This window comes from Podarcis filfolensis, assembly GCF_964270895.1.
Source record: "Podarcis filfolensis genome assembly, chromosome: 12".
NCBI lineage: Eukaryota > Metazoa > Chordata > Lepidosauria > Squamata > Lacertidae > Podarcis > Podarcis filfolensis.
The window spans coordinates 57,192,611-57,303,560 of NC_139614.1; the positions used below are offsets into that span (position 1 = coordinate 57,192,611).

General features: G+C 48.1%; 6 protein-coding genes and 1 long non-coding RNA gene across 17 annotated transcripts; 4 read left to right on the forward strand and 3 right to left on the reverse strand.

Moving 5' to 3' along the window:
* Positions 1-6,208: 6,208 nt before the first annotated feature.
* Positions 6,209-12,888, reverse strand: LOC310746071 (uncharacterized protein). The gene is made up of 2 exons (XM_083579771.1): positions 12,688-12,888; positions 6,209-9,751 (listed from the first exon to the last, which is right to left on the reverse strand). The coding sequence occupies exon 2, from the start codon at positions 9,730-9,732 to the stop codon at positions 8,029-8,031; it is 1,704 nt and encodes a 567-aa protein (XP_083435897.1). The 5' UTR covers positions 9,733-9,751; positions 12,688-12,888; the 3' UTR covers positions 6,209-8,028.
* A 19,365-nt stretch (positions 12,889-32,253) lies between these two features.
* On the forward strand, positions 32,254-47,332 carry LOC310745344 (uncharacterized protein). Of its 2 annotated transcripts, none has more exons than XM_083577528.1 (4): positions 32,254-32,369; positions 35,667-35,798; positions 40,338-40,918; positions 42,544-47,332. In XM_083577528.1, exon 4 carries the CDS (start codon positions 42,564-42,566, stop codon positions 45,609-45,611), a length of 3,048 nt encoding a protein of 1,015 aa, XP_083433654.1. In that variant the 5' UTR covers positions 32,254-32,369; positions 35,667-35,798; positions 40,338-40,918; positions 42,544-42,563; the 3' UTR covers positions 45,612-47,332. The 2 variants fall into 2 exon arrangements, with proteins under 2 accessions (XP_083433654.1, XP_083433655.1); XM_083577529.1 differs by having other exon boundaries at positions 32,274-32,369; positions 40,338-40,915; positions 42,540-47,332.
* A 1,206-nt stretch (positions 47,333-48,538) lies between these two features.
* Positions 48,539-67,745, reverse strand: LOC310746052 (uncharacterized protein). Of its 7 annotated transcripts, none has more exons than XM_083579699.1 (7): positions 67,648-67,745; positions 61,841-61,952; positions 56,569-57,044; positions 56,297-56,378; positions 53,271-53,353; positions 52,437-52,563; positions 48,539-51,898 (listed from the first exon to the last, which is right to left on the reverse strand). In XM_083579699.1, the coding sequence occupies exons 3-7, from the start codon at positions 56,974-56,976 to the stop codon at positions 50,781-50,783; spliced, it is 1,818 nt and encodes a 605-aa protein (XP_083435825.1). In that variant the 5' UTR covers positions 56,977-57,044; positions 61,841-61,952; positions 67,648-67,745; the 3' UTR covers positions 48,539-50,780. The 7 variants fall into 7 exon arrangements, with proteins under 7 accessions (XP_083435825.1, XP_083435822.1, XP_083435823.1 ...); XM_083579696.1 differs by lacking the exon at positions 67,648-67,745 and adding an exon at positions 64,516-64,635; XM_083579697.1 differs by lacking the exon at positions 67,648-67,745 and adding an exon at positions 62,072-62,376.
* On the forward strand, positions 62,964-74,076 carry LOC310745945 (uncharacterized protein). 3 transcript variants are annotated; one of them, XR_014540451.1, is made up of 4 exons: positions 62,964-63,472; positions 65,855-65,991; positions 67,349-71,054; positions 73,541-74,076. XR_014540451.1 is itself a non-coding variant. In XM_083579282.1 (4 exons), the coding sequence occupies exons 2-3, from the start codon at positions 65,895-65,897 to the stop codon at positions 70,999-71,001; spliced, it is 3,750 nt and encodes a 1,249-aa protein (XP_083435408.1). In that variant the 5' UTR covers positions 62,964-63,472; positions 65,855-65,894; the 3' UTR covers positions 71,002-71,021; positions 73,541-74,076. The 3 variants fall into 3 exon arrangements, 1 of the variants encoding a protein (XP_083435408.1); XM_083579282.1 differs by having other exon boundaries at positions 67,349-71,021; XR_014540452.1 differs by lacking the exons at positions 62,964-63,472; positions 67,349-71,054 and having other exon boundaries at positions 65,312-65,991.
* A 3,127-nt stretch (positions 74,077-77,203) lies between these two features.
* Positions 77,204-94,887, forward strand: LOC310745944 (uncharacterized protein). Of its 2 annotated transcripts, XM_083579280.1 has the most exons (4): positions 80,789-82,487; positions 82,544-82,699; positions 87,817-87,949; positions 89,487-94,887. In XM_083579280.1, the coding sequence occupies exons 2-4, from the start codon at positions 82,598-82,600 to the stop codon at positions 93,074-93,076; spliced, it is 3,825 nt and encodes a 1,274-aa protein (XP_083435406.1). In that variant the 5' UTR covers positions 80,789-82,487; positions 82,544-82,597; the 3' UTR covers positions 93,077-94,887. The 2 variants fall into 2 exon arrangements, with proteins under 2 accessions (XP_083435407.1, XP_083435406.1); XM_083579281.1 differs by lacking the exons at positions 80,789-82,487; positions 82,544-82,699 and adding an exon at positions 77,204-78,935.
* On the reverse strand, positions 93,674-96,694 carry LOC310746298. The gene is made up of 2 exons (XR_014540598.1): positions 95,985-96,694; positions 93,674-95,250 (listed from the first exon to the last, which is right to left on the reverse strand). It is a non-coding gene; the product is annotated as an uncharacterized lncRNA (long non-coding RNA).
* A 306-nt stretch (positions 96,695-97,000) lies between these two features.
* LOC310746200 (enkurin-like) lies at positions 97,001-108,670 on the forward strand. The gene is made up of 7 exons (XM_083580040.1): positions 97,001-97,145; positions 102,096-102,683; positions 104,718-104,826; positions 105,208-105,356; positions 106,478-106,704; positions 107,464-107,610; positions 108,199-108,670. Exons 3-7 carry the CDS (start codon positions 104,750-104,752, stop codon positions 108,370-108,372), a joined length of 774 nt encoding a protein of 257 aa, XP_083436166.1. The 5' UTR covers positions 97,001-97,145; positions 102,096-102,683; positions 104,718-104,749; the 3' UTR covers positions 108,373-108,670.
* Positions 108,671-110,950: the final 2,280 nt, after the last annotated feature.

The window sequence follows — 110,950 nt, forward strand, 5'->3', positions numbered from 1 at the left end:
TCATACTGTGAAGTTCATTTTACAGGTGGTTAGGGGGGGCATTATTCCAAAGCAGAACCCATCTTTTTCACAGGATCCTTATGAAATTTGGGGATGTCTGCATGTGATCCCATCTCTACAGCTCACATAAACACCACAGAGAAGGTGGCCGGAGCCTGAAAGGCGAAAGCATCGGCCTCAAATGCAGGCCTCGGGGATGCTTCCCCTCCATGGAGACCTGGGACCCCTTCTCCTTCGGAAGGGACCTCCGAGCAGGAAGCCAGGGCAGATCAGTCCCTGGACCTTGGAGGCAATTCCTAGACTATTCTGGAAAGATGTGTGATGGAAATGACCGGGGGGGGGGCACATCATTAAAATTGTTAAATGTTACAAATATTCTGCCTGAATTTATCCTTTCAACTTGACAGCTCAGGGAAGATACTTAGCTTTAAAAATATAAAATTACCTCCTTTGCCAGTTTCCTCCATTCCATTGCCCTTGGAAAAAGGACTCTTTCCCCCGCCACCTCTCCAAGTGTGAAGACATGTATACACACCTCCTAACCCAGGAAATGCCCAGAGGTGACAATTGCTGGGCTCATTGTTCTCCAAGGGAAGCCAGATCTCATCACCGGACTTGCCTCAGGCTCCAGACATGCAAAGGAAATTCTGTTGTACTTTTGGGTGGTGGGTACTTAAGACATGTTTGCCTATGCTAATCTTATACTTGGGTGTTGTCCTGACACATTTGCCTATGCTAATCTTGTGTAACCCTCCCCTTTCTGACATTTTAGCGATGTAGCAATGATGTATTGATGATTCTGTGCAATGTATTGATGATCCCCCCTCCCGCCGCAAAAGGCAATCAGGCCGTGTTTGCGGCCTAGCCGGGCCCGCGATGTCCTCCCGGGTCAGCAGGGGCCCCGGGCCGGCGATAAGCGATGCCTCCCCCACCGCCGCAAAAGGCGAGCAGGCCGCACTAGAAGCCCCGCTGGGGCTCAGGCCAGCAGCCAGTGGCAGAGCAGTCAAGCTCCCTCCCACGCTGCGGCTGAAAAGGCCGCAACGTGCCCAACCGAGCATGCCAAAAATGCGGCCTAGCCTGGCGGAGGGGCCAAATCTCTCCCCCGCCCCCCATCCAGGCAAAGCAAAGAAGGCCGGCTACTTACCTCAATCCAGCCGCCTGGACACGCTCCTGATATTGATCCTGATCCTGGAAGGAAGAACAGCAAAAGAGGCTTGAGCAGCAGAGTCATCCTCTTTTCTTTTGGCCTTAGGCCCACCCCCCGGCCGGCCGTCCATTGTCCTCCCTGGCCAAGGGCAGGTCAACGGCTGGATCAAGCAGGTAGGTGGCACCCACCCAGGTGAGCCCCGCTCGGTGCTGCAAACCCCGCCCACCTGTGGGGAAGGGAGGGTGGATATTCTGGGATATGGTGCGAAAGTTTTAAAAGTTAATGTCGCCCCATGCTCAGAGTTCATACTGCTATTTGAACCTGTTGCAGAACACTAAAGGATCTAAGTCTACTGACTGCTGTTTTGCTCCAAATTACTTGGCTGGAATTTCCTTCTTTTACTGACCGCATGGACCAGTGGGGGACTTGTACCCCAACGAGCTGGGCTGCTGAGTAGTCTCTCAACCCAGAGTTTTCTTTCACAGAGGCCATATAAAGTTCCTTTCCCCATTTGTCAGGAGCCTGATCTCCATTTGGGGTTCCTCCATCCACATCCCAAGATTCCTCCAAGGCCTTAGAAAAGGAAACTGATGCAGGCTCCGGTTGCTCCCCAGGGCCCTGCAGGGGATTCAGGCTGGGGGACGGCTGTCTCTTCCTCTGGCCATTGCAGCCCCCAAGAAGCCTTGGAAAAAAGGCAGGAGACCCTCAGCAGACAATAGCCAAGCTCATTTCTTCTCCAAAATGGCTTCCTCTTTTGAGGCCGCTTGCCTGGCCTCTCCCAATGGAGAGGCCTCCTCTGTTGGGCAAACATGGCGAGGAAAGAGGCCGCCCTGTGGAGGCAATGCCATCATGGCAGGAAGGCGGCTGAGGAGACCCCGTGAGTGCTGGCACCCAAAGGTGCCACCCTCCTTCAGCCAGGAGGAGAAACCCAGAGAGTGTGGGACCCATGTGGCCCACGGGGGAGCCATGGCATCTCTGGGAGCGGCTGGGGCCTCCAGAAGATACAACATGGTGTTCCTGCCTATTTCAGAAAAGGGCGGGAAATGCCATATCCTGGCCCTGCCGCCTCTGTGGGCTCCTCCTGGGCCTGCCTGGCCATGGGGTGGGGGGAACCCAGCTGACCCCCAAAACAATGGGGGAAAGAGGAACAGGAAGAGAATGAAGGAGAAATGAAGGAGAAGCTGGGAAGGGGAGCAGCCAAGAGGGAAACTCAGGAGGAAAATACCCTCAGGAAAGTGGGCAAAGAAAGCAGATTGGCCAGCTGTCCAATGCAGAGGCTTCTGATTGGTCCAGCCCTGCTCTGGGGTGGGAAATGGGGTCAGATGGTTCTGGGAGCCCAGTATAAACTGGTTTTCTGGCTGGAAACACAGGGAAAGGATGGCAGGTGTCCCTCTTGCTTTGAACTGGCGTTGGGAGTCAGGAGGGAGAGTCCCATGGTGAGGGGCTGCCCCCCTTATCAACATGCACCCCCACCTTCCCCATCCCTCTCCCCACCTTCCTGCGCTTCCATGCCTGCCTGTGGGGCTTTTGGGGGGGGGCTGTTAGACAAAAACTGTCCAGGGGCTCTTTCCCAGAGGGATTCAGATGTCTCTGTGAAAGAAGAAGTCACAGTACTGCACGGGCAAAGACCCCCCCCCCCCCAGCTCATGCTGGAAAGAGGGAGTGTGCATTCCAGTTCACATCACAGATAATTTTTAACCTAAGACCGTCCAAATATCCCTCCTTCCTCCAATTCCTATTAGTTAAGAAATTGCACTTTACAGGCTTCCCGCAAGGCCTTCTTCATTTTTGCTCCTTAATATGTTCTCCCACCTGTTACATAAATTACTTGATCATTCAAATTAGCCATTTCTTCCACAGACGTGTGTTCTATAATATTCATGAAGTGTTTGAGCATGTGCACTCATTCTTCAGCTACCACCTGCTATTTCTCCTTGTTATCTTGAGTCACCTCAACTGTAAATCTGTCCCTCTTTCAAGGCAAACCACCGACTTCTGACACGTTCTTCACTTAGTTGTAACACCAGCAAGGAAAGGCGCCTCTGAGGGCGTATTCCCACTTGTCATGTCCAACATCTGCTTTGTCTCATCCGTAGTGTCTCCAGCAACTCAGGTTGTCAAGATCAACCATTCCCCGAAGGGACCCGCTTCTTTTGGGTGTCGGTTGAAACCTTTTGCAAGCAGAGGTTGAAACAGAACCTCAGTCTTTGAAGGCAGGCATGGTCGCTTCTTTTCTCCAACGCCTTCCACCATGAGAGGAACGCAATGGGGTTGTGAGGGGGGAGAAAGAGAGAGACCCCCCTGCCGCCCCTTTGTCTGAGAGCCCTCCTTTCTGCTCCCCTCACAAGAGGGTCCCCGTTGTGTCTCTGCGTGTCTCTGAGGGACAAGAGAGGAGGAGCCCCTCCCCCCGCTGCTTCCTCCCCTCAGCGACTCTGAGGGAAACGACTTTTCCCGCCTTTTCCCAACCTCCCGCCTTTCGAAATCTGAGCCTCGCCTCAGTTTTAGGCGCCAAGGAGGCTGCAGTATCCCTGGGCTCCCTCGTTTATCGGGCGATTTCTTCTAATTCGCCCTCATTTCTCTTCATATCTCTCGCTTTTCAAGCTTCTCTCTCTCTCTAGAAAGGCTGTATAAACAACCCCTTCACCACTGCCTGCATCCCTCACAGCATTGAAAAGTCCGATTTCTTTTCATTTGCTGCGTATAATCCTAACACCAGGACTTTTATTCGTTCCTGGCAATGTCTTTTTTCGATTTATCTGAAGGCATAAATTATTGGCCTCAAGCTTTACTGATTAACCATTTTCCATGGGTCCTTTTTACGTGGGTCTCCTGCAAGCTTATTAAATCTCATTCCTGCTTTCTTAATACATGTGTTATCTTATGCCTTTCGGATTTCAAATTTAGTCCATCACATTCCAGGTTAGAAATTTATAAGCCATATTTTAGAAACCCGAGTCTTTCTTTTCGCAAAGAAAACAACACAAGTCCAGCCCCAATAATTCTGACTTGCTCTTCTTCATGAGATTCCACCTGTGCAGGATCTCCCAGCTCCTTCTAATTCTTCCTCCAGAATTCCTCCGCTTTCAGAATCGTAACTGTCAACTTTTCCCTTTTCTTGGGAGGAATCCTATTCGGAATAAGGGAATTTCCCTTAAAAAAGGGAAAGGTTGACAGCCATGTTCAGAATCCACAAACACTTTTCTTTCTTGGCTTTCCAAGTGAAGCAGATCCCTTCAGGAAACTCCCAGCAAAAGGGTTCCTATTGCATCACCTGCAGTTACACGCAGGGGTTTGTGAACCCTTGTATGTGTGAATGCACTTATCCCTGTGCATTTATAAGAGCACGGCATTAATTTTGTAAGATCCGCACACTGATCCCATCACTTTTGGAAGCACTGCTATGCAGCCCCATCCGATGCATGCTTACTCAGAAGTAAGTCCTACTCTCCCATGCAGGCAGGCATGGACATTTCTTTTCTCCTAACCGGGGGGGGGGCTTCCACATGTGCCCCCCTTGAGTCTCCCCCACCCAAAGGATCGCGTGGGCGTTTCATTCCTTGCATGGGACACTTCTTCCTCTATTTTCCTGGGATGAAAAGCGGCTGCAGAAGCAGGAAAATCCGCTGGGGGGGGGAGAGATTATTTTCGGGGGGGGCAATCTCCTGTCTGGGAAGCCGCCCCCTCCATCCTCCCCCCCCCACTCGCTGAGCTGGAGGTTTTTCCCCGGGGGGGCGTGTCTTGATGGAGCCATTTCTGAGCCCAAGACACCTCCTGCCACTGCGCAGACTTCCGCCTCTTCTCCATCCCAGCCTTTCCTTGGGATCCTGGAGCCTCTCTTTGGGGGGAGAGCCAAGGTAACCCCCCATGGCCACCCCCGTCTCCCTTGCTGTTAGTCTGCTTCGATGTGGGCTCCTTGGGGCAGAGTCCTTGGCACAGAGGGAGGGAAGGGGGCAGCCCCTTGAGCGCAGGGGCAGAAGCAGGAAATCTGAACCTGGGAGAAGAGTTGGTGGAGGAAGACTGGAAGAAATTTAAAGACTATCTTCAGAAATATTGTAAAATTAATGAATGTTAAAATGATGTTTGGATTGGAAATAAGTGGCATTAGCAACAAAGTTAATAAGAATATGCAAAAATGATTTGATAAATGGATGAAAATATAGAGTTATAATATGTTAAGATATAGAGTTAAGATAAATGAAAGAGGGTAAGGATTTGCTGATTTGATTATTTAAATGGGAATACAAAAAGGGGAGGTGTGAGGGAGTCAAGGAAACAAGTTAAATGAGTTTAAAGTTACAAAAACGGATTTGCTTTTAATTTTTTTGTATTTATTTGTTTTTTGTATTTTGTATTTTTATTTTTCTTATTTCTTTTTCTTATTTTTTGTTGTATTTCTGTAAACTTATGTTTTTGTAAAACTTCAATAAATATCTTATAAAGAAAAAAGAAGCAGGAAATCTGCGCGCATGGAGAGGGAGAGGCAGGCTCGGTGCCCTCGGCTTTGCAAGGGTTAAAAGGAGTTGAGCTGGATTCCTAAAGAGGACAGGAAGCGGAGATTTCGCTGCACTTCAACCCCTGCATGCGCGCAGAAACGCGCACGTGGGAACTTAAGCCAGTCCCGTGTACACCCGCCACCCCCGCCCTCGTGCGAGTCAGCGGCCATATCTCCGTTTCTCAGCGGCTCCCGCCCAAGTTCATGTTTTTCTAAAACCCCAGAATCGGTTGGCGGTGCTGCTTGGGATGCGAGTTGCAAGCCGGACTGGTCCTCCTCAGCCCCCCCCCCAGGTCTGCCCGAGAGACTCAGCAGGGGGAGGCGGGGGCTGTTGCTGCGCTCCTGCTGCACCCCCAGAATTATTCTTCGGGGGGGGAGGCCAGGAAGATGCTCTGGGAGCAGAGCCCCCTCCCCCGCCTCCAGGGGGCGCACAGAGCAAAAGAGACGCCTGGCCGGAGAGAGAGAGGGAAGAAGGGGAAGAATCCAGACCCGGGACCCTGTAATAAATGCCTTGACAATATGACAGCACTCGCCTCTTAGGAACGGGCTGCTTACAGACGAAGACATGGTTTGGAAAATCATTTGTATTAGTTTTCGATTACAATATTCCAATAAAATCCTCATTATAACTATGCCACATTATAATACCATTAATAATACGAATCATTCAAAAGCCAAATTATACAATTTAGGTGCCCCCCCACGTGCTGGAATTGATGGTTTGATTTACTTTATTTCTGCGTTCCAAAATCTTATAGATTTCCACCACACTCCAGTCAGAAAAACAAACCCTTATACCCCAAATGCAATTTTAACGACTTCCATTCGCATTAACACATTCAATGATTTATAGTCCTACAGGTGAAGCATTTAAACTCTGTCTTTGTTCTTTTTGTTATTCTGTCCATGATGTTTCTTCCTGTCTTTGTAATATATTGTCTATCTTTTGTCAGTTGCTGTTCTCCATCATGCCTTGGGCAGAGCTAGTGTCCCACTGTTGTTTCAGAAGTTCTCCACTGCTCTGTCCAGAGCTTCAGTGTTTTGCAACATTAGCAGCAGCTGCAAAAATCATAGTGTCCCTAAAAAATATCCTGTTTTCGCCATTTTTCTCTCAGCCCGGGGAGTAGAGCAAGCTGTCGAACTTAAAATAACTCAGTAATGAACCTTCTTTGGCAAGCTCACAGCTTCACTTCCAATTAAATTAAATTCAGTTTAGTCCGAGGATGATAAAGAGGAAGAGTCCGCTCTTAAGTTTCCATCATAAACCTTTTGTAGAATAGAGCTTCTCACCCTCCCCCCCTTTTAATTTTACTTTACACACACAAGTCCATTTGATGTTATATTCCATCTCTGCAATCCATTTTTCACTGCTAGACATTGTTTGGATAAACATGACAACATCTGGAATAAGTTTATGGCTATTAACATCTACATGTGTATTATAATAACGACCCTGTATCAATTTATATAAGAATGTTTGAGAGTATATTGCATTGCATTTTTGTATATTGTTCTTTTTTCTTACACATCTTTGTTATCCCCCCCTTTCCCCTTTTTTCTCTGTATCACTTTATTTTTTTATACCTGAAATTATTTCAATAAAATATTAACATTGCAGAGAGAGAGAAAGAGAGAGAGAGGGAGAGAGGGAGGGGGAGAGAACGGCCCATCTAGTTCAGCATCCTGTTCTCCTGAAGGTTTAGCCCCCTGGCAGGACTCGAACGCAAGACCAGTGCTCTCCCCTCCTGCAGCTTCCAGCACCTGCTATTCAGAAGAACTGCTGCCTCCGGCTGTGGGGGCAGAGCATAATCACGACATGCAAAACTAATATTGTTTAATTATTATGCAATTCTACTTTTACTTGTCCCTCCCTCCCCCCCAAAAAACAACTTCCACTGATTCCAACTAGTTAAAAGCTTTTCCAGATATATAGTAAATTATCCTAAATATTAAGAAAGCATGAGCTGTTTAACCATTAGGGCTGTGCAGAGTCACCCTGATCTCCCCTGGATCAGTCAGGCCAGGGGTCAAGCACCCCAGATCCAGCCCCAGATCAGTTCAGGGACAGAGCTAATGTTTAAGTGGGGGGTGGTTTAACCCCTAATTAAATGTGCAATCTGGAGGGGGAAGGAAGAGATTCTGCATCTCTTCTCCGCCTACAGAGAGGAAGAGTAGCAGTAGGGAGACAGCGCTTTGATGGAGGTAAGAAACACTTTATTTTTCCAAGTCTGCCCTGTGACGTTTTAGAACAATATATCTGATATCGTTCTAATAACATTAAACAGGTCAGTGTAGATCCAGCCTCAGAGTCCCTGCACTTAGCGAAAAGGATATGGGGGGGTGCTTATACAGAGATCTAAGGCTGAACAGGAGCTGTTGTGTTGCCCCTTCATTTAGGGAGAATATTCATCGCCCTTCTCTTCCAATATCTGGCTATCAAGCGGAATTTGCTTTTCTCCCCCCGTTCGCTCATCATCTCCTCCTCCTCTGGCAGCAGAGCCTCCTTATTTGCAATCTTCTGTATGATCTCTGCTTCTTTCTTCACGTCCTTCAGCAACTGAATCCTTTTCTGATATCCAAGCTTGCGTTCCTCCTCTTCGGACGCAATGAGCATGTCGATGTATTCTGGAGTGGAGAGCGGGTTGGGCTTCAGGGCAATTTCCTGCAGGCGCCGCAGGCTTTGAGACGCTCTCTCGATGTTTTCGAACAAATTTTCTCTTACCTCGATGTACTCCTGGCTGAGGTGCAAAATCAGCTCCTCCGCTGTCATAACCCCATGGCAGGCGTACTCGTACTTTTTCTTCAGCTCCGCATATGTCTTCTTCTCTTTCCTTATTTCGTCCTTAAATTGGTAATCCTGGTTGCAGTGGTCACTGGCTGAGCACTTGCCAGGACAAACGTTGCATTTTCCTGAGAAGAAACTGATAGCGGAGCAAAAGCGGTTCAGCAGGTCCCAGGTATGCCAGCAAGGATAGTGGCAGGTGACCTCACAGTTCTTGCAGTTGGTTGCATATTGATGAGCTCCAGAGAGATCTTGCTTCACTTTGACGGTGACTGGGAACTCATACTCAAAATCTCTGTTGGCCGCCATGTCAGCTTTGTGCTGGTCAAGGATTTGTTCCGTTTCCTTCAGTTCTTCCAGTTTGACCAGCCCGGTTTTGATCTGGGGCAGCAGGCCCTGCACAACCGTCTCCAACTCTTTCCGCTCCCTGAGAACTTCCTTCGTCAAAGACAAACTCCTCGCGTTCAGTTTGCTTAGTGAGTCAAAGTAGGTCTTCATGCTGATCAAACCCATTTTCCAAAACATTTCGTCAAAGTTAGGGCTCTCCCCGCCCCCCACGACGTTGTTGGCAAACAGGGCGGAATTGTTGAATTTGAAATGCACGGGGTTCCCCTTGCCATCTTTGGTGCATGGAACGTTGGCCGTCTTAATGGCCTCAAGGACCAGGGGAGTCTGTGAATCTGCAAAGGTGATCAGGAACTGGATGTTCTCCTTGATATCTTTCCCAAAGATGGAGAGCACGGAATCAAAGACGTATTTCTCGGCTGCTGTTAAGCGGTTTGTGGAAGCCTTGACCACAAAGCAGACACAATCGATATGGTCAATGCCTCCTGGAATGGAGAAAAACTCCCGGATCTTCTCCACTAACTTTTTGTCCTGTTCTATTCCTCTCGTGTCTCCGAATCCTGGAGTGTCAACAAAAGTGAGGGAGCAAGGGATCTTGAGACCCTCTTGATAGTTCACCACATAAGCCATCACTTCGGATGTCTGGCTTTCTGCTTGGTTTCTGCCGGTCACTTCATCAATAAGTTTGAACCGGAATTCATCTCCCCATTGCACGCCCAGGATGTAGTTGATCATCCCATTGATGAGAGTGGTTTTCCCTGATCCAGACGCTCCCATCATCATGATCACTTTGTTGGCGATCTGCAAGTTCTCTTTGCCTAGATGGTACTTTGGAGACGTTTCAGACGCCCTTTTCAGTTTTAATGCATAAACAGAAGGTTCACCCCTTTCTACAAGGATACTTTCTTTGAGATATTTCTGAGGTGGTTTGATTTTACTTCTTTCCTGTGTTCTGGAAGACGCCATCTTCTTTTTAACAAACTTGCTGTCACAATTAAAAGATAAACACATGCATTAGAAAAATAAATGTACTCTTCTTCCTATCATTATGATTTTATTGCTTTCGACACACGTCTCAGGAAAAAGTACAAAATGTAATAAAAACAGTTCAAAAATATTCTAAAACAAATAGTAGCAACTTACAAAATAAAAAACCCAGTGCCAAGCAGACTGTCAAGGCAAAAACTTGTTGGAACAGAAAAATGTCTTCTATTTTTTTCTGGGTGCCTGTCCTATCTTGACAGAAATGCTGTTCCACAGATCAGAGGCAGCCACACTAAAATCCCTGCTCTGAGTTACCAGTTAGAACCTGGGTGCATATCTCGGGTAAGAATTTCTCAGTTATCAAAGAAACAAACAAACAAAATCAGGACTGTCCCAAGTCGGAACATTCAGGTGTGATTCCAGTAATGCAGAGGACCGGGACCCTTCCAACTCTGCAATTCTCTGATTCTATGATTTGGAGCATATGGGAGACCCAAATGCCATCATCCCACTCACCCCAAAGTAACATAACTCACACATCCCCCGCCCCAAAGTCTCTGCTGTGGTGCTGAAGGAACCAAATTGTTCAGAACGAAACAGACTTGATTCCCATCACTTGGGGGTAACCAAGGGCAGAGGTGAAATCTAGCCCCCACTGCTATGTTATGTCTTAGCCACCATGTTGCATTCTGAACCCTATCCATATGGAAGCCACCCTTTCCAAGAAGGCTTCTGGTCTCACCAAGTATCCACTAGTCTACTTGTGAGGTGACAAGGGTTAGGCCCAACATGACCACAGGGCTCATTCGCAGTGAGAGCTGGACTCTCAACCAGGCCCTCTGGCTTGCAGCCAGCTGAGATGCTATGGTTGACACCCGGAATTTAAAATGTTAACTATTAGCAAAGAGGTTTTTGGATCCTGGGCTGTTGTTCTTTGGCCAGAGTGTGTAGGTGTGTACTGCCGCTGCACCCTTGCTTTGCAAAAAGCAAATAACCAAACATTTATTCTTGCATCTACACCCTGACACCAATTAGCCTCTTCTTTCTGTTTCCAAATACACTTTGCCAGGTGCTCAGGTCACCTCTTAAAAATCATTTCCTTGTCTTCTCCAAGGGCAATGATGTGGGTTGGCCTTCCTAATCTCAGTCGTCTAAAGATATGGACGAATTGCTCTTTGCTTACTGCTCTCTTCCTCTGTTTACAGAGTCCCTCTCCCCAGCTACCCAACTCATGTAGAAATATTGAATGTCGGAAACTGGAAAACATTCTTTTGTGTGTCTTGGGAGGGGTGTTTCAGAGTTTACTTTCAGACAGAGGGGGACATGCCGGGAGTGAGAGGCAGAGAGAAGCAATCCCATGCTCATGCAGCAAGTTGGCAGCAGCAGAATAGACCCAGCAGTAGAGAAGAAATTGAAATTGAAATACTTTATTTTCACTTGTACAACTTGTATACAGTGAGATTACTCGAGCACCCCCCACTCAGCTTTCTTCGTCTTAATTCCCCTTGTTTACTGACGCACACCCACCAAACCTGAAAGTCAGTTGCCCTGTTCTTCTCTTTTCATTCAGCAGCCCAGCTGCCCACGGACAGAAGCTGTTCTTTACCCTGTTGGTGCGACTAATCATGCTTCTACATCTTCTGCCTGAGGGCAGGAGAGCAAGAAAGTGCCGGCCGGGGTGTGAATAATCATCCCTGAGAATTTTCCCCACTCTCCTGAGGCAACGTTCTTCTGCTATTTCATCCAGTGGATTTACGGGACGGCCCATAATATCTTGTGCTGAGTTTGGATTTGATACCCTGCTTTATCACTACCCGAGGGAGTCTCAAAGCAGCTAACATTCTCCTTTCCCTTCCTCCCCCACAACAAACACTCTGTGAGGTGAGTGGGGCTGAGAGACTTCAAAGAAGTGTGACTGGCCCAAGGTCACCCAGCAGCTGCATGTGGAGGAACGGAGACGCGAACCCGGTTCACCAGATTACACTGGTGCCCTCCCAGGTGCGGGATAGCTGCTCAGGTGCACGGAGCAGTAAATGCGCCGTGCAGCCGGGGGCGAAGCAAGCTGCTCACGGGTGGAATGAGCCACCGATGGCGGACATTTAGTGCGCTGCCCGCCTGCGACTCCTAAGCCTCCCCCAGCTGGCAAAACGAAGGGGAAAGGGGGGAATGCCACTGGCAAAGCAGCGCAGCTCCCCCTGACAGCGGAGACACCCGGGGCGATCCACCCCCACCACACCCCCTTCCTCTGCCCCTGAATAGACCATGTTGGCTGCAGTCTCTTATCCTCCTGTCTGTCTCTGCTTGTTTCTTAACCGAGTCACATGTCCACACGTATTTTCACTTGCTGCTAGGATTTGGGACTCTTGGGCTTATTTTCAAAGTTTTTGGAGGGACTTCAGTGGCAACTAACAGAGAGAGAGAGAGAGAGCCCTCTCTGTGCTGGTCCTGCAGTAAAAATTGCAGTTTTCGTGGTTGCATTTTGTTTTTCCTTTTAATTTATATTTAACTAACATTTCCATGTTAATCTTTCTGTAAAGCTGGTAGAAACTACTGTATGGGAGGCTTCAAAAGCAATAATGAGAGGTCAAATAATTCAAAAGGGATCATTAAAATAAGCAAAGGGAGAAGGCAACTTATGGTCCAAACTGAGCAGCTGTGGGGGTTGCTCTACAAAAACATTATAGAAAATTAGAGGTATTAAGAAAACAATATGATCTCATAAACTGTGCTCAAACAGAAAAAAAACTGAGGTTTGTAAGACAGTGTTTCTTTGGAAAAGGAAACAAACCTGGCAAATTGTTACCAGATTTTCTAACAAAGAGCAATATATAAAAAAAGCAGCACAACCATCTTCCCCACTTCTCCATTGTCTCTTGAGACAGACAGATGCCAACATCCCATTCCCACGCAATCACCCTGCAGCAGCTCCAATCTCACCTTTTCTCTCTTTTCCAGATTTCCAGGGTCCTGGTGAAAGCTGAGAGGAGAAATCGCGCTCTCCTCTGCTCTTTGTGGTTCCTGGCTCCTGCTGTTTGCTTCTCCTGGCCTACTTAAATACCCTTCCCACTGCACACCCCACCCAGTTCCTCCAGAGTCCTCATTGCCCTGGTTATTATGGGTGGCTGTCTGCAGAATCATGCATGCCACCCAGAGGCGGAGCTAGCTGCTCTGGCACCCAGGGGCGGGGCCATGGGGGCAGGGCAAGCGTCCCAGGGGGCGAGATGCCCGTGGGGGCTGAGCAAGCCACCCATGGCGGGCTGTTTCCTGGGCGGCAGTGGGGAGGGAGATGCACCACTTGGCCAGCAGCCTTCCTCCCTTCCCTCTTCCTTTTGACAGCTTGGAGGAGGCTTTCCTTCCCAAGGAAGCAGCCCAGGAGTGGGGGGCAATGGCATGCCACCCACCCGCAACTCCCAAACCTCCCTTGAGCTGTCAAAATGATGGGGGAACAGGGGAAGGCTGCCGGTAAGGCAGCACAGCTCTGCTCCTTCCCCCAATGGGTTGGGGTAGACTTGGGAGTCGTGGGCAGGCGGGCGGCGAACCGAATGTCACCCCCCTCAGTGATGACACCCAGGGCAATCCACCCCCACCGCCCACCTTCCTTCGTCCCTGATCCCACCTCCCCTGTCGTGGAATCACAGAACTGAAGAGTTAAAAGGTACCCAACTCCTGCAATGTCATGCAGGAATCTTAGCTAAGCAATCCAGCCTCAGTTTAATAACCTCCAATGAAGGTGAGACCAGCTCTTATCACCAGGAAGTTCTCCCTCATGTCTAGTAAGAATCACCTTTCTTGTAATTTGAAACCATTGGCTTGGGTGCAGCAAGAAATTAACTTTTTTCCGGAAAGAGCAATCTGAAGTTTACAGCATGTTATTCCCCGAGGGAGAATTATCTAAAATGATTTACAGGTGTTATCTGACTCCAAGTAGGCTTGCTAAGATGTATAAGGCTGAATCAGATAAGTGCTGGAGGTGCAATGAGGTCGAGGGGACGTTCTTTCATATGTAGTGGACCTGTACAAGGGTAAAAGAGTATTGGGAAATAATTTATAATGAATTAAAAAAAAGTTTAAAAGCACTTTTCCAAAAAAGCCAGTGTCCTTTTTGTTGGGGATAATTCAGACGGAAATTCCCAGGTGTCAAAAAAGGTTATTTCTGTATGTCACTACTGCGGCCCATGTTTTGTTAGCCCCAAAATGGAAAACGAGCGAGGTCCCAACCAAAGAAGAATGGCAACTTTAAGCTGATGGAATATGTGCAGCTTGCAGACCTAACATATAGAATAAGAGAACAAGAAGAACATATAGTTGTACCTCTACTTACGGACGCGATCCATTCCAGGGTGCCGTTCGCACCCCAAAATGTCCGTAAGTAGAGCGCTGCACATGCGCGTGGCACGATATAGTGCTCCTGCGCATGTGCGAATTGCGCAGATTGCTCCTGCGCATGCACAAAGTGCACAGGTCACTCCTACGCATTTGTGAAGTGGCAAACCCAGAAGTAAACACTTCCGGGTTTGCCGCATTTGTAATCAGAAAAAAAGCAACATGAAGCAAAAGCAGCTCAAGGTATGACTGTACATTTAAAGAAGACTGGGAGGTATTGGGGGGGGGAATTGTGTACACTTGAAAAAGGTGGCAGCATTAAGATAAATTCAACAATGTAAATAAGTTTTAATGGATGTAATAATGGAATACTGAATGGTTTAATTTATATAAGATATGTGGGGATTCATGTTGTGCAAAATGAACCATGGGAAGAGAAGAAGAGAAGTCATCAGTATTTTAAGGTTGTTTAAATGAATATTCTAAATTGTAAAACAGAAGATTTAATAAAAATTATAAACAAAACCCCCCCCCAAGCTTCTATTCCCTCCTCTTGTCTAAGTGACAGCGCTCCAGCTAGTCAAACATGACTGTCCCATTACCTCTGAGTCTTCTCTTTTTCAGGTGAAACATACCCACTCATTCCCTTCTTTTCATCTTTCAAATGCATTCCCCTCCATGGATGTAGCCAGGGTGTCAGGGAACTGCCATCAGGGCCGGAGGGAGAGAGCGGGCTCCAGAGGGGTCCCAGAGAGCGTCCCGGGATGGGGAGAGGCAGCCCTTCTTCTGAGGAAGAGAATCAGCGTAGCACCAGAGGAGAAGGGGGGCAGATGGGGGAATCGGCGAGGCGGTCCCATGACTCCTTGCCAGGGACCAGCGGGGAGAGTAAGGGTCCTCCGCTGCCCACACCCTCCTTGCGCAGAAGGCTTCCGTGCAGGGAGAGTAGGAGGAGACTAGGCGTCAAAGAGCTTCTTTGCTGGAAGAAGTTTAAGAAACGCCCACTGACAGATTCTGCCAGCGATTGAGACAGCCACGGTCCGGACAGAAAAGGTTCACTCAGGCAACCCAGCCAGGTGTTGCATCGGTTTACGCACGAGCAACCCCTAGAACCATTACAGCAATCTGTCAGTCCCTGACGTTGCTTGTGCGCAGCCCCAGAGAGGCAGCACGATGAGCCAAACAACGCCGGCCGGAGGGACAGAGCAAGAAGCCATGGTGTGAGGTCTGGTCGAGAGGAACCGAGACCTGGAGGCGCATGTCGCTACCCTGTCTGCGTGGCTGGAGGAGACATGGGCTCAGGATGAACAGGTCAGAGCCACCCCGATAGGGAGGAAGGTCCCGGGGCTGGTACATAAGTTTGGTGGAAAGCCCCAGGACTACAATGCCTTCCGAACGGAAATTCAATACGCTTTGGATTTGCAGAAAAATGACTTTGCGGATGACGGGGAGAGGGTGGCTTACATTGTTGGACATCTGCAGGATGGGGCGCGCGAATAGATCAGGCCCCTAATGGCGACGCAGAATGATGCATTGAAAGATCTTAAGAAATTCTACCAGGCGATGGACGCGATGTTCTCCAGCGAGGTGGAGCAATGCGTGACACGGAGGGAGCTGATGGGGTGCAAGCAGGGGGGCCTGTCCGTCAGAGACTACTGGTCGCGTTTTGCGATGTTAGTCCACAAGCTCGGGTGGGATCTGGACTCTGAACCAATACAAATGTTGTTTGATGCGGGTTTGGACCCTGGAGTGAAAGACGAGCTGTCCCGAGCGCCCCGCCCGCGGTCAATGGATGAACTCACAAAGGCTGTGCTGGCGATCGGAGTACGCCAGGAAGCGTGGTCTCGGGAGAAGCGGGAGATAAGGGGAGAACGTTTCCATGGCAGCCGCATTCCGGAGATGCCGAGGGAGCCTTCCCGGGCGGCGGAGCCGATGGAAACTGATGGCGCGCGCGAAGTTTCAAACGCTGGCGGAGGCCGGAAGAGGGAGGGGAAGGAGTGGAAAACTACCAAGAAGTGTTTCCTCTGTCAGCAACCGGGACATTTTGCAAGGGTCTGCCCTCAACGGAAAGCCTGGCAAGGCATGATGGGGACTACAGGCCAAGACGAGAAGGGGGAGGAGGGGCCGGTGCAGGGAAACGACAAAGTCTGGCTGCCAACCAGCGGGGGCAGCAGCCAGGCCAGCAACCAATAGAAGTGCCCCAGCCTGACCCACCCAGAGCAGCTATAGCCATAGAGGTGGTGCTAGAACTCCCAAATGGGCACCCCGTCAAAGTGGAGGGGCTGCTGGATTCTGGCAGCTTGTGTAATTTCTTCAGCAGAGACTTCGCTCTGGAGCATCAGCTCCACCTGTTGCCACTAGATTTTCCCTTGCAGGTGAACACCATCAATGGCAGGGAACTCCTGGGAGGGGAAGTGACACACCAGACACCGCCAATACGAATGAGTGTCTCCAGGCACACAGAAACCATAGCCTTTCATGTGGCCACGCTGGCAGGACCCCCAATAATACTGGGAATGAGCTGGCTGGCAATACATGACCCAGTAGTGTCATGGCATCAGCGGTCGGTCACCTTTGGGTCAGCTTACTGCTTAGAACACCGTCTGGGAGGGAAGGAACCAAGGATGACTGTGGCCAAGGTGGCTGGGGCGGCCCTGGAGCAAAAAAGGGAGGTGCCACCGCAATATGCAGATTTGAAGGAGGTCTTCAGCGAGAGGGAGGCAGACAGACTGCCCCCCCCCACAGACCATTTGACTGCCAAATCAACCTGCTTCCAGGGGCTCAGTTACCGGTGGGTAAGCTGTATGACATGTCCGACCGGGAGATGCAGGAGTTGTGGCAGTTTATTGACAAGAACCTGAAGAGGGGTTTCATAAGGGAATCCAAGGCGGTGGGGTGCAGTCCCGTGTTCTTTGTGGACAAAAAAAGAGACTAATCAGCCCAGATTAGTTGTGGATTACAGGGCCGTAAACCTGGTGTCAGAACCCGTAACTTTCCCAATGCCCAGGATCGACGATATTTTGACACGTGTGAGGTGAGGAAAGATTTTTACCAAGCTGGACCTCAGGGGAGCATATAATCTGATTAGGATAAGGGAGGGAGACGAATGGAAAACGACCATGTTCACCCCCCTGGGGGCTTTTGAGTACTTAGTCATGCCATTTGGATTACAATTGGGGTCCGCCTGCTTTCAAGCCTTCATGCACCATGTGTTGGGGCCCCTGCTGTACAAGAATTGCGTAGCCTTTTTGGATGACGTCTTGATCTATTCGGACAATGAAACGCAACATGTCAGAGATGTCAGGGAGGTGCTACAGAGATTGAAGAAGCATCAGTTGTGGGTCAAGCTGGAAAAATGCCAATTCCACGCCAGGGAGGTCGAGTTCCTGGGGTACAGGTTGTCCGACAAAGGACTAGCCATGGATCTGGGCAAGGTGAAGGCAGTGCTGGAATGGAAAGCATCCCAAAACAGAAAGGATGTGCAGAGGTTCCTAGGCTTCAGCAACTTCTACAGGAAGTTCATAAAGAACTTTGCTCACTTGACAGCACCCATTACGGATTGTCTTAGTAGCAAAAAGAAGTTCGCATGGACAGAGGATGCGCAGCAGTCCTTTGAAAAGCTGAAGAAGGCGTTCGCCTCGGAGGAGCAGCTCCTGCATGTGGATCCGGAGAAGCCCATGAGACTGGAGACGGACGCGTCCGACCGCGCGGTTGGGGTGGTACTTTTGCAGCCCGGGGCCAAGCAGAACTGGAGGCCGTGTGCCTTTTTCTCTAGGAAGCTGAGCAAGTCGGAGCAAAACTACACGGTGTATGACCGAGAATTGCTTGCGATCTATGCGGCATTTCGGCAATGGAGACATCTGTTGATAGGGGCGCGGCACAAAATCCAGTCCGAACGGACCACAAGAACTTGGAATACTGGCGGACCGCACGAGTGCTCAACCAGAGACAGATCAGATGGTCCCAGGAGTTCGCCAAGTTCTTCTTCGAGATTCGATATGTGCCGGGAGAGGAAAACGTAAGGGCAGATGCTCTCTCCAGGAAACCAGAGTACATGGAAGGGGAGGGGCCACCAGAGACCAGGCACGTGTTCCCCGAGGACCGGTGGGTGTGGGGGGGAACGTTGGTTGGGAAACGAGAACTGGCAGGGCTCACCAGAGACGATGAGTTTGCTCAGGCCAAGATCAGGGAACTCAGGGACGGAAAGGAAGACAATGGAGGGTTTGAGGAAAAGGAAGGGCTACTGTACTATAAGGGGGCACTGTATGTACCGGGGGAGACGTTGAGGGGGAAGGTACTTAGGCAACTCCACGACAACCCAACAGCTGGGCACTTTGGACAGCACAAGACCATGCTACTTGTCACCAGGCAGTTCTGGTGGCCAAAGGTGAGGGAAGACATACGAGAATATGTACGAGGGTGCGACCGATGCCAGAGAGCTAAGGGGGAAAGGGCGGCCCCCGCAGGGTTACTGGAACCCCTACTTACACCGGGAAAGCCCTGGGAGGTGGTGTCCATTGATTTTATGACAGATCTGCCCAAGTCTAGGGGGAAGACAGCGGTCATGGTAGTAGTCGATCTACTGACGAAAATGTGCCATTTCGTAGCTTGCTCACATGCAGCAACGGCAGAGGAGACAGCCAGGCTGTTTGTGGATCACATTTTTAGACTACATGGGACTCCCTTGAGGGTTATCTTGGATCGCGGGAAACAATTTACTTCCAGGTTCTGGAGGAAGCTCATGAGCTTGCTACAGGTCGAGGTGAGCTTCTCAACGGCGAGACACCCAGAGACCAACGGACAAGCAGAAAGAGCGAACGGTATACTCCAGCAATACCTACGCTGCTATGTCAGCGAGAGACAGAACGACTGGGTAGAGAAATTAGCTTTGGCTGAATTTGCGTACAATAATGCTGAACACGTGTCCACGGGAATGAGCCCTTTCATGGCCAATTACGGGTGTCACCCCAGGGGCTTCCCGGGGCGGGGGGAGGAAGGATGGAGTGTACCCGTGGCTGAGCAATTTGTGGAGGAAATGGAGGCCTTGCACCAGCAACTCAGGTTGAACTTGGAGCGGGCCAAGGAAGTTTACAAGAGGCAGGCAGACAGGCACCGTCAGGAGGGGGAGGCCATACGGGTGGGAGACCGGGTGTGGTTGTCATCCCAAGGGTTACCCCTAAAGGGAGGGTGCAAGAAGTTGCAGCCGAGGCGGCTGGGACCTTTTGAGGTAATACAGCAGGTAAACCCAGTGGCATTTAAACTCAAGTTGCCTGACAGCATGTTCCATAGGTCCCTACTTTCACCTTACAGGGAGGGGCGGGAATTCCCGGGATGGAAGGGAGGGGTTACCACCCACCCGCGGGTAGAGGAGAGGGAACACTGTAACCAGGCCACGGAAATACTCGATTCAAGGTGGCGAGGTCGCCAGGTAGAGTACTTGGTAGCCTGGGAGGGAGAACCTAGGTCGGAAAACACGTGGGTCCCCGCTGAATCAATCAGTGACGGGTATATGGTAGAAGAATTCCACAGTTTGTTCCCAAATAAGCCAAAACCACTAGCTAGATTCTGGGAGGAAGAATTTGGACCCACAGGCGACGAAGGGGACTTTGTGGGTTTTCCTGCCTCCGAAGAGGAGGGAGGGGAGGTGTCCGAGGGAGAAGAATCAGATTGGGAGGTTCAAACAGTGGGAAGAGATCCGAGTGGATGGGAGGCTGGTTTTGAATCCTCAGGAGATGATGACAGCTCCTTCAGGGGGTTCCCCACATCGTCGGCCGAGGAGAGAGAGGAGGTGGTATCGGAAAATCGTGGTGGGGTGGGGTCCTGGGGAGGAGGTGGATGTCAGGGAACTGCCATCAGGGCCGGAGGGAGAGAGCGGGCTCCGGAGGGGTCCCAGAGAGCGCCCCGGGATGGGGAGAGGCAGCCCTTCTTCTGGGGAAGAGAATCAGCGTAGCACCAGTGGAGAAGGGGGGCAGATGGGGGAATCGGCGAGGCGGTCCCAGGACTCCTTGCCAGGGACCAGCGGGGAGAGTAAGGGTCCTCCGCTGCCTACGCCCTCCTTGCGCAGAAGGTTTCCGTGCAGGGAGAGTAGGAGGAGACTAGGCGTCAAAGAGCTTCTTTGCTGGAAGAAGTTTAAGAAACGCCCACTGACGGATTCTGCCAGCGATTGAGGCAGCCACAGGTGAGTGGCTGTCTGGACAGAAAAGGTTCACTCAGGCAACCCAGTCAGGTGTTGTACCGGTTTACGCACGAGCAACCCCTAGAACCATTACACAGGGGGTTGAGGAGCTGCCCCCCCTAAATCAAATAAAAGAATGAAAATACTTAACAAAAAATATAAATTGTAGAAAGATTTGGGCAAGTTGTTCTGAGCACTTGGGGTAAAAAGAAAAGAAAAAGCAATTTAAAACAACTGTTGTTGAGACATTTCATTCTGAATCTGCTAGGCAGAGCCAGACAGAGGATAATGACAGCTGGGTTTCCGCCCCGCCCCGCCAGCACAAATACTGGCTGCCCTTCTGGCCTGGGTGAAACTAAAAGCATTATTTTCTGTGTGCGCACAGGCTATGAGTCACTGAAAAGTCCCTGTGTCGGGGATGAGAAAGGGACAACAAAAATTCACAAGTTTTTTAAAACAACTTACCGTATTTCTAAGCACCCTGATTGGCTCTGGGGTGGGGGGCAAACAGCCAAACACGGAGGGAGGTGTGTTTACCTCCAACCACTTGTCACCACTCCCTTTCAGAACCCGCTTCCTTGGTCTCCTTCCTGGAAACACACCTATTTCGAGAAGCTATTCAAATAAAAAGTTGGATGGCAGTGTGTGGGTTTGTTTGTTTTTTATATAGCTGGTTGAGTGTGGAGAGTTTAACTGGACCGGCGTGGCTCATTTTCCTACAGAGCAGGTTGAAACCTGAATTTCAGATGGGAGCAGGAAGACCACGGAGTGAAAACAGAGCAGAAATTAAATGAGGTGGGGGAGAGCACAGCTACAGGTGCAAGACTGATAATGGGGCTGCATTAGTTCCTCCCTGGGGCTGCTAAAGGTTCTGCCATTGACCCCAGATCCACGGGATCACCAGCTGAGTTGGTAGGGCACAAGATTCCCGGGGTCCTAGGCTGAGCCCCACATTGGATGAAAAAATTCTGCATTGCAAGCATAGGCATAGCCAAGGGCAGGGGCAGGGGGGCAGCTGTCCCCCTGGATCAAGTAAAACAATAGAAATACTTAACTGACTGCCACCGAGAACACATAACACCGGTCCCGAAAGACCTACAGTACGTTTCCAAGCACAAGTGTTGGTGCTGACCTTTCAAGCCCTAAACAGCCTCAGCCCTGTAGACCTGAAGGAGCATCTCCACCCCCATCATTCTGCCCGGAGGTCCAGCACCAAGGGCCTTCTGGCAGTTCCCTCATTGCGAGAAGCAAAGTTACAGGAAACCAGGCAGAGGGCCTTCTTGGTGGTGGCGCCCACCCTGAGGAACGCCCTCCCATCAGATGACAAGGAGATGAGTAACTATATAACCTTTAGAAGACACCCAGAGTCGTCCACGACTGGACCTAATGGTCAGGGGTCCCTTTACCCTTACCGTTTACAAGTTACTCTATACAAGATACAGATACGGATTTCTCTCTTAACAAACTCCAAACGACTCTCAGAACACTACTGACCAACAACCTAACGAACAAGGAAGGTCATGAGCCATCATGCCTATGTGGAGACCTTGACCAATAGCAGAGGCCCCATATCTCTAAGCAGAAGAACTCCCTCTGCTCGGTCTTCTTGGCCTTCCGCCAACTTCTTAATTGCTTTTGTGGGAAGCTGCATCAAACAGCACGTAGGCAAAAAATCCCAGCATAACGATGGAAACCAGGGCGGGGTGGAGGAAAGTCTGGGGATTCAGAGAATTCTATGTGTACATGATTATGATTTATTTTTGATGATAAGAGAAAAATGAATAAAAATATTTGTTTAAGAAAAGAGAGTGATGGAGCCCAAGTCACCCAGTGAACTTTGTGGCTGGGGGGGGAGGGTTGGTACACGCCATAAGACCCTCCCTCCCTATCCGCCCCCCCCCAACCTCAGAGCACCCACTGCTTTCTTAGCTGGCACAGGGGAAGGGGATCGGGGTCTTTCCCCTCTCAGAGCCAAGAAGCCCTGCACATCCCTGTGACCAGGGGTCGGCAACCTAAGGCCCCTGGGCCAGATGTGGCCCAATTGCTTTCTCAATCCGGCCCACGGACAGTCCGGGAAACAGCGTGTTTTTACATGAGTAGAATGTGTCCTTTTATTTAAAATGCATCTCTGGGTTATTTGTGGGGCAGAGGAATTCGTTCCTTTCCCCCCCAAAATATGCTGGTCCCCCACATGGTCTGAGGGACGGTGGACGGGCCCACAGCTGAAAAAGGTCGCTGACCCCCGCCTGTGACTTTAATTTTAAGGCACTTCTGGGTTCTCATCCCTGTTTATAAGAGCAGAGGGCGACGAAGTCTGCCAAATCCTTTATCTTCTGGATTGTCTGCTGGACTCAGCCACGGCTGCTACTGTTCCCGGACAGCCTTGAACACGTTTTAATTGTTTCCTGCGCTTCAAAGAAGCACGAGATGAACTTCGAAGAGGAAGGTGAAAGTGAAAGTGCCGCGCGGCGGGGGAGGCGCGTCTCCGTTGCCCGGACGGAGCATTGCAAAATCTTCCCCTCGTGCCCAACCGAGGAATTGGCAGCCTGTCTCAGTGACGCGTCTCTGTCTCTCCGCGTCCGGGGCTTCCAGAAATCCCCGGGGCTCGGGGGACCTCGCTGGTGGCCTCATCTTGCTCCAAAACGTCGCGGACTTTGCAGAAATCCGGATTCCTTTTCAATCCCTTAACGTGGAACCGTTACCCGAGCGCGGCGGCGGCTTAATGTAATGGATCCTTGGAAACTTGCTGTGAAACAAAATAAAATAAAATTTACTGGATTTTTTTATATATATGGGGGGGGGGGAATCATTTTTTGTAGTTGCAGTTTGCTGTTTTGCTGCTCGGGATTGTCGGTTTCTTCTCCCATTGAATCCTGTCAATGCTTAGCGTTTAATTTCAAATTGCTTTTATATGTTGAGTGTACCTCACACATTTTTTATGCAGACTTTTGTGAAAGCCAAAAGGCATGTTTTCAGTGAATAGAATAGGTGAGATATAATTGAATGTATGAATGGCTGGTATTTTAGTCTGGATGTGGGGGATATTTTTAGCTGTAGCCCATGAAGGAGATGGGTCGCTAGCAGCTGCTCACGTTCCTGATGTGCATTTTGACAGGAGACAAACAGATTTCAGGGGCATAAATTGGGTGGCAAATGTATGGGAAGGCTTTGAGTCCCTGGGATTTAAATGGCACAGACCTCCCATCTCATAACAGGGAAAGGCAGATTCAGATAGGTAGCCGTGTTGGTCTGACGCAGTCGAAATACAAAACTTTTTCAAAAAAATTGTGCAGTAGCACCTTAGAGACCAACTAAGTTTGATCTGGGTATAAGCTTTCGTGTGCATGCACACTTCTTCAGATACCAGGGAAAGGCAGGTGCAGGCAGCAGCAGCAGGAGCGGCAGGTGGCGCTGTGGGTTAAACCACTGAGCCTCTTGGGCTTGCCGATCAGAAGGTTGGTGGTTTGAATCCCCGCGACAGGGTGATCTCCTGTTGCTCGGTCCCTGCTCCTGCCAACCTAGCAGTTCAAAAGCACGTCAAAGTGCAAGTAGAGAAATAGGTACCGCTCTGGCAGGAAGGTAAACGGCGTTTCCGGGCTCTGTGGTTTCCATCACTGTGTCCTGTTGCGCCAGAAGCAGTTTAGTCCTGCTGGCCACATGACTTGGAAAGCTGTCTGTAGACAACGTCGGCTCCCTCGGCCTGAAAAGCAAGATGAGCGCCACAACCCCATATTCACCTTTGACTGGACTTAACCATCCAGGGGTCGTTTACCCACCTTTACCAAACCCTTGGATCCCTCCTGTTGCTAACAGCCGAGGGGAAGAGAGAGGGAACCTTCAGTACTCCCAGAGACCGCATGCTGAGCAGGCCCAGCTCAGCAAGCAAGGCAGAGAGGAGAGCTTAAACGCTCCTTTTGTACCCAATAACCCAGGTGGACCTGGCGCAGAAAGAGCTTTTAAGCTCCCTGCCTTGCTTGCTGGACAAAGCCCACTCTGCACTCCAGCTCTGGGGGGCTAAGGATGCTCACACCAGATCCTGTGGGTGTCAGAGTTAGGTCCCTGAGGGCTTTTGAGATCTGGGGACACTGGTGACCCTGGGAGCTGTGCTCCTTAGATAGCTCTCTGCCCGTGCTTTTCTGCACAGAGCAGGACTTTGGGTTTCAGCTTCAGACTTCAGAAGGTGAATTGCAATAAAAACCTTTCCTCTCCCTATTTCTTTAGCCCCCTTTTCCTGCTTCCCAGCAAGATGGCTTAGCTTAGCTGGAAGAGAAATTATTATTTTCTCCAACACACACACAGACACACCCCTGACCAGAAAACCCTAACCAGATGTAGGGTGGGATGTATTTACACTGGTGAAATCTCTCCCTTTCTGGGAAATGCTCTGGCTGAGTAGAAACCTTCCTTAAAACTGGCCTTGACCGGCTGTAAACTTGAGCTCCCTGTGCCTTCGTCTCTTCCGCTTTCACTTCACTTGGCAGAGCCCAGTTTGAACCCCCTGCACTCTCCCCATTAGATCCAGCCAAATCTCGAAGCTGCCAAAAGGGAGAAGAGCAGGGCAGAGCTTACAAGACAAGGCTGCTAACATTTGCTCCTATTCCTTTCCCTTTTTGTAGTAATTTAGATAAATGTGTTTTTTAAATGTGAGAAAACGTACACACGATGCCAGTGTCCACCAGGGCTGGTGAACCTCAGCACAGGGCAGCAACTCTAGCCCTGCAGCAGCAGGACCCAGTCTGGCCTGGCCTCAGGCTGTCCCCCTCACTGGCCCTGCTCCATGCCTCCCATCCCGAGGGCTTTTTGCTTTGCCGGAATATGTACTTGGACTGTGATAACGTTGCAGTCCTCTATCAGGGTGACCAAGTCTGTTTCAGTAGCACCAGACAAATGGATAGCCCAGTGCCATCCAAGAATATCTGGAGTTGAACAGCCCCAACCCACTCATGTGTTTTCCCTCACAGAGATGACTTCACAAGAGCCTGAGAGTTGGAGCTGTCTTTGCATCCAAGGAGGGCTTCCTTCAGAGGAGTCTCCTTACCCCCACATTCAAGGAGACCAGGACCATACCTGATGGGGCATTAGGTGCCTCCAGCACCCAGCTGTTCATCTCACCACAGAGATGCCTGTGAATTCTACCAGGGAAGGTCATCCTAACCACCTTTCAGCTTTTTTAAAAAATAAATAAATATTTGTACCCCGCCCATCTGGCTGGGTTTCCCCAGCCACTCTGGGCGGCTTCCATAGAAACCAAAAATACACTAAAATATCACAGATTAAAAACTTCCCTGAACAGGGCTGCCTTAAGATGTCTTCTGAATGTCAGGTAGTTATTTATCGCTTTGACATCTGATGGGAGGGCGTTCCACAGGGCAGGCGCCACTACCGAGAAGGCCCTCTGCCTGGTTCCCTGTAGCTTTGCTTCTTGCAATGAGGGAACCGCTAGAAGGCCCTCGGCGCTGGACCTCAGCATCCGGGCAGAACGATGGGGGTGGAGACGCTCCTTCAGGTATACTGGGCCGAGGCCGTTTAGGGCTTTAAAGGTCAACACCAGCACTTTGAATTGTGCTCGGAAACGTACTGGGAGCCAATGTAGGTCTTTCAAGACCGGTGTTATGTGGTCTCGGCGGCTGCCCCCAGTCACCAGTCTAGCTGCCGCATTCTGGATTAGTTGTAGTTTCCGAGTCACCTTCAAAGGTAGCCCCACGTAGAGCGCATTGCAGTAGTCCAAGCGGGAGATAACCAGAGCATGCACCACTCTGGCGAGACAGTCCGCGGGCCGCGGGCAGGTAGGGTCTCAGCCTGCGTACCAGGTGGAGTTGGTAGACAGCTGCCCTGGACACAGAATTGACCTGCGCCTCCATGGACAGCTGTGAGTCCAAAATGACTCCCAGGCTGCGCACCTGGTCCTTCAGGGGCACAGTTACCCTATTCAGGACCAGGGAGTCCTCCACACCAGCCCGCCCCCTGTCCCCCAAAAACAGTACTTCTGTCTTGTCAGGATTCAACCTCAATCCATTAGCCGCCATCCATCCTCCAACTGCCTCCAGGCACTCACACAGGACCTTCACCGCCTTCACTGGTTCTGATTTGAAAGAGAGGTAGAGCTGGGTATCATCTGCATATTGATGGACACCCAGTCCAAACCCCCTGATGATTTCTCCCAGTGGCTTCATATAGATGTTAAAAAGCATGGGGGAGAGGACGGAACCCTGAGGCACCCCACAAGTGAGGGCCCAGGGGTCTGAACACTCATCCCCCACCACCACTTTCTGAACACGGCCCAGGAGGAAGGAGCGAAACCACTGCATAACAGTGCCCCCAGCTCCCAGCCCCTCTAGACGGTCCAGAAGGATGTTATGGTCGATTGTATCAAAGGCCGCTGAAAGATCCAGCAGAACTAGGAAACAACTCTCACCTTTGTCCCTAGCTCGCCGGAGATCATCAACCAGCGCGACCAAGGCAGTTTCAGTCCCATGATGAGGCCTGAATCCTGATTGGAAGGGATCCAAATGGTCCGCATCCTCCAGGCGTGCCTGGAGTTGTTCAGCAACCACGCGCTCAATCACCTTGCCCAAGAATGGAAGATTTGAGACTGGGCGATAGTTGGCCATACTGGCCGGGTCTAAAGATGGTTTTTTAAGAAGCGGTTTAATGACCGCCTCTTTCAGCGGATCTGGGAATGTTCCCTCACAGAGGGAAGCATTCACCACCCCGCAGAGCCCATCGCCCAGCCCTTCCCGGCTTGCTTTTATTAGCCAGGATGGGCAAGGATCAAGGAGACAGGTGGTTGGTTTCACGCGTCCAAGCAGCCTGTCCACACCCTCGGGGGTAACGGATTGAAATTGATTCCATGCAACTTGACCAGACAGAGCTCTAGCACTCTCCCGCCCCAGCCCTGCTCCCACGGTGGTGTCTAGCTCCTTCCGAATATGAGTGATTTTATCTGCAAAAAACTTTGCAAAATCGTTGCAGGAGATCTTGGGGTCTTTACAAGGCCCCGGTGGTAAAGGTGGTTCCGTTAAATTGTGAACCACCTGAAAGAGTCTCCTGCTACTATTTTCTGCAGATGCAATAGAGGCGGTGAAGAAAGTCTTCTTCGCCGTCGCTATCGCCACTTGGTAGGCTCGAAGTTGAGCTCTAATCTGTGTCCGGTCAGATTCGGAGTGAGTTTTTTGCCACCGACGCTCTAGCCGTCTCAGCGATTGTTTCATCGCCCTCAGTTCTGAAGAAAACCACGGGGCTGTCCGGGCTCCATGCAATCGGAGAGGGCGCTTTGGAGCCAGACAGTCGATAGCCCTGGTTAACTCCGCATTCCAGCGGGCCACCAGGGAATCAGCTGAAAGGCCATCAACATGGGATAAAGCATGCCCTACCACTCTCTGGAAACCATTTGGATCCATTAAGTGGCGGGGGCGGACCATCCGAATTGGTCCCACCTCCCTGCAGAGGGGAAGGGTCGCGGAGAAGTCCAGTTGCACCAGGAAGTGATCTGACCATGGCACTTCTTTTGTTTCACTTTTACTTAGTGTCAGATCACCCACGTCACTAGAGGTGAACACCAGGTCTAAGGCATGTCCATGACTATGAGTTGGGCCAAACTTATTCAGGGACAGCCCCATGGAGGCCATGCTTTCCATGAAGTCCCGAGCAGCCCCTTGTAAGGTCGTGTCGGCATGGATGTTAAAATCCCCTAGGACAACCAAACTAGGTGTCTCCAGGAGAAAATCCGCCACGACCTGAAGCAGCTCAGACAGGGAATCCTTGGTGCAGCGGGGAGGTCGGTACACCAAAAGGAATCCTGTACTGCCCCTATTGCCCAACTTCCAGAACATGCACTCAGAAAACTGGATCTTCCCAGTAGGACGCCTGGTGCAAGCTAGTGACTTCCTAAAAATCACTGCAACCCCCCCTCCCCGCCCACATGACCTGGGTTGCTGTGCGTAAGAGAAACCTGGTGGGCAAGCAGCGGCAAGGACAGGCCCATCTGCTTCCTCCAACCAGGTCTCTGTCACACATGCCAGGTCAAATCCTCCATCCACAATCAGGTTGTGGATGGCAGTGGTTTTATTCATCATTGACCTGGCATTACACAGCAACACCTTCAGGTCATGTGGGTTTCCCCTGTTGATTCCAGTATCCATCCGGTCAAGGCCAGACCCGGAGGCAGGGATAGTCTTCAAACAACGACTAAACCTGCCTCCTCGGTAATGACATGGTCTGGTCTTAGCGTAACTCCACTTCCTGCCCATGATCACCGAGATCGGATGTCCCAGTGCTTCCCCCCCTGTGGAACTTGTCCCAGCCATCGTGTTGGCTGGGGCCCCACTCCCAGGCAGCCCTGATCCCGCCCCTTAAAAACAAAACGCAAACTATACAGAACCAATAAAACAACAACAAAAAAGAACAGAACAATTATAATAAAATTAATCCCCAACCAAATATCCATCCCACCCACCCCCAACAAAGGAAAAAAGGAAAAAAAGAAATAAAAATTTAAATTGCCACCGACTGCTTGAGGACATTTTAAAGCACATTAACCACCTGGAACAGGGAAGCAATGGCAGAACACTTCCCACCCTTCCCAAAAAGTTTGTTCCAAAAAGGGCCAGTTGGAAAAGGCCCTGCAGTCCTCACCCAGCCGATGGTCCGAGGCTTCCCCGCAGCAGGAGTCCCTTTATAGCTGGGAGAGAGGGCCTCCTTCTTAAATTGTGGTGCCCAGAACTGGACACAGTATTCCAGATGAGGTCTGACCAAGGCAGAAGAGAGTGGGACTATTACTTCCCTTCATCTGGACTCTAGACTTCTGTTGATGCAGCCTAGGATTGCATTAAGTTTTTTGTTGTTTTTACTGCTGCATCTCACTGTGGAGTCATGTTAAACTTGTGGTCCACTAAGACCCCTGGATCCTTTTCACATGTACTGCTAGTAAGCCCCATCCTATATTTGTGCATCTGGTTTTTCCTGCCTAAGTGCAGAACTTTACATTTGTCCCTGTTGCTACGAGCGCAGCAACAGCCTGCCATGGAAGAACTCGCAGGGCGTGGGGGCACTGAGGGGGCAGTTCTGGCACCTTTTTTCTAGAGAGAAAGCGCTGCATTTACTGTTGCAGTGTACTAGGTTCTGAAGTCCTCAAGCCCTCCTTGTCTCTCCCAGGATCCTTCGAAGACCATGAAATCCCCGAAGACTCCTGGCAAACCCTGCTCTCAGAGCGAGTTGGCGTTCTTGTCAGGATAAGATCACTTCTTCCCTGAAATTCCTCTCTGCCTCTTGACCTTCACTGTTCCCTTTTGGACTCCTGCTCAAAATATGCTTGTCAGGCAAGCATTTCTGGACACATAGATGTTGATGTGTTTTAGTCTTGTACTGTTAATATTAATGTTGCAGTCTGCTGTCAGAGTGACCAAGTCTGTTTCAGGAGCACCAGACTAGGGAAGGTCATCCTAACCATGAAAGATTGTTCCCATAGCAATTTCCACAAAGCACAACTCTCTCTTTCAGGCCCTTAGAAAGGAAGGAGTTAGCTAATTCCCTGTTTAGGGAAGCTTTTAATGTTTGATGCATTACTGTATTTTAATATTGTGTTGGAAGCCGCCCAGAGTGGCTGGGAAGCCCCGCCAGATGGGCAGGGTATAAATAATATATTATTATTATTGTTGTTGTTGTTGTTGTTGTTGTTGTTGTTATTATTATTATTATTATTATTATTATTATTATTATTATTATCTTTTTGAACCACAATACGCTCTGCTGCTTATGTCCTGCACCAGACTGGTGACTGGAATGTCATGGAGGACCCTTTGAACATCTGCAACAATCATCGCCCCTTTTGGAACTGGTTTCAGAATAACACTGCCGCAGAGGCCACAAGTCTTTCAAAAATCTCATACAATATTGAAAATAAATACCTCAGCAAAATCTGCTCAACTGAGGAAGGAAGTTGAGAGGTTCCTCCAGGTCAGCAGCACTTCGTGGAAATCAGTCTCTTCCTCCTGAGTTGGAAGGGACCCCCCCCCTCCAAGTCTCATAAGAACGTAGAAAAGAACATAAGAAACCCCCCTCTTGTACAATCCTCTTTTAAATAATAATAATAATAATAATAATAATAATAATAATAATAATAATAATAATTTATTATTTATACCCCACCCATCTGGCTGAGTTTCCCCAGCCACTCTGGACAGCTCCCAATCAAGTGTTAAAAACAATACAGCATTAAATATTAAAAGCTTCCCCAAACAGGGCTGCCTCCAGATGTCTCTTAAAAATAGGATAGCTGCTTATTTCCTTGACATCTAGTGGGAGGGCGTTCCACAGGGCGGGTGCCACTACCGAGAAGGCCCTCTGTCTGGTTCCCTGTAACCTCACTTCTCACAATGAGGGAACCGCCAGAAGGCCCTCGGAGCTGGACCTCAGTGTCCAGGCTGAACAATGGGGTTGGAGATGCTCCTTCAGGTATACTGGACCGAGGCCGTTTAGGGCTTTAAAGGTCAGCACCAACACTTTGAATTGTGCCCAGAAATGTACTGGGAGCCAATGCAGATCTCTCAGGACTGGTGTTATGTGGTCCCAGCAGCCACTCCCAGTCAACCAGTCTAGCTGCCACATTCTGGATTAATTGCAGTTTCTGGGTCACCTTCAAAGGTAGCCCCATGTAGTCCAAGCGGGAGATAACTAGAGCATGCACCACTCTGGCAAGACAGTCTGTGGGCAGGGAGGGTCTCATCCTGTGTGCCAGATGGAGCTGGTTTCACTCGTCCAAGCAGCCTGTCCACATCCTCGAGGGTAACGGATGGAAATTGGCAGTGAGATATTTTACTTTAATGGGTTCCATGATCACTGCAGATGGTGACAGCAGTCACAAAATTAAGACAACTGCTTCTTGTGAGAAAAGCAATGACAAACCTAGACAGCATCTTAAAAAGCAGAGACATCACCTTGCCAACAAAGGTCCGTACAGTGGTACCTCGGGTTAAGTACTTTGTTCTGGAGGTCCATTCTTAACCTGAAACTGTTCTTAACCTGAAGCACCACTTTAGCTAATGGGGCCTCCTGCTGCCACCACGCTGCCAGAGCACAATTTCTGTTCTTATCATAAAGCAAAGTTCTTAACCAGAGGTAATATTTCTGGGTTAGTGGAGTCTGTAACATGAAGCGTATGTAACCCGAGGTACCACTGTATAGTTAAAGCTAAGGCTTTCCCATTAGTGATGTATGGAAGTGAGAGCTGGACCATAAAGAAGGCTGATCCCAGAAGAATGGATGCTTTTGAATTCTGGTGCTGGGGGAGACTCTTGAGAGTCCCATGGACTGCAAGAAGATCCAACCTCTCCATTCTGAAGGAAATCAGCCCTGAGTGCTCACTGGAAGGGCAGATCCTGAAGTTGAGGTTCCACTACTTTGGCCACCTCATGAGAAGAGAAGACTCCCTGGAAAAGACCCTGATGTTGGGAAAGATGGAGGGCACAAGGAGAAGGGGACGACAGAGGACAAGATGGTTGGACAGTGTTCTCGAAGCGACCAGCATGAGTTTGACCAAACTGCGGGAGACAGTGGAAGACAGGAGTGCCTGGCGTGCTCTGGTCCAGGGGGTCACGGAGAGTCGGACACGACTAAACGTCTAAACAACAACAACAACATGACTAGACATGACTCCAGCACTCACAGGACTCCAAAAGCTATTTGTGTAAGAGCACTTCTGCGCAGAAGAGACGTTTTTTAAAATACACATACTACAAACGGGCCTTCGGTGGAGAAAGGGAGGCTGCATTTGGGTCAATGGAACCCAAAGCGCATGGATGCCGCATGGAAACAGCGCCCCACGAATGCATGTACTCCCTAGTGCAGGGGCCCAGCCTTGTGGGGAGATCACCGCTAGAGGCTTTTGAGGGCAGAATGCTGAGCACTGCAACCAGTTCCCACAATCTCTCAGCTTCCCTCTCATGCAAGGCATGTTTTTTGCCTACACGTAAACTTTCATTATCAACCAGATAAAAGGAGAAGTGGTCTGTGTGCCTTGAAACAGACTTGGGCCAAAGAGGAGACACACATCTTTTGTAGGTTTCCTCAAGACGACGCGAAAAAATCTTGAGGCTAACAGGAGATTCCTCTGATTTCCACAGCCTTGGTAAGTACCTGAAAGGCGGAGGGAAAGTATTGCTTAGAAGTGCTCAGCGTCTGCAGCAGTTCCTCTTGTGTGACGGCTGTTATCCATTCAATTTGGGATACTGAAAGAGGACACCAACAGTGTGGGACAATGGTTAGAGTGCTGGACCGAGGAGAGCCAGGTAAAAATCCCCACTGAGCCATGAGGCTCACGGGGTCAGCCTAACTTTCCTTGCAAGGTTGGTGTGAGGATAAAGGGGAGACAGGAGAAGCATGCAGACCGCCTTGCGCTCCTGGGGGGGGGGGGAAGGCGGCAGGTAAATTATTATTATTTTTTATTAATTTCATTTCTATACCGCTTTATATTTTTAAGAAAAATCTCAAAGCCGTTTACAGAATATTAAAACATCAACAAAACAATCTGAAGAAAGTCAAATATAGTATACAGTCAAAGCAACACAATTAACAGAAAACTAAAATATTATCTTAAGGATTTCAAAATAAAGACACTTGTGGAATATTTTTTGTAAATATTGTTATATAATAGATAGATAAGGGTAAAAGACGCAGTAAATTTAATCTTAAAGATGGAATCCATGGAGGGAGGAAAGGAGGTCTAAGGGTTCGAAAGAACTCTGTATTGCAATGTTGGAAATCGTTTTGTTTTATATGTATACCGGTAATTTTTTTCCAAAAACTCATTAAAAAAATTATAAAAAATAAACTTGCATTTTAATGATTGCAGCTGCAGCTAGGGCTGAGAGATATCTGGTTTCCCACATAACCACCAGCTAAATATCGCCATATACCAATAGATCACAACGTCTGAAATAAGGATGGAGCTACCTATGTAAAGACATTGGCTGGCTTCACAGTTTTCCCCACATTGTGATTTTTTGCATTACACACATGCATGTCATGACTGCCAGCTCAGAAATTATGAAACCGATATCACAATAGGGACTTCAAACCCATTTTGGACGATATATTGATATATCCCCCAGCCCTCGCTGCAGCAGCATTTTCCTGCAATGTATGTTTGTAGGAACTCTGGTCTTGCTGAGAAGCCAGCCAGGCAGAATCTTGCTCTCTTGGGCACTTTTTTCAGGGCAGTGCGTAGCTAGAACTATGGAACTCCCTGCCACAAGGGGCTGTGATGACCACCAGGAGGAGAGAGGGCTCTTGCGCTCCAATCCTGTCTGCAGGTTTCCCAAATTACGATGAGTGATCACCACTTTGCTTCCAGCTCCATTCAAGGTGTTGGCTTTGACCTTCAAAGCCCTAAATGACCAAGGAACAAGTATCTCCCTGACCCTCTTTGGACTGCGCCTGCTGGGGAACTCAGATCAGATCAGATCGCAGGCCCTCCTTTCATGCCCTCCTTGTTTCTCAGGTGAAAATAGAGATACCTGAGACAATTACAACCTCTCCGCCAAACCTACCTCACAGGAGTGTTGTAAGGAAAAAATGTACAGGGGAAAGGGTCGTGTACAACACTTTCAACAGATAAATGGACTGAAATATGATTTTAGCTGTAAGATGCCTTGAGTCCCTTTCAGGGAAAAAGTGAGTAAACATCATCAACATCATCAGTGTTTCTTTCTGGGGGGATGCAGGGGTACACATACCCCTAAACATTTTGTGAATCTTTGTACTTTTGTCCACTTACTGTATTTATTTCCCCTGATCTAAAGTATAAAATGGTGATTTTCTTGAGTCAAAATGAGAATACCCGATAATATTTTTTAAAAGCACTAATAATAATAATAATAATAATAATAATAATAATAATTGCTCTTTTCCTGGAAAAAAGAGGTGAACACCTTCCTTGTTCTCTTATAATGGCAATGGTGCCCACCTGAGAAGTGCAGGTGAGTTCTGGCTGGGGGAAAAAGCCCTGATGATGATGATGATGATGATGATGATATAAACTATGATCATGATCAAGAACATACCAGAGAGTAAATCCTATAGAACTCAGTGGGACTTAGTTTGGAGTCTAAATGCTTTGGATTCAGTTGTAAGGCTGCCCATTCTTGACCCTGTTACCTGGGAGTAAGCTCCACTGAGTAGACGGTGTCAGGCTCCATTTACAATAAGGGAACCAAGACTCCCTGCATTCCCCAAGACTTGCCTGGCTGCTGAGGCATTGCAATTGCAGAATGCAAAGTGGTGACCTTTTCCTTCAATGTTATAGGAAGGGCTTCGTACGCCAGATTCATCATGCCAACGCCAGGGCCCTGATCCAGATTGCTCCCCGGCTTTAGTAAAAGAGAATCACAGAATCATACAGTTGGAAGAAACCGCGAGGTCATCTAGTCCAACCCCCTGCAATGCAGGAATCTTTTGCCCAATGTGGGGCTTGAACCCACGACCCTGTTAGGAGATCTACTTAAGGCTGAATGAAAGCCAGACACACACACACACACACACACACACACACACACACACTTTTTACTATTTGGATAGACTATATTTTCTTCAGCCTCTTTCAAACCACAGGCATTAGCACATTTTTCTTTTCTCCTTTCTCAAAACTGGCCATGTTTTAGGTTCATCACACCCAACACAAAGGTGTTGAGGTGTGCATGTGTGTGCAAACATGGGGAGGGGGTGTCAAACTGAGCCTTTGACCCAGATGAAAGAAAATCTAGTCTTCCAAGAGAATTGGTTCCAATGGAACTGTCAAACAGTTCTCACCCTCACAAAGTTACTTTATAATGTTTAGCCAGAATCCTGTCATTTGAATCCTCTGGTTCAGTCCTGCCCTCTGGAGCAGCAGAAAACAAGCTGGCTCCATCTGGCATCTTCTTGGATAAAGGTAAAGGGACCCCTGACCGTTAGGTCCAGTCGCAGACGACTCTGGGTTTGTGGCGCTCATCTCACTTTACTGGCCGAGGGAGCCGGCATTTGTCCGCAGACAGTTTTTCCAGGTCATGTGGCCAGCATGACTAAGCCGCTTCTGGCAAACCAGAGCAGCACATGGAAATGCTGTTTACCTTCCCACCGGAGCGGGACCTATTTATCTACTTGCACTTTGACGTGCTTTCGAACTGCTAGGTTGGCAGGAGCAGGAGCCGAGCAACGGGAGCTCACCCCGTCTCGGGGATTCGAACCGCCAACCATCTGATTCGCAAGCCCTAGGCTCTGTGGTTCAACCCACAGCGCCACCCGCTGAAATAAGCATCTTATTTCACTATGCAACATTCCCCCCTCTTTTTTGGTTCCAGCCTTGCTGGCACCCCTCTTGATGGTGTCGCTAGTCCTCCTCGTGCTCCAAAGTCTGCCCTGGCTCCTTCACAGCTCCTGTTTCTTGCAGGGAAGTGAAAGCGGGAGAGCAGCGTGACCTGAGCCATGGCGGGAACAGACAACACCATTGACATCCCGGCCCTGGGCCGCCCATTCCAGCTGGGAATGCTGTACGACTGCCGCAAAGACTCCCTGATCCCAGGTAAAGCTGACAGAGAGGTGGGGAGCAGTGGCGTAGCGTGGGGGGTGCGGGGGGGGCGGCCGCACCGGGCGCAACATCTGGGGGTTAGGGGGCGCAAATCCACAGGTTAGGGGGCGCAAATCCATGGGTTAGGGGGCACAAATTACTTGCCTTGCCCCGGGTGCTGACAACCCACGCTACGCCACTGGTGGGGAGATCACTTTGGGTGGGACGCCTGGGGCAGAAAATGGTATTTCATGTGGCATATGAAATACGGAGAGAAATACGGGTGCATAAACGCCCCCACCCTCCAAAAAGGATCCTGGGAACTGTTTTCTACCCTCACAGAGCTACAATTTCAGCACCCGTAACAAAATGAAGTTCCCAGGACTAGGGGGCTTGATTTAAATGTATCATACAGTGGTACCTTGGTTCTCAAACTGAATCTGTTCCGGAAGTCCGTTCCAAAACCAAGGCGTTCCAAAACCAGTGCGCGCTTTCCCATAGAAAGTAATGCAGAATGGATTAATCCGATCCAGACTTTTAAAAACAACCCCTAAAACAGCAGTTTAGCATGAATTTTAGTATCCAACAAGACTATTGGTCAATAAAATGAAAGCAATAATCAATGTGCTGTACTATAAAATAAATAAGACAGTATTGTAGATGACAACAACAACAATAATAATAATACATTTTTCTTACCTGCACTGATGATAGTCATTGTTTGAATGGGGGGCTTTTATTAAAAACAAAAATGCAAAATAAATGGCAAAAACAAAAGTGCCAATCTTAATCCATTCCAGAAGTCCGTTTGACTTCTGAAATGTTCGGAAACCAAGACACAGCTTCTGATTAGTGCAGGTGCCCCAGAAACAATAGCTGACAGCCGCATTGGGCGTTCGGCTTCCAAGAAACGTTTGCAAACTGGAATACTTACTTCTGGATTTTTGGCATTTGGGAACCAAGGCGTTTGAGTACCAAGATACCACTGTATATATGTCTCACTTGCTCAATTATTTGTCCATTTAGGAAGAGGGCATACTATGTCTATCTCCGTTTCTCTTTTCAGATTTAATTCAAAATAATATTTTAGGGTCTTTTGTGCTTTCTCGATAATTTTCTGATTTTCCAACAGTCCTTTGTTCATTCTCCACCTAAACAATGAATTGTCTGTCCCTCTTAACTTCATTAAAATTGAATTATGATCCAAAAGAGTTTTTGGCAAAATCTCTACTTTTACAGTCCTTTAATGTGTGGTTTTTATTGTTTTATATATCATGTTATAGGACTGATGGAATGGTTTTTTTGATAGTTCTGTCAACAGCTTTGTGACCTGTTCAGTGATCTTAGGAATAAATGAAATATAACAACTGCAACTACAGTTAGACTCATTGAAATGAATGGAGGTCTTAACCATGCCTAGTTTGGGCTGAGCGATGTCTGTTTTTCAACATCGTGATATATCACCAGCTAAACATGTAGATGGTCAAGGGAGTCGTGGGCTCAAAAAGGTCAAAAACCTCTATTTTCATCAGAGCGATATGGAAGGGTATGGTAGTATGTCCCTATTTTCATTGGAAAAATGTTGGAGGGGACACAGATTATTCCAACAAACCAGTGTTAGTGGCAAGATGCATCACTTATGATGGTGATCGTTTATTAAATTTGTTAGTCACTTTATGTAGCCCAAGGGAACTCCAAGCAACTTACAACCAACCAAAAGAAGCCCAAACCCAGGGGCGTCTTACCCATAGGGGCTAGTGGTACGGGGCGCCAGGGCGCCAAGTTCTGGAGGGCACCAGTGAAGAGGCGGAGGCTGGACACAGCGCCTCCCAGCATCAGCTCTCTGCTCTCACCATGCCGCGCCAAAGCAGCGCCATGCCCGGAGCCTCCGTCTGCCATGGCCACCGCGGCACAAAGCGGCCAGCTGCTGCGGCCAGCCTCCGCTTCTTCCCCACTGGAGGAGCCACCCTCCAGCCGCTGCCCGCCTCCTTCAGCCCCACCAGCAGTGCTGTCCTCCCTAAAAAACTCTGGGAAACGGGGGGGAGGGGCGGAGGGAGCTTTGCACCACGGCACCGGATAAAGCTTAAGACAGCCCTGCCCAAACTCCACAAAGATACATGAAAAACAATAGGGAAAGATAGTTTAAACACCCCCCTTTTAAAAGGCCACAGATAGTTTGAGGCCAAAGGCCTGGTTATAAAGATTCTGCCTGGAACTTAAAGATATGTAATGATGGTGCCAGGCGAGACTCCCTGGGGAGAGCATCCCAGAAACTGGGAGCCACCACAGAAAAGGCCCCGTTCTTGTGTTGCCACCCTCTGGACCTCTTGTGGAGGGGACACACAAAGAAGGGTCTCAGGTGATGATCTTGGGGTCTGGGTTGGTTCATTTGGGAAGAGGCGGCCTTGAGACCCTGGGGTCCACTTGCTTCCTTGTGGGTTAGCTGTGTTTGGTGGCTTCCTGCTGTTGATGCTGCCTTTCCTACCCTTGTTTGGGCACCCAGCTCAACAGGCAGGCAGGTGGCAGCAATGGCAGGCCTTGGGGTCTCAAATTTCAGCGGCACCCTGTGCGACACCAGAATTTGGCGGCCCCTCTCTTGTGCTCCATTCTAACTGGCCATGCTCCCCTAAATTTGCCTCTGGTGGCAGAAGGGGCACCTCAGTGGGCCTCAGCCTTTGCCTCGCTCGAGGGGCGCAAGAGGTTGGGCCTGCTGCTGGTCCAGGCCTCCATCTGAGGTGCCTTTCCCTGCAAAGTCCTCCCATCAATTGGTGGCCTCACCAGTTCCCAGGATTCTTTGAGGTAAGCCATGTGCTTCGAATGGGCTCTGTGCAAGCTGAGCAGCATTAAGGCTCCCAGAACAACCTGCTCCTCCATTAGGTTTCTAAGGGGCTAAGAGCAGCATAGGGTTCTTCTAGCTTCCTGGGTCCCGCTACACCTGTGGATGCAAACCTCAGGAATCATCTTTTACCTGCAAAAACTTCACAGGGTGGTCACCTTTTGCTCAGGTGTGAACAAAACCTTACAGGGAACCAGGCAGAGGGCCTTCTCCATAGTAACACCCGTCCTGTGGAACACCCTCCCATCAGGTCAAGGAGAAGACATCTGAAGGCAGCCCTATTTGTTGTTGTTGTTGTTTAGTCGTTTAGTCGTGTCCGACTCTTCGTGCCCCCCTGGACCAGAGCACGCCAGGCACTTCTGTCCTCCACTGCCCCCCTCATGCTGGTAGCTTGGAGAACACTGTCCCACCATCTTGTCCTCTGTCGTCCCCTTCTCCTTGGGCCCTCCATCTTTCCCAACATCAGGGTCTTTTCCAGGGAGTCTTCTCTTCTCCTGAGGTGGCCAAAGTCTTGGAGCCTCAGCTTCAGGATCTGTCCTTCCAGTGAGCACTCAGGGCTGATTTCCTTCAGAATGGATACGTTTGATCTTCTTGCAGTCCATGGGACTCTCAAGAGTCTCCTCCAGCACCAGAATTGAAAAGCATCAATTCTTCGGCGATCAGCCTTCTTTATGGGCCCCTCAGCCCTATTTAGATGAGCCCCTCAGCCCTATTTAGGGAAGTTTTTAATGTTTGATGTTTTATCGTGTTTTTAATATTCTGTTGGGAGCCACCCAGAGTGGCTGGGGAAACCCAGGCAGATGGGCGGGGGTATAAATAAATTATTATTTATTATTATTATCATCATCATCAGAAGCATATGCTAGAGAGAAAGCAGCTCCTCGCTGCCCTCCATGTGTGGTTTGTATAGTTTTTTTCATCATATATTGCTCACTTCCTAAACAGAAGAGAACCATCACTAAAAGGGCTTTAGATATTTTCAAGGGCTTGGGAAAATTTTCTGCTCAGGCTTCGGTAAACCTCTGATTTTAAAGTTCTCAGACAGCAGTGGTGCTTATCAAAAAGGTATTCTTGGTTGAAATAGAAGATCAGAACGGGGAACAGGAGAGAGGTTCCCTATGCTCAGCTATGAAGAGAAACAAACCATCTTCTGAGAGCGTTGAAGGTGGCAAATCAAGGCTCATCCATACTTTCGCTTGACCTGTATTCTGTGCACAGATCCCAGGGTCCGAGAGCTTTTCATGTTCTTTGGCAGCTGTGACTTGCAAAAGCCCATCTCAGCCACTAACTGAAGTTCAGTTCAGCACAATCTCTCTTTGGATTATCCATATATCTAATAAGATCTGATTCAGTGGCTAAGATCGGGTTTTTGCAATCACAGCAATGGAGCAACGAGAAAAGTTCTCGGATCCTGGTGGAATTAATTGACACACGATACAATCAAAATAAAGGTCAAGGGAAAGTGTGGGCGAGACCCTGACTCATCTCTGGTCAAACAGCTTTTTGGAAACCTTTACAAAGCTGCACAAAACTGCTCAACCGGGGATGATAATGGGAGAAAAGAAATGTGTGCCCCATCCTGGGCAACGATGGCTCTATGGGGCCACTTTTAACGCAATTATTTCCCTATGCAGACTTAAGCGTTTTGGATAGAGGGGCTCGATATTTATCTGAACATTACTAAAACTTTATGTGGTTGTTTCTCTGTTTGATTCCAGGAATCACCCTTTGGGACCAAGACTCCCTTCAGAAGGACCTGGATATCAAACCCCAGCCCAAGACGGAATCTGAGATCATTGCTTCCGACTCCATCGATGATAAGGCCTCTGCCCTCAATGTCTCAGCATCGCTCAAGGCCAGCTTTTTGGGTGGAATGGTTAAAGTGGAAGGGTCAGCCAAGTACCTTCAAGACACCAAGCAGTCCAAGCAACAGGCCAGAGTCACTCTGCAGTACAAAGCTACCACCAAGTATTCACAGCTGACCATGAGCCATTTGGGAATCCAAAATGTCTCTTATCCAGCAGTTTTCGACCATGGCACTGCCACCCATGTTGTCACTGCCATCTTGTATGGAGCCCAGGCTTTCTTTGTGTTCGACCGAAATGTCTCTTCTTCCGAGTCCGTGCAAGACATACAAGGAAGCCTCAAAGTTATGATACAGAAGATGGTCACTATTGAAGGCGAGGCAGCCCTCCACATGAACGACCGGGAAAGAAACCATGCAAGTCAGTTCAACTGCAAGTTCTATGGAGATTTTTCTCTGGAGAGCAATCCAGTGACTTTTCAAGACGCCATGAAAGTCTACACTGCTCTGCCGAATAGCTGCCATCAAGATGAATGTATTGCCAAAAATGTTATTTTTGTTTCAGACACTGCAGATTGTAGACAAGACAGAGTGCTTCCGGAAGTGGCAGAAAGATATTTCTAAATTTGTCTGGCAGGGCAAAAAGCCCAGAATCAAATTTAAAATATTAACAGATGCGAAAGAAAGAGGGGGCTTTGCCCTGCCAGATTTAAAGTTGTATTATGAAGCTGCAGCTTTCTGCTGGTTAAAAGATTGGTTACTTCTTGAAGATACGGATGTTTTGGATTTGGAAGGTTTTAATAATGCGTTTGGATGGCATGCATATTTATGGTATGATAAAGCTAAGATAAATAAGGCCTTCAAGAACCATATTGTCAGAAAATCAGTCTTTAATGTCTGGACAAAATATAAAGACTTACTGGAGAATAAAACTCCGAGGTGGCTGTCACCCCTGGAGGCTAAGGCTCGGAAAAGAGCCAATATGGAGGCCAACTGGCCAAAATATTGGGAGATAATAGAAAAGGATGGTGACAACTGGAAATTGCAGAGTTTAGAAAAGATGAGAGACAAAGTGCGAGACTGGTTACACTATGCTCAGATTAAAGAAGTGTTTAAAAATGACAAAAAGCTAGGATTCCAAGTGGAAAAGTCAAAGTTAGAAACTGAACTGTTAGAACCTAAGACTAAGGTACTTTCAAGAATGTATAACTTGCTGCTGAAATGGAACACACATGACGAAATGGTAAAATCAACAATGATAAAATGGGCGCAGGATATTGGGTATAATATTATGTTTGAAGATTGGGAAAGGTTGTGGACCTCTGGGCTGAACTTCACTGCATGTAATGCGTTGAAGGAAAATGTGATGAAAATGATGTATAGATGGTACATGACCCCTGTTAAACTGGCTAAAATATACCATTCGTCTGATAGCAAATGTTGGAAATGTAAGGAAAATGAAGGAACATTTTTTCACCTCTGGTGGACCTGCCCTAGAGTGAAGGCCTTTTGGGAGAAGATATATAATGAATTAAAAAAGGTGTTTAAATACACCTTCACTAAGAAATCAGAGGCCTTTCTCCTGGGTATTGTCGGCCAGAGTGTGTTAAAAGAGGACAGAACATTCTTTTTGTACGCAACAACAGCAGCAAGAATATTAATTGCCAAGAATTGGAAAACTCAGGAGCTACCCACTGTGGAAGAATGGCAGATGCAACTGATGGACTATATGCAATTAGCCGAGATGACCGGCAGAATTCGAGACCAGGGAGAAGAAAGGATGGAAGAAGACTGGAGGAAATTTAAGATTTATTTACAAAAATATTGTAATTTGGCTGAGTGCTGAATTGGATGCCAGTGCAGACAATTGTCTACCATTAAATTAGATTTAAGGTTGAATTATATGTCAAACCAAATTAAGATTACTAATTAAGATGAATTAAATGATAATTTGTTTGAAACTAATTTAATAATGATGTAAGTGTATGCGGGAGGTGTGGGGGAGTCCCATGTAACAATTGAGAGATGTTAAATGGACAATGATAAGTGCTTATCTAATATATGCTCTATTTGAAAACTTTAATAAATATATTATAAAAAAAAAAAAAAAAGAAAGAAAGTCTACACTGCTCTGCCCAAAATGCTGGGTAACAATGGGGACAAGGCTGTGCCTGTCAGAGTTTGGCTGTACCCACTGACCAAGCTGGATTCCAAAGCAGCTAAGATGGTGCGTGAGATCAGCTTAGCACTCATCTATGATGCCCAAACCGTCATGGAGCAACTGAGTGAAATCGATATGAGATGCAATGATCTGGCTGCTAATCCCATTGCTAGCATCTTCCCAGAAATAAAGTTGAAAATCAAGAGATTCCAGGATTTCTGCAAGCAACACAGGCAGACTTTCCAGCAAGATCTGGCAGGAATCTTGCCTTTGATCCGGGGAGGGGGGAAAGAGGAAAGAGTTCTGGTAGACATCTTAACATCCATAAATCAATCACCCTTCAATGGCCAAAGACTCAATGAATTTTTGGACACCAAGGAACGAGAGATAAATATGGTCAAGTCTTACCTTGATATCCTGAGTGGGATAGAAACCATCTCCTCCCAGAATAAACTGGAAGAGGTAGTGCTTAACCACCAGAATGAATTTGTTGTCTCATTTACATTCACCTCTTTGCATGATAAGGAACCATTTTTAACCAGCTTACAACACTTTCTTCAGAAACGATCAGCAGATCCTACAGGAGCCCAGAATGCACCTGAGGACTGGAATGCTTGGTTTGAGCAAAAAGAGATACAGAGAAAAGCTCGGAAAGCTGCCAAGTCCATTGTTGATTTTGCCCAAGTCAATGAATCCAATGGGAAGACCCGGTTCCTTGTGGCTTCTGTCCCAGATCAGGACAACCCAGGAGCTACCATTTATCTCTATGAAGATGGGGAGATGGTCAACAGCAACTTTGAGCTGCCCTCAAAACCTCTCCCTCCCCTGGTTGGCCGAACTGGACATGACCATGTGCAGCTGACATTTCAACCAGCTGAGTATGGGAGAGCTTCAATCTCTCGCTATCAAGTAGAGTACAAGATTGCAGGAGAAGAAAATTGGAAGATTGTGAATACTGAGGACAGTCAGGAGACATTCCATGTGAGAGGGTTGAGCGCAAACACAGAATACCAGTTTCGATACACTGCTAGGAGCAAACCAGGACTTAGTGAGACTAGTGATTTGAGTAGATCTGTAAAGACACTTCCTACCAGCCCTCCTGGGAAACCGAGAGAGAGAACTGTAGAGTCTTCCAAAATCAGTCTTGCCTGGGAGAGCCCAAAGGTCATTGGAGCTGATATAAAGGAGTACAAAGTGGAGTACAGGGGGCTGGTGGGCGATAAGGACAGATGGAATGAAAAAAGAACAGGGGCAAGAACAGAGTCCTGCCAGCTGGATGGGCTGAAGCCTCACAGAACCTACAGACTCAGAGTCTCCGCTGTATGTTTTGATGGGGCTGAGAGTGAGCCCAGTGAAGAGACTGAGATTTCCACAGCAATGGAAGAAGAAGAAGAAGGGGCAAATATACTAGCTCGAAAATACCTCCAGGAAAGCACCCTGGTGGAAGATGGGCAACCATCCGTGTATGTACTTCCCCTGAAGGCCACCTCAGATCGATCGGCCCCCGTCCAAACGTATCAGCTAGGAAAAGAGAACATGCAGGTCCCCAACAAAGTAATCGTGATGATGGGGGCAACAGGGTCAGGGAAAACCACTCTCGTCAATGCCATGATCAATCATATCCTGGGTGTGCAATGGGAAGATGATTTCCGATTCAAACTCACTCAGGCTGAAAGTCAGTCCTCAGAAGTGACCGCCTACGTAGTGCACCACCAAAAGGGTTTTGAAGTCCCTTATTCTCTCACTTTCATTGACACTCCAGGATTTGGAGACATGGGAGGTGGGAAGCAGTACAAACGGATAACAAAGCAGATCCGGGAGTTTTTCTCCACCCCAGGAGGAACGGATCATGTCGATGTCATCTGTATTGTACTTCAGGCCTCCAGTGCTGCCTTAACTCGTGCCCAGAAATACGTCTTTGACTCTGTGCTCTCCATTTTTGGGAAAGATATAAGGAACAACATCCAGATCCTGATCACCTTTGCAGACGGACATTCTCTTCCTGTTTTGGAAGCCATGAAGAAGGAGGATGTGCCATGCATTAAAGATTCCAGTGGTAGCCCAGTTCACTTCAAATTCAACAATTCAGCTCTCTTTGCCAACAATTCTGAAGAGAATGGAGGGAATCTAAATCCTAACGACAAGTTCTGGAAAATGAGCACTGCAAGCATGAAGACATTTTTTGACACGTTAAGCTTACTAGACAGTGAAAGTTTAACTCTGACGAAGGAAGTGCTCAGGGAACGGAAGGAGCTAGAAGCCATCACAGAAGGGTTGCAGCCCCAAATCAGAGCTGCCCTTGGAAAGCTGGAAGAGTTGAGGAAGACGAGACAAGCTCTGGATGAACACAAGTTTGAGATGGTAGCCAACATAAACTTTGAGTTTGAAGTAGAAAAATCTGTGCCAGGGAAGGAAGACATCTCTGCCGCTGGAAGATTCACAACCAACTGCATGAACTGTCACTACACCTGCCATTATCCTTGCCCGATCCGGAGAGATGAGGGCAAGCGCCGTTGTGTAGCTATCAATGCAAATACGGGAAAATGCAATGTCTGTCCCGGCCGCTGCGTGTGGAACATGCACTTCAATCAGAAATACCTGTTTGAATATAAAGTAACAAAAGAGATTAAGTCCTATGATGAGTTGAAGCGAAAGTATGAAGACGCCTCTGGAGAGGCGATGACCCCAGAGAAGGTGCTTGGAAATCTCAACCAGGAATACAAAGAGGCTAAGCAAGCCTTAGAAGATCTCATCCAGAAATCATCTCAAAGCCTCCAGCACTTGCATCAGATTGGGCTGAAGCCCAACCTGCTCTCCACCCAAGAATACATTGACCTGCTCATCATTTCAGAAGAGCAGGATCTGAAGCCTGGATACCAGGAAAGAATCCAGCTGCTAAAGGAAGTGAGGGAATCTGTTGTAAACAATGAGTGCCCTCTGCTAGTGGATCAAGATCTGTACGACCCAAGTGAACAAGAAAAGTCCTCCTCCCTGCGGGCCAGATTTAGGAAGTTTTTTTGCTTCTGATGCCCATCTGCACCCAGGCATCTGACAGCTGTTATCAAGTGTTTTGAATAAGGGAGTATTTTCTAAATTGGCGCACACACCCTCTGATTGCTTTTGGCTATCAGTAGTGATTTCAAGTTATAGGGCTGTTAATTAGACCAGAGTTGGGATATGGGGGGGGGTGCTGCCAGATTATTCACGCTGTTTCTTGTCCAGCTGCTTCTCCCCCAGGAAAACTGCAGCAGTAATGTTTGCTGCTTTAGCTAAATTTGCACTATTTCCTCACCTGGCTTTGAGGTCTGTCACCTGGCAGGTGACCAGGGGCTTTTAGGTAGGTACTTAAAATGCTTTGCGCTTGGGCTACTGACACAACTTGTATACAAGTTCCATATGCTGATTTATATGTAGAGGTGAAAATCTGGGTCTGTGAGCAAATTTAGATGATGGTTGGCTGGGGAACACCCTGGTGATGTGCTTTCCATCATGCCCAAGCGCCCTATTAACCAAAATTAAAATAATAAGGGGAGTTACTCCCAAACTACACCCTTACTTTTGACTACCCAGCATCTCATCTCCCTCCGTCTTACATTTTCCTGGAACAAAACTCTTAGAAGGTATTCCTTTTGACACTTCCATTCCCATCAGTCCCAATTGGCAATGGTGACTGGGTTATAGGGTTGTGTGGTGTTCTATTCTGCGGGGGGAGGGGAGAACATCACACAAGGAATGTGAACAGGGCCTCATATACTGCAGGAGGGTCCTTTGTACCCACCCCAGCATAGGATGGTGGTTGGAAGTCGTTCTCTATATGTGCCTTCGATTTTTTTTTTATTATTTTTTCCCCTTTGAAACTTCAGCTGATCCAGAACATTCCAGCCTATTGACTGGAGCCACTTAGCTGGGATATATGCGACCCCTTTGCTGCAACTGCTGCATTGGCTCCACATTCATTTCCAAGCCCAGTTCTAAGTGAAGGTTATAACCTTAAAGGGCTTATGAACTGGGGAGGCTCCCCTCTGCATTCCGCCAGAATCAGAGGCAAGATTGCAACCCCCAGAAAGGCTGCTCCAGCCCATTCTCTGCTACTCACCTGCAAGATGACGGTCACCTTTGCTCTTCACTTCTAGTCACAGGCCTGGGCTCTCCAGGTCCGTGTCTAAACTCTTTTTTTTTTTTTTTTTTGCTCCGCTAATTTCCCCATGAAAACCCGCTCTTTGCTGCTGAATCGAAACAAACAGACGCCCACGGAAAGCCTGAATTGCTGTTTGCTCCAATTCAATAGTGAAAATCAGGTTTCCCCGGGGGAAGCTGTGGGGGGCGGGGGGAGTGCTTGGACATGAACCAGGAAAAGCGTGGGCCTGTGCCTAGAAATTGCAGGTCAAAATGTGCATAATCCCCAAGACTTCTTGTGCCCTAGTTGTGTATTTCACCTGCCATATTTGATCTATCCTGAGTCAGGGTTTTATTGCTATATTCTGCTGTTTTCACTCATGTTATTCTTTTTGATCATTTTGATCAATAGCCATGCTGAAAAAAATAGGTATAAACTTCTTTAAATAAATAAGAATGCAACGAATAGTCCATCAGCTTAGCCCTTGATATAACTGCACTTGCAGAAATGCTATCCTGCTACTGCTTGTGCCAGCAGTACCTTCAAAGGAAGCCCTGGGTATCTCAGCTTTGCTTTCTCCGTTTACACTAATGAAACATCCTTCAAATAAAAGTTGATCTGTTCTTTAAAAGTGGTCTCTGAGGTGTCTTTGGGTGGCGGGGGGTATGGCGGAGACATACGAACTTATGACACTTCCTAGCACAAAGCAAAACCTTTGCTCCATCTTTCCCTCTATTCTCTAATCTGTCCAGCAGCATCAGAACATGAGATGAGCCTGCTGGATCAGGCCAGGACCGTTCTCACAGTGGCCAAGCACGTCCATTTCAGGAAACCAGCAAGCAGGATTCGAGCCAAGAGCCCTCTCTCCTCCTGTGGCTTCCAGCACTCCAGGGTAGGGCTGGGGGAGGAATCCACATGACTCACCTTCAGAAGTGTGTAGAGTTCCCAAAGCAAGGAAGGATTGGACTCTGATTAATAAAATACACACGAGGCTTGACCAGCAAGACTCTGGGAGGAGGTGCCAATAATAATCCCTCTCCACTCCTCGGCCCAGGTCGTTTTATTCACAAAAGAACTTTTTACACAGTGTTCGTAAGAACCAATCAGATTTCCTTTGAGCATTTCAAAAAAACCCACGTGGGGACAAAGTAAAACTACAAAGAAACTATTTCCTACTTGAGCATGCATACATATCTGAGAGTAAATAAAACAGGACTAGAGGAGTGCATTCAGCAAAACCCCAGAGGTCATAAACAGGAGAGGAAGGATGGCAGTATATACCATCTCCTTGTGAACTCTCTTCCTGGCCCTTAAGATCTATCTAAAGATTAACAAACTACATCAAAGTAACTTACTATCTTTATGTACTGAGGATGCCTGGTGAAGCAACTGGCCTGTGTTTAGAATGCTTATATGTGCCTGTCAGGCGTAGAGAAAGCAAATGGCAGAGGTGCAGAGGCTTGTGGGATTCGATCAGAAATTATTGTCAATGAATCAAACCCAGTCAACGCAATGCTTTCATCGCGGACGCAATGGCTTGCTCCATATTTCATAATTCCTCATAGCAATCCCACCTGACCCCCACACTCTGGATAGTTGTACCCCTACATAAGTGGACTCACCTGATGTGATCCAGGTTGTAGCAGCCCCATCCCATTCTGAAGTGTACCCCTACCTCCATTTTTTTTAAAGAAATGAATAGAAAGCACCTCCGCGTCTAGGCAGCATCCACAATGTGATGGAGAGTTGGGGGTTTTTCTGGCCCAACATGATTACCATATATATGTCACGAGCCCCATTTCTTTGCAGAAAGCCATGATAGTAAGAACATGGTGGGTGAGATTAATTTATTTTTATTTAATAAAATGTATATGCTACTTGATAGTAATAAAAACATCTCAGCGGTTTACTGGAAATGTTAAAATTATCTATTACAAACAGTTAAAAACAAATCATTTAAATTAAACAGCTAAATAAAAATCAAAAACAGTAAAAACATTAACAGTACAAGACTAAAACACATCAACATCTATGCGTCCAGAAATGCTTGCCTGAAAAGCATATTTTAAGCAGGAGTCCAAAAGGGAACAGTGAAGGTCAAGAGGCAGAGAGGAATTTCAGGGAAGAAGTGATCCTATCCTGACAAGAACGCCAACTCGCTCTGAGAGCAGGGTTTGCCAGGAGTCTCTGGGGATTTCATGGTCTTCAGAGGATCCTTGGGAGAGACAAGGAGGGCTTGAGGACTTTATAACCTAGTACACCGCAAGTTCACAGCCGGTCAAGGCCAGTTGTAAGGAAGGTTTCTCCCCAGTCAGAGCCTTTCCCAGAAAAGGAGAGATTTCCTTTCATCAGTGTAAATACATCCCACACTGCAATTGGTTCCGGGTTTTCTGGTCAGGGGTGTGTGTGGGTGTGTGGGTGTATGTGTGTGTGTGTGTATATATATATATATATATATATATATATATATATATATATATATGAGAAAACAATAATTTCATTTTGATTATTCCATTTACTTTTTGGTTTATGGCCTAGGTAAACTGAAAAGGTCTCTACCTGCCTTTTACAGTACAGAACTAGCTGCTTTTAGGGACTGCATGTAGTGAACGTCCGTTCCAGAACACTGAAAATAATAAATTGTTATGGGCTCTATGGTGGTCACCGTATGCCTGAAAAGAGAACCGGCTAGACAGGGCAATTGGGACTAATCTTGAATTGTTTTGCAGACAGATGGAAAAGGGTATTGGGAGACATTTAATGAACAGGAAACGTAGTCAAAGCCTTAATAAAGAAAGACACTGGAAGTGGTTAAATGTAAACGGATGCTTTAGCTGAGATTCCTGCATTGCAGGGGGATGGACTAGATTACTCTAGGGGGTCCCTTCCAACTCTACAACTCTATGAGTCTATGAAATAAACCACAGTCTCTGAAGTGCCTCATTTCCAAAGGAAACAAGAATCTGGGCAAGTGCCTAGACCACTGGAATCTCACACTGCTGTGGAGACTGGGGTGGCATGGAACAATATTTTAATGTTACAGTACAGTCACATTCAAGAACAGCTATGGGGAAGGACTGTAGGTGATAGGTTGGAAGACAGAATACCCATGGACAAAGTTATATATTGGACAGAATCGTTTCCCATTCTTGTGAAGAAGAGCAAGAGCGTGAGAACCAATAATCTGTGGGGCACCAGACTTATGTGGAGAGGGTCACCACAAGGCCTTGACTCGAGACACAGCCGCCCAGCATGGTTTCAAAAATACCTTTTCCATTGTGACTGCGTCTCAGTTAACATTGGGGAGAAGTAGAACAGTGACACCTGCTCAAGGAATATACGTGAGACACGGATAGAAAAATTCCAATTCGTCAAGATCTGTTGATATGTCCACATGGCATGGGGGAAAGCGTCAGACACCTGCCACTGGGATGAGTTGTGTTGTTTAGAATCTTGGTTCAATCTAAGCCTTTTTCCATGCGTCGGATGTGTGCAGATGAGGACTGGGGTTGGCTAAAGAAAATAAACTTTGCTTGCTGTTGCTCCCAACCACCTTTGAGTGCAATAAACACGTAACTTTTTCTTCCTTGTGGATAACAATTATTTGCTCCTTGCATCCCCTCGGAATGTACTTTGAATAATCAGAGGAGGACAGCAGCAAGGGAGTCCTCGACTTACCCTTCTCACAGAGGGAAGCCTGAAACTTCTGGCTCTTCTGGGAGCTGTCCTGTGTCTGGTCAGGAGATACCAGGAAGAGCTTCAAGCTGACACCACTGCCATCCTGGACATGCTGAGGATGGAAGCAGTGCTCAGGAGCACCACAAATTTGTAAACTATGAATTGCTTGTCAACTTTTCCAAAAAAAATTCAGCATTTTGGGCTGCCTCATCAGTGTTGCCAAATTGTTCTTTACCCTCTCCCCAGAGGGGACATTCAAAACCTTTGCCAATGACTTGCACCTCACAGATCTGGGTACATAGAATAAGAAATATTGGGCACGGGGTGTTTTAAAAGACAAAGTCCACTTCTTTGCTGGGTTGACAAATGAGAAATACACTAATGCAATCTTTACTCTCATACTAATTATAGTCTTCTAAAATCAAATTTGTACACAGCCATTGATATGGTTTCTCCCCACTATGAATTCTCTGATGTTGACAGAAGTTTGTGCTTATATTAAAGCTCTTCCCACATTCCAAGCACTGATATGGTTCCTCCGATGTATGAATTATTTGATGGGCAGTGAGACTTTCTTTCCGACTGAAGCTCTTCCCACACTCCAAGCACTGATAGGGTTTCTCTCCCGTATGAATTCTTTGATGGGAAGTGAGACTTTCCTTCCGGCTAAAGTACTTTCCACATTCTAAGCACTGATAGGGTTTTTCCCCACTGTGAGATCTTTGATGGGAAGTGAGATGGGCACTCTGACTGAAGCTCTTTCCGCACTCCAAGCACTGATAGGGTTTCTCCCCTGTATGAATTCTTTGATGGGAAATGAGACTTTTCTTCCAGGTGAAGCACTTTCCACATTCTTGGCACTGAAATGTTTTCTCCCCAAGGTGACTACTTTCATGATTATGAAAGTTTGTGCTTGTATTAAAGCTGTTTCCACAGTCGAAGCACTGATATGGTTTCTCCCATGTATGACTTATTTGATGGGAAATGAAACTTTTCTTCCGACTGAAGGTCTTCCCACATTCCAGGCATTGATATGGTTTCATCCCTGTATGAATTCTTTGATGGGAAGTGACATTTTCCTTCCGGCTGAAGCTCTTTCCACATTCCAAGCACTGATATGGTTTCTCACCTGTATGAATTCTAAGATGGGCAGTGAGACTTTCTTTCCGAGTGAAGCTATTTCCACACTCTTGGCATTGATATGGTTTCTCCCCGCTGTGAGTTCTTTGATGGGAAGTAAGATGGGAGTTCCGACTGAAGCTCTTTCCACACTCTTGGCACTGATAGGGTTTCTCCCCTGTATGAATTCTTTGATGGGAAGTGAGACTTTCCTTCCGAGTGAAGCTGCTTCCACATTCCAAGCACTGATAGAGCGTCTTCCCAGTGGGATTTATTTGATGGGAAGTAGAATGGGAGCTCTCACTCAGTTGCTCTCCAGAATCCAAAACTTCATACGGATTCTCCACTGGATGGAGTTCGTCATGGTCTCCTCTGTTCTTAATTTCCAATTCATCACCACCTGCAACGAAGAGATAAACAGATTAGAGCCTCAGGAAGAAATGGAGGCCCCCACTACTGAGCAATGCTCATGAACACTTGTGATAGAGGAAGAATCGAAGGGAATCATATGTGAGGTCTTACTACAGGGTTCACTACCTTTGTTTGAAAAGCCTAGCTCTTTTCTGGGATGGGTTTTGTTTGGCCCAATCAAGAAATCCGCTCCGTTTCCAAGGTCAGTCATCCCTTTGCTCAAGCAAAAACAGACAAAAGCAAAAACAAAAAAAAAACCTGACAGAAGCTTCTTCAACTCCCCTAACAACTCTGAAGCCTAGGCAATTCAGACCAGCCTTATCATCGTTTAAAAAGGAATAAATGGAAGAAGAATATTTGCAGACCAAACAGTAGATAGCCCTCCATTCTAAATGTGCTGTGGTGGTGTCAGAAAAGCAGGTGCTATAGGTGGCCCTGTTGAGCTCCATCAAAATACAGGATGTTCATCACATATAGATATGTACTGAATTTCAAAACAGACATCATGATCCAACAGGGAGCCTTACTGAGAGAGTTCATGATCCCACCATTCTCCTCCATGACTTCCTTATGCAGAGCTCTCTGGTCAGGATCCAGCAAAGCCCACTCCTCGTCTGTGAAATGAACAGCTATATCTTCAAAGCATACTAGACCCTAAAAGAAGAAGAAAAATGTCTTGCTCTCATACAGCATAAATATTATATTCTACACATTGTTATGTTGTTTTCTGCCTGTTCGTTGCTGTGCTGTTTTAATGGGATTGTGTGGCTGCAGATGTTAAGTATGGATGCTGATTGTAACATGTTAATGGAATTCTTTTATTGTGTATTTTTATGATGGGTATTAATCTTTGTGCAAATGGTGGAACTCCACACCGTGCTCTTCAAATCAGGTATTCCAGTTGGCCAGACACAAGGATTCCCTCTCTCTTCTCCTCTCCCCATGTGCTGTTCTGGGGAGGGATACCCCCAGATGCCCTAAAGCCAACTTCAAGGAGCACAGGGGGTCACAGGGAGGGGGAGGAGACAGTGGGAAAGCCCCATTGTGCAGCTGATGGAACTGGTTAAGTGAACCCTGGCAACTGTTTTCTATGGCTTCTCAACTGATTAGAAGCCTATTTTAACATCCAATGAGAAATATATAAGCAAAACTACAACAATTGAAAAACAATACTTGCAACATTCAGAAGGCTAAGATAACCTGAGGCAGTTGTTCATTATTCTCTGCACATAAACCTTGAATAGCATGTTCAGGGCAGTTTTGACAGAAGCTAAAAGGAGGACAGAGGTTTATTTAGGCCCAAAGGCGCCCTGGCTGCCCCACTCCTCAGCTGCTTTCCCCACAATGCTCCTTCTTCCTACCTGGTCTGGTTCCACAGCCACTGTTTCCCCTCCACCACAATGAAAAGATGAATGAGGAGGTCTTGCTGGGATCCTTCTGTCACCTGACAAAGGTATGTGGGAAGACATTAGTGCATGCTTTTCTCAGAGGTGAAGCAGTGCATCTCTAACCATAATAGTCATCATGGGGGACTTCAACTTCCCTGATATCTGCTGGAACTCAAACTCTGCCACGGGTGTAAGCTCTGACAAATTCCTCCATTGCCTCACTGAAAATTTCATTTCTCAGAAGGTGGAAGAACCAACAAGGGGATCATCTATCTTGGACCTGGTCCTCACTAATAGCGAGGAACCGATTGATGAAGTGGAAGGGCTCGGAAAGTGATCCTGTTCTCCTGGGTTCCAGGATACAGAGGCAAGGGAAAATGAGCATAGTCGGACACGCACTCTGGACTTTAAGAAGGCCAATTTCAAAAAGCTGAAGGAGCTACTGGGTGTGATCCCAAGGTCAGAAATACTCAAAGAGAAGGGGGTCCAAGCTGGATGAAAGTTTTAAAAGGAGAAATATTGAAGACCCAAATGCAGATAATACCAACAAGAAAGCAAAGTGGGAGGCATGATGTGGCTGCATAAGGAGCTTAGATGAGCTGAGAGTTAAGAAGGGCATGTATAAGAAATGGAAGAAAGGGGAAATCACAAAGGAGAAGTATACACAAGTAGCCAACAGTTGCAGGGAAAAGTCAGGCTGGCTAAAGCTCAGAATGAGCTCAGGCTTGCAAGAAAGGATAAAAAATAATAATAAAAGGTTTCTTCGACTAGGTCTGGAGTAAAAGGAAGAACAAGCAAGTGGTAGGTCCTCTTGTGTGGGGAAGATGGAAATGCTATTGGGTGACAAAGAAGAGGCGGAACTGCTCAACACCTTCTTTGCCTCTGTCTTCACCCAAAAGGAAAGCGATGCCCAACCTGGTCATAACAGAATAAATGATGTAAGGAGGGAGCTGCAGCCCAGATAGGAAAATGGGTAGTAAGGGAACAACTAGCTACTTTAAATTAATTCAGATCTCAAGGGCCTGATGAGCTGAACCCAAGGATGCTAAAGGAGCTTGCAGATGTAATCTCAGAGCCTTTGTCTATTATCTTTGAGAACAGGTGAGGTCCCTATAGACTGGAGGTGGGCAAATGTTGTCCACATCTTCAAAAGGGGGGGAAAGGAAGCCCCAGGTAATTACTGACCGGTGAGCTTGCCATTGGTAACAGGGAAGGTCCAGAACAGATCATTCAACCGTCGGTCTGTGAGCATTTAGAAAAGGATGCTGTGATTACTAAGACCCAGCATGGGTTTCTCCAAAATAAGTCATGCCAGACCAATGTGATTTCTTTTTTATGGAATTACAAACTTGGTGGATCAGGGAAATGCTGCGGACATAGTGTATCTTGATTTCAGAAAGGCTTTTGACAAAGTCCCCCATGATATTCTCGCAAGGAATCTGGTGAAATGTGGGTTGAACGAGGTAACTGTTAGGTGGATTTGTAGCTGGTTGACTGGCTGAACCCAAAGAGGACTCATTAATGGTTCCTCATCATCCTGGGGGAAAGTGACAAGTGGGGTGCCACAGGGTTTTGTCCTGGGCAAGTTGTTGCTTAATGTCTTTATAAATGACTTGGATGAAGGAACTGAGGGGATGTTAATCAAATTTGCAGATTACACCAAAGTGGGAGGGGTAGCTAATGCCGCAGGAGACAGAATCAGAATTCAAAATGATTGGAGAACTGGGCACAACTAACTAACAAAATGAATTTCAATAGGGACAAATGTAAGGTTCTGCACCTAGGCAGGAAGAACCAGATGCACAAATATAGGATGGGGGACACCTGGCTTACTAGCAGTACATGTGGAAAGGATCTAGGGGGTCTTGGTGGACCACAAGCTGAACATGAGTTAACAGTGTGATGCAGCAGCAAAAAAAGCTAATGCTATTCTAGGCTGCATCAACAGATGTCTAGTGTCCAGATCAAGGGAGGTCATGGTCCATCTCTATTCTGCCTTGGTCAGACCACACCTGGAATACTTTGTCCAGTTCTGGGCACCACGATTTAAGAAGGATGTTGACAAACTGGAAGGTGTGCAGAGGAGGGAAACCAAGATGGTCAAGGGTCTGGAAACCGAGCCTGATGAGGAACGGTTGAAGGAGCTGGGTATGTTGAGCCTGGAAAAGAGCAGACTGAGAAGAGATTTGAGAGCCATCTTCAAATATCTTAAGGGCTGTCACATGGAAGAAGGAGTGTGCTTGTTTTCTCCTGCTGTGGAGGGTAGGACTCAAACCCATGGCTTCAAGTTGCAAGAAAGGAGATTCCAACTAAACATTTGGAAAAACTTTCTCACAGTAAGAGCCGTTCAGCAGTGGAACAGACTCCCATGAGAGGTGGTGGACTCTCCTTCCTTGGAAGTTTTTAAGCAGAGGTTGGATGGCCATCTGTCATGGATGCTTTACCATTAGGTAGGTAGCCGTGTTGGTCTGACACAGTTGAAATATATTTTTTAAAAAAATAAAAAAATTGTCCAGAAGCACCTTAGAGACCAACTAAGTTTGTTCTTGGTATAAGCTTTTGTGTGCATGCACACTTCTTCAGATACAGTATCTGAAGAAGTGTGGTATCTGAAGAAGTGTGCATGCACACGAAAGCTCATACCAATAACTTATTTGGTTTCTAAGGTGCTACTATACACACACACACACACAGACACATATTTCGGATGCTTTGGAAGAGATTCCTGCATTGCAGGGGTTTGGACCAGATGATACTTGGGGTACCTTCCAACCCTACAACTCGATGGTTCTATGAAATAGGCCTTAGAAAATGTCTCCCCTGCTGAGTGCAGTTTGAAGTTTGTACCTATTTCATATTTTAATTGTGGGGGGAAATGTCTCCCTTCCTGAGGACTCTTGTCCCCAAGTGTCTTCCCCAAAAAGATTAAAAGAACCCATGGGTTAATTTTAAAATCCACAAAATGAGACCAAACGTAGAAAAAACTCCTTCCTCCTTACCCAGTGTCAACTCTCTGGTGTTCAGCTGAGTCTTCTCTGCCCCAGAGGAATCCGGGCCCATTTCTGCAAACAGATCCTTTTCCTGAAAGAGCAACAAGGATTCAAAGCAGAGAATGAGGAGAAAGATTAGGAAAGTAATGGCAGAGGGAAAAACTTTAGGGGTATCTGATATCATTCTTTGGATACTTTCAAAGAAAAGGTGGGAGCCATTAGGAGAGAATTTTGGGATATTCAGACCCCCTTGGTAGTATCCGGAGGCAAGTCTCTCTCACCTGCTGCTCTGCCTGCTTCCTCTCCTCTGCCTGACTCAGGAGGAATCCTTCGGCCAGGGCCACTGCCTGAGAACTGGTCTCTGCTCCACATTCCCTCACCCAGCTCTCCATCTGTGGTGGAAGAACAGCCAGGAACTGCTCCAAGACCACCAGGTCCAGCATCTCAGCTTTCGTGTGCCTTTCTGGCTTCAGCCACTGACAGTCAAGGTGGTAGAGTCGGTTGCAAAGCTCTCGGGGTCCTTCAGTCTCCTGGTGGCACAACTGCATGAACTGCTGGCTCTGCACATTTGAGCAGAGAGTGTCCTCCTCACCCAGGATCTTCTGCACAGAGTTTTCCCAGAATCTGCTCCCAATTTTGAAGGCACTGAGTTTTCCTGCTTCAGTTCCAGATGAATCTTGCTCATCCATCTGTGCTCTCAGGAAGCCTTCAAGAGCCTCCAAGTTCTGACTGTGCTAATTAGAGTTGCTGCCAAACCCTACAAAGCAAATGCATTGTTTTTGTTACAGAATTGGTATACTGTCAAGATAAGCAATTGTGGGCGAGTCTTGCTAAGAACCAGGCCTGCACGACACTACAGCCAAGACTCTGAGCCTTCTTTAACAAAAGGAAGAAAATGGAGAAGCTATCCTCTAGCCTTCCTAGAAGTTACTATGCAAAATGTGCAGGCAATTTCAGTGTTTCCAGTCAATGAATGAATTCAGAACTGTGATTGACAAGTGAGTTATTTGTACCTTGTGTAATGTGGACACTAGGCTAGAGTGGGAGAGCTAACCCTGGGGGTCCTCAAGACCTGCTCTCCCGCCCGCCCTCATTTCCTGCTTCTGTCTCATTTTCTAGCACTTCACATCTCCAACGTTCTCAAGATAGTCTATTGTGGAAAGATATCTGTTATTGTTCTGATGGCCAACCCCCTGAGGGCCAAGTGAGGGAGGCCAAAGGAGGTGCAGGTGAGGGCTAAGATGAAAACAGAACTAAAAAGCAGCTAGGACCCACCTTCTTTCCATGAAGGTAAGTGGTTTAAACTGTTTTTAATATTGTGTTTTAATGTTGCAATCTGCCCTGGGGACTTGGGGCAAAGGACAGGTAATTGTTGCTGGCATCTGTTTGTCTCAAGAGACCATGTCTCTGGGGATGAAGTCAAACTGCTAGGTTAGCAGCACTGAAGTATCCTCTACGGGGGACAAGCCTGGGCAGTATGTACGGCAGTCCTAGGCTGCCCAGACCCTCCTCTCGGTCTCCCTGATGTGGTCCAAAGGAACGCAGAGCAGAATGTTTGGAACCAGCTTGGCTGCAGGAGTTTCCAGAAGGAGACAAACAAGGCACCATCCAACTGTCTTAGGGACTCGATTCTGATTTGTTCAGAGTCTACTCCTTATCCTTTCCTTCTCCCAAATATACAGTGGTACTGAAGGACAGGTGAACTCACCTAGGCCCGAAGTCACCCCCCACCAAAGCAGGCTCAAAGCTTCTCAGAGCTTTTCAAAATGATTTTTCTCAGCAGCTAAAAGGCATTAGCTAAGCATCAGAAACATCCGCTTGCTGTAACTAAAAAGATTGCAACAAAGGTAGGGAACACAGTCCATTGTTTCTCAGGCCTTTCTGATGCCTTCTGGCCTTGCTAAAGAACCACATTGCAACTTGCTTTCTGTCCGGGAACCATGCCAGAACAAGAGATTGAAACATATCTGAACACTCTGAAACCCCTTTCCTGGGAAGGGTGCCAAGAGCCCAAGAGTCCCAAGACAGCTTTCTGTTCATGCTCAGAGGAACTCATGGGGCAGGACTCTTCAAGAAGGAGGAGAAAGGAGGAGGGAACTGGAAAGGGGTATATATGCTTGTGCACATGATTGTGAACTTCGTGCATGCTTTTTGTGACTTATCACACTTGCTCCTTCTACCAGTTCATGGATGGTAGAAATAAAAGCCTTTTCTCCGAAACTATTCCTTGAGTGTCTGTTGACTCCCACTTCCCTTTCCCAGGCGCAATATTTTTCCCACCCGAGGGCAAAGCCTCATAAGGCTACAGTACCTCGGGTTAAAGATGTTTCAGGTTACAGACGCTTCAGGTCACAGACTCCACTGTGAAACCCAGAAATAGTACCTCGGGTTAAGAACTTTGCTTCAGGATGAGAACAGAAATTGTGTGGTGGCAGCAGGAGGCCCCATTAGCTAAAGTGGTGCTTCAGGTTAAGAAGAGTTTCAGGTTAAGAATGGACCTCTGGAACGAATTAAGTACGTAACCAGAGGCACCACTGTATCCTGCAAGGCAGCGTAGGCTTACGGTCAGTTTTCCTTCTTCCAGATGGGCTACCTTCACAGGTTGACGAGCCCCACCTGCCTGTCACTTCCCTCTACAGCACAGGCAGAAGAGACAGTAGATCCCAGAAGGTGCCACTAATTTGCACAGCAGAGAGAGACCAGCCATGCACACCCTTGGGGGGACTTGGGAGGCAGGTGGTTTTGCTCTGGAGGACCTCCCCCCCCCCATCTTTAATCTGTCCTCTCTAGGAATCCAGCTCAGTTCATTCTAACCCTTGGCAAGCTGGCCTTACCAAGCTCACCCTTCTCTCACTTTTCGGAGCAGGGGCTCAGGAGGAACCACTTGCATTGCACACACCCAGAGAAGTTTTATTTTGGGGGGGGCCTCTTGTCCCCCCCAGCCAGAAACAGGAGGAACTGCTTGCTGTCAAAAAGGGCTCTGCAAGGAGCAGGAAACTGCATCCTAAAATTGGAAGGGGAACCCCCTAGTCCTCCCCATCCCCAAAATCAGGAAGGAATCTCAGCTAAAACATCCCTGGCAGATGACCACCCAGCCTCCTCCCCATCCCTCCCTCTGCTGCCGCTTTCCTCCTCGGGTGTCACTGTGGTTGTTTGCATGTGACACGGGATCCCGTCTTTGTCTGCTGGGCACTCCTGGAAGCAGGCCTTCCCTCTCCGGCTGGCTGTCCCGGAGCCTGCTTAGGCTTGGCCCACCTCCCTCCTTTCCTCCCTGCCAGGGCCACGATTCTGGGGGGCCTCCCCGGGGAAGCTCCCCGAGGGAGGCGGGAGGGAATGCCCGGAAGGAGCCCGCCCTGGAGGAGGAGGAGCCCTGGAGAATTCCTCCTCCGGGAGAGGATGCTAGCAGGAGGCTGGATCCTTGCCTTCCTGGGACTGCAAGGCGCACCCCTCCAGGTTCCTGCAACTGCGAGCAGCAGCCTCCTCGGCGGGCAACCTGCCCCGTGCGCGCAAAGGGAGGCGTTGGCATCCGCGCCCTCGGCCAGGCGCGTCCCCTCCCGGCTGCATCACCTCCAGGGACCCGAAACATCTGCATCCCGCCCCCCTGCCCAGGGCAGGGAAATGGCTCCAGGTCCCCCACCATCACCACGAGAGAGACAGAGACAGGCAGGCTCCGGGCGGAATGCGCAAAGCTGGAGCCGGCGCTCTCCAAAAGCGGAGGCCTTTGACTGCAGGCAAAAGACACCTGGCGGGCACCTGGGGCCCTGCGGGAAAGGGGTTCCTGAGCCTCTGAGCACACGCAGAGCGCGCCTGGGAGCAGGAGGGAGCCCAGGCGCGCGGCCAGGGGAGGCCCAGGGCGCATCCTCCTTCTCCTGGCCCAAAGGATAGGAGGGAAACCACCGGGTCCTCTCTCTCTCCCGGGCTGGCAGGGCCACGCGCCCGCTTCTCCCCCCCCCCCCCGCGCGCCCCCGCCACTCACCCGCCCGAAGAGCCCCGGCAGCAGCAGCCCCAGGCGCGCTCCCGCCAGCCCGGCCCCTCCAGCTCCGAGGAAGCAGCTGGGCTCGCCGAGCGGGAGGAGCGCATGCGCGGCGGGGCCCGGCGCGCTCCCGACTCCGCGGCGTGCACGGCAGGGGGCGGCCCCCGCCTCCCGGGAGGAGAGCCGGGAGCTCAGTCCAGGCGGGGAGAGGCAGACAAAGAGACATCCCTCCCACCCCGAGATAACGTTATGATTTTTGTTGTTACTATGTGACACGTTTCTGTGTTTTTTATATTGAAAACGGCCCTGTGATCCTGGGCGGAGGGCGGTGTAGAAAGGTCAGGAACAACGCGTCCGGAATATCCCGGACACGTCCAGCCTGGTGCCGCTGCAAGCAGTTTCGCTTTTCGAAAGTTGGCAACCCTAAAAAAGTGAAAGTCGCATGACATCTTTGCCCATCCCTTGCTTTTTCAAATATTCTGCCCACCAAGAAACAGCAGCATCCGTGAGGGGTTTGTTTTTTGGGGGGGGGGTTGCAGAAGCAGGGTCATTTTGCTTGTTGCACTTCGGAGAGGTTGAGTTGGGACAGGGGTGGCAGGAACAGTGGGATTTGGGGTTGGCAGCAGCACTCGGGCTCTGATCTGGCAACCGTCTCCCTGCAGCCAGGTCTCCAGGAGAGCCTTGTTACCACTCCAGCCGCCACCCACCCACCCTCATGCACCGCTCGGCAAAGGCTTGAGAGTTGGAGCTATGGGCTCCAAGAATGGTTTCCTTCCATATGGTCTCACAAGCACCCCCTTTATCATCATCACCATCATCATCATTTTTGTATGCCACCTTTCCACAGTTAAAAAACAATGCTCAAGGCGGCTGACAGCATAACAAGATTTACAGAATTACAAAAGTCATAATAAATAAACCACATCAAAAAACACACAACCAAATGGGAAACAATTTCCACATAAATCAAAATCTAAAACTAAGAATACAGCACTAATGCCACAGATTAAAATGACATAGGTAAAAAATAACAGCAATTTAAACAAAAACTAAATGGAGCCCTCTCTGTTCAGCAGCAGCAGCAGCAGCAGTTCCTATAGGCCTGTCAGGCCCTGTCTTGGGCCAGGTGGTGAGTGGCAGGACTGGGGCCCTCAGGCGCTGAGCAGGGGAGTCCTCCTGGGTGGTCTTTAGGGAAACCTGGGCCACTCCTCCACCTAAGAAGCATGAAGCAGTTCCCTCCTAGGCTCAGCCATTCATCCCAGTGATACCCCAGTGGTGCTCCTCCAGAGGGGATAATCCATGCAAAAGGACAGGCTGAAAGGAGAAACTCCCACAAAGCAGAGCTTCCTCTTTCAGGGTTTCACTCAATGAGAGAAAGCGAAGTATCAGCTAAATCTCTTTCTGGCCTACAATACACCCTGCTGCTTGTGTTCTGCATCCGATTGGCAAATGGAATGTCACAGAGGACCCTCTGAACATCTGTGACCATCATCACCTCTTTCAAATTCAGTTTCAGAATAACTTGGTTGCAGGAGATATGTGCCCTTTCTGAGAACTCGTACAATAATGAAAATTAATACCTTTGCAAAATCCATTCCAACGAGGAAGGTTGAGAGGTTCCAGGAACTGGTCCACCAGGTCCATATGTCATGGCAAGTAGCCTCTTTCTCCTGAGCTGATCCAGCCTTCATCCTACAATCCAGAGTGACGCAGAAACACCTTTAGCAAGGTGACCCCCGACCTCGTTGCTCTAATCTTCCTCCTGCAAATGGAAGTATTTGCCCAACTCTGGATGTGATCGGTGTCCTTACCTAGCAGCCATCTTCATATTGAATCACTCCCAGAGGAGGCAGTGATGGCCATCAACATAGGCGTCTTCGAAAGAGAATTAGATAAATTGATGGAGGAGAAGTCCATTGAGCTCTCTAGGCAAGATGGCTATGCTCTGCTGCCCCCACAGACGGAAACTGCAATGCTGCTGAATACCAGGAAGGGATAGGGTTCTTGCTCTCAAATCCCGCTTGTGGGTTTTCCACAGACATCTGGTTTGCCACTGTGATAACAGGAAGCTGGACTCAATGGGCTAGTGGCCTGATCCACAAGGCTTTACCTATGCCTGTAGAGTAAATGGCAATGTGTGCTCAACCTAGTAGATTATCTAAGGGCCCATACATACTACGACTTAAAGTGAATAGTCAAGCTTCCTGTGTCTCCATTAATTCTCCATTGTCCGTATAATGTTCTCTTCCAAATCACTGCCTTCCAACATTTCCCCCTCCCTCCCTTCACATTTTCTCATACAGTCATACCTCATGTTACATGTTTTCGGGTTGCGGACTGTGAGAAACCCAGAAGTAACGGAATGGCTGCCAAATTGCACTGGTGTCTGCACAGACACGGTGCTTCAGCTTGCGAACGCTGCGGGTTGCAGAGGTGCCTCCGTCACGGATTACGTCCGCAACCCTGTTCCACTGTATTCTCTCTTTTTTGGAATATCCCTGTTGTGAGATAATCTGGGTGTTGCCCATCAGAAAGCAGACAGAGCAGGCACAATGGTAGTCCTCCCCACTATGGTGAGACATATTTATTATTTTTAAATATCTAGATTTTATTCATTTGTTTCTAAATTCTTATTAATACATTGTGAACCACCCTGAGATCTATAGGCAGTGCTTTTTTTCTATTAAAAAAAAGGTTAGGGGTACTCTCATATTGAAATACTGCCCCTCAATGAGGCCAAACTTAGATTCACAAAATGTTTAGGGGTATGCGTACCCCTGCGTCCCCCCAGAAAAAGCACTGTCTAAAGGTATAGGGCAGGATCTCACTACAAATCTCCACTCCCCCCCTCCTTAGTAGTGTGCATATATCTAGCATGGGACCTTTCCTACAAACCAAAAATTGACAAAACAGCCTTTGTAAATATATAAGAACACGAGAAGAGTCTGACGGATCAGGCCAATGGCTCATATGCTCCAGAGCCTTTTTGGGGTGAACTGCTGACTAGTGGGAACATTCTCCACCATCTCTCAACTTCCTTCTCTCCTTGAGAGTGATCTTTGTCAACTAGCAAACTTGCATCCCTGAACAGATAAAAGGAGAAGTGACCTCTGGGCCTGAAACAGAATTGTGCTTATCGGGACAAAGGCAAGTTGCACGGCTCCCTCAAGACAACTCAGGCAAGGGAGATTCATCTGATTTCCATGTTTCTGGTAAGATTCATTTCAACTATTAGAATAAGGTTACCAGATTTTTTTCAATGAATCCGGGGACACTTTTCAACATCAGTGGATTTTGTCCGGGGACTGATTTGTAAATCTGGGGGCTGTCCCCAGGAAACGGGGACGTCTGGTAACCTCATATTAGAAGTTATCGCTGCAACCGCTTCTTTTGCATGGCTGCTGGCATACCAGAGGGGATTTGGTGATGGGGCTCTTGTGCCAATGTCCTCGCCTAATGCTCCCTGGCTCTTTTGAAAGGTCACAATACTTGGAGCAAATGAATAAAGGCTGCAGCGCAAGGCTGTCCCAGGCTTTGGGAGGGGCTGCAAGGACCCTCCCAGAATTTAGGGTTGGCCCAGAAAGAGGGGCTGGCTGTGGTTGGGTAGCTAAGGAAGAACTTAGTGGCAGAAAGTGCTGTTTGGCAGTGCAACACACCACCTTGGAAAGTGGTGGAGATTTTTGATGGCCATCTGTCAGGGATACCTTAGCTGTGATTCCTGCATTGCAGAATCATAGAATCATAGAATCTCATAGAAGAGTTGGAAGAGACCACAAGGGCCATCGAGTCCAACCCCCTGCCAAGCAGGAAACACCATCAGAACACTCCTGACATATGGTTGTCAAGCCTCTGCTTAAAGACCTCCAAAGAAGGAGACTCCACCACACTCCTTGGCAGCAAATTCCACTGTCGAACAGCTCTTACTGTCAGGAAGTTCTTCCTAATGTTTAGGTGGAATCTTCTTTCTTGTAGTTTTGGACTAGATAAACCCTGGGGTCCTTTCCAAGTCTACAGTTCTCTGACTCTATGGCCTCAGAAGGTGGTGGCCTGTCCTTCAATGGAGGTCTTTAAACAGAGGTTGGAGGGCCACCTCTCAGGGATTATTTAGCTGTAAGTCTTGCATTGCAGGGGCTGTGCTAGATTCCCCTTTCTTCGTATCCCATTGTTTCCCTGGAGGAGCAAGGAGGGAGGGAGCTGCCTGTGCTTATGAGGGCAAAGACGCAACCCTCAGAACTGTATTAGAAGATTGTGCTACCTCAGAGGGTTACAGGAACACCATCTGCAGCAACGCCCTCCTTCAGTCAATCTCATTATTTGCCTCCTTCCACACACAGGAGAGAGTGGGGTCTTGCTGGGAATCCATCAAGGTAGGATTGCTCTCTCAAGCACCTGCTTCCTCCAAAGATAGGGAGCAGATGGGAGAGAGGAATTATGGGTGCTCCTGCTTGCTTCAGAACCTTCTCCATCCCAACCTTCGTTTATTTTTATTTTTTATTTCCTCCCTTCCTACGCACATAAAAAGGTATGGCTGTCATCACACAGCCCCCACAGGAGGATTTGTAGTAATATATCACAATCCTGGATTTGCATGAAATCAGGGTGGGGGAGGAAAGCAAAAGAGAAGGCAGGGTTTAACAAGGTGGCTTTAAACCACAACAGAGGACTGAATAAGCCCTGGTGGAGGAAAACCAAGGAGCTATGAGGGGATGAGGAGGTTGAAGGAGCTGCAAGGATATGGGGAACTTGAAAGAACTGGGGGGGGGGGGTTTGAAGGAGCTGTGACAGGGTGAGGGTATGCAGTGGCGAAGCTACCTGCTCTGACACCGGGAGCGGCATACATCTGGGGGCGTGGCTGGCACACGTCCCAGGGGGCGTGGCATGACACTGCAAAGGGACGTGGCACACGTTGGGGGGGTGCGCAGCAAGCGGCGAGCATCCCGGGGGGCAGCTGCAATGTCACACACACACCTCGAATGGCACCCAGGGTGGCCCGCCTACCCCACCCCCACCTTCGTCCACCAATGAGGGTATGAAGGTGTGGGTTTGGCAGAGCTGGCAATCTATGCAAGCAGGGGCAGCAGCACCTAGTGTTGCATTTTATTGTATTACAATTTTCATCCAATGGAATTCAAATTGCAGGACAATAAATTGCAATGCAACGAATAGAATGAGTGAAAAATGCCATTAAAAACCAATCTAAATACGTGGTGCAGAGATGCTGCAGACCCCTGAATGAAGCTTGTGGGCAACTGGTGGTCCACAGACCACAGTTGGGGAACCCCTCTTCTAGTGCAACATAGGACTGCAATGGAGACAGGAAGAGGAGGCGGCTGATGCTCAGATTCTCCTCCTGTGCTCTGGGTGTGTCTGCTACTTCCCCCAGCACTTCTAGCTGAAGCAGCATTTGACTGACCTTTCTGGAAGCAGTGCCATTGCTGGTGTGTTTAAGTGTCTTGTTTGTTTATTTGTTCTATCTTTTTGTGTGTGGCAGGCATTCTTCTTTCGATGGCATCACTAGTTCCTCCCTTTGTCCTCTGACACTCCACATCCATTAAAATCTGTCCTGCCTCCTTCACATCTCTTGTTTCTTGCAGGGAGGCAAAGGGAGAAGGGAGAGCGATTTGGACCAAAGCCATGGCCATTTCAGATGGAGCGGTTGAAATACCAGCGTTGGGCCGCCCATTTCAGCTTGGGATGCTGTATGACTGCCGCAAAGATGCCCTCATCCCAGGTAAGGCCGATGGGGAGATCACTTTGGTTGCCATGTCTGGGATGGAACATGGCACTCAGAATGAAACACACTTACGCAAAGACTCCAAGGGAGATGACTTCAGCTTCTTCCAGAATAGGGAAGAATTATTGGTTATATGATGCAGGGCTGGGTTAGTGAGCCCTTTGTCAACAAGGTATCATTACTGATGGACTCTGTTAGAAGCAAGAAAGCTTCCTCCAGAAAATGGAACTCATATCCAAAATAGAAGAAAAAGGGATAGAAACTTTGACAAAGGAATGCAAGCAAAAATTAAGAGATGCTTAAAAAGAATTGGGGGAGTACCGTATTTTTCGCTCTATAAGACGCATCAGACCACAAGACGCGCCTAGTTTTTGGAGGAGGAAAACAAGAAGAAAAAAAATTCTGAATCTCAGAAGCCAGAACAGCAAGAGGGATCGCTGCGCAGTGAAAGCAGCAATCCCTCTTGCTGTTCTAGTTTCTGTGATAGCTGTGCAGCCTGCATTCGCTCCATAAGATGCACACACATTTCCCCTTACTTTTTAGGAGGGAAAAAGTCTTACAGAGCAAAAAAATACGGTACATTATGAAAAACATTAAAACCAGCAACGGGAAGTTCTTTAAATACCTTTGTAGCAGGAAACCATCTATGGAGGAGGTTGGACACTTTGATGACAAGGGAGTCAAAGGACTGCTAATGGAGTATAAGGAGATTGAGGAGAAGCTGAATGAATTATTTGCATCTGTCTTCATGACAGAAGACTGAGGGCCGATCCCAGTGCCTGAACTAACATACTCAGGAAGAGAGTTTGAGAGGAAATGAGACAGGTTGTGGTGACAAATCAGGTCAGGATAGCATCCACTTGAGTTCTTAAAGCACTTAATTGTGATATTCTTTGAGAATATCAGAAAGCATATAGATTCCTGTGGCACATAATTCACAAATGGTGTTCACCAAGAGGACATTCTTGGGGGCTTTAGCAAATCAGCATGGGACACAGAAAATGAGTTTCCTATGCTGAAGAGAAACAAAAAATAAAATAAAAATTGTGACAGTTGAAGGTGTCCACAGGGAAGCACAATCATCTACAGGGTTCACATGCCTCCTACTATCATCTCTAGTAAAACAATTTATAAGTCTTTGCACAATGCTTTAGAAAAGATGCAAAGCTGTTTGACTTGGGGTGAAACTGAGACCAAAGAATTAGTGTACTCACCATGGACAATGGTGGCTTTATTCTACCACAATTAATACCTGTTGTTTCCCCATACATCCTAAGCATTTCAGGCAGCAGTGCTGTCCATTTATCTGAACATAACTAAAGCCTTGTGTGTTTGTTTTTCTGCTTCATTCAAGGGGTCACCCTTTGGGACCCAGACTCACTTCGGAAGGACTTGAGTATCCAAAGGCAGCCCAAGACTGAAATTGAGATCATTGCTTCTGATTCCATTGAAGATAAGACCTCTGCCCTCAATGCCTCAGCATCACTCAGAGTCAGTTTTCTGGGGGGACTGGTTGAAGTGCAAGGATCAGGCAAATTCCTTGAAGACACCAAAAAGTTTGGGCAACAGACCAGAGTCACTCTGCAGTACAAAGCTACCACTAAATATGCTCAACTGACGATGAGCCATTTGGGAATCCAAAACATCTCTTACCCATCTGTATTTGAGCATGGCATGGCTACTCACGTTGTCACTGCCATCTTGTATGGCGCCCAGGCTTTTTTTGTATTTGACCGAGAAGTCTCTTCTTCTGAGTCTGTAAAAGAGATAGAAGCAGAACTCCGAGGTGCAATCCAGCTCTTTATAGTCTCTGCTGAAGGGAAACTGGCCTTCAAAACAACAGAGAAGGAGAGGAACTACACTGAGAAGTTCCGCTGCAAATTCCATGGAGATTTTGTTCTGGAGAGGAATCCAGTGACTTTCCAAGATGCCATGCAAACATATGCCATCCTTCCTGCAATGCTGGGGAAGGACGGGGAGAGGGCTGTGCCTGTAACAGTTTGGCTGTACCCACTGACCAAGCTGGATTCCCAAGCAGCTAAGATGGTGCGTGAGATCAGCTTGGCCCTGGTCTTTGATAGTCAAGCCATCATGGAGCAACTGAATGAAATCAGGATGAGATGCAATGACTTGACAAACACCCGCATTGCGAACATCTTCCCGGAAATAAAGATGAAAATCAAGAGATTCAAGGATTTGTGCAAGCAACACAGGCAGACTTTCCAGAAACACCTGGCAGGAATCCTGCCTTCTATCAGAGGAGGGGGTAAAATGGAACAAGCACTGGTGGAGATCTTCATTTCCATTAACCAGTCTCCCTTCAACAGCCAAAGACTCAACGAGTTTCTGGATGCCAAGGAACGAGAGATTAATTTGGTGAACTCTTACCTTAATATTCTACATGGGATGGAAGTCATCTCCTCCAAGAACAAACTGGAAGAAATAGTGCTAAGCCCTGCAAATGAGTTTGTTCTCACATTTACCTTCAATTCTTTACATGATGAGGAACCGTTTTTAGCCAGCTTACAACAATGGCTTCAGAAACCAACAAGAGGACAGACAGAGCTTTGGAAGGCCTGGTTTGAGCAAAAAGAGAGAACCCGAAAAGCTCGGAAAGCTGCCAAATCTATTATGGATTTTGCCCAAGTCAATGAATCCAATGGGAAGACCCGGTTCCTTGTGGCTTCTGTCCCAGATCAGGACAACCCAGGTGCTTCCATTTACCTCTATGAAGATGGGGAGATGGTCAACAGCAACTTTGAGCTGCCCTCAAAACCTCTCCCTCCCCTGGTTGGCCGAACTGGACATGACCATGTGCAGCTGACATTTCAACCAGCTGAGTATGGGAGAGCTTCAATCTCTCGCTATCAAGTAGAGTACAAGATTGCAGGAGAAGAAAATTGGAAGATTGTGAATACTGAGGACAGTCAGGAGACATTCCAAGTGAGAGGGTTGAGCGCAAACACAGAATACCAGTTTCGATACACTGCTAGGAGCAAACCAGGACTTAGTGAGACTAGTGATTTGAGTAGATCTGTAAAGACACTTCCTACCAGCCCTCCTGGGAAACCGAGAGAGAGAACTGTAGAGTCTTCCAAAATCAGTCTTGCCTGGGAGAGCCCAAAGGTCACTGGAGCTGATATAAAGGAGTACAAAGTGGAGTACAGGGGGCTGGTGGGCGATAAGGACAGATGGAATGAAAAAAGAACAGGGGCAAGAACAGAGTCCTGCCAGCTGGATGGGCTGAAGCCTCACAGAACCTACAGACTCAGAGTCTCCGCTGTATGTTTTGATGGGGCTGAGAGTGAGCCCAGTGAAGAGACTGAGATTTCCACAGCAATGGAAGAAGAAGAAGAAGGGGCAAATATACTAGCTCGAAAATACCTCCAGGAAAGCACCCTGGTGGAAGATGGGCAACCATCCGTGTATGTACTTCCCCTGGAGGCCACCTCAGATCGATCGGCCCCCGTCCAAACGTATCAGCTAGGAAAAGAGAACATGCAGGTCCCCAACAAAGTAATCGTGATGATGGGGGCAACAGGGTCAGGGAAAACCACTCTCGTCAATGCCATGATCAATCATATCCTGGGTGTGCAATGGGAAGATGATTTCCGATTCAAACTCACTCAGGCTGAAAGTCAGTCCTCAGAAGTGACTGCCTACGTAGTGCACCACCAAAAGGGTTTTGAAGTCCCTTATTCTCTCACTTTCATTGACACTCCAGGATTTGGAGACATGGGAGGTGGGAAGCAGTACAAACGGATAACAAAGCAGATCCAGGAGTTTTTCTCCACCCCAGGAGGAACGGATCATGTCGATGTCATCTGTATTGTACTTCAGGCCTCCAGTGCTGCCTTAACTCGTGCCCAGAAATACGTCTTTGACTCTGTGCTCTCCATTTTTGGGAAAGATATAAGGAACAACATCCAGATCCTGATCACCTTTGCAGACGGACATTCTCTTCCTGTTTTGGAAGCCATGAAGAAGGAGGATGTGCCATGCATTAAAGATTCCAGTGGTAGCCCAGTTCACTTCAAATTCAACAATTCAGCTCTCTTTGCCAACAATTCTGAAGAGAATGAAGGGAATCTAAATCCTAACAACAAGTTCTGGAAAATGAGCACTGCAAGCATGCAGACATTTTTTGACACGTTAAGCTTACTAGACAGTGAAAGTTTAACTCTGACGAAGGAAGTGCTCAGGGAACGGAAGGAGCTAGAAGCCATCACAGAAGGGTTGCAGCCCCAAATCAGAGCTGCCCTTGGAAAGCTGGAAGAGTTGAGGAAGACGAGACAAGCTCTGGATGAACACAAGTTTGAGATGGCAGCCAACATAAACTTTGAGTTTGAAGTAGAAAAATCTGTGCCAGGGAAGGAAGACATCTCTGCCGCTGGAAGATTCACAACCAACTGCATGAACTGTCACTACACCTGCCATTATCCTTGCCCGATCCGGAGAGATGAGGGCAAGCGCCGTTGTGTAGCTATCAATGCAAATACGGGAAAATGCAATGTCTGTCCCGGCCGCTGCGTGTGGAACATGCACTTCAATCAGAAATACCTGTTTGAATATAAAGTAACAAAAGAGATTAAGTCCTATGATGAGTTGAAGCAAAAGTATGAAGACGCCTCTGGAGAGGCGATGACTCCAGAGAAGGTGCTTGGAAATCTCAACCAGGAATACAAAGAGGCTAAGCAAGCCTTAGAAGACCTCATCCAGAAATCATCTCAAAGCCTCCAACGCTTGCATCAGATTGGGCTGAAGCCCAACCTGCTCTCCACCCAAGAATACATTGACCTGCTCATCATTTCAGAAGAGCAGGATTTGGAGCCCGGATGCCAGGAGAGAATCCAGTTGCTGAAGGAAGTGAGGGAATCGGCTGAGCTAAGAGAAAACATTGCAAGCAAGGAGCCTCTGCTGCTGGAGGAGGAGGATCTGTACAAAGACAGTGAAATGGAAAGGCATTCTGCCCTGCAGGCCAGATTTAGGAAGTTTGTTTGCTTTTGATGCACATTGCACCGGGACAGGTATAAATAAAATATTAATGGTTCTAGATTCAGGTAGGTAGCCGTGTTGGTCTGACGCAGTCGAAACATATAAAAAAATTAAAATTGTGCAGTAGTGCCTTAGAGACCAACTAAGTTTGTTCTTGCTATAAGCTTTCGTGTGCATGCACACGAAAAAAGCAAGGGATAGTATGCATGAGACAGGAATCCAATATCTCTATTAAGACCAGGTCTCTCCATAGTTTTCAGTATCACTAAACTGAAAACCGTGTAGAGACCTGGTCTTAACAGAGATACAGTAGTACCTTGGTTTACAACCATAATCTGTTCCAGAGGTCCGGTTGTAAATAAAAACAGGTTGTAACCCAAGGCACACTTTCGCCAATGGGGCCTTCCCCCCAAAATTGGTTGTAATCCAAAAAAAATTGGTTGTAATCCAAAAAAGAGACACACACTTCCAGGTTTGACATGGTTGTAATCCAAAGCGGTTGCAAACCAAGGTACCACTGTATTGGATTCCTGTCTCATTATATATGCTAATCATCTGCATACTATCCATTGCTTTTTCCTGTAGGACTAATTGCAATCGTTAACAGGTTTACCATACCCATTGAGTCAATCACCCATCTCCTACTACCCTCCTGAGAAAAACCCCACCCCACCCTCCCACTATATATAATAGTCTGGTGACTTCCGTTTCAGTGTATCTGAAGAAGTATGCATGCACATGAAACCTTATACCAAGAACAAACTTAGTTGGTCTCTAAGGTGCTACTGGACAATTTTTTTATGCGTTAAAATATTAATTTTAAAACCAATATGCTGATGACACTCAGCTCTATCTGCTGATGGATGGCCACACCGACTTGGCCCCGAACACACTGACCAGATGCTTGGAAGCTGTGGCTGGATGGTTTCGTGGGAGCCGATTGAAACTAAATCCTTCGAAGACAGAGGTCCTATGGCTGGGTCGGGATGGCATGGGGATGAGGGACCAACTCCCTTCTCTTGCCGGGGCCCAATTAGTGCCATTGCCTTCCGTTAAGAGTTTGGGTGTAATCCTTGACGCCTCCCTTTCCGTGGAGGCGCAGGTTACAGCAACAGCCAAGGCGACATTTTTCCACCTTCGCCGCATCAAGCAGTTGGTTCCTTACCTTTCCCGCCCCGACCTGGCCACAGTGATCCATGCGACGGTCATCTCCAGGCTTGACTACTGCAATTCGCTCTACGCGGGGCTGCCCTTGAAGCTGTCCCAGAAACTCCAGCGGGTGCAGAATGCTGCAGCGAGGCTCCTCACGAGGTCTCTGCCGTGGGAGCATATTCACCCAGTGCTTTTCAAGCTGCACTGGCTCCCGGTGGAGTACAGGGTCAGATTTAAGGTGCTGCTTTTGACCTTTAAAGCCCTTCACGGCCTAGGACCCTCGTACCTACAGGACCACCTTTCCCGGTATACCCCACGGAGAGCCTCAAGGTCCGTAAATAGCAACACCCTAGTGGTCCCGGGCCCTAAGGAAGTTAGATTGGCTTCAACCAGAGCCAGGGCCTTTTCAACTCTGGCTCCGGTCTGGTGGAACGCTCTGCCTCATGAGACCAGGGCCCTGCAGGATCTGATTTCTTTCCGCAGGGCCTGTAAGACGCCTGGCCTTTGGCTTGGAGCCAATTTGATTCCCTCCCTCTCTTTCTTTTTTCTTTTCCTTCTCCTCCTGCGATGAGGCTACATTTTAATATTTTAATGTTTCAATATTTTAATGCTGTATTTTAATTTTGTTTTCAAGTTGTAATCATTAAACTTGTTTTTATTATTGCTTGTAAGCCGCTCTGAGCCCGGCCTTGGCTGGGGAGGGCGGGGTATAAATAAAAATTATTATTATTATTATTATTATTATTATTATTAATGTATATTGTTGCAGACGGACTCTTGGCTATCAGCAGTGAGTTCAGGTCCTCTTGAGTGTTATTCACATCATGTTGTGGGTGTGTACATGGGGGATTGTGAAACCATTTTTAACAAGTACTGCAACAGGTTCTCCATTTTTCTGTTGCTGTAAATAAAATGCTTCTCAATCAGTGTTTAGGGCTCTTCAAGCCCCACCCCACCCCAAATCCAGTTCAACACCCAATTTGGCAGTTCAGACCAGGCCACAATTTGGACTGCACTGATTGAGAACCAAATTGTTTTGAGATCAAGATTCAGAAATTTGAATCTTTGGTACTCCCATTTACTTGCATTGAGAAACCAAATACTGTAGCTACTTTCTGTTTCTCTCTCTTTGCTCTTTTCACCAGTTAGCCCCTCAAGAGGGGATTGTTGCTGCCAAAGGTTAGAAGGTTGGCTCCAGGGGTGTTTGTGTCAGCAAACAAACTTTTTAAAATACGTGTATGGGATTTGATTTATTGGGAGAGGATGGGGGACAGATGGCAAAATACTGTGTTAAGTATTTTGAAGAGCAAATTGAAGGCAAGTAAAGATAGGGTGGCGATTGACTATGAAATGATGGAAAACATCAATATATAAACTCTCTCTCTTTTTATCTCTCTAGGGACTGGGCAAGGTACTGAATGATAAAACAAGCTGAACAAGCCTCCAAACTCTTTTTCTTTTTCTTGTAACAATGAACTTGCAAGAGTGAAGGCAGTGGGACTGAACTGGGACTTTTAAGACTTCACCACCCCTCTTCCAAACCATTGTATGGAGACTATTGGGTGAGATTCTAGCCCCAGATTGGAAGCTAGAGCTGTTAATGAGCAAAGGCATTAACATGGCAAAAGGAGTTGATGGCCCATCTGAGAGCCTGGGTCTGAGCAGACAGAGGTTGTCATGGTGATGGAGTGTGGGTTCGAAGTGACAGGAAGAGATTTTACCAAGGGGTCCTGGGAAGAAGAAGGGGGAGAAAAAAGACTGGGCTCCATCTTGGGCAGGCTGGCTGCAGGCTGGCTGGGAGAGATGCCTTGGATTCCAGGGCTGCACTGCTCTGAGGGACAAGCCCCTCTTGAAATGACCGTGATGTAAGATCTGGACTCCCTCCATGCAAACTGAAGGTGTAAATAGGTGAATAAAGCATATTTTTTAAAGCTATGACAGTCTCCGCCGTGTCTCAATTCTCCAAAGGAACACAGACGCAGGGTGAGTCCTGGGAAGCCCTGGAATCCTGCAGAGAGTGGGGGTGGTGCCCAACTTTTGGAACAATACAAAGTGCTTTGTATGTCAGCTTCACCATTTCCTTCATTTGGTGCAGGTATTTCATTTTCAGTATAAACAGGACTTCATTTTCATAGCTCATTGTATGCCACAATGTCCTTTTTGTGTATTAATGTGATGTAAACATGAATGTTGTCCTCTGGACACACACATACAGAACACACATATTATAAACAAGCAATACTCCAGTTCTTACCTTGCGAACTTGCCGTTTAAATTGTTTAATCATGGCAATGGCTCAGCTATGAACTCCAAAATCTGGGATCCCCTCTAAACCAGTGCCAAAGTTTTACAGTCGTTTTGCAACATTTTGCAGTGCCCCACAGAGTACAGTGTTACCTTGGGTTAAGTACTTAATTCGTTCCGGAGGTCCGTTCTTAACCTGAAACTGTTCTTAACCTGAAGCACCACTTTAGCTAATGGGGCCTCCTGCTGCCGCTGCGCCGCTGGAGCACAATTTCTGTTCTCATTCTGAAGCAAAGTTCTTAACTTGAAGCACTATTTCTGGGTTAGCGGAGTCTGTAACCTGAAGCGTATGTAACCTGAAGCGTATGTAACCTGAGGTACCACTGTAATTGATATAGGAAACCTGGGGTTGTAGTTAATGTCCCCAAATGCAACATTGTCCAATTCACTCCAAACAAGTGTCAAACTTTGGCAAACAGTCTGCAGTGAAAATCCTGTGGTTTGCAACGCCCCACGAACAGAGTGATACACACTCTAAGCTGGGAGTCAAAAGCTCACCAAAAAACAAACATTGTTTAATTCACTCTAAACTGGCGCCAAACTTTGGCAAACATTTTGCAATGTCTTGCAGCGAAACCCCTGCATTTTGTAGCACCCCACCAACGGAGCAATAGTCCCTCAAACGGTGGGGCGGGTCAAAAGGTCACAAAAAACCCAATGTTCTCTGATTCACTCCAAAGCGGTGCCAAACTTTGGCAAACGTTTTGCAGCGAAACCCCCATGGTTTGCAACACCCCACAAAAAGAGCAATGCCCACTCTGCCGCACACCGAGTGCTCTGTTTGTGGGGCACCGCAAAACACGGGGGGGGGGGGGGGTGTTCGCCACGAAACACTGCTGCAGACCTTTCGTTGGTGTTTAGCTCCACTTCAGAGTGAATTGGATGATGTCGGGTTTTCAGCAACCTCGTGACACACACACACCCGACTTATGGTGCTGATTGCTCCACTTTTGGGGCGTTGCAAAGCATGGGGTTTTTGCTGTGAAAAGCTATCGCAGACCTTTTGTCAACATCTTGCACTGCTTTGGAGTGAATCGAATGACGTCGGGTTTTGGGTGGCCCCGTGGCCCCATGGATTAGGGTGCCGATTGCTTAGGGCTGCCATACGTTTTTTGTGACCCCGCCATCTTACATTGACTCCACTTATCTGAGCAGTGTGAAGTTCCAGGGGTGCAGCGCTGCCTGCTTAGGTTTCATTGCTGGAATGCTATGGCATTTTGCAATATTTGAGTTCATATTTATATAGTGGAAGCATTCAAACACACTGCCCCTGGAGTCCCACCCCAGGCAGCCTGTTCAGAAGCTACTGAAAGGTCCAGGAGAACTAAGACCATCATAGTCCTCCTCCAAGCCTTAGCCAACCAGCAGAGTGACCATATCTGACCATGCCAAGTCTGGGTCAGAAACCAATTTAAAATGAATCTATATAGTCCAGTGCACTCTAAATATGTTGAGAATTAAACAGCCAGAACTCACTCAAAAATCTTACCCCCAAACTGTACAGTGGCATGGCGACGGGGTGGGGAGCATCAACTGTGCCATTCTGGGGGTGGGCACCATGCTCAAGTTAGGGCAGCGTTAAGTGGCACTGGCAAGCCACCGCCTTGCTCCCCACCTTGCCTGGAGGAGACCACTTCTTCTCCCGCCCCACCTCATGCGCTGCCACTGCTGAAGAAAATGTGTGACTGGCGGACATCTGGAAGCATCTCTTGTGTCCAAGGACTTTGTTCAGAATAGCCTCACAACTGCCACATTTAGGGAAGCCAGGAACACTCCTCCTTCTAATGGGGCACCAGGCAGCTCCTTCCTAGGCCCAGGCATTCATGCCTCCACAGATACTCCTGTGATGCTCCACGTGAACGGACAATCCTAACCGTTGCAAAAGGAGACGCTGCGTTTACAGTTTGCAAGAAGAACAACGTCCTCTTTCAGACCCTTGCTCCATGTTAGACCCTCTGAACGCCTGTGACCATCACCACCCCTTTCAGATTCAGATTCAGAATAACTCGGTCGCAGAGGCCACATCCCCTTTCCAGTGTGCCTTGTACAATAATGAAAATAAATATCTTTGCAAAATCTGCTCAGATGAGGAAGAAAATTGAGAGGTTCCAGGAACCGGTCCTCCAAATCAGCATTTCATGGAAACCTGCTTCTTTCTTCAGAGCTGATACAGGCTTCATCCTACAGTTCAGAGCAACAGAAATGTCTGGAGGGACCTTAAGAATATAACATTTAAAATATCCACTACGTGTCAGTCCCACAATGTATTATGTGCCTGTAATACGACTGCCCTTGTTGTGGTGCTAGGGATGCGGGTGGCGCTGTGGGTAAAACCTCAGTGCCTAGGACTTGCTGATTGTAAGGTCGGCGGTTCGAATCCCCGCGGCGGGCTGTGCTCCCGCCGTTTGGTTCCAGCTCCTGCCCACCTAGCAGTTTAAAAGCACCCCTAAGTGCAAGTAGAGAAATAGGGACCGCTTACCTAGCGGGAAGGTAAACGGCGTTTCCGTGCCCTGCGCTGGTGCTGGCTCGCCAGTGCAGCCTTGTCACGCTGGCCACGTGACCCGGAAGTGTCTTCGGACAGCGCCAGCTCCCGGCCTCTTAAGCGAGATGAGTGTGCAACCCTTGAGTCGGTCACGACTGGCCCGTACGGGCAGGGGTACCTTTACCTTTAACCTTTAAGGTTTTCCCAGGTAAAGAAGCAAAGCAAAATGAATAACGGCTTGGTCCTCTGCCTAGAAAGTGTGGAAGTGTACTTGGAAGAGGGACGAGAGACCTACCAAATGTAGCAATTCCCTGATACAGGAAATGTCTCTATGTACTGGTTCAATGGGAAAACTTTAGAAATTCATATAAAATCACTCCAGTGACACATTTACACCATTCCAATGTTGTTCTACTCAGAAGGAAAATGGCTATCAGAGGAGAATCTTGGGACCATGGGTAGGGGCAGCCATAATTCCTGAAACATGAGACCACGTACCCAGCAGGCCCCACTGTCTGGGTGATAATTTCTGGCATTCTGGTAGTCATTCCAAGAACAATTGCAAACCCAACCTCAGTGGATTGGGGTCTCCTTCAAGACAAAGGGTGTGCTGAACTTGGCTGGGAAAACAGGAACATGTAAATACTTTTGTTTCACCAAAAGATTGGAAGGTGAAGGTCAGGTGAGGGACAGGGCAAGCCTGGTACTCAGGTTTCTGTCAGAAGACCCCTCCCAATTCAGGACATAGTCATGACAAATGTATGATGTTTTATGGGAAACTCTGGGAAATTTATAAAAAAAAGTGGAGCCATCCTTTGTTTGGGGCTTCCCTCTGCTTCTTCCATGTGGTAGTTTGAAGTCTTGTTGCAACAATAAAGATCAGGCCTCCTGTTTTGCTTCAGTCTCCTGGCTTGGAGTCTCTTGCTTGTGACCCCCAACCTGAACCTATGGAAGCCACGGTCAGGCGACTGTGGGGTGCTCCAAGGACTCCCTTATATAGGCCCCAAATTTCACTCAGCCATATTTTTTTTACCACAAGAAGCCACTGGGAGGCCAGACTGGGGGACCTGGTTCTAAATCAACCCCTAACAGAATCCCTCGCAAGGCCTTCTCTTATCACTTCACGAGGCATCAGGCCTTGAAGAAAATACATCGCTCACTGGGGACTCTTGGCCTCCCCTCCAACATTTCTCCCATGGAAACAGAATTTGCTTCAGGAAAGGAAAGGCTGAAACCGGACCTGCTAGGCCCCTCGGTGAAGGGGTACAGTTAGGGTTACCCCAGAAAGCCCTAAAAACTGTTTGTGAATTCCCCCCCCCCCCGCCAGGCCTTGGCGTACGCATTTTAAAACTGCATTTTCCTCTAAGACAAAAAGCACAAGCTAAGCAGTCCTCTCTGTAACAAAAACACTGTAACAAACCCATAGCTGAGAACAGTAAAGCTTTTCGCTTCCCAGATCCAAGATAACCTTGTCCTGGTACATTGACTTGCAACCTACTTCCGGGAGCAGAGCCAGAGAACGAAAAGCAACATTTCTATGTAAGAATCTGTGAAGGGGGAGAGGAAAAAAAGGGGTTTGAAAAAAGGATAAAACCTGCTTGTAAAATGTTTTCGGTGCGGCCTGTCTTTTGTGACCTGAATCACACAGGTGCCTCTGCCCCCCCCCCCCGATGGCAGAATAAAACGCTCTTTCTCTGGATTAAACCCCTTGGTGTCATTTGGCTCCTTGTGTCTCTGCTCGGGTGCAACAATTATTCCTACCCATGGATTAAAAAGGCTTCATATTTCTGGTGCATCAGGCCGGGAAAAAGCATGTTCCCCAAGATCGAGGGACGAAAAGGTCCAGGGCGTCACTGCAAGGCGAGCAGCTCGGGATCCGGGTCAACAGTTCCAGCACGCATCCTGCCAACTTCGTGGGAGGGACTGGCCACCCGTTCCTGAGTGGACACGTGACAAGTGACGGAGAGAAAGAGCAACGGCCGTGAAGGAAGGTACCGCGAGGAACAAGGTAGGCTCCACAGGGATAGGTGGGAGCAAAGAGAGTTTGATCAGCTCCGCCAGTAGGGCAGTAAAAGGTGCCATTGGTTTTGGTTTTGCCCAGAAAAGCAGCAAAAAGGGTGCTGCTGGGCACCGGTCGAAGTCTAAGCACTGCCGGTTGTGGTTTTGGTGTTGGTAAAAAGGGGATTGGGGGAGGTGCATGGGTTTTTCTGAATGTGCGTGTGGGGACACTCCAGTGAATATTTTGAGTGTGTGAGACGTGGAAAGCAACGTCTGGCCTGTGACTGAGTGGAAAAAAATAACGTTAGGAGGAGGGAGTGTCCCAGTGTCCCCAGGATCCCAGAGTCATGGGAAATAAAAGCAGTAAAACAATTCTTGAGACACCACTACAGAGCTTTCTGGAAAACTGGGAAAGTGCCACGAAAGCAAAAGAGTGGGGATGTAAACTCAAAAAAAACAGACTCCAACATTTATGTGAAGTTGACTGGCCTTCGTATTTACCAGAATGGCCTCCTGGAGGATCCTTTGATCCAAACTTGGTCAACATTTTATGGAGTAACATTTTAAAGGCCCACACAGATCAGATTCCCTATATTTCTATCTGGAAAGCCAACGTGGATCAAAATCCCTTATGGCTTCGGAAAAATAGAATTGTGACTGCCCAAGTCAAACTGTGTTCAGTACAATTACAAGTTTAAAAGCCACCAGTTTTGCCAGTCCTAGAAGAGGAGATAATTACACCCCCCCACCACCATATGCAGCAATTGTGCCAAGGCAACCAAATCTGGGAGCAAATAGGGCTGCTTCTCCGCCCAATGCCCAGACTGAGGACCCAAATGAGAAGATTCCCCCCTCTGCCCCTCCCCAACCCCCTTGTGATGCAAGCAAGGAAGGTGAAGAGAAAGGTGATGATGATGATGGTGATGACTTCAGAAAAACTCTAGATAAAGAGATAAGATGGACTAGTAAGCAGTCTGACAGAGTGTTCCAGTATGTAGAACCGTTTAAAACAGAACTGGATGTGGCCCCCTGGGTTCTAGAAGCAGCCCAGTGCCAGGATGAGAATTGGAGAAAAAAGCAAAAGGTTTTGAGAACAGCGTGGGACAGGGCAACAAAACATGGAGAGACACTTAAATCTAAGGCTTTGTCCAAACCCACTGGGGTGGCCCCTCTCAGGCAAGGGTATGATCCTTTGGAACAGCCAGATGATCAGGGCGTTAGACCCCCAAGGACCTTTACCATTCAGCATGTCCCTTTTACAAGCTCCGATATTTGCAACTGGAAAAATCAAAATCCTTTTGAGGAAAATCCTGCAAAAATAATTAGACTTTTTGAAGGTGTGTTCAAAACCTATATGCCTACGGTTATTATTTCTGAATTGAGGAAATGAATTTGGATATTTTTTAGCGTTCTTTCTCCTCCTATATTGAGGGGCACAGTAATGGCCCCCCGTGTCCCCTGAGGGAAGGCAGAGTTAGTCACGAATGGGAGAGAGGAGCCCCACACAATGCTCTGACACAGCCAGACCTCCAACAGATTTTTAAATATATATTATGTATCTAATACTGCCAGATCATCCTGGAGCCAGAGGAAAGCCAAGGCCGGATTTGAGGATCCGCCACAGCTCACAAACCTATTTAAGGGGAGATACGGGGCTTGGTTGCCCCATATTCTCCTGTGCCGACTCCCTCTCGGGAGCCTGTACAATGGGAGAGGGCTGCAGGCAGGAAGTGGGGGGCGACCCCCATTAGAACCGCAATGTCCACCTTGTGGTGGGCATCGTGCCCAAGGCCAAGTCCGCAGAGATCAGGGTGAAGTGAATGGAGGGGGGCATCCCCCCCCGGAGGGTCCCCTCTACCCTCCCCCCATTCTTATGGCACTGCTCTGCAGGCCAAATCCTGCCACTGTTCTTCGTAAGGCCATGGCCAGGCGGGAGCATCCCCTCAGCCTCCTCTTCTCTCCCCTCCGCCTGGGGCCACACGACAGGCAATGCGCCCCCAGGCTCCATTTTGTGAGGCCAGCATGGTGGGGGAAACAGCCTCCCTCCGCTTGCCAGGAAGGGCCACTTTGGGGAGTGGGCTTGGGGGTTCCCGACTCCTCTGTGGAAGCCCCTCTGGAAAAGCCTTGCCCGACAGGGCAGCCATTTTGGTGCAGCATCAATCCAGCCCCACAGTTCTGATGCGTGAAATGGCGACCGGAGCCAAGAGGGCGCTGAGGGGGGCAGAAATACGTGCCCCAAATAGGCCGAGGTTTCCTCCTCCTGTCCCTTGATGACAGTGATATTAAGTCCCTTCACCCAGACCGTTTCAGCTTCATAAAAAGGGTGCTAGTCAGCGTTTTGAGAGATTGCACCGAACGCTCAGAAGGGATATTCTGAAAAGCGAATGGCAGCGTATCTCCTTCCCCATCGCTTTTCCAGGCCCGAAATCCCAGGAGTTAAGGAGTGGTGCTCTTGAGTTTTGTGCAAAGGCTGCAGGATGGACAGAAATCGCAGAGCAAATATTGTTAACCTAGAAGCTTCTCTCCCCCTCAGAAGCAAAAGGAGTGAATTGCCCTAAGCGGTTTGAGGACTGGTTCTGAGGAGAATTTTAGACACTTCCCCTCAGAAACAGCTAGGATTTTCCCGCTCTTTTTCTTGAGGCCACCAGAACAGCAGGTTCAAAATGTTTCCCTCCAGAGCAGCATCGGAAGAGCCTTTGGCCAGTCAAATAAATAAGATTTGTGAGGGGAGTTCATCACGAGGAGTTCAAAAGGCTACTTTCCCTGGGGCAGGCGTGGGGGATTTTTGGCGCAAAAGATGTTGCCAAACTACAACTCCCCCCGGCCCCAGCTAGCCTGGCCAAAGGGCCCGGTGGTGGGAGTTGTAGTTCAGCAGCCTCAGGAGGGGACGGCCCCATCACATTTATAGCGGGAGGCAAACTCCTGTCAGCTCTTCCACCCCCTGAATACACAGAATTTCCTCCTTCATCTGTGAGGGGTTTGGTGGGTTCCCCCAGAGCATGGCCCTGCTGCCCCCACAGTGCATAAAAATGGAAGATAATATTTATTGCTGTTGTTGTTTGTATACCGCCCTTCACCCAAACATCTCAGGGCCCTCCTGCAGGGGTCGACTGCTTTTGCTCCAGAAAGCCTCTTTTCTCCTAATCTCATATCAATTGAGGCTGGCTGTGGCTCAATGCCAAGGGAAACCTTCCTCTGCTGCCAAGAGCCCCCATATCTGAGGTCAAGATGGAGGCCCTGCTGACAACCTCTTTCCCAAAAGCCCAGGGGGGAGAACAGATCCCCCGTGATGTCAATCCCTGCTGTATGAAGCCGACCAGCTTCCATGGATCCATTTTGGGTCCAGATACCAGGAAAGGGAGGGTTGTGCAACTAAGGACCTTGTTTCTGCATGGATTCGACTCGTGGGGAGGCCGCAGGAGGGGGTTGGACTGGATGGCCCTTGGGGTCCCTTCCAACTCTATGATGCTCTGCTTAAGAGCCTTTTTGGAGTGAAATGCTGACAAGTGGGAACGGCTTCCACTATCTTTCAACTTCCTTCTCCCCCTGAAAGTGATCCTTGTCCCCTTGCACTTTGTCACCCCAAATACCATAGAGGCTGGGGAGGCGTGAGGTTCTTCCCCTTGCACTTTGTGACTCCCGAACAGATAAAAGGAGAAGGGGCCTCTGTGCATGAAGCAGACTTGTGCTTTAAGAGGGGACCAACGCAAGTCGAGACAAACTCAAGCAAGAGAGCCACTTGGAGGCAAGATTCATCCGTTTTCCACGTTTCTGGTAAGACACGTTTGCACATTAGAAGTTGTCACGGCTTCTTTTGTTGTCAAAGGCTTCTTTTGCACGGCTGCTGCAAACCGTTCCAGCTGGCATATTGCAGAGGGGACTGGGTGACGGGGATCTTGCGCTGATGATGCCCTCGCCTCCTGCTCTCTGGCTCTTTGGAAGGGCCACAAATCCATCCTGATATGGCCCAGACTTGGAGCAAAGGAATGAAGGCTGCAGCGCAAGGCTCTCCTGGGCTTTGGGGTGGGACTAGGGGGACCCCTGCCCTGACTCCTAAGATGCTGAGCACCTCTGCTGCTGCCAGTTGCTTCCTTGCAGGAGGGAGGGGGCAGGCGGCTGTGGACCATCTGGGCTATTGCATCCTGGACATTTCTGTGTGTTCCCTTGGTTTGTTTTACCAGTCTCCATCAATTAATGGGAAAGTATTTCAGTCATTGATGACATCCCCAATTGTTTATTATTCTCTCCTCTCTGCCCCTTTCTCTTATTTTAAGACTGCAGCATGTGTGAGATTGCTCTTAATCCTCACAATTTGGGGGAGACCTGCATCAGATCTCTTTCTCTCCCTCTCTGCCCTACCTTTCCTTTTGCCTCATCTTGGGGGAAAGCTGGGGGTGTCAAAAGAAATTGAGGGATCTTCAAAGGGTTGGCACCCTGCCCAGTTTCTGCAAGCACAATCAGAGCATAGGTGGAACTCAGCTCCAGCTCCAGTTCTGCTGTCTCACACCTTTGGCTTTTCCCACTCTGTATAGGAGGAATCTTCCCTCCTTGCAAAGTGATGGAATGAAAGGTCTGCTGCCCAGGAAGAGAGGCTGAGAGCAGGTGGCAAATTGCAGAACCCATTTCCTTGTCAGATCTGTTGTGCTGCTGAAATGTGTAGTGCCTTGAACTCTGTTTAACTGAGGTGATGAGAGTAGGCATTAATGTTTATTTTATTTTTCTAATCTAGCAAGAATCAAACTTCCTATGAGTGAATACAAAAATGTTGATCATAAGCAAAGTTAATATAGAATGCATAAAAAATTCATAATGAATATAGAATACATACAAGACAGCAGGGAATACATTGAACATGTAGACAAGGTTTATAGTGATTGCAGCTAAAGGCAGCAAGCTTGAAATCTCCTTAGCAGATTTTGTGAGCACAGGCAAAGTCTTGGCACTTAACCAGGGTTTGTGTTTGTTGACTTGGACAGAAAGGGATGCTCATCCAATTTGCAGATGACTCTGAACTGGGAAGGGTAGTTAATACTGAAGAAGAGAGATTCAATATTCAATATGACTGTAACAGACTAAAGAACTGGGGCAAGACTAACAACACTGATTTCAATGGGGATAAAATGTCAGTTTCTGCACTTAGAAGTAATAAACAGATGCACAAATATAAGATGGGGATACCTGGCTTGCTGGCAGAATATGTAGAAAGGATCCAGGGGTCTTAGTAGACCACAAGCTTAAAATGAGTCAACAGTGAGATGCAGCAGTAAAAAAAAACAAAAAAACCCTAATGCAATCCTAGGCTGCATCAACAGAAGTCTAGAGTCCAGATGAAGGGAAGTAATAGTCCCACTCTCTTCTGCCTTGGTCAGACCTCACCTGGAATACTGTGTCCAGTTCTGGGCACCACAATTTAAGAAGGAGGTTGACAAGCTGGAAGGTGGTTGGGATGACCTTCCCTAGTAGAACATCACAGGCATATCTGTGGTGGGATGAACAGCTGGGTGCTGGAGATACCTAATGCCCCATCAGGTATGGTCCTGGTTTCCTTGAATGTGGGGTAAGGATACTACTCTGAAGGAAGCCCTCCTTGGATGTTGAAATTTCTACGAAAAGGGAAAGATATAGGTGCAAAGCTTTGTCTTGTAAGCTTGGCCCTGCTCTTCTCCCTTTTGGCAGCTTGGAGATTATTCCAGCCACACTCTCCTACCAAATCTGCAACTGTTTCCACCAACCCATTAATAGTCTGGCCAGTAATCTGGCTGCTGCATTTTGGACTGATTGATTTTTCCAAGGGGGGTTGGATCTGGTGCGCAGAGTGCAGGGAGTTCAGACTGGGCTCTGCCAAGTGAAGTGAAAGCAAAAGAGGCGAAGGCACAGGGAGCTCAAGTTCACAGCCGGTCAAGGCCAGTTGTAAGGAAGGTTTCTCCCCAGCCAGAGCCTTTTGCAGAAAGGGAGAGATTTCCTTTCACCAGTGTAAATACAACCCACACTACAACTGGTTCGGGTTTTCTGGTCAGGGGTGTGTGTTATATGTTGGAGAAAACAATAATTTCATAATTTCAGCTAAACTGAAAAGGTCTCTACCTGCCTTTTACAGTACAGAACTAGCTGCTTTTAAGGACTGCATGTAGTGAACGTCCGTTCCAGAACACTGAAAAGAATAAATTGTTATGGGCTCTATGGTGGTCACCGTATGCCTGAAAAGATAATCGGCAAGACAGGGCAATTGGGATTAATCTTGAATTGTTTTGCAGACAGATGGGAAAGGGTATTGGGAGACATTTAATGAACAGTAAACATAGTCAAAGTCTTAATAAAGAAAGACACTGGAAATGGTTAAATGTAAACGGATGCTTTAGCTGTGATTCCTGCATTGCAGGGGGTTGGACTAGATTACTCTAGGGGGTCCCTTCCAACACACCTGGAGTACTTTGTAAGGTTCAGGGCACCACAGTTTAAGAAAGACACTGACAAGCTGGAACGTGTGCTGGGGCAGGAGACCAAGATGATGAAGGGTCAGGAAACCAAGCTTTTGGGGGGAGTGATTGAGGGAGTTGGGTATGGTTAGCCTGGAGAAGAGAAGACAGACATGATATGAGAGCCATCTTGAAATACCTGAAGGGCTGACACAGGGAAGATGGAACAGGCTCTTTGCTGCTGGTCCAGGGGGCAGGACCTGAACCAATGGATTCAAATGTCAATGAATGACTTTCCAGCTGATGGTAGAAGCTGTTCTACTGTGAAACAGACTCCCACAAGGGGTGGTGGAGGTTTTCTTGGAGGTTTTCAAGCAGAGGTTGGATGGCCACCAGGGATTCTTCAGCTGTGTGTTGTAGGAGGTGAGACTAGATGACCTTTGGGTGTGCCTTCCAACACTACAGTTCTGTGTTCCTCTACAAAAGATTTTCTTTTTTTAAATATATTTTTATTAAAGATTTTCTTTATTTACAAAGGTATGTGCAATGTCTCTCTCATATTTTTTTCCCATGTAACATTTTTCTTTTTACAAATCGGTTTCATTTGTTGAGAGATTAGGAAGAATAGGGGGAAAGAGGCTGAGGGGGGAAAGGTGAGTGGGGGTGGGGTGGGGTGGCGATGTTTCTATTTTACTTACTATATGTGGTTTTTGGTGTCAGTGTTGCTCGTGCAGGTTCTTTGCTGACTTGCGTTCCTTTGGTGGTGAGAGAGGTTGGGGTTGGCCTAGGGTGTGGCTGTTCATTTGTGGTTGGCTGTGGTGGTCTTTGTTTTCTTGTGTGAGTGGGGTGGGTGGGTGTTTTGGATCAGGTTAGCCATATTGATTTGTATGCTGTTGGTGGATTTTTGTCATTGTCTTGTTGGGCTGTGTATGTGATAAAGGCGAGCCATACCAGGGTGAAGGCGTCTTCTTCTATTTGTCCCCCTGTCAGTTTCAGTTTATTGGCAATTTTTTCTAGTTTCCCATACTATTTGATACCTTGGTCCATGCTTACTCCTGACAGGTCTCTCCAGTGTCTGGTTATTATGTTTCTGGCTGCTGAGAGTAGGTGCGTTATGAGTTCTTTGTGGTGTAAGTGGGCATTCTTGTCTTGGAAGCTGTTTAGTAGGGCCAATTCTGGGGTGATTTCTAATACTTGCTTGGTTATTTTACATATTTATCGTATGGCTGTTGTCCAGAATAGTTGGATTTTGGGACACTCCAACCACATGTGGAGATATGTGCCTGTGGAGGTGACCCTCTCCAGCATTTTGGTGAGGTTCCTGGGCGTATTAGCACTAGTTTTCTTGAAGTTAGGTACCACCTGCAGGTGATTTTCAGAGTGAGTTCTTTTTTCTTTTCTTTTTTGATATGGATTTTAAGGGGGGTTGGACCACATTCTGGTCCATTGAGTGGGGTTAATCTCATAGCCTATGTCATCCTCCCATTGTTTTTTGATTGTATCTAGGGAGTTTGTGAGATTTTGGAGTAGTATTTTGTATATTGCAGATACCATCCCTTTACTGTGTTATTTGACTCCCATTGTGCCATGAACTTCTTGGTGCAGCACAAGGAGTAATATAAGAGAGCAGCAACTTCCATTTCCACTTGTATTCATCACGATCAGCGCTGCTTCCACTGCAGTTTGTTTCTGCCAAATACTACTTTGTGTATCTCGCTGTTAGCTATGGCAGCATCATTCATGATTCCTGCCATAATTATTGTTGTTATGTGATTTGGCTGGCTGCATGTATGAGTTCCCCACTTTGATAGCCTCCTTGAATACTGTGCCAGATAGTTGGGGTTTAAAACTGGTGGTGGTAGAATATTTCTCTACCATCCAAAATGTTCTCAGCAGGCACAATTCTCAGCCAAACGGAAATTCGGTGTAGGAAGCACCCAGTGGTTGTTCCTGGAAAATATTGATCTTCCCCTCCAGCTCCTGTGACCCCTTGTGCCCGCCCAAACCCTTTCCAGAGGGCCTGGATAGTGTAGTGTCTGCCATACAGGGCTGCAGTGGGATTCCCCTGACTTTGGGTCTAGGAATCCTGTCCAAGCAGAGCCCCCATTGGCACATGATCCCTTTGCCCAGTTTCAGGGTGATTTCCCCTCCCTCTGCAGTTCTGTGTGACACAGTCTGCTTTGTTCAGGGTGCAGGGATCACAGGATAGAGTTTTCAGCTGCTACAGGGGGCTGTGGATGGGAGGGAAGCAAGAAAATGATCAGTTGCACAAGCTTTCTTGAACATGTGCAACTATTGCATACAAACGTCTAACCCCCCCCCAATGATGTGACATTCCCCCCTCCCTTTTGGGGGGGCCTTGACGGCATGTTAGCATCCCTCTTTGGATGGTAGTACTAATCTTCCTCTTTTCCCCACACACTTTGCATGCCGAATAATCTTTCCAGAGTCCTTCACATCTCTTGTTTCTTGCAGGGAGGTGAAGGCAGGAGAGCAACCTGGACCAGAGCCATGGACAGATCAGACGATACGGTTGAAATACCAGCCCTGGGCCGCCCATTCCAGCTGGGGATGCTGTACGACTGTCGTAAAGATGCCCTCATCCCAGGTAGAGCTGGTGCAAGGAAAAGCTTATACTGAAAAGGGAAACATTATTCATATCAAGATTAACAGTCAGCCCAAACAGTGCAGTTTCAGTGCTAAATGTGCTCCTCTAATTCATTTTCAACATCCATTACAATCTGCTTCCACTTCTTTTGTCAACGTTTGTGTTGCTTTATGTTCTCTTCATTTGGACAAGACTTCCACTTATTAAAAAGAAGTCTTCTTGCCCCTGATAGCGTCTATGCTCCTTAACCTTGCTCCAATCATCATCATCTATCAATAAAGATTCAGCAGGTGTGTTCTGTTTCAATTTTTTAAAGCTTGCTAAAAACCTTTCTAGTCCACCAGGCTTATGCAGGCGATTAAGAATACATCTTTCCACAATTATTACTGTAGGTAAAAAAACAGGACATTTTTTCAGCCAGAACCTGCCAGAACTCAGTTCCAGGACCTCTCAGGTGGTCACCATTGCATTATAAGAGAACAAGGGAAGCATTCATTGAGAGTTCTGGCATCTTTTTTTCTTGAAAAATACCACATTAAACATAAAAAAACTTCCCTATACAGGGCTGCCTTCAGATGTCTTCTATAGGTTGTCTAGTTACTTTTCTCCTTGGCTCAGGGGTCACATAACTCCATACCCTCTAACATTTCTCTGATGAAAATAGGGATCTCCTAAGCCTAAGGGACAGCGGAACATTCCAGGATTAAATCATAAACCAGGATGGCTTCTATAAATCCGAGACTGTCCCTGGAAAATAGGGACACCTGGAGGGACTGTAATCCATTGTTGTGTTCTTGTACCAATAATTTAACAACTTTCACCACTGTAACTAAGCCAAGTTTTACTCCCTGTGTTGTCTGACTGCTGTGCGGAAAAGGACATGAATCTGACCTTTGGAGAGTTTTTAAGTAAACCATTACGAACTTACCAAACATGTGGTCTTTTTCTATGCCGGGGGGGGGGACTATTTTGGAAGGAACTCACAAGTACATATTTTAAAGGTCTGACAGCCTAAATTTTCACACTTTGCTTTGCTGCATATTTTGTGATTTTAAATCTGCTGGGGTTCTCTCACCAAAGTGTTTTGCCCCAACTTGGATCTTGGCCCCCAGGGAATTCTCCTTATGTATACCCATTTTTTCCGTGCCAGTCAACAACTAGCACCAGCTCTCTAGGGCCTCAATCAGGACATGATCACAGCCCTAAATGGTGGTGATTGAATCTTATCCCTGCTGCTGAGTTGTGCCCACCCCCTTTCTGAGGCCTGTACAACAGAAGCTCATGAAATGTTCACATTTGTTCCACTATCATATCTGGTCAAATATTTTCTCTGCCTTTTGCAAAGTTTTACAAAACTGCACAAACCTCTTTCTTTGTGGATGACAGTGGGACAAAATTCATGAGTGCAGACATTGTGGACAGTGATAGCTCTATTTTAACTCCTTGTTTCTCTGTACACCCTTAGGCATTAGGCTAATTGTGTTCTACATTTGTATGAGCATACTCAAGCATTGCATATTTCTCTGCTTTATCCCAGGAATCACCCTTTGGGACCAGGACTCGCTTCAGAAGGACTTGTGTATCAAACCGCAACCCAAGGCTGAATATGAAATCATTGCATCTGACTCCATCGATGATAAGGCCTCTGCCCTCAATGTCTCAGCATCACTCAAGGCCAGTTTTTTGGGGGGATTGGTTGAAGTGGGTGGATCAGGCAAATTCCTTCAAGACACCAAGAAGTCCACGAAACAGGCCAGAGTCACTCTGCAATACAAAACTACCACCAAGTATTCACAGCTGACCATGAGCCATTTGGGAATCCGAAATATCACTTATCCAGCTGTTTTTGAGCATGGCACAGCCACCCATGTTGTCACTGCCATCTTGTATGGAGCCCAGGCTTTCTTTGTGTTTGACCGAAATGTCTCTTCTTCCGAGTCTGTGCAAGATATACAAGGAAGCCTCCATGCTGCAATCAACTTGATTGCAGTCTCTATCAAAGGGGAAGCATCTGTCCAGATAGAGGAGAAGGAGAAAGCCCAAACGGAGAATTTCAGCTGCAAGTTCTATGGGGATTTTTCTTTGGAAAGTAATCCGGTGACTTTTCAAGATGCCATGAAAGTCTACAGTGATCTGCCCCAAAAGCTCGGGGAGGATGGGGAGAAGGCTGTGCCTGTCAGAGTTTGGCTGTACCCACTGACCAAGCTAGATTCCAGAGCAGCTAAGATGGTGCGTGAGATCAGCTTAGCACTGATCTTTGATGCTCAAACTGTCTTGGAGAATCTGAATGAAATCAACATGCGATGCAATGATCTAGCTATGAATCCTGTTGCTGAAAAGTTCCCAGAATTAAAGATGAAAATCAAGAGATTCAAGGCTCTGTGCAAGCAGCACAGGCAGACTTTCCAGAAACACCTGGCAGGAATCCTGCCTTTGATCCGGGGAGGGGGGAAAGAGGAAAGTGTTCTGGTGGACATTTTAATGTCCATTAACCAGTCTCCCTTCAACAGCCAAAGACTCAGTGAGTTTTTGGATGCCAAGGAACGAGAGATTAATTTGGTGAATTCTTACCTTAGAATCCTAAGTGGAATGGAAGTAATCTCTTCCCAGAACAAACTGGAAGAAATCGTGCTAAACCCTGTGAATGAGTTTGTTGTCTCATTTACCTTCACTTCTTTACATGATGAGGAACCATTTTTAGCCACCTTACAAGACTGGCTTCAGAAAGATTTTTTACAGGAAACAGCAAATTCCACCAGTGGCCAGTCGACACCCAAGAACAGTCAAGCCTGGTTTGAGCACCAAGAGAAAAATCGGAATGCTCGTAAAGCTGCCAAATCCATTACAGATTTTGCCCGGGTCAATAAATCAAATGAGAATACCCGGTTCCTTGTGGCTTCTGTCCCAGATCAGAACAACCCAGGTGCTTCCATTTACCTCTATGAAGATGGGGAAATGCTCAGCAGCAACTTTGAGCTGCCTTCAAAACCTCGCCCTCCACTGATTGGCCGAATTGGACATGAGAGTGTGCAGCTGACATTTCAACCAGCTGAGTATGGGAGGGCTTCAATCTCCAGCTATCAAGTAGAGTACAAGATTGCAGGAGAAGGAAACTGGGAGATTGTGAATACTGAGGACAGTCAGGAGACATTCCAAGTGAGAGGGTTGAGTGCAAACACAGAATACCAATTCCGATACACCGCTAGGAGCAAACCAGGACTTAGTGAGACTAGTGATTTGAGTAGATCTGTACAGACACGTCCTACCAGCCCTCCTGGGGAACTGAGAGTGATAATCGCAGAGTCTTCCAAAATCAGTCTTGTCTGGGAGAGCCCAAAGGTCATTTGTCAGGGAGCTGTAATAAAGGAATACAAAGTGGACTACCGTGAAGAGGCTGGAGAGGCAAAAAGCAAGGACAAAGATGAATGGGCTGAAAAAAGAACAGGGAAGAAAACAGAGTTCTGTGAGATGGATGGTCTGAAGCCCCAGACACCCTACAGATTCAGAGTCTCAGCCATGTGTGCCGGTGGGGCTGAGAGTGAGCCCAGCAAAGAGATTGAGGTTTCCACATTGGAAGGAGACAAGAAGAGAGTCGCTTGTAAATACCTCCAAGGCAGCACCCGCGTGGAGGATGGGCCACCAGCAGTGTATGCTCTGCCACTGGAGCCCATACAGGATGCCTCTGGATCCTGTCTAACATACCAGCTAGGGAAAGAGAACATTCAGGTCCCCAACAAAGTGATTATGGTGATGGGGGCAACAGGGTCAGGGAAAACCACTCTCATCAATGGAATGATCAACTACATCCTGGGTGTGCAATGGGGAGATAAATTCCGATTCAAACTTATTCATGAAAATACCAACAGAAGTCAAGCTCAAAGCCAAAGATCAGAAGTGACTGCCTACGTTGTCCACCACTGCAAGGGTGTCCAAGTCCCCTATTCCCTCACCATTATTGACACTCCAGAATTTGGAGACACAAGAGGAATAGAGCATGACAAGTTGATAACAAAGCAGATCCGGGAGTTTTTCTCCTCCCCAGGGGGCACTGATCATATAGACGCCATCTGTATTGTCGTCCAGGCCTCTTCTGCTCGTTTAACTCATGCCCAGAAATACATCTTTGACTCTGTGCTCTCCATCTTTGGCAAAGATATAAAGGACAACATCCAAGTCCTGATCACATTTGCAGATGGACAGACCCCTCCTGTTCTCGAGGCCATTAAGGAAGCCAATGTACCATGTGCTAAGGATGCCAAGGGCACCCCTGTGCACTTCAAATTCAACAATTCAGCACTGTTTGCCAACAATCCAGTGGAGCCCGGAGGCAACTTCAATTTTGATAAAATGTTTTGGAAAATGGGCACCATGAGCATGAAGACCTTCTTTGATTCATCCCACACGCTAGAAAGCAAGAGCTTAACATTGACAAAGGAAGTGCTCAGGGAGCGAAAAGAGCTTGAAGCTGCTATTGAAGGGTTGCAGCCCCAAATCAAAGCTGGACTGGCCAAGCTGGAAGAACTGAGGAAGACGCAGGAAGCCCTGGACAAGCATAAGTTTGACGTGGCGGCAAACAGAAACTTTACATATGAGGTAGAAGTAACTGTACCAGTGAAGACGGTTATATCTGGCATGGGAAAATACATAACTAATTGCATGAATTGTCACTTCACCTGTCACTATCCTTGTGGAATTCCTAGAGATGAAGATAAGCATGGTTGTGCAGCTATCAATAAGAGGACAGGAAGATGCAGAGTCTGTCCACGCCAGTGTGAGTGGAGTGTGCACTACAATCAGAAATACAAATTTGAATATACCACAAAAAAAGAGAGAAGGACCTATGAAGAACTGAAGCAAAAGTATGAACCTGCTTCTGGTGAGCTGATGACCACAGAGAAATTGCTTGAAAAGCTTAATGAGGAATATGAAGAAGTAAAAGACATCTTAGAAGAGCTTATCCAGAAATCATCTCAAAGCCTCCAGCGCCTTCAGGAGATTGCCCTGAAGCCCAACCCACTCTCTACCCCAGAGTACATTGATCTGCTCATCATGTCCGAAGAACAGGAGCTGAAGCCTGGATATCAGCAGCGAATCCGGTCCCTGAAGGAAGTGAGCAAAGTACTGTAGCTGAGTTAATACAGAAAATTGCCAACAAGGAGCCTCTGCTACCTGGAGAGCAGAAGCTGTATGATCAAATTGAAGAAAAAAAGTCCTCTCTAGGAGGCAAACTTAGGAAATGGGGGGAAGTTGTTGTAAACTGGTTTAAACAAGGGGATCATATATAGCTTTTCAGGCACGCTTTGTTTACTTTTGGCTATCAGCAGAGAGCTCAGGTTCTGTGAGTGTAATTCAGACCAGAGTCTCTTGCTCTCTGTGCGTATTTGGGTGAAGGTGGCTATGGAAACATTTGTACCTGTCGTGAGGTGAGCTTATCCACATCTTCATTTGCCCGGCCAGTTTCGCTCGGGGAAACCTTTAGTGCTGAATCAGAACTAACAGCAATCAGGTTTTCCGTGGAATGCCATTTGTTCTGATTTAGCGCTAAAGAGCAGGCTGGGGGTAAGCAGTGGGGCAAAGACAAAATTGCTTGGAGCTGTGCCTGGAAAGTGTGAGACGAGAGGAAAACTGCTCAGAACCATGCTTCCCAGGCACAGAACAGACAGAAGTGTGAAGGAGCCCTTTGTTGCTGCAGACAAAATGCTTCCCAGTCATTGTTCCTACCAGCTTATTGTCTAATTGGTGTTGGGTGAAATGCTGTTCTCTCCAGGGATTTGTATTATCTCCGATGACTGCCAATAATAATAATAATAAGGAAAGTGAATGCGGCCTGCTTCTGACCACCCCAGCATAAGAATGTGCCCGTAAATCTCCCTGCCCTAGCAGTCTTTGGAACATGATTGGAAACTTGGGGTGTTGCAGGAATGCTCTTGACAGGAGCTGCTTATGGCCCCTTTGTCCTAGCAAGCTTTTGACCTGCCTGATTGATCTCTCTCCCATTCTTCCTTATCCATAGAATCTTAGAATTGTAGAGTTGGAAGAGACCCTGAGGGTCATCTAGTCCAACGCCTGCAATGCAGGAACTCAACTAAAGCATCTGTGACAGATGGCCACCCAACCTCTGCTTAAAAACCTTCAATAAAGGAGAGTCCACAACCTTCAGAGGCAGCCTCTTCCACAGTCAAACTACTCTTACCATTGGAAAGTTCTTCCTAATATTTAGTCAGAGCTCCTTTCTGGTAACTTGAATCCATGGGTCTGGTTCCTACCCTCTGGAGCCCTTCAGATATGAAGATGTTTCTCCTGTCTCCTCTTAGTCTCCTCTTCTCCAGGCTAAACATACCCAACTCCCTCAACCGTTCCTCATAAGGCTGGGTTTCCAGAGTATATTTTCAACTGGCGACTGATTGGAATCTCTGTGTGTGTGATTACTTTTAATATTTTTTCTTTCATTTTCTTATTGCTAGCCATCTAGATGTCTTTTTGAAGATCCAGTAGGATATAATTTCTTTTTGAAAACATTTAACCCTGAATATATCTGCATTTTGGGGGAGCATATTCTATTGTTGTTTGTACCAGCAGTGCCAAAGAGGCTCCCTGCCAAGGAATTCCTGGAGCTGAATCAGAAATCCAGTCTGAAGGATCCATGCCTAGAAGCCATATTCACCAGCAGGCGACTAGGGCATGACCAGATCACCTCTGCTGGCTGACAACTAGGTCAGACCAGATCCCGCCTCTTTCCCTGCACTGGGAGACTGCTGAGAAACTTGACTGCTGGAAATGTCTTGTGCACTTTGCATTTTGAACCCTGCATGCTGTAACCACAACTGCCCACTGATTTCTCCCATGTTTGGGGAGTCATGTTTTACTGCTCTTTGCCTGCTTCCTGCAGCTGTGCTGTGAAACAGCCTCTAAATAAAAGCTACTCTGTTCTTTAAGAATGGTCTCATCAGTGTCTCCTGAGCAGGGCCTGCGCAAGACATTTTGCTACCTGAGGCGAATTAAAAGATGGCATCCGTTCCTCATACAGAAGTTGGACCAGCAGTTGGACCTTAACCCAGCCTGAGTGCTGAGAGAGTGTCTCCACCACACCTGAGGCAGCACGATATTTTAGTAGGGCCAGGAGGACATGCTGGGTAGCAGAGCTGTGCAACCCATTCAGTTGAAGCCCAAATCCTTTCCCCTGTATTTTATAATTAAGGTTTTATTCAGACTTTTCATATTACATTTCATTGAAAAGCAAACTGATCTAAAGAAGAAGAGATAGAGAGGTGCAAAGTCCTCTTTGACAGGTAGATCTGTTACTGGAAAAATCCGAGGGCTCCCTTGGACAAAAAGTAAAGACACCAACCAGAGTAAATTGAAGCAAATCAGCAGCCTGTAGGCTTGGTCTTTATTGAAGAAAGACTGTCGCGACAGGGTGCTCCCCTCACTTGCAGGTGAGAGGAAAGACCCAGAAAGATGGTGTGCAAGACCTTATAAAAACTCTTGAAATTCCCACCCTGTAGGTCAAGCCCACCCCCAGAAACATCATGCATACATTACAGAAAGGAGGGGTTGAGGGAGGAGTTGTGGTGGTAACCTGAGTGTCCTGTCACCTGGCTGATTCCCTTCTCTCCCCTTCCCCTCGAGTCACTTCCAGGAGACAAAGGGGAGTTGGCAGTTTCCTGCCCCCTGAGGGAAGATCTGATCATTGTCCTTTGTTTCAGTCCATGCTGAATCCACTCCCATATGCAAGTTCTTTGTGATCTTGATTGTCTTCTGTCTAGGACCATCAGGGTTGGCATAGCAACTGGGCAGGGCTCCTGTGGATGTGCTGGGATGGTGAAGGGATTATGGCTGGCCTGTATCAAACCTTCCCCATTTTGTAGTCCTTCCTTCATGGAGTAAAATAAAAGTGGAACAGTGCAAATCCGATGTATGGTTGATTTTCTATGAATTTATAACAGAAGCGTAGCGTATGTAGTGTGTGAGTGTGAGTGTGTGTGAAGTTTGTACAAACTGAATGAGGGGGGGGGTTCCTGCTACAGATCTTAACTCTTATCCCACACAGAAGGGGGTGGAGCCTCCCAACTCTCACCTGGGAGCTTCTCTTTCTTCTCCCAGCTTCCCACCTTGGAAGATCCTTACTTCCCTGCGTCTCACACAGGGTCCTTCACCAACAATCCATCAGCCCAAATCCTGAGCCAGTTCAGAGGGATCTGGTCTTGGGTCAAATTGGGTCGAGACAGCCCCAGATCAGGTCGGGCCCCTCGCTGTGATCCAGAACTGTCAGGTGGCCAAACGGCAGCTTCCAGCAAATATTAAAAACATAATTAAACATTAAAAAAACAACCTTCCCTATACAGGATTGCCCTCAGACGGCTCGGGGGTCGAGTAACTCCATACCCTCCAACATTTCTCCAGTGAAAATAGGGACGTCCTAAGGAAAAGTGAGACATTCTGGGATCAAATCAGAAACTGGGATGGCTTCTCTTAAATCAAGGATGTCCCTGGAAAATAAGGACACTTGGAGGGTCTGATTTCCAAGCAAGCAAGTCATAAATTTCATAAATTACACTTCCTGTTCCCATATCGGCCTGCAGTACAAGAAAGGAACACACCCATTAATTTAATGCATTTCAGTTACAGAAACAGCACATCATTTTACTTAACAATATCTATTTTATCAAAACTGGCTGCAGGTTTGCAAAGCCAAAAAAGGAGGAAGCTGCGGTCTATTTGAGTAATCAATCTGTGGTATGTTTTGAAATTACAGTATATTATTGAATAAGACAGAAAGCAGAAGGGATTGTACACACACAGAGAGAGAGCAAGCTTGTTCTCTGAATGCCGATCCTTATCTAGCTAACAGCAGGAATATTATCAGATTTGGGTGGGTAGCAGGAACCCCCAGGATTGAAGAAGCACAACACGCACACATCCCACCACCTTTCAGGAAAAAATATTTCCCGGGGGAGACTAACCAGCCCAAAGCCCAGCGGCCCAGGAAGGCTGAGTCGCTGCTGGGGAAGAAATGGAAAAGTGGGTGGGAAGAGGAATGGAATGGAGTGTCCTGGGAAAGGATGCTGAGTGGGAAGATCCCAGGTGGGCGTCTAAGAGAGTTCAGCTGAACGGGGACACATGGGGTCTGCAACTCATCTCCTCTACCGAGTCTTAAACCTTTTGCGTTCAGGTGGCCTTTGACCAGCTATGATTGGTCTGAAATATACTCAGAGTCGCAAAGTGATTTCATGCTCTTTATTCAGCTCATAGTGGTGAGGAGGAATGAATGAATGTCCCCTCAAGGTATCTGCTTTATATACATTATTTACACAATGGGCTGCACATGATTGGCTAATTCCGGAATTCTACTGTAAGCCAATCAGGTTGTGGATTCACTTCTATCTGGAGCATGATTGGGTGGTTCCTGCCAACCAATCATATTGCTGCATTGTTCTAGGACCAATCAGACTGCTGCATTCTGAATCCTATTGTTCTAGGACCAATCAGACTGCTGCCTTTTGGATCCTATTGTTCTAGGACCAATCAGACTGCTGCAGTTTGGATCCTATTCAACTCAGTACATAACACCCCTCCCCTCTAAGTTCCAGTCCTGCCCGGGAGGTCGCATTCATAGTCCTTGAGGTACGCCGGTGGCCTACGTGTGCGTTGCGGCCTGGGGTGTTCCCTGGTCCGGGGTTCAGGTTCTGGCTCATGTTCCAAGGATGCTGGCTGTGATGGGCCTGTTTGGTCTGGTGCAACCGGTTCGCTCAGTCGTGGTTCTGGTTCCGGTGTCCTTTCGGCCTCGCGGGTCCTCTCTGTATTTACTGATTCTGCCTCTCCTGCTGGCCCCTCCTGCTCTATGGGCTTCACTGCCCCTCTGTTCCCTTGGGACTCCTCTGACCTTTCCTGGTTTTCTCCCGGGAATCGTCGCCGTATCTGGTCGCAGTGGCGGCGCCAGCATTGCCCCCCATCCGTTAGCACCTCGTACGACACGGGACCAGTGACCCTGGTGACTGTGGCGGGTACCCATGCTGGGCCTGCCCCAAAATTCTTTGCGTACACTGGGTCCTGGGCCTCGAAGGTCCGGGGGTTCCTGCCTTCCCCCACCACTACCTCATCCTGAGCTCTATCGGGGTGAAGGCGGTCCAATCTGATTGCAAGGCGCCGACCCATTAGTAGTTCAGCGGGGCTCCGGCCAGTCGTTGAGCTGGGGGTGCTGTGTTGTGCTAGGAGGAATGTGGCAAGGCGGTACTCCCAATCCCCTTGCGTCATGCGGCGAAGGGTGTCCTTGGTGGTCCGCACCATGCGTTCTGCTTGGCCATTGGTGGCAGGGTGGAATGGCGCCGAACGGATGTGGCGGATGGCGTTCTGCGCTGTGAAGGTTTGGAATTCTCCTGACGTAAATGCAGTCCCGTTGTCTGAGACGAGAGTGTCAGGGAGCCCGTGGGTTGCAAACAGCCTGCGTAGTACCCGGATGGCTGCGGACGTAGAAGTGGACGGTACCAGTGCGACTTCCAGCCATTTGGTGTAGGAGTCCACCACTATGAAGAATGTTTTCCCCTGAAAGGGGCCAGCGAAGTCCACATGCAGGCGTGACCATGGTGCTCGGGCGGACTCCCAGGACTGGACTGGGGCCCTTGGGGGATCTGGGCGGGATTCTTGGCAGGCCTGGCAGTGTTTGACCCAGGCCTCTATCTCTCCGTCGATCCCCGGCCACCACACATAACTCCTGGCAAGGGCCTTCATTCTTACTACCCCTGGGTGTGTCTCGTGTAGGGCTGTGAGGACCCTTTTGCGGAGGGGCTGGGGAACAACGACTCTGCTTCCCCATAACAGGCACCCCTTGTGGGCCGACAGTTCATGTTTGCGGGTTGTGTAGCCGGCGAATTCTGGCCCGGGGCTGCTGCTGGGCCATCCCCTCCACACCCAGTCCAGGACCCGGGAGATGACCCTATCTTTCTTGGAATGGTGTGCAACTTCTTGTGCCTGAATGGGGCGGTCGGGAAGCAGCTCCAGGCTCATAACCTCTTGTGCAGGTGCTGGGTCGGGGCCTGTTTCCGGTAGTGGTAGCCTGCTGAGGGCGTCCGCATGGCCCATCGCCTTCCCAGGGCGGTGAATCAGTGCATACTGGTAGCTGGCAAGGAAAATTGACCACCTGAGGACACGAGGAGACAGCACTTGGGGGGTCTGCTTTTCGGAGGCAAACAAGCCAAGCAAGGGCTTGTGGTCAGTCACCACGGTGAAGGGCCGCCCGTACAAGAAATCATGGAATTTTTTTACTCCCTTCACGATTGCCAGACCCTCCTTGTCGATTTGCGAGTAGTTCCGCTCGGTTGCGTTGAGTGTCTGGGAAAAGTATGCCACCGGTACCTCTCTTCCATCCGGGAGTTGGTGTCCCAGGACAGCGCCAATGCCATAGGGTGAGGCGTCGCATGCTAGCACCACCGGCAGCCTCTCGTCGAAGTGTGCCAAGACCGAGTTTGAGACAAGCAAGTCCTTGACTGCCTGGAATGCGGCCTCCTGGCGCTGGCCCCACACCCAAGGGGCCCGCTTGTCCAGGAGTCTGTGTAGGGGCTCCGCTACCGCCGCCTTGTGGGGAAGGAAGGAATGGTAAAAGTTCAATAGTCCCAAGAAGGCCTGAAGTTCAGTCTTGTTCTTGGGCGCTGGGGCATCACAAATGGCCCGTACCTTGTCCCCAGTCGGGTGGACCCCTTCTGCGTCCACCATAAATCCCAGAAAGTCCACCTGAGGCACTCCTAGTAGACATTTTTCCCGCTTCACCTTGAGACCCGCTGTCTGGAAACGGTGCAGAACGGTGCGGAGGCGGTCCTCAAACTCCTCTGGTGTGGGCCCGGCAATCAACACATCATCGAAGAAGGGGGTGACGCCAGGAATCCCTTTAAGGAGAGAGTCCATTAGATTCTGGAATATGCCTGGTGCCACGCTGACACCGAATTGCAGCCGCTTTACCCTGAACGCTCCTCTGTGCGTCACAATCGTCTGTGCCTCTGCTGTGGCCTCATCTACTGGCAGTTGTTGATATGCTTGGGCCAAGTCCAGCTTGCCAAAAATTTTCGACCCAGCCAGGGTGGCAAGGACATGGCTGACCACTGGCACTGGGTATGCATGGGCCGTGAGGGCCTTGTTTATGGTACATTTGTAGTCTGCGCAGATGCGGACCGAACCATTCGGCTTGACGGGTGTGACGATTGGGGTTTCCCAGGGGGCATTAGGCACCGGCTCCAGCACTCCTTGCTCCACGAGTCGGTCCAATTCCTCGTCTATACGGGGTTTCAGGGCGAACGGGACCCGGCGGGCCTTGAGCCTGACTGGTCGTACTGCGGGGTCAAGCTGTAGAGCAATGGGGGGGCCCGTATACTGTCCCAATTTCCCATCAAAAACCCCCGGAAATTCCTTGCATATGGCGTCCACGTCCACTTGTAAGGTAGTGTGGTTCACCCCGGTGACGGCTAGCCCCAGTGGTCCAAACCATGCCAATCCCAGTAAGCTAATGTAGGGGCCCTTGACCACAAGCAAGTCCAGTTGCCGCGTCCGCCCTCGGTATTGCACCCTGAAGGTCCCCACCCCCATTGTGGGGACCTTACGTTTCTGGAAGTCCCGGAGGGTGAATGGGGCCGGCCTGAGTTTGGGACCCCCAGTAGGACACAGTTTCCTTAAGGTCCTTGCCGAGATTATGGATAGAGTTGAACCCGTGTCAAGCTCCATGCGGCATGGGGCCCCCTCTATCTGTACCTCTACATAAATTTTCTCTACGTTGGGGTGGGGCAACTGGTATACCTGGAAGTCCGTGAGCTCCGTCGAGTTGCCTTGGTGTGTTGGGCCCCGGGACCTGGGGCTCTTGGATTGGTCATCTGATGCCTGGCGTCGGGTGGGCCGAGCTCGACACACCCGGGCGATGTGTCCCAATTTTCTGCACTGCCTGCACTCTGCGTTGCGGAAACGGCAGGTCCTCCTCTCGTGACTGTCTCCACAGCTTGCGCAGTTCCCTGCTTCTCGTCGAGGCAGCTGTGGTATGTGGGCTGCTTGAGTGCGCTGCTGTACTCGGTGCACCTCCTCCCTGTTGGATCCTGAGTCGTCGGTGAGGTCTTCGTGGTGGACCCTCGGTTGGGACGGCTGGCTCGGCCATGCCTCTTGCGTCGACCTCTCGGCAGCTTCCGTTGCCAGGGCCTCCTCCAGAGCGACCTGGAACGTTAGGTCCTTCTTAGCGTAGAGGCGTCGTTGCAGCTTCTCATCCTTCAGGCCACCGACGAGGCGGTCACGAAGCATGTTCTCCAGCTCTGAGAAGTTGCAGAACCGGGCAGCTTGGCGGAGAGAGGTCACAAACCCAGTTATGGTTTCCCCAGGGGCTTGCCGCTTTGCATAGAAGGCATTTCGACGAGCCACCACAGAGGGCTGTGGCGAAAAGTGCCCCTTCAGCTGTTCCATTATTGTTTTGTATGGAACAGTAGCGACGTCTTCGGGTGCAAGGAGAGCCCGGGCGATTTCAAACGTCTCCTCTCCGCAGATGCTGAAGAATATTGCCCTCTTCTTGGCGTCTTCTTCATCGGTGACCCCTTTGGCTTCTAGGAGGAAGGTGAAACGGGAGGCGTACGCTTCCCAGTCTCCAGATGCTGGGTTGAACGGCGAGAAGCTGCTGTCGGTTGCCATTCTGAGTTCCTTGTGTCCCGGAGCTGAAGCCTGGATACACGGTGCGAGGCAGCGGTGCGGCAGGTGGCGGTGCTGCGGTGCTGTGTGTGGCAGTCAGCTCAGCGGGATCCCACCTTCGTCGCCAGTGAAATATACTCAGAGTCGCAAAGTGATTTCATGCTCTTTATTCAGCTCATAGTGGTGAGGAGGAATGAATGAATGTCCCCTCAAGGTATCTGCTTTATATACATTATTTACACAATGGGCTGCACATGATTGGCTAATTCCGGAATTCTACTGTAAGCCAATCAGGTTGTGGATTCACTTCTATCTGGAGCATGATTGGGTGGTTCCTGCCAACCAATCATATTGCTGCATTGTTCTAGGACCAATCAGACTGCTGCATTCTGAATCCTATTGTTCTAGGACCAATCAGACTGCTGCCTTTTGGATCCTATTGTTCTAGGACCAATCAGACTGCTGCAGTTTGGATCCTATTCAACTCAGTACATAACAGGTCCAACAGCCATTCCTGGACCAGGGAAGCCTTGCCACGGTGGTTCATGCACTGAGTACTTCAGGACTGAGTTACTGCCATGCGCTCTGTGTGGAGCTTCCCTCGTGTTTGATCCAGAAGCTGTAGCGAGTGCGGGATGCTGCAGCACAATTGCTGGCCACAGTGAGACCTTGTCTGCATAGGAAGTCTGGGCTCAGAGGTCTGGTTACCCGTTTGAGTTCAAGCCATTAATCTGAGCACGTGGGGAGGGGTCTCTTTCTCCTCCTCTGGGCAGCCTGTCCATCTTCAAGAGTTAATATAGGATGGATATGATAGGAAGTGATGTTTCCACCATAAGCGGAAGAAAGAGAGCTGCTGTCCTCCCTCGCAGGGGTGGCTGTGGACCAGCTCAAGAAAACTGCCCGCCTCGGGGGCAAGGGAGGATGAGTTTGGAGCCCCTCCCTCCTGGGAGAAGCATGCGACCAGTGGGCGGAGCCTCTGCACACACCTGGGGGGCCCTCCTCCCTCCCTTCAGAATCCCAACTGCCACCTGCGACCTGAGCTGTGGGGGGTGGGGGTGTCCAACTTGTTCAAATCTGCTCAGAAACGGTTAGTGTTTTAAAAAAAGTATATGGTGGTAAATGTTTTGGAAGATTTAACAAAAATGATATGGAGAATAAGGAAACGGTTAGTGGAGAGGGAGGACCCCTACGAAGAGAGGTTGTGGGGGGCATCAGTGTAAGGGGGGCAGGGCAACAGTCCCAGGTTCATCATCTACTCAAAAGAACCTAAGGAGACCCTGCTGGATCAGGCCAATGACCCGTCTAATCCAGCATCCTCTTTGCCCAGGGCCCAACTAGACGCCCCAAAAGGAAACTGACAAGCAGGATTTGCACCCAGAGCCACCCAGAGCCCTTTCCTCCTCCTCTTCCTCCATGAATTTGTCTAACCCTCTTTTAAAGCCATCCAGGTTGGTGGCCATGGCTGCTTCCTGTGGCCAGGAGTTCCACAGTTAAACGCTGTGCTGCATGAATAAGTCCCGTCTTTTATCTGACCTGAATCTTCCAACATTCAGCTTCACTGCATGGCCACAAGTTCTGGTGTTTTGAGAGAAGCATAATTTTATAAACTTCTAGTATGTCGCCTCGAACTCGCCTTTCCTCTAGACTCAAAATGCTGCAACTCCCAGGGGAGTCGCTCCACTTGCTCAGTCATTTTGGATGCCCTTTTCCGAACCTTTTCAAATTCTACAATAACCTTTTTGGATATTGTAGAATTTGAAAATATCCAGAACTGCACGCAGTACTCCAAATTGAGTTACACCATAGATTTGTGCCCCTCAGTTTTCTGGCTCTCAAGCGCTAACAATCACTTCCTGAAAATGAATCCCAAACCACTGTTGTTGTTGTCATCTAAAAGTCTGGCTGCCGAGAGAGCATATTTGTAAGATTCAGTAGTCCTCTCTCCTGGGGGTTTGGTTCCTCCCCTGCAAAAATTTCCCCTTAGGGTTCAAATACGGTGCCTTCACACTAATATTCCCGGTTGATCAGACATTATTCAGTACTGCATTGCAGGACAGAGTTCAAGGAGTCTGCAAGAGCTTTCCATTAGGACAAACTCCCTATATAGGAAAAAGAATATACCGTATTTTTCCATGTATAAGACTATATTTTTTCCTAAATTTTTGAAGTTTAAAATAAGGGGTCGTCTTATACACGGATAGTGCATTTTCTTAATTTTGAGTCCCAAACAATAGGGGGCATCTTATCCACAGGGGCATCTTATACACAGAAAAATACGGTACCTCATCTTGGATGTTTCATCCTCTGGCCAACTGTCTTCTGCCACCCTAACGCCTCACCATCTCTTCATCCAACCATAAGTGGAAAACACTTACTCGACCCAATTTAGTTTTGCTGTACAAGGAGAGACCTCCTTGTACCTCATGCGGAGTCGTTTTTCACTTTAGCAGGCAGTGCTAGGCTCCTCCTAAACTGGTCCTTACCCACTTTGTGCCTCGACTAATGCCTTGTGCCAGGGGTTTTCGACCAGTGTGCCATGGTACCCTGGGGTGCCTTGAATGATGGTCAGGGGTGCCGCTGGCAACACTGGCCTCTCTCCCTCTTTCCTTCCCTCCATCCTCGGATGCCCTCTTGTGTCTCTGCCTCCCAAAGGCTTGTGTGGCTGTTGTTTGCAGCAGCCCTGGCTACAAGCTCCCCAGTTGAATGGGGCCTCTGGGGCTGGCCAGGGGGGCTGATTGCCAGGAGTTGAGGCGGCTTCAGAGTAAGCAAGCAAGTGGGCAAGGGAGCCCAGCCAGCCAGCCCTTGCTGTTGGGAATGGACAGACAAGTCCCAGGCCCCTGTGGGGCAGGGTGAGGAGGCACCTCTCTATGGGGCACAGGGGCAGCTCAGAGGCCAGGGGCGGCGGCAGCGGCTGCCCAGAGGACTCCCAAGGAGAGGGGAGAGGAGGCCGAGGGAACACTCCACAAGGGAGGGTGTTCGAAAATGGGTGAGGGGCTGCAGGCTGTGCAGGCAAGGGGTGGTATAACTGGGCTCCTGAGCCCTGCAGGGGAGCTGCAGTTGGTCCAGGGAGCCATGGACTCAAAAAGGTTGAAAACCTCTGCATTGTGCAATTTCAATGCAGCTCTCTCCAGGACTCTTGCCTGAAGCCTGAAGATGACTGCCTTCTATGCCGAGGAGATCATCTACAACCTGATTCCCAAAGAGGAGAAAAAACCTATCAAGACGGTCAGGTATGGGGGCAAACTAGCAAACATTTTTTTAAAAAAGTAAAAAACATCCCTTGGGAAATAGTACAGAGAGGCTCTCACCGCACTCCAAATGATTTTAAAGGAAATTAATTTGGTGGGTTGGATCCTGCCGTAGTCAGTCGAACGTGGGCATTAGTGAGATCAATGGGGCAAGCTAGTCATGTTGACTGTAGTGGGAGCTCTTTGCTTTATTTATTTACCTTTAGTTATTTATTTAAAGTCACTTCGGCCCCAAATGGCTCCCACTACCACCCCACCCCAGCACCTGCCACCCGAGGCAGCTGCCCCACTTTGCCTGACGGCCGGCCAATGACTCTTGAAATATAAATGGTGTGCTTCTTTCCACTACCTCTTGAATGAAAGGTTTATGTCGACCTTCAAGCCAACTGTGATACGCGAAATCCAAGAGAGGAAGACGGCGCCCTCCAAAACTATGGGGATCCCCAAGCTCTACATCCCCACTCCGAGAGAGTTTCTTCGGAAGCATGCCAACGAACCCAAGCTCTTAAAGCGTACGTTTTAGCAGAACAGTGGGGTCGGGGTGAGGTTCGTTGGAAGCACGAATCTCCGGAGCCATTTAAATCTTCTGTGCTGTGGGTCTCTCCCAATCCCCTTGGAAAGCATTTGAGAGAGGACCACCGTCTCTGGGAGGGAAAGATGCCACAACCGCCACTTTGCATGCTCTGTACATTGCGGGGAATGGCACTAGTTGACCCTTTGTGTCCCTTCCAACTTTTCACCTGTATGATTCTAGGATTCTGCATCTGGTCTGAGAGAACAACTGGACACTGGACCAGACCAGGTCTACCTAGAAAAGTTCTGCTTTCTTCTGGGGCTGCAAGTGAACCCAGTGTGCAACTGTGCTGTTGTTGTTTATTTCTGTATACCTTGTTTTTTCCCTGGTGGGACAAAAAATTGTGGGTGCCCTGCCCCTTCATGGGGAATGTTGTGAGGCCTGGAGCACCCACAAGCCCACACACTCGGCACTTACGTTGGGAGCAGAGGAATGGTGGGAGGAACCAGGTAGGGAACCACCAAGGGAAGAAGGCTCAAAGCCCAGGGAGGGGTGGTGGGACAATGATGAGTGGGAAGAAGGAGATGAGGGAGAAGACTGGGAAGAGGAGGTATCGGAAGCTGGAGAGGCAACAGGGCTTAGTGAGTGGGGAGAGTCTGTGGCAGAGAGGAGCCCAGACTCAGAGGCAGAAGCTGAAGCAAGAGAGGAGGGAGGCCAAGAGGCAGAGATGGGTCTGGATGGTGAAGAGTCATGGGTGTCTCCCCCTCCTGCTGTGATCAGCTCACCTCATCCTGCTTTTGCTACTAAGGAGTTAACTCCAACTTGCTCAGTGTGATTTACTGCTGGCTCGCTCCTGTCAGCCGAACTGTAACCCTGGGAAGGGAATAAGGATCTCTCAACAACTCTCAGCACCCACAATTCTTTGGGGAAACCATTCATGGAGGAGAGATCTATGGGTGGCTCCGAGCCAGGGTGGCTCTTCTCTTCTCTCCATAGTTGGAGGCAACGATGCTTCTGAATCCCAGTTGCCAGAAGCCGCAGGAGGGGAGAGGGCTGGCGTACCAGAGGGTTCCCAAGGCAGTTCTTTGCTGATAAATTTGCTTTTCCAAAACAATGCAGGAAGAAGGAACCAAGGCATGAAGAAGCCGCCAGGGCTGAATGTGCCCGAGAGGAACGACCACCCCATCATGGGCATCCGAAGCAAGAAGGATTACATCTCCTCAAACGTCGCCGAGGCCATCATGGCCGTGGCCAAGAAGCCCCTCCGGGCATGTGTTGACGTGCGGAAGGGAGACAAGTTCCTCCTGGATGATTCGGGGCTCATTCAAAGATACCTCCACAAAAAGGTATAGTTCAGAGGAGTGCAGGAAGCTGCTTTTTCTGAATCTGACTCTTGGGCCATTTGGTCCAGTGTTGCCTACACTGGCTTGCAGCAAAGGCTCTCCAGGATTTTCAGATTTGGGGTCTCTCTCAGCCCTCCTTGGAGATGCCCTTCTCTAGGGACCTTTAAAAATCCCAGATGCTTTGGTTAAGATAATATTTAAAATGTGTTGCTAAGGTTTAAGAGGCCTTACATAGGCTCATTAAAGACGCTAACCCAAGAGGGCCTTCTCGGTAGTGGCTCCGTCCCTGTGGAACATCCTCCCACCAGATGTCAAGGAAATAAACAACTATCTGACTTTTAGAAGATATCTGAAGACAGCCCTGTTTAGGGAAGTTTTTAATATTTGATGTTTTATTGTGTTTTTAATATCCTGTTGGAAGCTGTCCAGAGTGGCTGGAGAGACCCAGCCAGATGGGCGGAGTATAAATAATAATTATTTGTTGTTGTTGTTGTTGTTGTTGTTGTTGTTGTTGTTGTTAAATGGTTTTCTGTGTTTCGTGTTTTGCTAATGATATGATTCATTGGGCAAATAATTAATACATACATATATATATCCACAGTCCCAAAACTAAAGTATTGGCCGATTTGTTTATTCCTACAGTGAACATTTTCTTGGTCAATTTCTTGCCATGTTTTGTGGGGGTGGAGGAGGAGGTTAGGGGGTGTTCAGGCATTTTCTGCAATGCATCGTTTGGGACATCCGAGTGTGCTTTCCTTGCAGGATTTTGGTGTGACACCAAAATACATTAAGAAGCGGATAATGGACGCCAAGAAGGCTCAGGAGGAGAGCGATGCTTACCTCCAGCAAGCCCTCATGCAGAAAGGCCTGACAAGACTCTCCAAGGCAGAGAAGGAGAAAATCATGGAGGTACACAGGGGTGACGCAGATCAGACAGGACAGGGGGGGAAATAAGTTGGCTCAGAAAAGGAGCACCAAAATTATCATGGGGCTGGAGAGGCTCCCCTGTGAGGAATGGTTGCAGCCTCTGGGGCTTTTTAGTTAAGCGAAAAGGTGAGGAAGAGGCAACATGATAGAAGTTTATCAAGTTATGCCTCCTGACACCAGGCAGACCCCTACGCTGTCCTCTTTTTGGTGCCTGATAAATACATTCTTGTTTAGCCAAGCTACCCAGATGTTTAGAAAGTTGATGTGGGTCTTAATCTGTTTTCAGTCTATTATTTAAAATTTTCAACATCTTAAATCATTGTACATAATTTTTCTTAGTGATAGTTTTATTATTTTGTCTCTTTTGCAAACTGCTTTGAGGGTTGTTCTTGTTTTTACAATCAAGCAGTGTATATGTTTTATGAAATAAATACATTCATTTTATCCATTTTTAAATTTCTTTCTGCACTGCTGGCTGCAAAGGCACATGAAGCACATTTTGGCATCCTGTTGCTACATACCGTACTTCATAAGTTTGCTTAGAGTTTGCTTTTCCCTTCCTTCACACAGGGCCTGAAGAAAAACTGGGAGGAGATCAACCACGAATACCAAAGTCTTTCCGTTTTCCTCGATTCGATTCCGAGGAGACTTCGCAAAGAGAAGATGGAGGTGGAGATGATGCAGCTGGAACACTACATCAAACTACTCGAGAAACACGACATTGTGTATATTTCAAGCGTATAGGGATATCATCAGAGATATTGGGCATGATCCAGGCTCAGTCAAGCACCTTCCAGGCCCATCATTGGTAACAGGGTGGGAACGAAGGCATTGCTCACAGTTCTCCCTCTGAAATCAATGAAGCCACACAGGTCCTCCGCTGTGGATGGAATCTGCCCGTCATGTAACAAGTTGCTTTTAACAAATTATTTTAATAGTTGCTTTTAACCAACATGTAAGTTTGGAATGTTACAGCTTTGACAAAGGTGCAAAATGAAATCTTGTTTTATTTAGAAATAAATGTCCACACCAGTTTCATTCATCACCTGTGTACTTATTTATGTACAGAACAGAATTGTAGAGTTGAAGGAGACCCACAGCATCATCTAGTCCAGCCCCCGCAATGCAGGAACCACAGCTAAGTGAATGCTGCTTACCCATACGCATTGTCCAAAGCGGCGCACAATACATAAAACCGCAAAATATAAATGAAGAAGCACAATTCTTAAAAACCCAAAGCCCAGGCTTAACCCACCTCTCCCTGATGGGCAGAATCAGATTTGCGAGCTTTTCTGTTTGATGCATATAGGTGGGAAAGGTTCTGGTGCCTTTATTGCACACAAGATGCTGGACCCCGTGCATTTATTCGCAAGGACTTGTCGTTGCAAGAACATTGCCTGATCCAGAGTCTTCCTCTGCCGCACACAGTCGCTGCAGATTCCTCGACTAACATTCCCACTTTCGGGTCGTGAAATATACTCGGAGTCGAGAGTGGATTTCATGCTCTTTATTCAGCTCATAGTGGTGAGGAGGAATGGAAGTTCCCCCGGAATGTCTGCTATATATACATTATTTACAAAATGGGGCCCCCGTGATTGGCTAATTCCGGGATTCACCTGTAAGCCAATCAGGTTGTGGATTCACTTCCACCTGGAGCTGGATTGGGTGGCTCCTGTGGACCAATCAGACTGCTGCACTCTGAATCCTATTGTTCTAGGACCAATCAGACTGCTGCCTTTTGGATCCTGTTCAACTCAGTACAAAACAGGACAGGAAATCGCATGGCCTGGTCACCCCACTCTTTCCAAAAGGGAAGTAGGAGAGGATTTCTCGCAAGGAGTCCTCAACCAGGTAGCTCCAGCAAGATTTAGATTTCCTTCTTATGCAAGAGTGTGTGGCTAAGTCCTACCCGGATGGAGCCAGGGGTGTAGTGTGGGAGTGTCAGGGGGGCAGTGGCCCTGGGTGCAAAAATTTTGAGTGGGCGCGAAGCAGGCAACCCCAGAGCAGCCCAGCACCCCTTTCCAACCCCATCGGCCAGCTGGGCTTCCCCTACATGGGTGGGCAGGCAGCTCAGTCCACACCCAATTTACTCTGGTGGGGGGGTCACTCCAGCCTAGGGCTGCCTACGTGGACAGTTACCGGTACCTTTCCACAAGAGCTGACACTGGTGCCGAAATCCAGCATCACCTGAGCTCTGTGAGTGCAGCTTTCTCCCGACTGAAGTGCAGAGTGTTTGAGGACCAGGACATTTGCAGGGAAACCAAAATGCTTGTTTACAAAGCTACTGTACTACCAACCTTACTGTATGCTAGTGAAATGTGGACCACTTACAAACACCACCCCCATCTCCTCAAAAGATTCCATCAACGGGGTCTCCGAAAAATTTTACACATCACTTGGGAAGACAGGCAAACTAATACCAGTGTACTGGAAGAAGCAAAGATCACCAGTGTGGAAGCAATGATTCTTCAACATCAACTTCATTGGACAGGTCATGTTGTGCGGATGCCTGATGATCGCCTTCCAAAGCAACTACTCTATTCTGAACTTAAAAATGGAAAGCATAATGCTGGTGGTCAACAAAAGAGGTTCAAAGACTCTCTCAAGGCAAATCTTTAAAAATGTAGTATAAACACCGACAACTGGCCTGCGAGCGCTCCAGTTGGAGAACAGCCTTTACTAAAGGTGTCATGGGCTTGTAAGATGCTCGAACTCAGGACAAAAGGGAGAAATGTGCTAAGAGGAAGGCACCCTCGGCGGAATCAACTCCCGCCTGGAAACCTCTGTCCTCACTGTGGAAGGACGTGTGGATCCAGAATTGGCCTCCACAGTCACTTATGTACTCACTGTTAAAACCGTGTTCATGGAAGACAATCTTACTCGGCTACGAGGGATTGCCAAGCCATACATCCAGCCATATCCGGAATTCGGCCGTCCAAAATGGCGTCCGGGGAGGATTTCCGCAAATCGGCAAAATGTCTGGGGAAAACTGGACGTATGACAACCCATTTCGGAATATTTTTTTCTTAAAAATAGCTTTAGACCCTCATTCTTTTGGGGGGTTTTCCCCAAAAAATTAAACAACTTTGGCCAAAAGGAAAGGAAAGGAAAGGAAAGGAAAGGAAAGGAAAGGAAAGGAAAAGCTTTTTCCGGGATTTTCACTTTTTGAAATATGGCAACCCTACTCCATCAGCTGACAACTGCCGCTACGCCACTGGGTGGAGGAACTCCCCTATGAAGAACGGTTGCAGCCTTTGGGCCTTTTTAGCACCGGGAACACAAGTGCCCCCCGACACCCCCTTGCACTTGGAAGCTCCCTTCC

Bases quoted from the DNA above. Each gene is read 5' to 3' on its own strand.
- LOC310746071 (XM_083579771.1), bottom strand. From the start codon at position 9,732: ATGGCGTCTTCCAGAACACAGGAAAGAAGTAAAATCAAACCACCTCAG.
- LOC310745344 (XM_083577529.1), top strand. From the start codon at position 35,702: ATGGCGGGAACAGACAACACCATTGACATCCCGGCCCTGGGCCGCCCA. The intron at 35,799-40,337 runs GTAAAGCTGACA...GTTTGATTCCAG, and splicing joins CAAAGACTCCCTGATCCCAG to GAATCACCCTTTGGGACCAA. The intron at 40,916-42,539 runs AAAGTCTACACT...AAAAAAAGAAAG, and splicing joins TGACTTTTCAAGACGCCATG to AAAGTCTACACTGCTCTGCC.
- LOC310746052 (XM_083579699.1), bottom strand. From the start codon at position 56,976: ATGGATGAGCAAGATTCATCTGGAACTGAAGCAGGAAAACTCAGTGCC. The intron at 52,564-53,270 runs GTAGGAAGAAGG...TTCTTCTTTTAG, and splicing joins TGGCTGTGGAACCAGACCAG to GGTCTAGTATGCTTTGAAGA. The intron at 51,899-52,436 runs GTAAGGCTCCCT...TCTTCGTTGCAG, and splicing joins TGGGATCATGAACTCTCTCA to GTGGTGATGAATTGGAAATT.
- LOC310745945 (XM_083579282.1), top strand. From the start codon at position 65,895: ATGGCCATTTCAGATGGAGCGGTTGAAATACCAGCGTTGGGCCGCCCA. The intron at 65,992-67,348 runs GTAAGGCCGATG...GCTTCATTCAAG, and splicing joins CAAAGATGCCCTCATCCCAG to GGGTCACCCTTTGGGACCCA.
- LOC310745944 (XM_083579280.1), top strand. From the start codon at position 82,598: ATGAAGCAGACTTGTGCTTTAAGAGGGGACCAACGCAAGTCGAGACAA. The intron at 82,700-87,816 runs GTAAGACACGTT...TGTTTCTTGCAG, and splicing joins ATCCGTTTTCCACGTTTCTG to GGAGGTGAAGGCAGGAGAGC. The intron at 87,950-89,486 runs GTAGAGCTGGTG...GCTTTATCCCAG, and splicing joins TAAAGATGCCCTCATCCCAG to GAATCACCCTTTGGGACCAG.
- LOC310746200 (XM_083580040.1), top strand. From the start codon at position 104,750: ATGACTGCCTTCTATGCCGAGGAGATCATCTACAACCTGATTCCCAAA. The intron at 105,357-106,477 runs GTACGTTTTAGC...AAAACAATGCAG, and splicing joins CGAACCCAAGCTCTTAAAGC to GAAGAAGGAACCAAGGCATG. The intron at 107,611-108,198 runs GTACACAGGGGT...TCCTTCACACAG, and splicing joins AGAAGGAGAAAATCATGGAG to GGCCTGAAGAAAAACTGGGA.